Raw genomic sequence first — 127,928 nt, 5'->3', positions numbered from 1 at the left:
AGGTTCATTCTCGTGTTACGCAGCACGTTTGAGCTTCAGTGAGATCCAATGAGGTTCATTCTCGTGTTACGCAGCACGTTTGAGCTTCAGTGAGAACCAATGAGGTTCATTCTCGTGTTACGCAGCACGTTTGAGCTTCAGTGAGAGCCAATGAGGTTCATTCTTGTGTTACGCAGCACGTTTGAGATTCAGCGAGATCCAATGAGGTTAATTCTTGTGTTATGCATCACGTTTGAGCTTCAGTGAGAACCAATGAGGTTCATTCTTGTGTTACGCTGCACGTTTGAGCTTCAGTGAGAACCAATGAGCTTAATTCTCGTGTTACACAGCACGTTTGAGCTTCAGTGAGAACCAATGAGGTTCATTCTCGTGTTACGCAGCACGTTTGAGATTAAGCGAGATCCAATGAGGTTCATTCTCGTGTTACGCAGCACGTTTGAGATTCAGTGAGATCCAATGAGGTTCATTCTTGTGTTATGCATCACGTTTGAGCTTCAGTGAGAACCAATGAGGTTCATTCTCGTGTTACGCAGCACGTTTGAGCTTCAGTGAGAACCAATGAGGTTCATTCTCGTGTTACACAGCACGTTTGAGATTCAGCGAGATCCAATGAGGTTCATTCTTGTGTTATGCATCACGTTTGAGCTTCAGTGAGAACCAATGAGGTTCATTCTTGTGTTACGCAGCACGTTTGAGATTCAGCGAGATCCAATGAGGTTCATTCTTGTGTTACGCAGCACGTTTGAGATTCAGCGAGATCCAATGAGGTTCATTCTTGTGTTATGCATCACGTTTGAGCTTCAGTGAGAACCAATGAGGTTCCTTCTCGTGTTACGCAGCACGTTTGAGCTTCAGTGAGAACCAATGAGGTTCATTCTCGTGTTACGCAGCACGTTTGAGCTTCAGTGAGAACCAATGAGGTTCATTCTCGTGTTACGCAGCACGTTTGAGCTTCAGTGAGATCCAATGAGGTTCATTCTCGTGTTACGCAGCACGTTTGAGCTTCAGTGAGAACCAATGAGGTTCATTCTCGTGTTACGCAGCACGTTTGAGCTTCAGTGAGAGCCAATGAGGTTCATTCTTTTGTTACGCAGCACGTTTGAGTTTCAGCGAGATCCAATGAGGTTAATTCTTGTGTTATGCATCACGTTTGAGCTTCAGTGAGAACCAATGAGGTTCATTCTCGTGTTACGCTGCACGTTTGAGCTTCAGTGAGAACCAATGAGCTTAATTCTCGTGTTACACAGCACGTTTGAGCTTCAGTGAGAACCAATGAGGTTCATTCTCGTGTTACGCAGCACGTTTGAGCTTCAGTGAGAACCAATGAGGTTCATTCTCGTGTTACGCAGCACGTTTGAGATTCAGTGAGAGCCAATGAGGTTCATTTTCGTGTTGCGCAGCACGTTTGAGCTTCAGTGAGAACCAATGAGGTTCATTCTCGTGTTACGCAGCACGTTTGAGCTTCAGTGAGATCCAATGAGGTTCATTTTCGTGTTACGCAGCACGTTTGAGCTTCAGTGAGAGCCAATGAGGTTCATTCTCGTGTTACGCAGCACGTTTGAGATTCAGTGAGAGCCAATGAGGTTCATTCTCGTGTTACGCAGCACGTTTGAGCTTCTCAAGAACCAATGAGGCTTGTTCTCATGTGTCAAGCAAGTATGGTTGAGCTTCTGTTTATGTTCACTGATGAATGTTTTTTATGCGAATAAAAGCCCCATCACAAAAGTCTCTTCAGAAAATTAGGACTAAACCGCTCAATTCGTATGGATTAGTTTTACAATCTCTTTATGAACTTTTTGAAGCATCAAAAAGTAATTACGTTGACTGGCAACAGAGGGACAGAAATCTCTTTGATTTCATAAAAAATATCTATGTTTGTGTTCTGTAGATTAACAAGTTGAAGGGGTTTGGAACAACATGGGGGTAAAATTATGACAGAATTTTCATTTTTGGGTGAACTATCCTTTTAAAATTCAGCCTTACTTAATCTAAGTTAATGACTAATTTCATGTTTTTTTTCTTATGCTTATCTGAGAATGAAGACATAAACATCAAGCGTGATTGTATCGTGAGGTCCCCAAGTGTCTACCTCAACAAAGACATCGAGACCCTCGTCAAAGAATATGTGGTAAGTGTGTGTCAACCTTCTCTCTTTGTTATAAATGTAAATATAAATATAAATGGATAGTTCACCCAAAAATTACAATTTTGTAATTTCCTCACCCCCAAGTTGTTCCAAACCTGTATGAGCTGCTTCTGTTGAACACAAAAGAACATATTTAGAAGAATTTTGGTAACCGAACGGTTGACTGTAGGCATTGACTTCCATAGCAGGAAAATGTTTATAGTAAACTGTCTGGTTACCAGCGTTCTTCAAAATATCATCTTTTGTGTTCAACAGAAGGAATGTATGGGTGAATTTTTGGGTGAACTATTTAACTCGTATATTGAAATTTGCAGCAATTAAACCACTTTGATTGGTTGGCTTGCAGGTTTACAAAAGTAGCTTAGTATTTTGGTGGCAAACTTTATAGGCATGGGCTAGCTGTCTGGATGTTGTTGTTTTTTTTCTAAAGTGATGAGTGCTTTTGCAAACTGGATGGTTAGACAAATGGGTGATCTGTGTTCAGGTCTTTCTGGTTGTATTTATGAGTTTTGAAAAGTGTTCCATTTATTTTACATGTATACATTTGATCGTGTCTACATATATGAAATGTCAGTTTACAAAACAATGTGCCTTTAATATTTCTGAATTTAACACTATGACTGGCATTGGGACACAACTCAATCTCTTTGTCTATTCTCCAGGACTGTGAAAGTGAAGAGGCTGAATCTGGGATAGCACAGACAACAATGGGAATATATGCCATTCAGGCAGAGGGCTGAAGAACCTTCAGATGTTGGTGTTGTTCTGGAAGGCACTCAAGTTCTGCAAAACCTGCGAAGTATCACGCTTGGATGCGTGAGGCTTTTTGGACTGATGTATGCTCTTAAAGGTGAACTATGTAGGATTTTTGCAGTAAAACATCCAGAAACCACTAGGCCAGTGTTATATATTTTGTTCAGTTGAGTACTTAGAATATCCCAAATGTTTTCAACTATTTGTAAATCGTGAGAAAATTGCTATTTTAACCAAGGAACCGGGACGTGTGAGCTATGCGTGTGAGGGAGTCGCCTGTCGATTGCGTCATATCTGCGTTACCCTCGGTATTCCGGTTTTATTTAGCAGAAAGGCTTTACTCTCACTGCATTGTGAACAAGTGTCATAGCAGCCGCCGAGCGAACGTCATAACTTCCTTTTCAACACACTCAGATATATCTAATACGATAAACAGAGCTGCGTTACCTCACACTCAGCACTGGAGAAGAGGAAGTGGCGCCGGCAACCGTGTCATAATAAAAGTCCCGCCGGCGACTATGCCATAATAACAGTCCCGCTCTTCAATCGCTCCTGCGGCCTTGCTCAGCTCCACAACACTCGGTCCTGCTCTGCTTCAGACTACAGTAATGTTAATAATCGCATCCATGAACATGATTTCTGCCCGAGTCCTATCCTGACTGTTTCCCACCGGCTGTGAGGTGAAGACCACATGTCCCGAGAATCTGCGATCAAACGTGGCGTCATCAAACTACGCCTTTGTTTTGAACAGGCGACCTCTAGTGGACGGAAAAGTTACATAGTGTAGCTTTAATATTGTTCAAAATTATTTTATGTCACAGATTTGTAAACATGTTTGTGTAATGTAAACAAGTATTATCATTGAATCAGATGTGATCTGATTTATCCGTCTACCTCAAGTTTTTCTGTCTACCTTTCTCTATCTGCCTACCACAGTTCTTGAGGAAATGTCTTATTTCTGCAGTTCTGTAATTTTCTTTGCATATATTTGTGCAATGAGGTTGTTTGTGGCAACAACAACAAAAAAACTATGTTTGAAGTATTAAGCCTTGAAGCAATAAAAATATATATATAAAATATTTTTTGTGTGCTGTATGTTGTGGATGGAGGACTGAATAAATATAAAACATTATAAATATGACTTTAAAATACATTGGGTTTATAATTAAAATTACTTAAACATTAAGCATTTTAAGTAAATAGGGTTTATAACATAATGATACAAAATCCTGTTTCTTATTTATTTAAAACAAATTGGATTTATTGAAACTTTTACATAAATCTAATTTTTACTCGTTTAATTTATATATGACTTACACATACATATCACATAAAGTTTATTACTTTCTTTATATTAAAAATATGTAATCAAAATGGATGGAAATTTTATATGCAATCAAATTACATAAATCTTATTTATTGTTAATTCGATAGATGACCATACAGGGTTGGAGCCAAACTCTGCAGGACATCGACTTACTAGGACCGAACTTGCCTGCTAATGGTTAATTGTAGGGGAAATTGTTAGCCTGGCGTGGCCATACTCAATTCTAGTCAGAATATGAGTCTGGTACCGCTCCATTGAGCTTTGATTATGGGGCGTGTTTCAACCGAGCCAGGAAAGACCTCAATTGGATAGACCCACAACCAATCAGAGCAACGGAGCGACGCGTAACGTTAGTTGTCAAATGTCAACAGAACTCAACTGCACTGTTACCAAGTCCGTGTTTTTCTCCATGTCCGCGGGTCGAAGCGACCCCAATTATGTGATTATATAAACCCAGGAATGCGAATTTTAGCAGGCAACCTTGCCAAAATAACATATTTTGCCAACCAAACGCCATTTTTTTCCGGAGAACCCCCCGAAAGTTATTGTTTTGGGCTATAGTTTTGAGTAGCAATTGTGCGCGACATTGCAAAAACACTTGGAAACCCTGTCTGCACGCACGCTGGATTAAGTAACGTTACAAGAAAAAGATGAGTGTAAACGATCTTTGCCAGCAATAAAATAATTTAAGGATACACAGAGTACTTACCAACACGATCATCGTTTCTGAGAGAAATAGTAAAGGTGAATGCATATACGAACAAGTTCTCCGTTTAGGATAAGAGCAAATTCAACCCAAGAGCCTTCGATGACGTGGATGATTACGTTACTGTTGATCATCTGTCCATCATCGTCTAAAGCCCGCCCTGATGATTTCATTGGTCCGAACAGTTTCTGTTCGGGCATAATTCCTCCTCTATGGAGCGAGTCCAGACCGAATTGCCCGAGCAAAACATTTTGTGGGCGGGGCTAAATTCGGCTGGCATCCAGGCTAACAAAACTGTACCTCCACTGTACCTTTTTTTTTCAGAGTGTGGCACTTGTACTTTAAATTTAAATTTTGTAGGCTACTCTTTTTTTTTTTAGAGTGTATGCAGAAGTTAGTACCTAACAAAAGTGGTGCAAGGAAGGATGTACTGGCATCAGGGTCATCATGGGACAAGGCTCAGTGACGCAATTAAAGAGCAAAGGCTGGCCCGTCAGCATAGAAGAGCAAATTACTGAAAAACGTAATGCTGCCCATGATAGAAAGGTGTCAGAACACACAGTTTGCTCTGTATTGGGCTGCATACCCACAGGCCGGTCAGAGTTGCATTATCTTTTAGATCAGGTGTGTGTGCATTGTTTACCTGGGGAACTCATGGCACCAGGATGCACAATGGGAAGAAAGCAAGCCGGTGGATGCAGTGTGATACTTTGGGCAATGTTCTGCTGGGAAACCTTTGGTCCTGCCATCCATGTGGATGTTACTTTGACATGTACCCGCTAACTGAGCATTGTTGCAGACCATGTACACCCTTTCATACAATGGTCTTTCCTGATGGCAGTGGTCTATTTCAATGAAATGTTCAGGAATGGTTTGAGGAACATGACAAAAAGTCTGAGGTGTTTGCCTTGGCCTCCAAATTCTTTAGTTCTCAATCCAACTGAGCATCTACAGAAAATAATGTACATAATTGTACCTTTAGGGGTACAATGGCTTGTCACTGGGGCTGTACCCTTAAGGGTACATTTTTGTACCTCTAAGTCAGGGGTATGCAAGTTTGGTCCTAGAGAGCTGATGTGTAGATTTTAGCTTCAACCCTACTAAGCCACCATAATCGACAACTCATGGCTCCCAGCATGCATTGCAGCATTAACGTCACCATTGCTGAGATTCATATGCTGATTCTTGATATCTGTGTGCGTTAAAACTTTTACCCCCTAGAATGTATTTAAAAAACAAAATTCAGAATCCCTGATATGTGGCAAGTATTGATGGTGAATATTTTTTATTAATAGTTTTAGTCAGTGATGAGTTCAGTCAAACATTTTTCTTCATGACAAGTTTTGTTTATGGCTTCTTTTGATTTGAACAGATTATGTGTTTTGTTAACACTGTAACAAAAACCTCAAACTCACAAAACAAGATTCAAACTGCCGAACTAAAGGAAACACGGATCACCATAATGGTGACCAAATATTTTAAATTAAACCTACATCTAAACCTCTGTTTATTCTCAATAATATAGATGTCTTTCAGGGTTGGAGCCAAATTCTGCAGGACAGCGACTCTCTAGGACCGAACTTGCCTGCCAATTGACCTATCGGTAAGCCCCGCCCCCCTTAGTAACTGTTGCTAACTCGGACAAACAAACGGAGTTGCTATATCTTACAATGTACAGCTGTCAGTGTGAAAACCTTATCCCAAGAAGTTTTTGGACACAGATTGTAGCGAATATCCCGTCCGAATGATGGCCAAACTTTACTGATGGTTTATCAAGTTTATCAAGACCTTCGTGTTCATGACCTACAGTGTTACATGACGTGAGAACAGTTAGTTAGTATAGGTTGTATGTTAGCAGGGACTTTAATCGTAACTTAACGAGAGTATAACAAACAGAAAATCCTCTCAGGATCCCTGGAGTCAGTGTTACAGTACCTCAGGCACAACGTTTTAGCATTTTTGTAGCATAAACAGCATAAACTGGTGAGAGCTTCGGATTTTCCAATGCATCTCTATGGCGCTGACACCTAAAGATGTCCGAGTTCCGGTCCCAGCACAACTGATACTAAACTGCTATTGGCTCATCTGCATTCGAGGGGAGGGGCTTACCGATAGGTCAATTGTTTAATTGTACCCTAAGGACCAATTGTGTACCTTTAAAGGTACAGTTATATGTTTTGTTCCCCAAGGGACAAAATTGTACCTCCACTGTACCTTTTTTTCTGAGAGTGTATGGGATGTGCTAGACCAGGGGTCTCCAAATTCGGTCCTGGAGGGCCACTGTCCTGCAGAGTTTAGCTCCAACCCCAATTAAACACACCTGAACCAACTAATCAGTGTCTTACTTGGGCTGGTTCAGGTGTGTTTATTTGGGGCTGGAACTAAACTCTGCAGGACAGTGGCCCTCCAGGCTCCACCTTAAAGTGGACTTAAAGGATCTGCTGCTAACATCTTGGTGCCAGATACCACAGCACACCTTCAGAGGTCTAGTAGTCAACGCATCAGAGCTATTTTGGCAGCACAAGAGGGACCTGTACAATGTTAGGCAGGTGGTTTTATTTGATGTGCCTGATCAGTGTATTACCCATGCTGAAATCTTATATGTTTTTCTACCTGGCAACAGAAAATGTTTAGTTGAAAACAAAAAGTGCAATTTGATATGTTTCACACACATTGTATAATGTCACTGCACATTATGCTTGTTTATATTTTTCTTCAAAATGTAGATAAACTGAGTGTCAGATCATTTTTTGCAACACGCGTCTTGCTGCCTAATTTGTGTAAAATAATTGACCCTTTGTGTGCAATTTATCACTACTTGTACTTACTAGGGTTAGGGTAGGATTAGGTATTGGTTGAGGGTTAGTAGCATGTAATTATGCATAATTTACTGTTATTACTGTGGTAAGTACATGTAACATATGTAACGAGGACACTGTAAAATAAAGTGTTACCCACTATAGTTTTGTGAAATAACTCATTAAAAAAAACTTTTATACAGACCACTGTGCTTTTATTGTATTGATTTGATAACCAAAGAACGATCAAAACAATAAAATGATAATGGATTTGGAGAATGGAAACCACAAAAAATGACTTAAGAAATGGGTAAGACAGTTTTGAGGGGTTTAAAACTAAGGTGCCGTAGATGGCTTCTAGAGATAACAATCAATCAATTATGCAATTGGATATTGACTCAAAACATTATAGTTATCGACCCCTTGACAATTTCACCATCAGCAGTGTAGAGTCTAACTATTCCCAGCCAAAGAACACAGCTAACTCAATACAATGGGTGCTTTTTTCAGGCAATTAAAACACACATGATGCAAAGCAGCAGTTATTGCTGTCAAATTAATAACAAGCTAGTTTGCCACAAAACAAGAAAAGCTCAACAGCATTCAATTATTTAGTTTTACATATAACAATTCCATACAAAAATAAATCTGCAGTCTCACACAAAATATTTCTCTGAATTATATAAACAGCTCTGTGGAACTTATGAGGCAGCTGATAAATTAAGACAGAAGGGAACTTAAGACATTGAGTATGCAATAAGTAAACAGGCTCGGGCAAATGTCATATTAAAAATGGACAGAAATAGAATACAAGAATCAACCATCAAATTCAGTATTTTGGAGGCACAATATTCAATTACAGCTTTTACTTTGCACTTCCTTTGATTTCTTAATATCTCCTTTCTGTCTGTCTGTTTGTGATCCTTTACATTATTACACATCTCTTTCTTTATGCTACCTCTAACTTTCTTTTTCTGTCTCACTCACATTTTGTTCTCCCCTCCTTCACTCTCTCTGAAGTGCTGTCCTGTCTGTAGGAATGTTATTTACAGGGTTGTTTTTTCATATAAGGATCTCCACCAGATCTAGGTCAGGCAGGGGCATCTTATGTCCTCTGCTCCGCTGTGCTCGACCTTCTAGGCATTTAGCCTGTCTGGAAGGAGATTCTGCACATAAACACATGGTTCAAATTACTTTTTATCAGTGATACTATTATACTAGCATTATTTGATTAGATACATTATTATACTTGTATCTAACTGTAAAACGCAACAAGTTAAGCTAACTCATTTAATTTGAGGAAACTGATTACCTCAATTAAATTGAGTTTAACAAACTTAATTGAAGTAAAGAAAAACTGTAGTTATGAGTACTCTGATTATTGCAAAAGCTCATTTCAGTTGAGTTCACTAATATACATTTTTTTAATGATTCTTAATATATGTTGCAGTTGAGTAATTAAGTGAATAATTAAGTGGTGATTGGGCATTAATTATGAACACCTGATGATAATGAGCAGAATAACAGAAGGAAAGAGAAACACAAGAACTACAACTGACTTAAGCCACAGCTTTAGATGAAATAACAGAAGATAAAAGAAGACATTAAATATCTGAAAATCTCAGCAGAGGAGGATTAAACAACTCCACAAACAGCATTACCAGCTTCACACTTTATTTCTGTCATTTCTGTTTTAATGAAAATAATAGTTTATGAATAATAGTACCATGATGGTGATGAGTGTTTGCTTTAGTTGGGCTCTTGACCCTTAAATCTTTTCTTTGGCTGCTTTAACTGTGTGTTTAGAACGCACATTTGTTATGGTAAGGAATGGTAAGAAAATGTGATTAGGTGATGTTGGTACAACCATCATGTGGTGGCTTAAGTCACTGATCTCACTCAGAGTCTTATGCTCTGGTTATAGTGGTATTGTGTTGTTAATTTTGTATTACTAATAATAGTGGCTACATGATTAAACAGCACAAGATCCAGCACTGTTGTGGTAATTTAATAAAATGCCAGCTTTCAAAACCATGTAGTGCTCAAAAGGTTAATCTATGGCATTACTTAGACACACACAGATATCAAGATTCTGCGTATGAATCTCAACAATGGTGACAATCAATGAAAAGCTTCATGCTGCAGTGCATGCTGGGTACCACCAATCAAAACTCCCTCATGGGTCCCAGCATGCATTGCGGCATGAATAAATTATGCATCTGAATTATGATTAATTTTCTTTCATTCTTACTATTTGCTTTTACTTTTGCTATGTTTGTGATATTTTTGTAGCTTGTTTAATGTTCAAAGTTGATCTTTTTATCTGAATATATTTTTTGATTGTCACCATTGTTGAGATTCATACTCTGATTCTTGATGTCTGTGTGTGTCCGAGTACTGTTGTAGATTAAAAACTTCTGTGCATTAATTTTCTTCAGTCATATCCTGCATATTATTTAATTTCCGCAACCATCCTGGATCTGGTGCTGTAGAATCACATAGGTTCTTTTAGGAATTATGCAAAACAATAATAACATAAAACCTCTATAACCAGAGCATTAGACTCTGAATGAGATAAGTGATTTAGTCACTACATGACGATAATATCATCAGCTGATTACATTTCCTCTTGGCTGTTCTTACCATAACAAATATGCTTCATTAACACAGATAAAGCAGCCAGAGCAAGACATGTTCTGTCAAGGGTCAAGATCCCAACAAACGCAAACACTGAACACCATCATGGTGAATTCAAACGAAACTATTATTTTCAATATAACAGAAATGACAGAAAATAAAGTTAGTCTGGTTAGTAAAGTGTGAAGCTGGTAATGCTGTTTGTGGAGTTGTTTAATCCTCCTCTGCTGAGATCTTCAGAGATTTAATGTCTTATTTTATCTTCAGTTGATTTCATCTAAAGCTGTGGCTGAAGTCAGTTGTAGTTCTTGTGTTTCTATTTCCTTCAGTGATTCTGCTGATTACCATCATTAGGTGTCACCACCAATTCGCAACTATCACTTATTTAATCACTTAACAACACAATTATTATCCAATTATCATGCTGGGAACTAGAAATGTTCTATAACTCATTCATTTTGAGTTCTGTTTCAGTCATTGTGTCCACACAACATTCGGTAATGTTTGAGTGCAGTGAACTCATTTTTATTTAGTACATACAACTGTTAGGTTTTACAGTGTAAGTTTGTTAAACTCAATTTAATTGAGGTAATCAGTTTCCTCAAATTAAATGAGTTAGCTTAACTTGTTGGGTTTTACAGTGTACAGCTAAAACTTCACTATAATGAGTAAAACAACAGAAATAACAAGCTAGCTCACAATAGCACACACAAAGTCAAACCCAATGAGTTAAGCAAACTCATTACATTTGAGGAAACGTATTACCTCAAATAATTTGAGTTTAAAAACCAACAGTTATGAGTACTCTAAGCTCGTTTCAGTTGAGTACACTAATAGACATTTTTTTAAATGATGCTTAATATATGTTGCAGTTGAGTAATTAAGTGATTAATTAAGTGATTATTGAGCATTAATTATGAACACCTGATGATAATGAGCAGAATCACAGAAGGAAAGAGAAACACAAGAACTACAATTGACTTAAGCCACAGCTTTAGATGAAATAACAGAAGATAAAAGAAGACATTAAATCTCTGAAGATCTCAGCAGAGGAGGATTAAACAACTCCACAAACAGCATTACCAGCTTCACACATTACTAACCAGACTGACTTTATTTCTGTCTAATGAAAATAATAGTTTAATTGAAGTCCCCATGATGGAGATGAGTCTTTTCTTTAGTTGGGCTCTTGACCCTTAAACATTTAACTATAGTTTTTCTTTTTCCTCTGGCTGCTTTAACTGTGTGTTTAGAAAGCACATTTGTTAATGTAAGGAATGTCAAGCGAAAATGTTATTAGATGATGTTGGCTATACAGTGATTTTGGTATAATCATCATGTAGTGGCTTAAGTCACTTATGCTCTGGTTATAGCAGTATTGTGTTCTTAATATTTGTATTATTCATAATGATGCCTACGTGATTCAGCAGCACGAGATCCAGCACTGTTGTGGTAATTGAATATGCAAAACTTTAAAATCATGTAGTGCTCATAAGTTGTAATGTAGTTTTAATCTATGGCATTACTTAGACACACACAGACATCAAGAATCTGCGTATGAATCTCAACAATGGTGACAATCAATGAAAAGCTTCATGCTGCAGTGCATGCTGGATACCACCGATCAAAACTCCCTCATGGGTCCCAGCATGCATTGCGGTATGAATAATTTATGCATCTGAATTGTGACTAATTTTCTTTGATTCTTACTATTTGCTTTTGCTGTGTTTGTTGTAGATGTTTTTGTAGCTTGTTTTATGTTCAAAGTTGATCTGTTTATCTGAATATATTTTTTATTTATATATATTTTTTGAGATTCATACTCTGATTCTTGATGTCTGTGTGTGTCCAAGTACTGTTGTAGATTAAAAACTTCTGTGCATTAATTGTATTCATTTATATCCTGCATATTGTTCGATTTCCACAACCATCCTGGATCTTGTGCTGTAGAATCACATAGGTTCTTTTATGAATAATACAAAAAATAATAATATAAAACCTCTATAACCAGAGCATTAAACTCTGAACGAGATAAGTGATTTAGTCACTACATGACGATAATATCATCAGCTGATTACATTTCCTCTTGGCTTTTATTATCATAACAAATGTGCTTCTTTAAAGCAGCCAGAGCAAGACATATTCTGTCAAGTGTCAAGATCCCAACAAACGCAAACACTGAACACCATCATGGTGAATTCAAACGAAACTATTATTTTCAATATATCAGAAATGACAGAAATATAGTTAGTTTGATTAGTAATGTGGGAAGCTGGTAATGCTGTTTGTGGAGTTGTTTAATCCTCCTCTGCTGAGATCTTCAGAGATTTAATGTCTTCTTTTATCTTCAGTTGATTTCATCTAAAGCTGTGGCTGAAGTCAGTTGTAGTTCTTGTGTTTCTCTTTCCTTCTGTGATTCTGCTGATTACCATCATCAGGTGTCACCACCAATACGCAATTATCACTTATTTAATCACTTAACAATGCAATTATTATCCAATTATCATGCTGGGATCTAGAAATGTTCTATAACTCATTCAGTTTGAGTTCTGTTTCAGTCATTGTGTCCACACAACATTCGGTAATATTTGAGTGCAGTGAACTCATTTTCTTTTAGTACATACAACTGTTAGGTTTTACAGTGTAGCATTAGATACTAGCATTGTTGACTACAATATTTTCAGAGCATCTCCAAAACTGTAGCTCTTGTGGGGTGTTCCCGGTCTGCAGTGGTCAGTATCTGTCAAAAGTGCTCCAAGGAAGGAACAGTGGTGAACCGGCGACAGGGTCATGGGCGGCTCATTGATGCACGTGGGGAGTGAAGGCTGGCCCGTGTGATCCAATCAAACAGATGAGCTACTGTAGCTCAATGTGCTCAAGAAGTTAATGCTGGTTCTGATAGAAAGGTGTCAGAATAAACAGTGCATCGCAGTTTGTTGCATATGGGGTGCATAGTCAGAGGGTAACCATTTGACCCCTGTCCACCGCCGAAAGTGCCAACAGTGGGCACGTGAGCATCAGAACTGGACCGTGGACCATCTGATGAATCACGCTTGGCTTACCTGGGGAACACATGGCACCAGGATGCACTATGGGAAGAAGGCAAGCCGGCGGAGGCAGTGTGATGCTTTGGGCAATGTTCTGCTGGGAAACCTTGGGTCCTGCCATCCATGTGGATGTTACTTTGACATGTACCACGTAGTATTGTTGCAAACCATGTACACCCTTTCATGAAAATGGTATTCCCTGGTGGTTGTGGCTCTTTCAGCAGGATAATGTGTCCTGTCAAAAAGCAAAAATGGTTCAGGAATGGTTTGAGGAGCACAACAACGAGTTTTTAAGTGTTGACTTGGCCTCCAAATTCCCCAGAACTCAATCCATTCGAGCACCTGTGTGATATACTGAACAAACAAGTCAGATCCATGGAGGCCCCACCTCGCAATTTACAGGACTACAAGGATTACAAGAATCTGCTGCTTAACATCTTGGTGCCAGACAGCACACCTTCGGGGGTCTAGTGGAGTCCATGCCTCGACGGGTCAGGGCTGTTTTGGGCAGCAAAAGGGGGACCAACACAATATTATTATCTATGTTATGCCTGATCGGTATACTCACCGGCCACTTTATTAGATACACCTTGCTAGTACTGGGTAGGCCCCCCTTTACCATCAGAACTGCCTTAATTCTTCATGGCACAGATTCAACAAGGTGCTGGAAACAAGATTTTGGTCCATATTGACATGATAGCATCACTGTTCCCACTAAGCAAAGTTATGTCCAAAAGACGTCCACTGAGGAGCCAGAATGAAAGTTTTTATGACGTCTGTTTTTGACGTGTTCTGCACGTCCGATATAGACGCTCATGGAACCTCAAGGTTAAAAACTAGTTCAAATATGCTAATTTTGGACATATTTTTCATTTGTTATTGCAAAGCAACTCATAGACAGTGTGTGTTAGTCCAAAAATCATGAAAATAAAAGAAATTTAGCTCACACCTTTAGACACTTTAGACAACTTAGCATCTGTAATTCACACATCTTTGGATCGAGAGAGAATCGTGGGATTCAATCCAGGATCTTCTTGCTGTGAGGAGACAGTGTTTCCCACTGAGACACTGGAGCTGCCCTTAATCACAGACATAAGACACACTTTGACTATTTCTGTCAGACGTCTACAGAAGCTCTTACTGAGAATTAACATTAATTCATTAACAACAATTAACCATCTCTCTATTTATAGATATATTTATATATACTTATACATATCCATGTCCTGCACTTATGCAAACGTTGTATATCCTGCACTTGCTGCTATTGCACTTCTGGTTAGACCTAAACTGCATTTCGTTGCCTTGTACTTGTACTTGTGTAATGACAATAAAGTTGAATCTAATCTAACAGAGGTTTAAGCAATATTCAGCAATATCAAGTATTTGAATGCAGTGTAAAGTTTAATTGTATATTAAGAAATATCCTTTTTTAGTGGACTTGATTCAAATAAGTGCAGAGTGCTCATAACTATTGTTTTTTATAAACCTAAATGGTTTGAGGTAATCGGTGTCCTCAAATGAAACAAGTTAGCTGAACTTGTTGGGTTTTACAGTGTGTTGATGTTTATGTTTCATTTGAAGTCACCATTGTGGTGGCCCCTTGCTTCTTGTGTTAGCTTTTCTTTGGCTGCTGTAACTCTTTATTTATGAAATGCAATAATTGTGGATGAAAAAGCAAAGATAATGACATCAGGTGTTGTCAGCTCTTTGTTGATAACTAAGTCATCAGAAAGCGTGTTGTGTTTTAAGTATTGTGTTCTTGTTTAGCACAATAAACATTTGTTAATAGCCAACACTGTAAATCTAAATCTAACCTTGTAAATCTACTGTATTGGAACCAATAGCATTAAAATTATCATTTATCTTGAAGAATGATAAAACAGTATGTGTACACAATGTTTTTGAGCAAATGTTTTACATAGTCACACACAAACACCAAGATTTTCCATATGATTCACAGCAACGGTGACAATCAAGCAAGAGTTTTGTACTATTAAGCCCCCCATCATGCACTGCAGCATGAAGCTTTTTTTGTTTTGATTGTCACCGTTGTTGTGAATCATATGCAAAATCTTGATGTCTATGTCCACAATGACCACATTTGAACTAGTTTTTAACCTTGCGGTTCCATGAATGTCTATATCGAATGTGCAGAACACATCAAAAACAGATGTCATAAAAATAATTCTGGCTCCTCACTGAATGCCTTTTCAACATATGCCTCTAGCAATGAAGATGTTGAAAAGACATCTTTTGGACATATAACTTTGTTTAGTGGGCAGCAGCCTGAACCGTTGATACAAGGCAGGATGGCCAAATTCTGACTCTACCATCTGAATGTTGCAGCAGAAACTGAGACTCATAAGACCAGGCAATGTATATCCAGTCTTCTATTGTCGAGTTTTGATGAGCTTGTGTGAATTGTAGCCTCAGTTTCCTGTTCTGAGCTGACAGAAGTGTCACCGGTGTGTCTTCTGCTGGCTCTTCTGTTTCAAGGTTTGACGTATTTTGTGTTCAGAGATGCTCTTCTGCAGACCTCAGTTGTAGCGAGTGTTTCTTTGAGTCATCAGCTGAACCAGTCTGCTCATTTTCCTCTGACCTCTGGCATCAACAAGGCATTTTCTTCCACAGAACTGCCGATCAATGGATATTTTCTCATTTTCACACCATTCTCTTAAAACCCTAGAGATGGTTGTATGTGAAAATCCCAGTAGATCAGCAGTTTCTGAAATACTCAGACCAGCCCGTCTGGCAACAACAACCAAAGTTCAAAGTCACTTAAATCACCTTTATTCCCCCTTCTGATGCTCAGTTTGAACTTCATCTGATCATCTTGAACATGTCTACATGCCTAAATGCAAAGTGCTGCCATATGATCGGCTGATCAGATATTTGCGTTAATGAGCAGTTAAACATGTGTGCCTATTATAAAGTGGCTGGTGAGTGTATGTATAGATACAGAAGCTACATTGTCACTTCCTTCACTTACTATAATACTTTCTGTCTTTTTCACCTGTTTTTTCTTGTATTGTGGAAGTTCCGGCGCTAAATGTCTTTGGCCTCAGTCCTGTTTGGCTGCTGCGGTCTCTGCTGACTGATTTAGAATGAAGGGACAGGAGAGGAGTGGAAGGGAGAGATAATGATAAAGGGGGCAGAAGAGAGACAGATGAGGGTGAGGGTAATGTGGAAGAGGAAGAGGAAGAGGGAGGGAGTGAGGAAGGGCTGGAGCGGGGAACACAGGAGGATATTAGTGATGTGTTTGAACCTGCAGAGGCCAAAAAGGGAAGAAAAGAGGAAGGTAGAGAGGAGAATGATGGAGGAAGAGAGGAAAGAGAGGAGGCAGGGAGAGATGAAGAGACAGAGACAGAAAGAGAGGGAAGCATGTGCTCTTCTTGGTCCTTTCCTAGGAATACGTCTGCAAACAAAAACACAAACCATTTAGTAAAACCTCTAGCAACACAGGTCGCATTATAGAGATGAGTGCTGTAGACATTTACATGTCTTCATTTAACAGAAGCTTTTATCCATACAAAGTAATTCATCCTAAGAAGGCAATAAAATGATAACTTCTAAAATACAAAGGTCCAATATTGTTCAGGGGACAAAAAGCTAGAATAGAGAGGCAAAAGAGAAATAGTGAAAGTTTAGAAAATATTTATTTTTATTTAATCATTCTTTTTTTTCTTCTTCTTTCAAATAAAGAGTGGCATCAACAGGATTCAGTCAAGTACTCATTTAAAATTGTGCAAATTAGATGTATATCTTATGCAATGAGTGCTGGGAAGTAACTAACAAACTGAACTTATATTAAAATAACTTTCTACATTTTCAGTAGCATGAAAGTTTTTTCATTTTTTCAATTTGCAGCTTAATAGACATGACACTGCCTAAGATGTCAAAAATAATTAATATACAATAAGCAGCAATAGAGCCAAAAATGGATAACACGTTAGGCTTTGTCAAGAATTTAACACATTATTTAATGTTGTTGATTGTTTGTCCCAGCATTGTGAGTGAGCTGTTAAATCCAATGTGTATGTATTCTCGATTTCACCTTTTTACACCTCTGTGCATGGTGTCTGCTGGAATTTTTTATTAAGTAACTAATAGATTTAAGGTGTTTTAGAAGAAAGTATGTTTAAGCATTGTAAATATTTTTTTATAAGCTTACACTACACACAGGCATACCTAAAAATTGTATTTCATCAATAGACGAGAAGTAAATTCTTCGTGAAAATTCAGTACAGTACATACCACATACTTCACAACCAACTACCACAATAACTCATGCGGTGAAGTAAATGACTAAAGGTCTATTTACACCAAGACCTTGTGATGAACATTTATTTTAATAGAAACAATAGATACCGTAGACCTATTCACACTGGGTTCATCTGTCGGCAATGGAGACTATGGAAAGGTGTCAGATTTTTCTCTTTGTCAAACAAATAAAATTGACCAGCTGGAAACTGTGCTTTTGCTCCACTGAAACTGTTGTCGTATTACAGCATATGGTTAAATGGATTCCTTTATCTGCATCTGCAGAGGCCTTTGTTGTCAGCTTTGTTGTGAAAAAGGTCCTTGGGGAACAAAATGTATAACTGTACCTTTAAAGGTACACAATTGGTCCTATACCATATATACCATAGTTTTCCTCTACTTAGACAAGTAGGCAAGTTCGGTCCTAGAGAGCCGCTGTCCTGCAGAGTTTGGCTCCAACCCTAAAACACATCTAAGTTCTTATTGAGAATTAAGGGGTTTAGATGTGGATGTTTTACTGAAAATGTATGGTCACCATTATGGTGAACAGTGTTTCCTTCAGTTGGGCAGTTTGACTCTTGGCTTTTTATGCGAGTTTGTGGTTTTTGTTACAGTGTTTACAAAACACATGATCTGTAAGCCATAAACTAAAATTATCATGAAGAAAAATGATTGACTAAACTCATACTGTAATCAGATTGAGTGTAACTGTATTTATGTTTTGCTGTATACTTGTATACTCACTTGTGCTGTCTTTCCAGTTGTGCTGGTCCCTGCGATCGGCCTGTGATGTCTGCCGTGTGTGTAGTCCAGTTGCAATGGAAATCGAGGGCACAGAGCGGGCAGGACGCAGAGGGGCGAGATCTCTACGGGACCGCTGTTGTAGAACTTGAATCATGGCATCTTTCTCCAGCAACTGAGCATGCAAGTCCTTCATCCTATGACATGCAGAGTAATTATTAATCTCGGGTACTCAGTTATCAGTGATTTCAGTCCCAGTTGTCTAGCCATCACAATTTGGCCCTTGTCAAACTCACTCAAATCCTTACACTTGCCCATTTTTCCTGCTTCTAACACATCAACTTTGAGGACAAAATGTTCACTAATATATCCCTAACATATTAGCCTAATATATCCCACCCACTAACAGGTGCTGTGATGAAGAGATAATCAGTGTTATTCACTTCACCTGGTCATAATATTATGTGTATATAGTACTAGTTATAGATCTAGTCCAGTCATGAAACTCTAGATGCAGGCTGATTGGTCATCCATATGCAATCTGTATGATATCTCACCATTACCACGTACCACAAGCTGATTGGCCTTTGCATTTGATTATTTGCTCAACATTTTAACAGTCTGGTTCAGTGTTTTTTTTATATTTAAAGACTTAGCTTTTTACATTTTAGGCAAATACAGTATATTATGTATATTTGTGTATATATAATGTAGTTAAGATTTTCTGCAAACATTCACATGCATGGGCAATATGTTATATACTGTGTATTCATATAAGCATTAAGTTTATTCACCTTTGTTCCATGTCCTGACAGTGACGACTGCTCGTGATTCTGCTCTCATCCTCATGCAGCCACAGTGAGCTGTCACTGTAACTGCCACTGCGAGAGTGCTGGATTATAGTTGTATCTCTGAAAACACAATCACACAATCAATCTGTTACTTTGTGGGAAATCAAAAATGATAAGCTCGCTTTAAAAAAAAATGATTCACAAAAAGTTTTAATACTTCAAAAACTATATTGTTTAATCTCTTCATTATCATTATTAAAAATAAATGTAAACAAGAGTTTACTGCAGAAATATACTAAATGGAGGTCTGTGAGGAACCAAAGGAAAAAAGAAAATGTGTGTATTGTACCCATTTAAACATGCATAGGCCTACACCCATTCTCACTCCCAAGGTATCAAAAACTGAAGCATCTTTAGCACCACTATTAAGATTAGGCATTGTTATTTTGAAAAACTTGTATCTCCATTGCTTTCAATGAGGAACCTTTGGCGTCAATACACAGATGCGAAGGGCATGGGAAAATGTATCATCATTATAATTAGGCGTATAAAAATTATATATTGGGCATATAATTTTGTCATTATGACAAATAGTCACATTTCCCCTGTAGACCAAACAATCGGTTTCCACAGCAGCTCATCCCCTTGATCCTCATCACTGCACTCTTCAGCTCCCCTTCATAAGCGCACACACACACACACACACACACACACACACACACACACACACACACACAAATGTTGGGTTTTCATCTTTTATGGGGACTTTCCATAGGCGTAATGGTTTTTATACCGTACATACCGTATATTCTATCCCCCTACACTGCCCCTGCCCCTAAACCTAACCCTCACAGGAGACATTTTGCAATTTTACATTTTCAAAAAACATCACTTAGTCTGATTTATAAGATGTTTTCCTCATGGGGACCTAAAAATGTCCCCACAAGGATGAGGATTTCGGATATTGCTATCTTTGTGGGGACATTTTGTCCCCATAACGTGATGATTACCAGTCCACACACACACACACACACACACACACACACACAACACACACACACACACACACACTAGCTGTGTCCCAAGCAGTGTCTGGCCTCCAACTAGGAAACAAACTTCTTAACTTCTTACCTCCTTTACTCACCTTGGTGTTTTGCTAGTAAGACTCCAGTGATCTCCAGTGAATTTAACTACTCACCTGTATACTTACACGGTATCCATCCTGTGTGTGTGTGTGTGTGTGTGTGTGTGTGTGTGTGTGTGTGTGTGTGTGTGTGTGTGTGTGTGTGTGTGTGTGTGTGTGTGTGTGTGTGTGTGTGTGTGTGTGTGTGTGTGTGTGTGTGTGTGTGTGTGTGTGTGTGTGTCAATGTCTCACCTGCTCCTCAGTGCGTGTGGATCTTCCGCTGTCCTAGTAAAGATAAAAGAACCAAAGTTAATCAGCAAACATCTCACTGAACTACTAAACCTTTACTTACCTGCTAAATATCCAATAAACTCCTACACCTGGGTTCACTTATATCTGTGTTTAGAGTCTGATATATGCCTGATACATTTATGTTGGGGTATGATTTGAACAGAAGCAATAATTGTATTACATTACACTATTTTTCAGCATGATTGTTTTGTGTGAGGAACAGACCCATAAAATGATCACCGTCTATCAAAAGAGGGCACAGTGGGGGTTTCTGGGCCCTTAGAATCGCAATGGAAAGCAATGGAGTTCATCGATATATAGTAAAGCCTAAGGTTTAGCATCTTAACACGGAATAAGGGTCGCTTGACTTCAGTTTTTGACGCCTTGGGAGTGAGGATGGGTTGTCAACTTACAGTCCCTGACAAATACAAAGTATGATGGATACTGATGTTAAGTAATACTGGTTAAAAAAAAAAAATGTAACATTCTAAACAAATATTCTCTCGAAACAAGCTGTAATAAATTAATTCTATTTAGGGGTGTTTAATATTTTTTGTAAACATTTTTTTTGTTTTAAAGTTTTAATCAAATATTTGAAGCTATATAAAACATGCAGTAGTTCCTGTGTTACGTTTCTAGTCAGGCATCCCTCAGTTATGTCATATCTGTCTTTTTTTTTTTTTTTTTTACCAATAACCGTACAAGGGCGACCTCTATCTACTATTAAGATTATAACACCAAGAATATAACAAAACATGATTAGAGAATTTCATGGCTGTTTGAATGAATGACACAAAAAAAAAAAAAAAATTCGAAGTAGAACATCTATATAAATAAAACAAATAAAATTGAAAATAACAGTAATAAATAAAAAAAATACATGCAATTATTATAATCCCACTTTGTTAAAATTATTAACATCTTGAATATTCTGTAAACCGAAAAAGGTAAAACATTTTTAATAGTCTGGATGGTGACAGTAACATTGATGACTGATTTGTAGTTGATGGACACAAGATCTTATGTAATTTCATTCTAATTCTAATTGATCATTCCTCATTAGAGAGAAAGCATAGGTGCATCCTAAAAAGTCTTGTTTGTTGAACCACTTGACTTACATATTCTGTGGCTTAATTTCAAACACTGGTGCATCTATTTTAATTGCCCTTATTGGAGATCATTCAGAATGTTAAAATAGAGACACCAGCAGGCAGTCATAGTTAAATGTTTGCCGGTACCCAGAGCATCCGACATCGAATCGAATTTAAAAGTACTGGCTAAAGGGAAGCATAGATTTTGAAAGATTGTTATTTCCGTCTGCACTAATTATGTCTGGCTTCACCTGTTGTTGGCTTCAGTTATTTTGGTAATTTTGGGGTTTGTGAATTGGCAAAACATTTTTTGTAACACTTTAGTTTGGGGTCCAATTCTCACTATTAAGTACTTGTTTATTAGCTTGCATATTGCTAGGATATTGGCAGTTATAAAGCACATATTTAATGCCTTACTCTGTATGACCATATTCTTCTGTAATTAGGAGTTTATTGATGTAAAAGTCGTAGTTAATAGTAAGAATTAGACCATAAACTTAAAGTGTGACCTACAATTCTTATACTCGGGCACCCTCCCTGCTTATGGCAGTGACAAGACACTGTTTTTGTTGCTGCTTGTGGTGCTTGTCTCTGTGTATTCTCTTTGTATGTGTTTCCTTGTTGCTCCTCCCACTATCCACTCGACAGGTTTCATAGTCCCACTGTTTCATGTTCCAGTTCATTAAGGTGTGAGTGGAGCAGTATATTTGAACACAGAGTGATCCAGACAAAGAGAGTGACTGAGGCTTTCCTCTGTTTCAGACGGTCATCTTCCAGTCCCAGCACTTATTGCTTTTATTATGTATGTTGAGTTTAAATGAACACTAAAGAAGGTATGCTGTGTGCTAACTACTGTAAGTAATGGTTAGTAGGTAGACCTGAGTTTGTAGTTCTTTATTTAAATAGTGAGAGGATAAGGTAAGAATTTTGTTTGTTCATTCTGAATTTTAATTTTGAAAGTTTAGAAAAGTACTCCCCTCAAAGTCAGAAGTTTTATGTTTGTTATTTCCCCTCTTGAAGACTTATTTGTTTATCCCACTGATTATTTAAATAAAACGTATTATATCTTTTTACTTTGAAATCTGGTGTCTGTGCTTTGTGCCTGCCCTGGGACTTGGAAAAGGAAGTTCTCTCACTCGCTCTGTGTAATTTGTTGTTACCCTCCTTTCTTGCACCTAGACCTTAGAAAAGGAGCTTGTACATATACACAGCAAAATCCCCAGTGTTAAATTAACACTCCTCAGTGTACATATGTGTCCACACTACAGGGTGTTAAAAGTAACACTTAAGAAGTGTTAAAGTTAATGAGATAATTAAGTGATTAATTAAGTGATGATTGACCATTAGTGATGAGAAACACAAGAACTACAACTGACTTCAGCCACAGCTTTAGATTAAATCAACTGAAGATAAAAGAAAACATTAAATCTCTAAAGATCTCAGCAGAGGAGGATTAAACAACTCCACAAACAGCATTACCAGCTTCACACATTACTAACCAGACTGACTTTATTAAAATATTATTAAAAAACTATTTTTATAACCACTTTCAGTCAAACTGCATTTTAATAGTTACCATACTGGTGATCATTGTTTGCTTTAGTTGGGCTCTTGACCCTTTACTTTTTAACTTTAATGTTTCTCTGGCTACTTTCACTGTGTGTATAAAAACACATTTGTTATGTCAGGAGAATCTGTGATTAGGTGATAACGACATATTAATGTAATGGCCTGAATAACTGATTTCCTTTAGAGTCTAATGCTCTAGTTATAGTGTAGTATTCATAATATTGACCATACGATTTTACAGTATAAGCTTAGCATTGCTGTTGCAATCTCATATTCAGAATTAAAAAAAATTTGAGCTCAAAGGGGATTAATCTTCAGCATCATTTAGACACACACAGATATCAATAATCAGTGTATGAAACTCAACACTGGTGACAATAAAAAAAAAATCAGATAAACAGATCCACTCTGAACATAAAACAAGCTATAAAAAGTCACAAAAAGTAAAACAAAAAGTACAAAATACAAAAGTAAAAGCAATTAGTAAGATCCAAAGAAAATTTGTCTCAATTCAGATGCATAATTAATGCATGCTGGGACCCATCGGGGTGTTTTGATTGTTGGTACCAGCATGCATTGCAGCTTGAAGCTTTTCATTGATTGTCACCAGTGTGGACACATATGTACACTGAGGAGTGTTCATTTAACACTGGGGATTTTGTTGTGTATATGAAACACATTGAAACTCAATATGAGATTATGAGAACATATTGCATAAGAGACAAGAAAGAGCCCTAGGGTTTCCTGACAGTGATTTGGTCACCTTTGGTTTTCTCATGGAGGGCTTTAAGACACAAAGGCATGATTTTCTGTAAATGTGCAAATACAAATTTACTTTCCAATGCCTTTATATAGAAAGCTGGGTAAATGTGTGTGTGTACGAACCGCTGTGCTGCGGCTGTAGCTGCGGCCTCCATGGCGAAGTGTCTCATTGCACTTTCTTCGAAGTACTTCTGCTCCCAGCATGTCATATCAGCCTCCAATCCCAGAATCCTTTCCTCTCTCTCCCTTAGCAGATCCAGTAGTGCAGGAGCACTGGACTCACGCACAGTGAGGGAAACGCCTACACCAGCACGCTAAACACACAGAGACAGACAGTGGTTTTGAGTAATGTTTGGCTGGATAATTGCTCTCTAACATTTAGGTCCGTTGCAGTTGACAACTCCCTTCCGTGGCAAACAGATAATGTGTTTGGGCACGTAATGTACTATTACATAAATAGATGTACACCAACCTAAGCACATCTCTGTTATGGAGCACATTGACCTGATAGCGTTAAACAGACCGGACCAAACAAGACACATGCACATCCAAAACCAGCATCAACACATTGACCCTGTTCTTGGAGCCCATCCCTCAAGTAAAGTCAAGACAAGCCTCAAAAAGTATTAGTGAAAATACGATTAGTTGTCCTAAGTGAATTTAACAGGGTGTGGAAAAGTGATATGAACTGATGTGAGGTTTTTTTTTAATTGAATTGAATTAGCAGTCTTTAAAGGATTATGTTTAACACAGGGTAAGGATTTAATTTCAATTAGTAATATCTTGAAAACCTTTAGACGGATATCTATTCTTACTGTGGTTGCCCACCTCTAAATTGTTTAAACAGGGAGTCAGGGACCAGATAAAAATTCACTTCATAATAATTTAACCCTATAAAGCCTACTGTATTCTATTTGATTCACAAATTACACCAGGCCTATAATACTACACTGCTTCTGCCCTCTGATTGAAATTGTATGCTTTTTTTAAGCAAGATGTGGTACATGTCTCTTTTTGCTGAATTCTTTACTGATTTTTATAAACCTAACTTAAGAATAACTTTTATATTGTTAGTAATATTTCAAAATGAACACTTACTGTATTGAAGCAACTTGATTATCCATACTTTTTTTTTAATCGTGTTAAAATGTGAAGATTTATTTGTATAATCATCATTTTATTGCATACATTTTTTTTTTTTTTTTTTTTTATTTAAAAATTATTATTTTGTCTTAAAGGGATAGTTCACCCAAAAATGAAAATTCTGTCATCATTTACTCACCCTTAAGTTGTTCCAAACCTGTATGAGTTTCTTTGTTCTGCTGAACACAAAAGAAGATAGAGTGAAGAATGTTTGTAACAAAGCAGATAGAGCAACCATTGACTACCATAGTATTTTTTTTCCACCTATGGTAGTCAATAGTTGCTTTATCTGCTTGGTTACAAACATTCTTCACTCTATCTTCTTTTGTGTTCAGCAGAACAAAGAAACTCATACAGGTTTGGAACAACTTAAGGATGAGTAAATGATGACAGAATTTTCATTTTTGGCTAAACTATCCCTTTAAGATTAAATAATAAAAAACTTTTGTCTTTTTAAAACAAAATTAGTTTTTCTGGCTATGATTTAATGCGTCAGGCTTTACAGGGTTATTCACACATTGAGCAAGCCAGAAGCATTTTGTTTCTACTTTTCAAAATTCAAAATAAATGAATAAGTGAAAAAAATGGCCAACCACTTGATTCTGAGCAAGCGATGTACACTTCAGGAAGCTTCATATATTCCACATGTGGATCACGCCTAAGTTACCCCGACCGCACAAATTCAAACAATGTAAATAATAAATCAGCTCCATAGCGAATTCTAAGTTATCAAAGGCAATTCCAATTCAACCCATTGCATGGCTTTCTGCCAGTAGTGTTCACTTGTGCAATGTAAGTAATGGCGTACAACCAAGTCAATGAGATGGTGGCAAGTTAGCGAGGGAAGGGCATACAAAGTGAAAGTAGAACGCACCCCTATAGCTGCTGAAACTCTCCTCAATATTATTACAACACCCTATCTCAAGGACATGTCCTAAGAACCTATCAAGCTGCCAGTCGTTAAACCTCTTTTAGGAAAACCATAACTTGACCCCACTGAATTAGTAAACTACACAACAATCTCAAATTGTACGTCTTAAATATATATTTTTTTTCATTGTGAAAGATCTGGGTGTTAACCCAGTTATTATTGTTTAATTAGCTCATGTAAATAGTTAAATCATTTTTTTATGCTTTGTTAACAACTTCTCTCTCTTTATTCCTTATATGGCCTTCTAAATCATGGGGCTGGATCCTATCCCAGTTTCTAAGGCCAGAGGCAGGGGAAAGCACCCTGGACAGATGGCCAGTCCATCATAGGGCTCTCACACACACACATAATCACACACAGATTATTTGGACTGTCCAATTCACCTAACCTGCATGTCTTTGGACTGTGGGGGAAACCGGAGTACACGGAGGAAACCCATGCTGACACAGGGAGAACATCAAACTCAACACAAAAAGGACTCCTAGCTCAGCCAGGGCTCAAACCGGGGACCTTCTTGCTGTGAGCGCTAACCACTGAGCCACCGCATAAATAGTTCTCACTTTAGATTAGGTCATGGAAAATAGTAACGTGTCATTCATTAAGTGCTTTAAACCAACCTTTACTTGACATTAATTGCATTAGTATTAAGTGTCCCTTAGTACTTTATTACTATATACTTATTATGAAGTGCTACCCAGCATTCTTCCACCTTATTGCTAAATTACAAAACATGTTATGTTCATGTTCTGAGGAAAAGGCTAGTTCATGCGTTCAGCTAGTTGATAGGCTCTTTTGTATTTAACAGAACTTCAATCATGCTATAATCATTCACAATTCTTCAGGTTTTAAATATTAGCTACATTAATCAAATGCCCAAGAGCATATCTAAGGGGGAGATTATATGCACAGAAACTACACTACTCTTTCTCTTTTTGCTTTCTTGTTTGTAGTATTAGAAACTATAGGGCTGGACGATTTTATGTTTTTTAATTCCTTCTTTTTCAATCATTAAATCATCAAGCTTTTATTTTGGTACAAAAACATTAACTGTTAACAGGTTTCTCTTTTCTTATTACAAATCTGTTGAAATGGGTGGTGCACATTCCTTTCCAAATATATGCCATAAGTAACCCAAACTCCCCAGCCAGCAGAGCCATGTGGGGCCCAAATGGGTTTGACCTGGGCTACCTAACTGGGACCCAGCAGTTTTGCACCCAGTTTCCATGTAGGCCCCACATGGATTTGCCCAGATGAAATGAACACTGCTTAGTGTGCACACTACAGGCTGTTTAATGTAACACTTAATCAGTGTTGGAGGTAATGAGATAATTAAGTGATTGAATAATGATTTTGTATTAGTGAAGAACACCTGCTGTTAACAAGCATAATCACTGAAGGAAAGAGAAACACAATAACTACTTCCAGCCACAGCCTTGGATGAAATCAACTGAAGATAAAATACATTACATCTCTCAAGATCTGATTAAACTCCACAAACAACATTAGCTTCACTTATTACTAACCAGACTGACTTTATTTCTGTCAGACATCTACAGAAGTTCGTATTAAGAATTAAGAAGAGGCTTAGATGTTGATTACTTATTTGAAAGTAATAGTTTGATTTGATGTTACCATTGTGGCGATCAGTGTGTGCTTTAGTCAGGCTCTTGACTTTTTAACATTAGTTTTTCTCTTGACAGCTGTGTCTGTTTGTTATGGCGAGAACAGCAAGAGAAAACATAATCAGATGCTGTAAGCTGATTGATGATAAGAATATAATCTTGGCTTAATTCATTGATATTATTTGGGAGGTTTATACGGGTAGTATGTTATTAATTCTGTTTTATTGTTATGATTTTACAGCAAGAGAATAATAGAATTGAATCAACACATCAAACGATTTACAACAGACCATTTACATATTTTGAGCTCTTGTGAGTTTTACTCGCACACAGACATCAAGAATCAGCATATGAATCTCAACAATGGTGACGTGCTTCATGGTGCAATGCATTCTGAGTGCATCATATGAAACTTATCCATGGCTCCCAGAATGCATTGCACCATTGAACCATGTCACCATTGTTGAGATTCATATGCTGATTCTTGATGTCTGTGTGCGAGTAAAACTCACAGGATCCCAAAATATGTAAATGCTGTGTTATAAATCGTTTGATGTTCTGATCAAATTGTTATTCTCTTGCTGTAGAATCGTAACAATAAAACAAAATTAATAACATACTACCCGTATAAACCTCCCACATAATATCAATGAGTTAAGACATTATATGATGATTATATTCTTATCATCAATCAGCTTACAGCACCTGATTATAGTTTCTCTTGCTGTTCTCGCCATAACAAACAGACACAGCTGTCAAGAGAAAAACTAATGTTAAAAAGTCAAGAGCCTGACTAAAGCACACACTGATCGCCACAATGGTAACATCAAATCAAACTATTACTTTCAAATAAGTAATCAACATCTAAGCCTCTTCTTAATTCTTAATACGAACTTCTGTAGATGTCTGACAGAAATAAAGTCAGTCTGGTTAGTAATAAGTGAAGATAGTGTTGTTTGTGGAGTTGTTTAATCAGATGTAATGTATTTTATCTTCAGTTGATTTCATCCAAGGCTGTGGCTGGAAGTAGTTCTTGTGTTTCTCTTTCCTTCAGTGATTATGCTTGTTAACAGCAGGTGTTCTTCACTAATACAAAATCATTATTCAGTCACTTAATTATCTCATTACCTCCAACACTGATTAAGTGTTACATTAAACAGCCTGTAGTGTGCACACTAAGTAGTGTTCATTTCATCTGGGCAAATCCATGTGGGGCCTACATGGAAACTGGGTGCAAAACTGTCTGGGTCCCAGTTAGATAGCCCAGGTCAAACCCATTTGGGCCCCACATGGCTCCGCTGGCTGGGTCAGAGCAGAAATACAGAGATGGAGTTTGTGTGGAGCAGCTGACCACATTATCCCAAACATTGTAATCTCAGTAATTAAATCCTTCAAAATCTTAATTCTCTGTACTTTCCCTTACTAACACTGAAAAAAAGATTCATTTAATTAATTCAATGAACATGACTTGGCTGTACTATGTAGCATGTGTAAATTAATTGCATTGCAGGAGGAAGATGGGCTTTTTGAAGTTTTTGCCATTTCCACAGTCAAGTCAAGTCACCTTTATTAATATATCGCTTTATACAATAATTGTTTCAATCATTGTACTGTAATGAAGTTTACATTCAATTCACGGACCTGTTGTGTTCGCAATGATTCCAGTTCTCTCTCCAGGCGAGTGCGCAGACGTCGTTCCAGCTGCTCGCGTTTCTCACATGCAACCTGGAGTTGCGCTAGTGCATGCTGCAACCTCTCCACCCGCTCCACATACTTCTTCTTTTTACTCAACTACAGCACACAGACAGACAGAAGACAGATAATGATTTACTTGGAAGTTACTTAAGAGCATATTTCTGGTCTCTCTTTAATCTAAATTATTATAATTTCCTTATTTAAGTATGCGGCCAGATTGTAAAGATAGTAAATAAAAGTTTAAGTGATCTCTTCCTATACGGGCATGTCCAGTATAATGTAACACAAACCCTCTGTCAAGGGATAACAGTTTTGCTTAATGTTGATTGGAGTGCTATCTAATTGGGTGAGCTTTTTACTATTTAATTAGTCAAGGCTATTTATTTCTATGGCACTTTTCACAAGACAAAAGCAGCTTTCATTTCAAAGCAGCTTCATAGTTTCATGATATTAATGCCTAATTTTCCACACTGAATAATAAGTCAGTCCCTTTACACAAGTCTGATTCATTCATACTGATTCTCAGATGCGGAATGCTCACGAACATTAGATGCAAGATTTATGGTGTGAACACCATAATAGGCCAGTCAAAGTGATTTGAGGCATGTGATGTGAATTTAACCAATCATTCTCAATTACACAGATTAGGCATAACATTATATTGTGTTGGTGCCACTTATGCTGCCAAAACAGCCCTGACCCATCGAGGCATGGACTCCACTAGACGCTGAAGGTGTGCTGTGGTATCTGGCACCAAGATGTTAGCAGCAGATCATTTAAGTCCTGTAGGTTTCGAGGTGGGGCCTCCATGATTCGGACTGCTGGATTGGATTGAGATCTATGGAATTTGGAGGCCAAGTCAACCCCTCTAACTCGTTGTGCTCCTCAAACCATTCCTGAACCATTTTTGCTTTGTGGCAGGGCACATTATCCTGCTGAAAGAGGCCACAGGCACCAGGGAATACAGCTTTCATGAAAGGGTGTACGTACGTGGTCTGCAACAATGCTTAGGTAGGTGGTACGTGTCAAAGTAACATCCACATGGATGGCAGGACCCAATGTTTCCCAGCAGAACATTGCCCAAAGCATCACACTGCCTCCGCTGGCTTGCCTGGCCATCCCCGTGATGTAAAAGAAAACGTGATTCAGCAGACCAGGCCATCTTCTTCCATTTCTCCGTGGTCCAGTTCTGATGCTCAAGTGCCCACTGTCTGCGCTTTTGGCGGTGGACAGGGGTCAGAGTGGAGTATTCGAGTTCCGTGCAGACAATAAAACTGACTGGAGCAAGACAGTGACTGGACTTTAAACCTTCAATGACACGCCACTCTTATCTACATCTCTGTAAGTTACCAAAACCACACATGAAATCAAGTAACACTCGCTAGATAAATGTATGTGCAGCAGTGACCTTCTCGCACTGTGACAGATCAGTTGTCCAGTGCTAAATGGGTCATATGATGCTATTTTAAAAGTTTAGAATAGGTGAACATGCTTTAATGTTCAAAAAACACATTCCTTTTTACATTCTATTATTGCAGAAGCACCATTTCCAATCTGTCTAAAATACACTGATTGAGTTACCGTTTCTACAAAGGCTCCTTCTGAAAAACCCAGAGTGCTCTGATTGGCCAACTATCCCATTGTGTTGTGATTGGCCAAACACGTCTCCTCCTCCACCGGCTACCCCGTGGTCTCTTCCTCACCCGGTTTCCTTGTGGTCTCTTCCTCGTGGTCTCTTCCTCTGCAGGCTTCCTCGTGGTCTCTTCCTCAGCCGGCTTCCTCATGGTCTCTTCCTCAGCCGGCTTCCTCATGGTCTCTTCCTCAGCCGGCTTCCTCGTGGTCTCTTCCTCTGCAGGATTCCCCGTGGTCTCTTCCTCAGCCGGCTTCCTCGTGGTCTCTTCCTCAGCCGGCTTCCTCGTGGTCTCTTCCTCTGCAGGATTCCCCGTGTTCTCTTCCTCAGCCGGCTTCCCCATGTTCTCTTCCTCTGCAGGATTCCCCGTGTTCTCTTCCTCAGCCGGCTTCCCCATGTTCTCTTCCTCTGCAGGATTCCCCGTGGTCTCTTCCTCAGCCGGCTTCCTCGTGGTCTCTTCCTCAGCCGGCTTCCTCGTGGTCTCTTCCTCTGCAGGATTCCCCGTGGTCTCTTCCTCAGCCGGCTTCCTCGTGGTCTCTTCCTCTGCAGGATTCCCCGTGTTCTCTTCCTCAGCCGGCTTCCCCATGTTCTCTTCCTCTGCAGGATTCCCCGTGTTCTCTTCCTCAGCCGGCTTCCCCATGTTCTCTTCCTCTGCAGGATTCCCCGTGGTCTCTTTCTCAGCCGGCTTCTTCGTGGTCTCTTCCTCTGCAGGCTTCCCCATGTTCTCTTCCTCTGCAGGCTTCCCTGTGGTCTCTTCCTCTGCAGACTTCCTCTTGGTCTCCTCCTCTGCCAGCTTCCTCATGGCCTCTTCCTCCACTGGCTCCTCTTTGGTCTCTTCCTCCGCCCATTCTCTCATGTACTGTTCTGCTTGGGGGTCCTGGCCCACCTTCCCACCAACTGTTAATCATCATCATCTCCACCACCATTAAGGTACTGTTTTTGTTTACGGCGCCAGGAGGCACCTACTGGGAAGGGGAGTTATGGTTATGGTTTGTTGATGAATGTTCAAAGACTCTTGTTTTGACACAGTTTTGGCTCTTCTGCTAATTTCCTTCTCATCCCTGTGTTTTCGACATTCCACTCCTGTGCTTCTGTGTTCTTCATCTATTGGATCATGTTTATTTTAATCTACTGCAAAGATCCTTGCCGCTGCTCTTCCAACACCTGTTGTTTAAAATGTTGATTCAGGGTGTATAGACTCACCTCTTCCTCTAGTTTGACGACTTTACTCTGAGCATTATTTAAAGCCTGCTCTAAGATGTCAATGTGTCTTTGATGATCCTCATTGGCTGATCGGAGATTGGCTGCCTCCATCTCAAATTTTTCTAGATCTTTCAGGCTTTCTCTTCCTGAGGAAAAAATTACAAAATAAAAAGTTGTTTCAGAGAACCAGAGACCAAACGAAACAAGCAAACTGAACTACAAGTATGAACACACCCTTAAAGGGTTAGTTCACCCAAAAATGGAAATTCTGTCAATAATTACTCACCCCTCATGTCGTTCCAAACCCGTAAGACCTTCGAAAATCAACACAAATAAATTTTTTTTTGATGAAATCTGAGAGGTTTCTAAACCATCCATAGGCAGCAACGTCATTGCAACTTACAAGGCCCAGAAAGGCAGTTAAGTCGAAGACATCATTAAAATAGTCCATGTGACTCCAATGTTTCAACCTTCGTCGGGAATACTTTTTGTGCGCAAAAAACAAAGCAAAAATAACAACTCTATTCATGAATTTCTTCACCTCTGAGTCAGTCTCCTACGCTGTTGACGTAGTAAACACAGTACAGCACCAAGGTTCTGAGAATGCCGACTCACCATTGGCCAACGCTGTTCAAGTGAGCACCACAAAGGATTTGTATGATACTGATGCAGGAGCTAGCCAATGCTGAGCTGGCATTCTGACGCAGAACCTGGAAGTGCTGTACTGTTTTTAATATGTGAATAGCGTAGGAGAATGACGTTGAAGGAAGAGATTGTGGGGAGGGGGAGTGTTTGCGCATAAAAAGTATTCTCTTCGCTTCATAGAATTAACGTTGAACCACTGTAGTTACATGGACTATTTTAATGATGTCTTTACTACCTTTCTGGGCTGTGGATTTCATCAAAAATATCTTAATTTGTGTTCCGGAGATGAACAAAGGTCTTACGGGTTTGGAACAACATGAGGGCAAGTAATTAATGGCAGAATTTTTATTTTTGGGTAAACAAACCCTTTAAGCTCTTTCTGAAACTAGAGTTAATCATAAACTCTGAATCAAACACTGAGACGACAAAGAATGTTTATTGAAAACAAGGCTGGAATTATATGGTTATGCTTATGCCAACCCTCAACCTACTCTGAAACTCAGTAAGCTTTGTGTAACAGGCCACGGTTGTGGTTTAGCATTGCTCTACTGTGTGGAAATCGGATAGACTGAGGTACACCTATGCCTGCCTGTAATAAAACTTGAAATTTGCCAAATCCAATTCTGACCCTCTTAAAATATAAATATTATTGTAGACTTCGGAGGCAAGAACACAGTTTTTATTCACCATGGAATTTTAGTTTTTTTCCCCAAAGAGAGAGATTTGAGTGCAAGCAAGGAAGTGGTACAGGAAGTTAAGGGAGGAAGGCAAGAATTAATTTGGGTTGAGCAGCTAGACAAATATTTTGAACAACAAGAAAACAGAAATAGTATAAAAAGCATTTTGTGTAATGATGCACAAAAAGCAGTAAAATCTCACTCTGTGCAAGATACAAGTGTCCATCTTCTTGTACCTCCAGCTCCTTACTGGCTAGTTGTCGATTGGCTGTTTCCAAACGCTCTTAAAAACACATATGATGAAAACGTTATTTGCCACATGACCCAAGAACAGCTTAGATAAACGAAATAAACAAACAAATATAATGAATTAAACTTCTAATCAAAGCATGAGCACTATCTCACCTCTCAAGTCTCTGTTAAAATCATGAAGACGCCTGATCTCTGCTTCTAATTTATTCCTCATGTTTTTTTCCAAAGCATCCCGTTTGGATGTGCTCTTCACTAAACTCTCATGTGCCTCTGACAGGCGCACAACCTCCAACTCCAACTGCAAATACAGCACAAAATCCCATTAATGCTGCACCGTAATGTAATAATGGCAGTGTCCTCCTGTCAGTGCTGTATTAAAATCACACTGGACAGTGTATCCCAACAAAATGTTCATCACCACAGTTAATTTCTGCCACGTTCCAATTAAGTTGTAAGATAGACAGATAGACAAACAGACAGACAGACAGACAAGTACCCGCTCTAGTTTGCTGGCCTTCTCATTTTGCTTGTGAAGTTCTTGTCTAAGGCTTTGGTTTTCTTCTTTTAGGATCTCCAGCATCTGCTTGGCATGGCTTACCATGGCATACGTTTCCCCTGGGAAAGGCTGTCCAAAAAGGGCCACACAAGAAGACAGTCCCTGGGTCTCAGATCCAGTCTGAGCTAGAGGAAATCCCAGGGACTGAGCCAGAGATAAAGCCTGATACTGTTGCTGAGAAGCCTGTGAGGGAAGGTTACAAGTCTCTGAAGCCATGGGACTGGTCTGTGTTTGCTGCTGTGATGAAGACAAAGGGCAATGTCTAAAATACAGAAAGATACAGAGAATGTGTTAGCACCTATTCATTATTAATTCTTATAGGTGAAGTGTGTACATTTTCCAGTGTTAAAACAGTTTACCATATACAAGTTAAATAGTTTTGAGTTAGTTTAATGCAGAGACAACTTTGTATGTCACTGATATTCTGGCTTAAATTATAAACACTGAGCCACCTTAAAAACATTGCTTGTTTGAGTGATCAAACATGTCAGTCTCTGGCTCAGCCAATGGTTAATGGTTACCTGTAATAATCTGTTTGGGGGAATTTGGAAACCTTAATTTTTGCAGTTCCAATTGGTGCTGGCACAGAAATTACACAATTCACCTTAAATGTCTGTTACAATTACCTTGCTATATTTCTAAGTGGCACTGTCTCCAACATGGCTGCTGTCAAGGTATCACTGTAGAAGTGTCCCTGTTCCAGAGATTCTGAGTTGGAGTGTAATGTGGGCGAAAGCATAGTCTGTACCTTAAATTTAAAAGGATATTCTGGGGGAGGACCTCTTTGATCCAAAGTCCATTGTGGTACGGGTAATGGTGGTGGTGGAAGTTGTAGGTTACTCAAGGAGGTCCTACTAGTTGGTGAGAGGGAATCTGCTTTATTGTCAGCCCCACAATAAATAGTGTCTCGTGAGGTAGGTGAATTGCAAGGTCCCACACCTTGCTTAGCTCCAGTGCATTCTAGACTGAGTTGCATGATCCTTTCACTGAGTGAGCGAACATGACCCTGTTTCAACTCTGACAGACCTTCATCAAGAGATGTACCACCAGTGCCCCCTTGCTGGGCCCATGATTGACCCTCCACAAGGGCCTTCACAGGAACTGCTGAGAGAGAAGTGGAAGAGGACGAAAGAGAAGGAGGGGAAGAGAGTGAGTGTGTATTAGAAAGTGATTTCAGATGGGAATGTGAGCTTGCAGGACTGTCAGACATTGTTGAAGACTGTATCTGCTGAACCTGATTGTGTTGGTGCTGACTTTGGTGTGCATGGTTTTTATGGCCCTCCTTGTGAAAGACATGGTTCTGATTTTGTTGAAGATTGTTTGAAAGGTTGTCTGGATTTTGAACACTCTGCTGGTTGTGGCCAGGGATTTGGGCCTGAGGGTCCATCAGTTTTTGCTGTCCTCTGTACAGCTGAGACTGGATTTTAGCCTCCTCATAAGAGGGGAGTTCTAAGGTGTCAAATCCGGACAAAGTCTGGGCTGCTTGGACTGCTTTACCTGTACCCTGGCTCACTCCACCAGTCTTTTCCATGGAACTGCTGTCCACTTGATGCTCCTGACCTTGAGGTTCCTGTCGTGATTGAAACTGCAAGGGCATAAGTTGATATGAATGGGCTACTTGACCCTCCTTTTCAAGGAGTAGGTTCTCTGTAGATGTGAAGTTGCTTAGCATCTGAGAACCGTCATTTTCTACCCCTCCTTCAATTCCACTTGTTCCGTAACGCAGATGCTCTTGCATAAGCCTGTGAAGCACAGTTCCAGACGCACTCTCCTCCTCAGAACTTTGCATGTCTGCTGCTGCACGGGTGGGCAAAATGTTGCACGGATAAGTACCGATGAATTGGATGATTTTATCTGCAAAAGGAAAAGGAGCAAATAATTATTCAAATACTGCTAAAAAAGAAATCAAGAATGATGACAAATATATTTATATATCATGCTTACAGACAGGGACATGACTAGGCCCTGGCAATTGGGCTATAGTTTTGCATGTTTTTTTCAATTGCCTTGGATCTTGAGAAAGAGTCTCTGAAAACTCCCCACCACTAACGTGAAGATTGAAAAGACTGACAGATTGATATTGGACTGTATATCAGCACTGCTCAGCCGATCAAATTCGAAACCAGAACTGTTGAATAATAATTTATGGCTCACACACCATGTCAAGCAGGAATATGGAGGAACTACAAGAATGTTTGATGTCTGTAACCGGAAGCACTTCTGTGGACATGACAACTAAAACACCCAATGGAACATATGGTGCGCATACTATCCGTCCTAAATAGTATTCAAAAAAAGAATTAGTACGTCCCAAATCGTAGTATGTTGAAATGAGTATTCCAAAGATACCCACACAGTAAAATCCCCAGAGTTAAATTAACACTGCTCAGAGAACATTTGGTCCCACTCTACAGAGTGTTAAAGTAACACTGAATCAGTGTTAAAGTTAATGAGATAATTGAGAGATTAATTAAGTGATGATTGGCCATTAGTGATGAACACCTGATGATAATGAGTAGAATCACTGAAGGAAAGAGAAAAAGAAAAACACAAGAACTACGAATGACTATAAAAAAGACATTAAATCTCTGAAGATCTCAGCAGAGGAGGATTAAACAACTCCACAAACAGCATTACCAGCTTCACACATTACTAACCAGACTGACTTTATTTCTGTCAGACGTCTCTTATTGAGAATTAACAGATTTTTTGTTTGATTCTGTTGTGAAAATTGTTAGTTTTTAATGTGACCATCATGGTGATCAGTGTTTTCTTTAGTTGGGCAGTTTGATGACGTTTTAACGTTAGTGTTTCTCTGGCTGCTGTAACTGAGTTTGTTATGGCAAGAAAAGCAAGAGTAAACACAATCAGATGCTGTCGGCTGCTCGATGTCGAGAATATGATCATTGTATAATGATTTAATTCATTGATTTTACGACTGAGTTTGAGCAATATCCTATTAACTTTTTTTATTGTGATTTTAGAGAAGATCCAACACTGTTTTAATCAGAAAAGCTGAATAAATTTTGAAATCGATTGTACACTAATCACTTCTAACTCCTGCGAGATGAACTCACACACAGACATCAAGAATCTGCCTATGAATCTCAACAATGGTGACATGCTTCATGCCACAATGCATTCTGGGAGCCATAGATGAGTTTTGCGTGATGCACCCAGAATGCATTGTGGCATGTCACCATTGTTAAGATTCATAGGCTGATTCTTGATGTCTATGTGTGAGTAAAACTCGCAGGAGTTAGAAGTGCTTATTGTGTGATGTGTTAGTAAACCGCAGTACAAATCTTATGTAAAAATGTTTTGATAATTGTTTAGTTTCTCTGATGATAACATTGCTGGATCTTCTGCCCTAGAATCACAAGTCTCCTATAATCAATGACTTTCAGGGGATCAGCAAATAAGGCACTATATGATGATAACAACTGTATCATAAACAACAAGCGTCAAGATTTTCTTGCCATTTTCACCGTAACGAACAGTTACAGCAGCCAGAGAAAATCTTATGTTAGTAAGTCAAGGGTCAAGAGCCCAATTACAGCAAACACTAATCACAATAATGGTAACTTCAAACAACTTTAATTTTCAATAAAACATCAACATCTAAACCTCAATAAGAGCTTCTGTAGTCGTCTGATAGAAATAAAGTCTGTCTGGTTAGTAATGTGTGAAGCTGGTAATGCTGTTTGTGGAGTTGTTTAATCCTCCTCTGCTGAGATCTTCAGAGATTTATTGTCTTTTTTATAGTCAGTCGTAGTTCTTGTGTTTTTCTTTTTCTCTTTCCTTCAGTGATTCTACTCATTATCATCAGGTGTTCATCACTAATGGCCAATCATCACTTAATTAATCTCTCAATTATCTCATTAACTTTAACACTGATTCAGTGTTACTTTAACACTCTGTAGAGTGGGACCAAATGTTCTCTGAGCAGTGTTAATTTAACTCTGGGGATTTTACTGTGCAGATGGTCTACTATTTCCTGTCAGAATCCGAAGTGCAGATTGATGCACACTCTAACGGCTAATATTGACCTCAACCCATTGCACATTGGATGAGGATTCGATTAGAACAACAAACACGAGTAAATAAAAAAAATACAGATATGAAGGATGTGCAAGTCTGCCGGTTATGGAGAGATGTTTAGATAAAGGGGTTCATTATCAGTATTTAACCTAATGAAAATATATTTATTCAATGTTATCCACATTATATTTCATCTGCAGCAGGATTGTACACTTTTGTAATGACACCTTTGGCCATTACCTTTTAAATGCATTATTATATTAAAATTGCAAAGACAACTGGCAGATCAACGTGCTATAACATTTCTCTCCGAAATGGTAGGAAATGAAATTAGATTGAATGTGGAGGATTTTAGCTGTGACAAGATGATTGTCAGGGCAGTTTTGTGTGATGCACGTAACTAAGCGACAGAGCTGTCCATTAAAGATGACGAAGTAGTAAGTCCCAAAGCTTGTCTAGTCTTCTGCTATACACACAAAAGTATGTACTTTTTCTTCACAAAAAGAGTACATACTTTTAGGGTGTTGTATAAGTAGGTGAATTGGGACGCTGCAAATACTCTGGATTATGCCTGTAGAATTTGTATGGTCTGCCATGTGTTTGTTATCTTTCATGTAAGTAATTCAAACAAGAAACAAACAAAAAAACTTTCAAATAAGAGCCTACTCTATAATAAAAGTTACGCCTTTTCACATTTTTCATTTAATATTAATACATTTACTTAATTTAGAATAAAAGCCTAGACTATTTCTAATTCCAATTCAAGAATAGGAACAATAACAAGGACAGAGGAACAATATATTTTGAAATAACTTTCAGAACAATTTTTTTTCCCAGATGATGGAGGATAAAACATATAGTGAAAAAAAAATGTATATATATATAATGTAATAGGCTATAATGTAAACAAATAATGTGTGCTCATGTAGAGCTTTATATAGTAACACATAAATTAACTGGTTTTATTATCATTATATTTATTTTAATTTAGGTCAGATCAGATAGAAAAACATCTGCACATTTATCACAGCAGCTATAGTATCTAAAAAAGCTTTTATAAACAGATTTTATAAATCATTAACAACAAGACAACACATGCGAAATGACAGGAGGAGTGAAGAGGGAAACATACCCCAGAAACCAAAAATAGAACCACTGACTAGATCAACTTAAGCATTACGTAGCCAGCTAAAGCCCCACCGCAGTCCACATTACAGAAAGCCTGCATGAAACATTACAAGACATTTAGAAGCATATTCAATTCATGAATATAGTCCATGCAGTCAGACCTAAAAAAAAAGGGGGGGGGGGGAAAGAAAGAAAAGCTAAAAAGTTCACCTTACTGAGTAATCCAAGCATTTGAAAAACAAAATTCAATAGGCATTATTAATAAATAAACCCTAGTGTTTGGCACATGCAGATATCTAAACTCCTTCTGAGAGCTGGTAAACATGAGTCACGCATCACGTTACACGGATCACATCATCCGCTACATTGAATTCACGGAGGAAACTTTCGGTTAACAAACAAGGCAGAAGAAGTTAGCAGATTCATGTTGTCACATTTACCCAGCGAGATCTTGACACGGAAAACTCAATCTGTCAACGGGGGAGAGTTTTTGTAAGTTGGGACTCTCTGGATCTGACTGAAGCGCTGCTGCTGAACACATTTGACTGACTTGCAACAATCATGTCCATTCACTGTGGTATGGCAGGAATGTGTGTGTGTGTGTGTGTGTGTGTGTGTGTGTGTGTGTGTGTGTGTGTGTGTGTGTGTGTGTGTGTGTGTGTGTGTGTGTGTTTGTGTGCCCCAACCGCTAGCCAACATTTGTTCCTGGGTCCTAGCGCCATTTAAGAATATAAGCGCGTGGACATGATTATTTTTACTTGATGGCAGAGGTGTAAAGTACCACAAAACCACACTTAAGTAAAAGTACAGATAGCTTACAGCGAAAATGACTCCTCCATTAAATATTACAAGTTACCAACCTGAGTAAAAAGTCTTAATATTATCTGATTTTAACCCCCATACTCTGTTAATTACCCGTTTACCGTCTTTTTTTTATAGAGCATATATTTTATAGAATATACATTTTAATAAAACAAATTATATATAATTTTTTTTTCGTTTATTTCTCATCTATAGACGTTTATGCTGTGTTTTTGGTGATATATATTTGTAGATATTTTACCTATTTATATGCATTGGCATGCATATGAAATATTACATTTGTATGATGATCAAAATTAAATAAAGTTGTTTCCGGATATTGATATAGGCCTAGGTGGCAGGGGCAGAATTCTGCCATCTGCTGGATAGAGAAAAATCTGGAGGAAATACAGTTTTAGAAGAAGAAGAAAGTGTAATTACTATATACATCCAGCAGAGGTTCGTAAATTTTTCTGGATGTGGCTACCATTGTCCTGAAGAGTAAAGCCTTTGCTTAAGTCCAGGAGAAGACCACGAAACACTGATGTTGATATGCTCATGTTGCTTTATTTAAAAGGCAGTAACTGTTTTGCAGTGATGTCTGTTAACTACTTTGTTTAGTTGATGTTTTTTAGTTAAGTATTTGCTTGCACACAAATATTTGCATCTTAATCAATTCAAATAAATGCACATTCGTTGTCCCAACACTCTTTTGTATGTCTTTGTATTAGCAGCTTACAACTTTGTGTAAAACATCCTTGAGTAATTTAAGGCAATCGTTTTCCTCATGATTTCGAAGTACTCAACTAATTGCATTTTACAGTGTAAATATATTGTCACATTTTTCAATACATGAAAAGTGGCAATTCCCTATGTAATATTCAATTTATAGTAATATATAATGCAATATATTAACACAATATATTATTTAATATATTTTTCAGTATATTTCAATTTTAAACCTTTTAATATATTGATCATAAATATATGGCAATCTATTTTTGTTCCATAGGGGTGTGCTGCAGTTCTATGGATGCTTTGCCCTCCATGTCTCTGCGCCAGTCAGCTTGAATATTTACAGTACATTTATGGACAGTGAATTGAAGAACTGGAGCAAACCTTGACCTACTGAACACAGGACAAAGGAGGAAAGGAGAGCAGATGTGCAGGAGCAGATATAAGGGAATAAAATATGCGCATCTTTTTTTGCAATTTAAAGGTGAAGTATGTAAATTCTTATGATAAATGTATCCTCTTAACCCAGTTTATTGTTCATTGACTACTATTAATATGCCATTCATGGGTTTATCTCCCCCAAAAGTGTAAACACTGATCCTCCAAGACACCAAGAAAACTTTGAGAGTGTGAATTCTTTCCAAGTTCAGCCTATAGCGCTATTTTCACTTTGCCTATATTTTAGTATTTACAGTGGGTATAAAAAGACTAAAATCTCCTGTTAAAATTGAAGCTTTTTGAGAGAGAAAAAAAATCATGTCAGGTTTCAATGTAATATTGAAACCAAAAAAAATTGGTATGGAGTGTGGACCAGAATGTCAACTATATACATATTGTTTAAAAAAATATATAGGCCTACCCTCTTATTTAAATTATTTTCTCTAAAATTATTGAAACATTGAATTATAACACATATCTTGTGAATCTTTTCACAGAAGATCTATTAAATGTTCTCCCCTTGTGAATGTGTCATGTACTGATTGGTTGTTTTGGTCATGTGTTTCTCAGTTCTGTTTTCTCCAGTTGTCATTGGTTCATTGTTTGATTATTTACAGGTGGTCCTTGTTAGTCATTACCCACGTAGGAGGGGACATTCTCGCGACCTTGCGAACATTCCCTAAAAGTTCTCTAAAGGTGACGAAAATCCCGAACCTTTATAGAACATTAGGGATATTAAAACATCCTCTTTTGGTTGGTCGCTTTTTGCATGTTCTGGATATGAAGTTGGATCAGGAAAAGTTGGTATTGATCCATCTTTTAGAAGCAACTTTATCGTGCATTTTACTGACCCTCATTAGCAAAGCAGTCCAGTGCACAATGATTCACACAAACATGTTCTGAAAACATTCAGTAAACGTGATGGAAGGACCTAAATTGGACCAAAAAACAACATTCTAGGTTGGTCCCCTAAAGGTCCTGAAAACGTCATGGGAATGACCTAGAGGCAACGTCCTATAGTAATGGTCCCCTAAACATTCCCAGAACGTCCTGAACGTCCCCCAACCCTTTAAAGAACTCCACATCGTGACCGTCTCAGAATGCTTTGGGAACCTTACTAGGTGAGGTCCTTGACACCAGCGGGGATGTTCTGAGAATGTTTTGGGAACGTAACATTTATAGCGGGGTAGTCTCTGTGTGTTTATATAGCCCTCATATTCCCATTGTTCCCAGTGTAGCTTTCCTGTTTGTTAGTTACTGCTGTTTGGTGAGTTTTATCTTTCTGTTCAAATTTGATTTGATTCAACTGGCTCAAGCATGATGCTATTGGGTTGCTTCTGTTCAGCTGAGACTGAGGCAGTAGTAAAGATAGGAGTCATGGATAGTGCCAAATACCAGACCATTTTGGTACAAAACCTGCAGGCCTCCATTAAAAAGATGATAATAACCTCAGGATGATAATAACCTTAAACAGAAATCTAAGTCAATAAAGGAGTGGCTTCAGAAAAAGTACATTTTGGAATGGCCTAGTCAGAGCCCACACCTAAATCCAATTGAAGAAAAAAAAAAAACTTCTGGAATGACTTGAAGAGGGCAGCACCAGTGTTGGGGAAAGTTACTTTGAAAAGTAATGCATTACAATATTGTGTTACTCCCTTAAAAAGTAACTAATTGAGTTACTTAGTTACTTTTTAAGAAAAGTAATGCGTTACGTTACTTTTTGCGTTACTTTTTCTTACCTTGGCTGGGCTTGTTTATGTTTTTTGTTTTTTTTATAACAAAAAAAGTTATATTTTTGTGCAATGGTAAAGACCTCTTCATACCAAAATTGAAATAATAAGCCCCAGGTTGAGGTAAAAATGCTAATTCACGCATGAACAGTAGAGGGCGCAGCTCTGCTGTGCTGCCATTCTGGATAATGGTAGAATAGGATGCAGGAGAAAAAAGTTTTACCAATAAAAACAAAAAATCTAGTAATTTTCATCATCAAAGGTCAGCAGCAAGACATTGGTAAATTAAATATAAAGGTAGATTATGCATAAAAATAGTTGTTTTATTTCACATTTAATTATTGGAGGTTTGCATAGTATTCTGATTTTGCATTTGACTGATTTTATTCATTTTGAGGAATGTTACAGAATGTTTATTGTGCAAGTGAGATAAATAAATGCTCACATTTAGTCTAGAACTACAATAACCATCATGTTTACACAACGCCTCTGCACTTATTTTTCTCAACATGGGGACAGGAGAGCTGTCAGTCAAATAAATGTGAAAAAGTAACTCAGATATTTTGTTGTAAATTTGAAAAGTACGTTACTTTACTAGTTACTTGGAAAAAGTAATATTATTACATAACTCAAGTTACTTGTAATGCGTTACCCCCAACACTGGGCAGCACACAGGAGAATATGATCAATCTGAAGCTCTTTTGCAATTAAAGGGTTAGTTATCCCAAAAATTAAAATTAGCCCATGATTTACTCACCCTCAAGCCATCCTAGGTGTATATGACATTCTTCTTTCAGACAAACACAATCAGAGTTATATTAAAAAATGTCCTGGCTCTTCCAAGCTTTATAATGGCAGTGAATGTTGCTTCGTTTTTGAAGTCCATAAAAGTGCATCTATCCATCCTAAAACTGCTCCACATGGCTCCAGGAGTTAATAAAGGCCTTCTGAAGCGAATCGATGCGTTTGTGTACACTGTAAAAAAAAAAAAAGGTCTCCAATTGAACATTTTCTGTGACTGATCACATCTAAATTGTTTAGTTGGCCAAATTGAATTTCGGTGAATTAAATTGCATCAATTCATAGAAATTCAATTTGGCCAATTGAAAAATGTAGATGTGATCGGTCACTAAAACATTTTCAATCGGAGACCTGAATTTTTTTTACAATGTAAGAAAAATATTCATATTTAAAATAAAGCTTGGAAGAGCCAGAACATTTTTTATATAACGCTGATTGTGTTTGTCTGAAAGAAGAATGTCATATAGCCTACATAGGATGGCTTGAGGGTGAGTAAATCATGGGCTAATTTTCATTTTTGGGTGATCTAACCCTTTAATAGTGGGGGAAAACATTTACAAATCGGTATGTGCTGTATTAAAAGCAAAGTGTGTTGCAAGCAAATATTAGTTGAGAGTGAGACATTTATACAACTTATTTTTATTTGTTTTTCCTTAGAGGTTTCTATTTGTTTGTTACTTGAAAAAAGATGTGACATGATCCCCCAGTTTCAGACAATGCTTAAGCCTAGTCCTGGACTAAAATGGATGTTGGAGCTGTTCTAACTGAAAAAAACTTGCACTGATATCTTTTATTAAGTCAGTGACATTGTCTCAAGATGCACACCAGAAATACTTTCTAAGTCAAGTTTTTAAATGTTATTTAAATGCCCTAATTGAACTAAGCCCTAATCCTGGCTTAATATTAGCCGTTTGTAAAACCGGGCCGGTGTATCTTAAAACAAAATGCACATCTGAAAACCCTGCAATTTTTTAATGTTATGCAAAAGTGACATAGACAATGTCTAAAATATCTAAACTCTGTCTAGAGTTACTGATCGGCCTTACCAGAACATAATGGCAGCTTTGTGGCTCTTTGCATTTACCAATGTGGCATTTTATGGTTAAGAAAAAAAGGCAGTGTTCATTCTTACATTGCAGTACTATAGTACAGACTGAAGATCTTCTGTGTAAGTGTGTCTTACTGGCTCTAAGCATTAGATCAAAACATGATGCCTTCAGACTAATTAAACCTTTAACTTATTCTTTAAGATTGACATAACCTAGGCTTTAGGCAACGGGATAACATAGCCATTAAAAAGCATGGCATATACACACATGCAAAGATAAAACAAGAAATATTTAGTTTCAAGTCATCATATTAAGCAGAGATCCAAACAGTCAAAGAGACTAAACACTGAGCATTATGTGTGTATGTGATGTGTTAAGATTATACACCCTCAAGCAGCTGAATTGGCTGTTGGCTGGCGTTCTGAAAAAATACTAAACTGCATTCCACAAATGTGTAGATGTTTAAAATATATATATGCATCATGAATGTTTTATAAAGCAAAATCAAAAATTATTTTACACAAGGTAAGTCACTCTCAAGACAATGTTTGTCATGTACATTGTTCTGTATATAAAAGACTGTAGATTTATCTCTATTTGAGATTGAGAGATATCTCTTGTCTCTTGGAGAGTTGGAAAGAGAAGGCAGAAAAATGGAGGACAAAAAGGCATCATAAAAGGTGATTAAAAAGTGTTTTTCCTCTATTACCACTCCATTACATTGCCTGTATTTTTCCTGCCACTTTTTCCAAAACTTCTCAAACTATAAAAGGTGTCCTACCTCTTTAGATGATCCTCTGTCGCTTGTAATGTTGTTGTTGCTGCTGATGTCTTTGGGTGTTCAATTATTGTCCTAAAAATGTAACGTTTTTCGGCTGGAACTACTCAGAAATTCATGTTTTTTGTGCAAGCATTTATGATGTTAAAATGACGCGAAATATGTTGCCTCAGTGCATGTGTCTTGACATGCCAGTCCAAGCCTTTACACACATCCTCTGCCCAGACATGCTAGTTCAGCAAACTCTAAAGGCCTTGGAATGGGAACAAGGGAGTGTGAGAAACAGATGTGGGTTGAGGTAGGTAAAAATCTGAGACACAAATACAGACAGACATAGACAAAGGAACAGAGACAAAAATGTCAGAGATGCAAACATCCTTTATGTATAATAATAAAAATACAAAAAAAAAAACAAAAAAAAAAACATTTAGCTTTGACACATTCACTGAAGTAATTTAAAAGTCAGGAACTAATTTACATGCTCCACTTTAGTGATCATACATAAACAAATACACACACACATTGGTCATCATTTCAAAATGATTTATGAAAGTGACTTTTTGATATCAGTAGATTTAAAGCAAATCATGGTTGGCTGATAAAATGTCCTCACAAGCCAGTTTTGAACATGTTGTATTGACATTTGTAAACATTTGGCCTTCACAAACACATGTAAGGTTTCCTGTTTTATCGTGACTTTCCATACACGTAATATACTGCACAAATGGTATATTCCATACCCTTACCCTACCTCTAAACCTACTAATCACAGAAAACTTTCTTATTACAGGATTACAGATATTGCCATCTTTGTGGGGACATTTTCAGTTTACCAGGACACCACACACACACACACACACACACACACACACACACACACAATCCAAAAGGGGGCCTTTCCATAGAATTGTTTTTATTGAGCTAATTATAAGTACTAAAACATAAACCTGTCCCTGACTTCACTTACAAGTACAACAAATTATTAATTACATTCAAGTAAGAACAAACTACATTAGTCTTTGATACATGCTCAGTAAAATTGAATACTATTACAAAAATAATATCACATAAACAGTAACATAAAGACACACTTTTATGTCAAATAACACAAGTCGATCCCAGAAAAACTAAACATCTCTTTTTCTCTCAGTGGCCATTTTTAGCTGTCCCAGAATTCAATGGGCTCCCACCCTTGACCATAATTACACATTACTGACTTTATGAATACACATTCCACATTATTTGGTCATGTGGGTGTTTTTGCCTCTTTATTTAACTGCAAACAAAAGAAGAAAATTCAGTCTTCAGAATTTGCTGCAATATAGCATGTCAGTTTAATCGTAAAATATAATTTAAATTATGTGCTTATAACGGCTTATTACCGTGGCAGTGGCTCAGTGGTTCATGTAGGTTGTCTACAAACCGGAAGGTTGGTGGTTCGATCCCCGGTTCCACCTGACCAAGTGTCGAGGTGTCCATGAGCAAGACACCTAACCCCAGCTGCTCCCGATGAGCTGGATGAGCCTTGCATGGCTGACACTGCCGTCGGTGTATGAATGTGAGGCAATATGTAAAGCGCTTTGGATGGCTATGGGTCTGTTGAAAGTGCTATATAATTGCAGTCCATTTACCATTTATTAATAATACAACTCTTTGTTCTTTTGAATATTATTTAGAATATCCTGAATGTATTTTAGAAAAACTGAACTTTTCAAGGACAGTGATATTCAACAATACATCTCCTGACCTTGAATCCTAGATAAAAAGCCTTGTCCTTGCACACTGTCTGCTATAATAAAGTGCTGTAAAAGAGTACACTCAATGAAAGATTTTGTATTTTCTTAAAGGGATAGTTCACCCAAAAACGAAAACATTTTCTGCTTACCCCCAAGGCATCCAAGATGTAGGTGTCTTTGTTTCTTCCGTAGAACACAAATGAAGATTTTTAACTCCAACCGTTGCCGTCTGTCAGTCGTATAATGCATGTGAATGACAACTTCAAATTAAACCCTGCGGCTCGCAGTATTTATGCTATTATTTTACCTATTATCAGACGAATGTCATCAGCTCTCCAGACCACTATAACTTCCTGCGAATAAGGTCAAAATACCGGCGCGATCATAGAAATATATACGTAGATCGTTCATTAGTGCCTGCGCCGATCGTTCAAATGAGGAATCTACGTATATATTTATATTCATACATTTTCCCTGCATACAGCAGCATTAGAAGACATTAGGTTTTCTAATAAAATATGCAGTACATAAAATATGAGCGTGGTCATAGATATATCGATATATATCGATCGTAGATGCCTAATTCTATTGATCCGTACAAGCGCTAATGAGGTATCTACGTATACATCTATGACCACGCTCTATTTTGACCTCACTTAGCGGAAGTAATGGCTGAGCTCAGAGATGATAACGTTCGTCTGAAAAGAGGTAAAATAATAGCATATTTACTACTCGGTTTCTCACAGAAACTGATCCTTTCGCTAGATAAGACCCTTATTCATCATCTGGTATCGTTTAAAGCCCTTTGAAGCTGCACTGAAACTGTCATTTGGACCTTGAACTGTTTGGGGCCCATTGAAGTTCATTATATGGAGAAAAACCCTGGACTGTTTTTATCCAAAACCTTAATTTCTTTTCGACTGCAGAAAGAAAGACATGGACATCTTGGATGACATGGGGGTGAGTAAATTATCAGCAAAAGTTTATTTAAAAGTGAACTAATCCTTTAACGCTGATAGAGGGAGGGTTTTGGTCCAGGTGTTTCAGGTACGGGACAAGAGCCCGTGGGCCACTGAAGTCTCTAACGTGTATGAAGGCATCAGCGGGAAGAAATTCTCCCGTGGTAGTACCAAAACTACTGGCACTGTCCCTGATAAGAGAGCGTTTCTCCACAGTTTCTCCGTTATGTAATCTGTGTGCATAGAGTTCTCGAATGCCAGGTAGAATTTATACCGGGATACGGTGCACATTATGCTGTCAGATATCAAATCACGCGCATCACATCCAAACACATCCACACGAACATATCGCCGTAGACTCCGATAAAATCGCACTCTTTCGTGTTGCTCATTCCAGTTGCTGACTATCCGCGCGACAATTCCATGCCTGTGCCGCGCACTCACCTGTTAAGTATTTCCTTCTCCCCTCCAGGGCTGCAGGTACACATATGGCAGAAAGATGTCCGAGCCTCAACGGTATGACATGGTAAGGTTAAACACCCCATCTAGCCCAATCAAAGAGCCGGAGTGACTCAGCGACTCAAAGTTCATCCAGATCCACTTCTGGCACGGAGGCCGTGGAGCACTGGGGAGCGCGCTCCAGTTGCGCATCATTTCACGGTGGTGTATGATAACGGTCTCCGGCGGGCATACGCACTTCTCTTCGTGGTTATGGTACAGTCCTGGATACCATAACGCACAGCACAGTCGGGCAGGGGATCCCGGTTACCAAAGGGCCTCCACCAGATCAGGAGCGTCACATGTAGGTTTTCTGTTCGCAGACCACCTTGTGTGGATGCACACCGCGACAGGGAGAAATTCGTTAGACTTATAACGAACAATACCATAGCATACCCCAAAGCCGGAGCGAAAACCCCTCGGTATGATCTCGAAAATATAAACACAAAGCAACATTGTTTCTGTCGGCTCGCGCTGCTCACCTTTGCGTCTTCTGTCCACATATGGAGTGGGTGTCCATATAGCCTAGTATATAAGTGACACCAATTGGGTCTTTGTCTAAAGGTCACATTGCAAGACAAATAAAATGAATGGCAAATGCATTTAAAATTGGGATACATTTTAATGGTGACCAACAGTGTCTAAATTACATACAGTGCATCCACATATACATGAAATGGTTTAAGTTAAGTCCTACGCATTGGAAAGTATTTTTAGACGGTAGTTGTGAGTTGTGTACATAAACAGTGTTTGTTACTCCTCCCTGCAAATGCATAATTACATCAGAAGAAAACGCGATGCATTAAGTGCTGGGGGTGAAAACTTTTGAACAGGATGAAGATGTCCAAATGTTTCTTGTTTTGTTTAAATATCATTTTTTTCCATTTGGCACTGCCCTTCAGAAGCAACAGAAGATACTTGCATGTTTCATGAACAACCATCACAAAACAAAAAACAGCCATGGATCATCCAGGGAATGACACAGTATTGAGAATTAATGGTTCATAAACTTTTTTTTATGTTATTTTAATAATTGCTGTTTTTTTTTTTGTCTTGTGGACTATATGTAAACATTTTTTATGTAAAATATCTTATTCAGGACAGTACTAAATAAATAAAAAAACATGCATTTTGTATGATCTCTTTTATTTAGTTAAAATTATTCACATTTTCACAGATTCTGCAAGTAGTTCACATACTTTTTCTTGCCACTGTATGTGTCAGTATATGTTATTACAAGGCTCTGCCATCTCAAACAGTCTGTGATGCTCACTTGTGCGATGTGCAATGTCATAAGCGGTCTCTCCTGCACTGTTTTTTAGTCCTGCCTGTATTGTGCGCTGTGATAGCAATAGCTCCATCGTCTTTCCAGCTGCAGTATTTCCAGCCGCCAGTTGTAGTGGTGTGAGTCGGCCCCTTGTCATGGCGTTGACCTCTGCCCCCCATAGCAAAAGACAAGAAGCTACAGCGACATGACCCCAACGACAGGCACTATGTAGAGGCATCCAATCATCGGTTGTTCTCGCATGAAGATTCGCTCCAGCATTCAAAAGAGCAGAGACCACAGAATAATGGCCACCATAAGCAGCACGGTGTAGAGGGGTGTAACCATCGCTATCATGACAATTAGCGAGTGTTGGGTCCAATGTAAGGAGACGTTCTACTGTTACTAACTGAAAGAAAGAAAAAGAAAGAAAGAAAAATGCATCCATACTTAATTTCCATAGACCAGTTTTCAGGTTAAAGCCATACTGAACATACTGAATACATACCACTTACACAAACTTTCAAAAAGCAACCAATAAAACAATATTTGATTAAGTTTACATTAAAATACAATTTATTAAGACCAAGTCACATCAAAGTCTAATGAAGTTTATGTGCTTATGTTTGCCCTCTGGCTAAATGCCCTGTTTCAAGGGGCGTGTCTGCTGTGAGACTTCAGTAAAAACGGCCACTGTTGTGATTGGCTGACATCTTTGCATTTGAAATGAGTATCGGATCTTGTAGCGGAAGGGGTGTGGTTTAACGAGGTCAACCAGGCACGCGACTGCCAGAGAGACGGATGGACCTGAGTTCAGTTCTCATCAGTTCTCTCAGCATCAATAAACTGTTGAAGTTACTAGCATATACTTCAGGTTATTAGTTTATTTCTAGTCGGAGGGACTGTCACTCATGTCAGAAAGTTAGTAACTTTAGTAAATTATGGATCAGCGCTGACTCGAAACGCGAACCGTTTAGAACGATTCAGTCCGATTTGGTGAACTGGTTCGACCGCTTCACTAAAAAGAACCGGTTCAAAAGAACGATTCGTTTGCGAACCGGACATCAATGGACCAGAGACAAAGCGCTTGCTAACAAAGTTATATTGTAACTACGGAGTTGTGAGAGCGCTGTCAGCGCGAGCTTATTTTGTTTGTATCTGAGAGTTCTGAATAAACACGAGTCCCAGTCACGCCGAGACCGTCTTCCTCCTTATTCTACCAACTTTGTAACACATGTAATGTACCATTACAGCTGTCGAGATGAACGAGTTACGAGTAAGTGATGATTATAGCATTATTTTTAGATATTTTCCTATCATATGAAAAGTGTCAGTGCCTCCGCATTGAGTACACAGCGCAAACAAAGACACAACAGCGCAGTAATTTAATGTAATCCAGTTTATTGTGGGGATAGCTGGCTAGCCTAGCCTGGATACCCTCACGCTTAACCCCTTCTGCTTAATCGTAAGCCGCCTATGGCGCCTCTGCTGTGGGCCAGATGCAGAACTGGGGGTCGTGATGTTGAAGGCCGGCCGGTCAGTGCAGCCCGAGCTTCGGCGTGCGTGAGGTTTATCTCTAAAGATGTGGCTCTTAGGGATGGGCGATATGGACTTAAAAATGTATCCCGATATTTTCTAGTATTTATTGCGATAACGATATCAATGACGATAAATGTAGTATCATTCCCCATGTTTTATATATATTATATATATATATATATTTTTTTTTTTTTAATTAATAATTTTTTAATAATTTTTTTATGTAAAATTCCACACCAGCCTTTTCAGAAATGGAAAAGTTGCAGATATAATTGTCTTCTGTAAAAGTGCAGGAAATGTTTAAATAGTGCAACTGTGCTAAAAAACGTCACACAATACAAACAAAAATAATTTTTAAATCAATGCAAAGTTTTACATGTAAACCGATTCTGTATTTATTCATACATGGAACAAACAGTGGTAAAAATAGCAGAAACAGCAAAAGTAATTATCCCAAAAATGTCTTCAGATTACAAAAAAGTTGAAAATAATGATTTAATGATAGAACTTCAGTAATTTGAGTTGATAATATAATAATACCACAAATTATTCTACTAATAAAAATAAACTGCACTAAGGAATAATGAGCTTCTGGGTTCATGAATATTAATCACGTTGTCAGCGTTCATTCCAACTGATTGGCTGAAATCAAAACAGGCACAGTAATAGGTGCGCGCCAGCCAATGAGATTCCCGTTTGTGCATTCCTTTCTTCCTGTTCACGAAAGGCTGAATAATTCCAAATAAACGCCATTACTTTACAGGAAAATGCAACAAAGGATATTGTTTACATGTAGCACGTCAATTCTGTTTGGTATAAGACTCTCTCGCTCTCTCTTTGAGTGTGTGTGAAACACTGAGCGCTCTCAGTCGCGCGCCTCACACTAGTGTTTAATGTGCGTCATATACACTGCGCATTCATTGAGATTAACTGAAATAGTGTGCTTTACCGATTGATTGAGAAAGAGCAAATCTCTTAAGCGCTCAGTCCAAGTGCTCAGCGAGTGAAAATACATCTGTATGGTTCAGATTGCCCTCAGGTAGCCCCTCGTTTATGAACTCTTCCGCAGCTTCCACCATAGTTGTTTTCGTTCTGCATGTGAGATGCGGATTCAGTGCCGCAGCTCCTATCAAGCACTGCGCGTAGAGCACCAAGTGCTGCGTGGGGCACCACAAGAAATTCTCTCTCCAACCCCCGTTCAGCTATACAGAGTGACGAACGCAGCCACCATCATAAAGTAATAACGTTTAGGGCATCAAGAGACGGCCAGCGGTGGCACGGTGCGGATGGGTCGCGCCATCAACTAGGCTTTATCGTTATTATCGCGGGAAGGCAAATTCTTATCGTGGGGAGAATTTTTACCGGTATATCACAAACGATAAGATATCGCCCATCCCTAGTGGCTCTGCCGATGTTGAGCAGAAACTCACGACTGTATGCACATTTTAGAACAGATAGACACGACGAGGACGTACAAAAACACTGACTCAACAAGATAGAAAACACTGTTGTGTCGGGAGAGAGAGAAGCCGCAGCGTGTGCACGAATAATAAAGTTCTGTGTGAACTTGAATAATTAGCTACACATCAGAAATCACTGATCACAGATCAGAAGAAACTGAAAAAAAGACTTCCTCCAAACACTGAGAAACTGCCAGCATTCACTCCTTCACAAGCCATGATCTCTCGAGGACAAACAAATATAGCGCTCGCATGGGCATGCCAAATTCTCTGGGCGGAGGAAAGGGAGGTAACAGTTCCTGTTATGACATCATAACAGGAGAATTCAAGATCAGCTCGTCTGAGCTGTCATTTTCTCAAAGGCAGAGAAAGACACCCAGAACTCGGTTTACACCAATCAAAATTTCTAGCCACTTGAGGACAATATTCAGGCTAGGGGAACTCATATTAATGTTGAAAAAACTCATAAAATGAAAAATGTCATGCCATGGGACCTTTAAAGTCAATTTCGTTTTGTATAAATTTTAATTCAAAGTTTCATCAGCCAATTGCCTGGATTTAATAAATAAGAAGCAAATGGGCTATATATTTGAAGGCAGAAGTGGAGAAGGGTTCCATGTGAACAGCAATTGAACATGAGTCAGTCAGTCCTAAGGGATGGGCGAATGCCGTTCGGAAGTATCGATGTACAGTAGTTTGATACGAACGCATCTGAAAAATGGCGGAGTACGCAGAGTGAGCTGATGCAGGGAAAGTGCATGATACAACTTGTCCTAAACCTGACACATGCTTTATATTAAGGGCTTTAAAATAACTGGTAAGATATTGTTAACGCGTATAGTTTAAGCAGCTTGCCCTGTCAGACCCTCAGAAGGATACTTGTGCTGACAGACAGATAAATACCTGCGGTGTTCAATGCATTTGAGATGTGGTGCTTTCCTCAGTGCATAACTTACATTTCACAGGTATATTCTCCATTGGTAAATGTTAGAAAGTCATGCAAATATGTCCATTTTGTTGTCAGGAGACGACGAGCCTTCTGCATGTGAATCTCCGCTAAAATTCAGACTTCCGCGAGTGCCGCCACGCGCATCCGCGCCAAACAGACGGAACGCAATAGAACGCAAAAATTCTGCTAAAGTATGCCATATGTAGAATTTTAAACCTACAAGTATGTATATTTTTATGAAAGTGACCATTATAATTGGGTAATCAAATATATGCTAGTATGCTTTTGTTTTTATTTTCATTTTTAGTTCAGTGAATTAAAGCTACACTGTGTGATATTTCCCCCCATCTAGTGGTGAAAAGGTATATGACCATCCAGTGAATTTTAGTTTCTGTTCTTCTCAATTCCGATTTCGTTTCAACTCCTACGGTGGCCGATTTAGTCCAAGATTAACATGCCTTCCAGTTCGACCTCGTCCACATTCGACATGGTGCCTGTGGGATATTCTGTGCGCAGTGGGATGGATGGAACTAAACTGGCCTAATTATTCGGCTAGAAAGAACTGCAGCTAATCCAGAGTGAACTTTGATGATAGTAATGTTTATTCAGTCATCCAATTGCAAGGCATAAACAGGTTTGCGTGGATATGTACATAAATGTGGTTTCTGTGAGAGAACAAATAAGGATGGTAAATATACATACACAGTTAAGAACTGTATAACTATACTTATAAGTTACATTTGTATAATGTAACCGTAAACCAGAGCTTATTGTACCATATATAGGCGCTAAATGCAGCTGCATTAAAAGGAGCTCCAGACACTCCCAGACTCCCAGCACAGGCACCAGACAAGTCTGAACAAGTTGACGCGCACATGCGCGAGGCAGAGAATTTTGTACAGTGCCATCGAGTATTAAAACCGGTTAAAACGCGAAAGGCGAAGCTTGAATTTACGGGTATGACCCTCTTTGGCTAATGTACTTTCAAGATGGAGGGGCAACATGGCGACCACCGTTAGATCCCATTACCTTATGTATTTTCAATGGCATATTATAAACTTACGAGAATACTTTATTACTTGAAAGAAGTAAATATACATTAATGAGCACATATATTTTTGAAAGAACTAAGTGTTTTTAGCTAAGAATAGACTAAAAAAGTTACACAGTGTAGCTTTAAAAAACAAAATGATTAATACATGCCTACATTACATTCACTGTATTTGTTTATAGCCTTCAATATCAACATTGTTTTTAGGACATCATTGGGCAGGATGTGAAATAAAATTGTTATTAAAATAAATACAGATTTTTTTTTATCCAAATAGAAAAATGTAGAAAATACAGCCCTATTAAGTATCCTGATATGCATAGTGTTATGCAGAAACCCCATTTAAAAGGCATATTAAAATGGTCACTATATAATGAATAATTTTTGTGATTATTTAGTACCCTGTTAAAACAATAGTTACATTAAATTACATAATTACTAGGGGTGTAACGATTCGTTTTAACAACGATACGATTCATATCACGATTTGTGGTTGTTGATACGATTCAAGGACGATATTGGTTCATTTAGAACGATACGATCCGAAACGATTCAGTGACTTGAAATCGATTCAGTAACTTTTTAGCCAAAAATTGTGTGACTGAAATAAATATCTGGATACTGGTTAGTGCAGGTGAAGTTTCCAAGATTCCTGTTGTTTCTTGTAAGGGAATCCGGTATATCAATTAATTATGGATATAAACAAACAAGTAAACAACAATTAATGGCAAATGCATTCAAATTTTATTTGAATAAAGTGCAACCAACAGTTTAGGTTGAATTAACAGGAAGTTAACCTTTTCTGCTCTCATTTTCAATATTCAATACATTTTCAATAAAAGCACAGTAAGTGCAACCAACATTTAAACAGTAGGTTAACCTGTTACTTCTGCTTTTGTTATCCAACATAATAATATTACAATATTAATATCAAAAATAAAGTGCAACTAACTTCTCTTCAGATTTAATTAATAGTAGGTTTACCTGCTACTTTTGCTGTTGTTTTTCAACATTAAAATAATACAAATACAATATTAATATCAAAAATAAAGTGCAACCAACATTTCTTCAGGTTGAATAAACTGGCTGAACCTGCTACTACTCTCAGTTTATTAAACAAACAATATTTAACAAAAGATAAAATGTAACCAACTACTCTTCAATGACTCTACAGATTTCTTTTTCAAAAATATCAACATGATCTGACCTCAGAACACTTCTCTGTGCGTTCATTATGTCGCCAGCAGTATTAAAAACTCGCTCTGCTGGCACACTGGTGTCAGGAATGCACAGGCAACAAGCAAGGGTTGAAAGGACAGGTAGCTCTTTCTCTTGGTGGCTTGATAATTTCTCGCTCGTTGGCTTCTCCTCTGCCATGCGCCATGCTATGTTTTGTTTTCTCAAGCCCCGTTCACACCGCCAGCGACACGCAGCGACAAAGCGACACAATCCCATTCATTTCAATGAGCGCTGCTGCTGGTGCGTTGCTATGATGTCACAGATAGGCAGACTGAATCGAGTAACGTTTAACGCCTTTATCATTAAAAGTGCTAAGAAAAAACATCCATATAAAGTCTGACGTGCTTAAATCCAATGCGTTATTTTCTATGATCGATACAATCGATTGATTACCTTTTAAAACGATGTTAGATCGATATATGTCGTCCGGAAGGCCAACTTGCCGAGCACAGATCGATGTAGTTAGATCATAAGAAAATAAATCAATACATCAATGTAGTAGATGAATCGTTACACCCCTAATAATTACCATAAAAATATAATAAAGGCAACATTTATATATATATATTTTTTTTTTATCTGAAAAAAAGGTTAACAGTGATCAGAGAGCTTACAAATCAGTGAAGCATTGGAATTGGGATCGGTATCGGCCGATCACCATGACAAGAAATCGGTACTCGGTATCGGCAGAGCCGGATTAACGCAAAGGCAAACTAGGCACGTGCCTAGGGCCCGATTGGCGGGATGGGGCCCAGATAGAGGGACAAAAAAAAATATTTAAAAATAAAATTAAAATGTACAAATGTCCTATCTACAATTTATTTCAATATTTATTAATTAACTAAAAATAGTGACGATGTTTATCTTAACCATAGACTGTTACATTACGTCACATTAACGCCAGCCCATGACTGTATTTATTATAATCAGGTCAGAGCGGGACAACAAAGCTAGCAGGCAGGTGTTTTGAGTAGGCTAACATTCAAGATGCTTTCAGGTGCGGCAAAACGTAAAAAGAAAAAAAAATGAAGAGGAACAAAAGAAGAGACAGCGGGGGGCTTTATAGAAGTTTCTGTCGGGCAGCCGTCCGCCAGCTGTGAACCTGCTCGAGTCAGCAGAGCCAAAGGCCGAGCCATGCCCGGAGACACGGCCCGAAGACGCGGTGGAAGATGCGGCGGAAAATAAGTTAAACAACATTTCCGTGTCAAGTTTTATGCTGCGTTCACACCAAACGTGAATAGAGCGTCTGGCGCGAGTGATTTCAATGTTAAGTCAATGGAAAGGCGCGTTTATGCGCGTCTGGAGGTCCCGCGGCGTGGAACGCAGCATTAAGTTACAAGAAAATCTAATTCAAAATGATAATAAAAGATAAAAACAAATGTAAAAAAAGAAATAAATCAATAAAAGAATAATGGCATGGCCCTACTTTACATATGATATAATGATCATGTATGGCTCCCATAATTGTACAAAGTCCTTTATTTTACTCTTGGAGATATAAGTCAGCCTTTCCAGTCCAATGCACTCTGAAAGTTCTTTTATCCATTGTTTTATAGAAGGTGCTTCCATGCTCTTCCAGTTCATAGCAATGGCTCTTCTGGCATGTAACAATCCAAAGTCCAATAGTCTAGTGTGTTTCTTTGTTTGTGAGAAACCTGTAGGATATATTCCCAGTACACAAAGTTTGGCACAATGTAGTATTTTAAGATTAAACCGTTCTGACAAACATTTTATGACATCCTTCCAGAACTTCTGTATATCAGAACATTCCCATAGACAGTGAATTAGAGTTCCTTTATAATTTTGGCATTTTGTAGCCTACATATCAGGAATATTGCTAGACATATGATTGAGTTTTTCAGGTGTTATATAAACCCTTGTCAACCATTTATACTGTAATAATTTATTATGTTTTGAGAGAATCTGGTGTTTATCACACAATTCTTGAAATGTAAGAAGTATACCATCCATATACAAGTCTTTAATAGTCTGAATACCTTTAGTTTTCCATAGTTTAAATCCTCCAGCCTTATATTTATTATTATTTATTGTTAGACAGTTTCTAAATGGTCTTGATGAATGTGAAGGGGTCATGTTTGCCTTCTTGTTCTTAATTACAACATTTATAAATGTTGTAAGCTATTGCATTTTGCAGAAAATCTTAATTAAATGTGTTGATTAAATGTAAACACAGCAAATAAGATAAACTTATTTGCTCTGTTTACATAGTTTACTGATACCTATTGGTTATTTACTGGTACTACTGCCTTAACAATGACACTCCCAATGGATGAGGATAATTTAATAGCATTTAATAGAGCCATGTAATGACCTATAAATAATGAATATCAAAAAATAGTCTGATGGACTGTTTAATATACAACACAACCAATTTGTAACCAAAGACTAGGCTATGTAAAATGTGAATTCACTTTTATTAGTAACTTTGGTAAGTTTCAGATTTCAATTCATAAATAACATCGATGGAGGGGGGCCCAAAAAATGCAGCCTGCCTAGTGTAGTCCATTTATTTAATCCGGCTCTGGGTATCGGCAGCAAAAATCCTGATCAGAGCATCCCTAATGTCATGTGAAGTTCTTTAGTGCGCTCGCATAAAAGCAATATGAAACCAAACCAAAACTAACTGAATGAATAAAATGTATCAAAACATGAACTTCGGTTCGGACCTTAGTGTGGACTTTCAGGTGTGAAAACGCCCTTAAATGAGGAGAGCAATAGAAGCAATAAAAGTAACAATAGGGCAGCAATATGCAAGTGCTGTGACCAGTACCAGTTAGTCTAGCACAATAAGGTTGCCGTTTTTTCATAAATAAATGAATAAATATAGAATAGTATCAAGTGTTAGTACTAAAGGGTCAAGTGTTGCCGAAAAAGATGCATCTTCAGTTTTTTCGAAAATGGCTAAAGACTTAGCAGCTCAGGTTGAGTTAGGCAGATCATTCCACCAGCAGGGAACAGTGAAGGTAAAGATCCGTGAAAGTGATATTGTGCCTCTTTGGGATGGCACCAAAAGACATCTTTCACTTACAGAACGCAAGCTTCTGGATGGCACGTAGGTCTGGTGTAATGAGTTTAGGTGTAGGGGTGCAGAGCCAGTGGTTGTTCTGTAGGCAAGCATTAGTACCTTGAATTTGATGCGAGCTGTCATTGTAAACCACTCTAGCTGCAGCATTCTGGATCAGCTGCAGAGGTTAGACTGCCAAGAGGGCCTTACAATAGTCCCGTCTGGATAAAACAAGAGCTTGGCCAAGGAGTTGTGTAGCATGCGCAAGGAAGGACCCTTTCATCCTAATGTTGTATAAGGCAAATCTGCAGGACCAGGCAGTTCTAGCAACTGTTCAATCAATCACAACTCCAAGGTTTCTGGCTGTGTTGTTCATGGTTAGTTCATGTTAACTAAAGCATTAACTAATGTTAACTAATACAACCTTATTGTAAAGTGTTACCTTTATTTCTGCGGGACTAATGTGCAATCTTGACACAAATTAATTCATTATGATCAATGTATAACTTATTATTGTAAAACAGTGGTAAACATTGATGCTTGGGTTTTAAATCTTTAAATAAACATCAAAAAATGCCAACAAAAGACCGCTTTTATCATGTTCGTTTTGCGATCTTGCTAGTTTCCAGTGATTTCTTTCTGATTCGTTTTCTGATAAAACTTTCATTTGTTGGGAAAATACTGGGTTTGTGTGACGTTGTTCCAGAGAGGTGTATTACGGGCAGGTTTTAGTGAAGCACTGTGGAGCTTCTAGCCTGACGGTGGAAATGCAGCATGGTTTTGGGCTCAGTGCTACAGGTCCGAGTCTATTAGCCCAGCCCGGCAAGTTCAAAGCCCTTGCACACACTGGCCCGACAGTGGAAAAGAGGCTATTCAGGTTCCTAGGCACCACCATCTCTCAGGAACTTAAGTGGGACTATCAGGTGAAAAAGGCCCAGCAGAAATTGTACTTCCTTCAGCAGCTGAGGAAGTTCAACCTACCACAGGAGTGGCTGATGCAGTTCTACTAAGCTGTCATCGAGTCTGTCCGTTCCACTTCAATAGCCCCATTCACACATACAGTCTTTACTGGTAAATTACCAGTGAGAGATCATGTGTGAACAGGACCTTTTCAAAAATACCAGTAAATAGTTTCTGGCAATTTAAAGAAAGTTGTAACATTACCAGTACATTACCGGTATGATGCTGTATGAACCAGAGGTCACATTAACCCAAAAATTTCCGTCATTGACTGAATTTTTTTTTAGCAGTGACAGAAAAATCTGAAGGCCGTCCGTCTTTTTGACAGATTACACTGAGGGTGATATATTGTAACTGTAATTCCCACCCCAGTCCAGTTAGTGGCGAGTGCGCTCCAGAGTGGCAGCAGATCAGAAGTTCAGTCTTCAGAATAAAATGAAAACTGACACGAGTGCTGTGTCCCGATTCATCTACTTATACAACACCCTAAAAGTATGTACTCTTTTTGTGAAGAAAAAGTAATACTTTTGAGTGTGTAGCAAAAGAGTAGACAAGCTTTGGGACATACTATCACATCTTACAATTGCGTCTTTGCTCTCTGTTGCATCCTGTCAATCATCGTCAAAGTTAAAATCCTCCACATTTCATTTAATTTCCTACTGTATAGGAGAGAAATGCAGTAGCACGTTGATCTGCAGTCTTTCATGTGGAGAATTCTTCACATATTAATGCATAATGATACATTTAAAAGTTAATGGCTAAACTGATCTTTATAAAAGTACACATTGTTATTGTAGATGAAATATAACACGGAAAACATTAAATAAATATTTTTTTATCAGGTTAAACTGAGTATTAGTCAATCATATGGAATTCCAAAGCTGCCAATATTAAAAATAAATAAATACATAAATAAATAAATAAATAAATATACAAAACATTTAAAAAAGCAAAAATAAATAAATAAATAAATAAATATACATAGAAATGCAAAAAAACTAAATTATTTATACATTTATTTCCTTATTTATGTATATATTTATTTTTAGTTATTCTTTAATTTAATTTATACATTTAATCATTTCTATTTTTATTTATTTCCACATTTATTCATTTCTACATTTATTTATTTATACGTTTATTTATTTTTACATTTATGTATTTCTACATTTATTTGTCTGTAGGGTAATGAGGAGGGCGTGGTTTACCTCAGACATAGCAATCAAGCTCAGTCTAGGCAAAGGCGAAGCTTGAGGCCACAGTGACACCTTGTGGTCGAAATACAATAAGTATAACCTACTGACGTTGATACTGACTGTGACTTGGATAGGTATATGGCCAAAATCTTAAATCTTATGGTGTGACATGGAAATGCTACTCTTTATTCCGGACATGGCCGTGGAACATTGTCTGGTCTGGATTTGTAAAATGTCCTGGGCTAACAAGCAACATCTTCAACAGACAGGGACTCTGAAATGGAAGCGCTAGACATTAGTGGAATTGCATTGGCATGGTTTAAATCATAATTAATAATGATAATCTGACCGTTATCAGTTTTGTAGCAGTAAATGAAGAGATGTCACACTGATCACAAGTAAAGTATGGAGTACCGCAAGGCTCAGTGCTAGGACCGTTGCTTTTCACTCTGTACGTGCTACCACTGGGAGATATCATTAGGAAGCATGGTCATCGTAAATGACATCATATAATTAAAAAAGACACCTGGCGAAAAACTTGACAAAAAAAAAAAAACGCATTTCTGGACCTTTATAAGGAAACAGAGAAATGATAAATGTTTTTTTTTAAACATGATTCCCAATTATTTATCTTCAAGATTTTACAGTATTTCTACACCCTTTACATTTTTATTTCAATGTTGTAATTAGCAATTCATTTAATTTTTATTTCAATTTGCAGCAGATTTGTTATGTACAGCATTAAAGTTTCTTAAGGGTCAAGATCAAGTTATCTGCATCTCCTGCACTACATCAAGCTATCCCATAATATCCGTCATAACTCAAATTAATGCACGGCTCAGAATAACGTTACAGCATGTGTGTAAGACTCCAATAAAATAATTATTCCATCAAAAATAAATCTCAATCAAGTGGCTCTGTCTATAGTATTATACACAACATTATAATATTTTCAAATACATTTTTATATTATTATTATTATTGCCCCAGGTTCAGTAATGAACTCTTGTAATAAAGTAGCAGTGGCTGGGATAGATTTTAAGTATCACCTCAAGATGCAATCTAATCCTGTTTACATGAAATAAGCTGCTCCAGAGCAGGTTTAAGCTTACGCACCTTTTGCTATGACAGCAAGTCCAGGATGAGCATCGAAGAACCAAACAATCCAAGATCACGCCAAATAGGTCACAATCAAATCCAGCTAACGGAGTTAGCGACGTACGAAGAATGGACCCCAGGTCGCACATGCAATTACATTTTTTAGCAGTATTTACATGGGTTGTAACTCGAGAGATTGCTCAAAACTGAGCATGCGTCAAACATCTGTGTACTCATATGAGTCAAAAGAAATATACTTTGCAAGGCTTTGCGCTCGACTGTGCGCATATGCTCACGTCCACGTAAAAAAACTAAGTAAACTTTTGGCTTTACACCATACACCTTAACCTTGTTGGCATGGTAACTAAAAGGGGGTTGCTATGGAGACTTGAGACAAACAAGGCAGCAAGGCAAACAGGTGCAGTGTTCGAAATCGCCCCCTATACCCTCATTCACTATTCCCTACATTACTCCACTAATATAGCCCACTTGACAGAGTGAATTGAAAATGAGCAGTTTAATAATTATTTGAAAACTGGCAGCTCCAATAGTAGGCTAAAGATTTATCTTGAACTCTGCCATGGAAATTAGCATGTATAAACTGTAATTAAACAATTTAATAATTGATTAAATTAGGAATTTATACCTGTATGGTATTACACTGGACCAGTGCGGTTTGGAAAATGGATGAATGGATGATTCAGCTGCGGTTGCCATTCTCTGCTGAATTAATTCAGCGCGCGGCTATCAGAATGCATTATGGGTATTCTCTAGCCGTTAAGTGTACATCAGTACACTCGTTATTGCAGTGTATTGTGGGATAATAACATCCACAATCATTTCGGACACCACGACAAATGATTGTCCCCTCAAATAGCGCCCTATTGAAGGGTATAGGAGGCTGTAGTATTAGGTTATATACGGTAGTTTTAGAATACATAGGAAATGTGAGTTACATATACTGTGTGTGTTACGGTACTTGAGAGAATAATAAAAGCTATCAGAAGTTATGGCTGGCTGTCGCGTCGTCCTCCATTATATATAGTTATCGTTGTACCTATTAAACAGCAGAACATGGTGTTAGAAGTGCAGAAACGCAACTCTTAAAGTGGTGATGAATTGAGAAATCAACTTTCCCTTGAGCTTTTGATATATAAAAGGTCATGGTAATATAAGAATATCCTGAAAGTTTCAGAGCTGAAAACGTCATTGTTAGTCAAAGAAAAGCTTTTATAGACACCAGGCCCAGCAAACGATCGATTTCAGAATGTGCCATGACGTGAGAGACGTGAGAGTGTAGTGAAGCGCCGCCTCAACAGAAGAAGAACAACGCCTGATTCTGTAGCCCCGCCCACCGACTCGTGCCACTAACATGACAGCTAAGAGCAGCATAGAGCTAAACAGCATCGAATTTCTAAGCAGTAAACATGCCACATAAGCTTCATTCGGATTCCACTATTAGGAATGCATGGATGAACTTTATTTTTAATGAATATCCAGCTCACATGGGGAAGACTTTGCACGTATGTTCATTTAACCACGTCGTTTGTAAACAAGAGACTGGATTTACAGACAGGATGAGATTACATGAACGAATGAAGCAACACACTAATGTGAGAATTTTTTTTATTTTTTATATGTGATAGTATTGCATTGTTACAGATCGTTTGATATTTATGGATTATGTGTACGTGTCTAACAGAACATACCTTAGCATGCTGTCACAGGCTGGAGAATACTTTATTTGTGGTGTTCTTGGTTCATTACTGTCTTGATGTGCGTTGTTTACTCTCTTGACTCGATATTTGAAGGGCGCGCACACGTTCGCGGTTATATTCATAGATCGGGCGGGCCAAGTAACGTTAATAAAAAAAATATAATTCCAATCAATCGTGGTTGGATGAGAGATGAATCATTGTGTTTGTTTGCCGTTTTCCACATGCTTTCACTGACAGGGGGAGCAGAAGCTCATTAAATATGCAAATTTTATCCAATCCTAGCCGTGGCCGTTTACTTCCAAGTCTTCAATGCGGCAATTACAACTTGACCCTGAATTAACACTTGAGAAGGCTGTTGTACGAGTTCGACAGAGTGAACAGTTAAAAAAAAAACAAGAACTGCTCAAGTCAAACTTCAAAGGGGAAATTGTTAACGAACACCTGGATAGTGTACAGGCTAAACAGAACAGTAATGTGAAATCAAAACAAGTGAAGCCACAATATGGACAGTTGGCAAAGAAAACACCTCATGAAAGATATGAAAAGGGACTCAAAATGTGGAGACACAAAAGGCCATAACCCACAGCAATGCCCAGCAAAAGATGCAATATGCAATCGGTGTCATAAAAAGGGACATTATGCGAGGATGTGCAAGTCAAAGAAAGTGTATGAGGTGAATATTGCCACACTAACTGAGGATGCAGATGAGGACATTGCATTCCTAGGCTCAGTAACAATAATGTGGCTGGTAGCCCATGGATGACTGAGATCAAAATTTACAATTTCGATGCAGTTTTTAAAATTTACACTGGAGCAGATGTTACAGTTGTTCCGGTGACGCTGTACAACCAGGGCCAGTTCAACAAACTGAAACATGCAGGCAAAATCCTCCAGGGGCCAGGTGGAATGTCACTGAATGTAAAAGGGAAATGTACAGCCACCCTCAGTAAACAAAATAAATGGACAAAACAGGACATATGTTGTTGACGGATTGTACATGCCATTGCTAGGCCAACCAGCAGTCGCTGCACTTCAGTTACTAGCCAGGCTGGATGATGTCAGCTTAAGCTTAAAAGAAGTTTCCAAAACTCTTCAGCAGCTTAGGCAAAATGGAGGGTGAGTACAGCATTGTGCTAAAGCCAGGGGCAAAACCCTTTTCTCGGTCAACACCTAGGAGCATTTCCCTCCCTCTCTTACCAAAGGTGAAGGAAGAATTAACCCGAATGGAACAGCAGGGGGTAATTTCAAAGTGTGGAGTGGTGTGCTCCCATGGTCGTGGTGCCAAAGCGGACAGGGAAAGTGAGAATTTGCACAGATCTCACTGAACTGAACAAATCAATTATGAGGGAAAAACCATCCTCTCCCTTCTGTGGAGAACACATTAGGACAATTTGCAGGAGCCAAAGTATTTTCTAAGCTCGACGCCAATGCTGGCTTTTGGCAGATTCCAGAACACGACGAGTGGCTGTGAAGGGCGCTCTCAAGACTTCAGGAAGCAGGTGTTGTCAAATTAAACAGATAGTGAAAGTAAATAAAGTGCGTTTAAAGATAATTTCCAATTAATGACATCACAGAATTTACTGGTATTTTGGTGCTGATGTGTGAACGGTCTCTTACTGGTACAAAGCCAAACGCCGTTGCTTGTGTGAATAGCATATTTGTGTATTTACAGATAAAGTAATTCTGGTAATTTTACAGTAATTTACCGGGCATGCTGTGTGAAAAGGGGCTAATAACTGCCTGACAGTTCCTGCTGAGATGAGAGGGTTACTGGTGCCCCCTGCCCACCCTCTAAGACCTGTACTCTTTCAGTGAGGAAAAGGGCAGGTAAAATCCTCACAGACTACACTCACCCTGGCCTCCACCTGTTTGAACTGTTGCCATCTGGACGGCGCCTCAGATTACTCAGCACTAGAACATCTAGGCACAGGAACAGCTTCTTCCCACAGGCCATCTCCCTCTTGAAAAGTTAAATGCCTCCCAAGGCATATGACTGCAGGTGCAATACTCCCACTGTTTAGTGCAGTATCTTTGTAAACTCAGTCCTATTTATTCATACTAATCCAATATTGTAAATATGTTTGACTAAACCTATCTGTGTCTTTATTTATTTTTTATTCTTGAAATGTATTAAGTGTCTTTTTGTTGTATTTATGTGCACTGGAAGATTCAATACCAAGGTAAATTCCTTGTGTGTGTAAGAACGCATAGGTGTAATTTATGGGTGGGACCACTTTTTAAAAGTAATTGAAAAATAGATTGCGGAAGGTGTGTATTAAAGCAAAAGCGCGATCTACAAATCATCATTCTTCATAATCGAATTCATTCATTTAACACATTTTTCCGCCGGTCAGAAGCTTTTTTTTCCATTACAGATTTGCGCAAAACTTTAGCGATATTTCCTAATAGTCAATAAAAAAATATTGCCTAGCGAAATGACGGCGTTTCCATTAACTGATGTTATGCAACAAAAAAAAAATGGTTTTCCTCTCGTGATAAGTAATTCCAAAAATTATGCTACGTATGATGTTAGGTTTATGTAGCCTATATCCAAGCCACCGCACGCCATTATTTTTAATGGAAAGAGACGTGTGAGTTTTCCAAGCACTGATGGCAAGGAAAGCACCTTATACTTGAGCGGCAAATATGAAGGGTTTCTGGGTGTCTGCTTCAAGGTCTTGATAAATTATGGCATTTTATATTCTATTGTTTTTTATGAGTTTAATAAAGAATTCTGTCTCATCTTCTGTTCAAACATACCATCATCTGTAAAGAATGATCCACTTTTACATACGCCAGGTTACTGTGACGCATTGCTGCCAGCCTGCCACATGCAGAGACGAGCGAAATGAATTTGCATGGTGGTAACTCAAAGGAGTTTTTTTTTACCACTTCGTTATTTTGGCTTGGAATTTCGTTTGTTGGAAATATAAACTGAATTTAGAAATGCTTTTGAAATTAAAAACTTTGCGTTTAATAAACAAAATATATTTTTGAAATGAACAGCGTTCGGAGTGGAGTGCAAAATAATCTGTTCCCTGAGTCCACGGCCTTTGCTGTTATTGTGAGTGTACACAAATAAAAGTAGACAGTTTACTGTTTATAATTATAACTTGCACTTAGCCTATCTCTAGCCTATGCCTAAAAATGACGGACTATTGTGAGTTGTTTCTGCTGTCATAAAGGAAAAAATCCATCAGAAGGCGCCGACGACTTCGTCATACAGAGGGTTAAAGAAAACGTAGCCTATTTTCATGGTTAGGCTACGTTTAAATATTATTATTATTTTAATTTCATATGTTGATTTTGAAAAATGAGCAGCATGAGTAAGGCACATAATCAGATTCACATAGCCTATGTCTGGGGACATGGATTTTGAGCATGTCATTGAAAAAAGTCTTTCTAAAAATTGTATTTAGTTTTGCATAAATTGTATTTGAATTATGATCAATATTTAATCACCTATTTGCTGTATATTTAATAAATAAGAAGCAAACAAGATCGTCGGGAATGGGTTGACGTGCGTAACTGGGCTGTTTCCACGGCCTTTGAGTAAGGCTTAAACTACAGCGTCTTTCTGTTACATACATTTCTTGAATATACAGTATGTCTTAATTACAGATGGCCTATAGACAGTTATGATATTTGTGGCTGCACCGGGATCCGTCATTACTAAGTTAAAGTTACACCACTGTCCGAAGAAAATATATGTGGTTTAACGACATAAGATCTTGTTATTACGACATACTTGAGTGGGAAAAAAATGATATGTAGGCCCTGGGAGCAATGCGTCACCATACCAGGTGACCTGTAAATGCGAAAAAACTGTTTCCATTGCGGTTTTGCGAAAATTTCATTTTTCAAATTGCCTGAAAAACCACCTCATGCGAGCGTAAAAACTTTTGCGATTCTTTACTTTCTTGTGGGCTACTCACACACAAGAATTGTGCAATTAATGAATACGATGCAGCCTGTACCTGAGCTAAGCTGACTATGAAATGTTAAGTTATTTATCTTGCGTATTTTGATTGAGGCTAATGTTACCCTAGATGTGTTGTGAATGTTACGTTTTGCTTATTGGATGTTTATAGAATAATTTGTGAATGTGATGCATGTGTACATCAAAGTGAAAATTAAGTGCATTTCCAACTCTGAACTCAGTCCCCAAGTAAATTTGGTTATTAAATAAACACATAGCAAAACGAGTTGTGCGGTGTCCCCACCACTTTTCAAAGCAAAGTTACGCCACTGCAATAAAGCTCTTTCTGACTCTGATTCTGAAATTGAGCGACTACACCCACACTGTATGCGACATGGATGTGATGTGACATCGCGATTCTCCCAATATTTGATTATCCTTTTGATCTCCAATTGATTCTCGATTTCATGATCCCTTTAAATAAGAGAGCTATATAAAATATCCAGAGTGGGTCCACAGGACCAGGAATGAAAACCACGGCTTGAGATAATGGTCACTTACTCTATTCTTCTCAGCGGCCCATAATATCAGTTCAGCTGGAGTGTCTTGTAATGTAAGTTCCTGTTGCTGATACCATTCCTCTGTGTGGCAGGTTTCATCCTCATCATCTCCGTCCTCCTCTTCCACCCAGCTGCTCTTTGTCCCCACTGGAATCATGTGGCCATGAGTCTCCAGAAGGTCAAGCTGGTTAAAGCCTTCTGGAAACTCCATCACTGAGCTCTCACTCTGTGTGTAAGAGAGGGAGAGGAAGAGAGGGAGAGACCCAAAAAGTAGCATCATTTGGACCCTTGTAGCATGGCAGAAAGATCGTTTAGATTTTTATTTAATGTTTATAATATTGCTAGAAAAATAATTAATTCTAACAAGAGCTACAGACGTAACATTACATTGGTTTGCCAAGAATCAATGCTACCTTCACAAAAATTGGACATGAACCAATTTTAATAGGAAACTAGTACGATAGTCATCCGATACCAATTATTGTTTTCATGGTGCCAACAGTACCTTTTTAGCAGCTGTGAGACACATCACTTAATATAGATGTAACTGCTCCTCTGAAATAATTTATTAATATTTAAACTAGTAAACCCTTGCTTGTTATCTAATGACATGTATTTTACACACAATAAAACTAAAACTCACCGATGACCAGCCGTGTTCACGTTGAGCACACAGGTCTAAAACCTGAAACGCAGCTTGTTTTGACGCTGGGAAATGTAGTTTTTTGAGCTGCCAATTCGCTTACGCCGACTGACTGTATAAACTACATTTCCCAGGATTCAAAAGAACTTTCCCGCGAGCGTATGACTTCTTCCGCGGTGGGAGGAGATTTTCTTGCATGTGAACGAATGTCTTGTGGTGAGCAGTTCAATTCTTTTGATAGGTAAAGTGATTTTTCTTTTGCTTAGTTAATGAACAGAGTGGCGAAATATTTCAAATCCGATCTAAAAATAATGAGCAGTAGTTTTGTTTAGTAAAGTTTTTTGTAATCAAATCTGATCTTCTGTGTGAACAACACATGTTTAGGAGCCGATTATGGCATGATGCACATATACAGTTTGTAATTTTCTCTGCATAAGGATGTATAATAACTCTGTTTTGTTTACCTACCTTATTACCATCATCATTTTCAGTGTTGTCAGTGCAATTCTCTCAGTATGACATCAGCTGGAAACACTATGTGAGTACATTCATCCGCTTTTTGTAAACTTTTGTTTAGTTTTATCTAGCAAAATAACATGGATTAAGTGGTTGATTGACAAGTGATTGTGACACTTATATTCAGCTGGCTTTGTTCACATATTGGCTCAAAAGTAAATTAAAATGTCTGAAACCACATAAACTGTAGTGTGATGAGTAAGTTTTTATTCCTACAGTTAATGACACTACCATTCATTTACAAGACCTTTTTAATCGTTTTCTGCTTCTGCCTCTTGAATGTTGTAATTTTTTTTGTTTTTTAGTGACGATGAGGACACATTCAAGATTCTCATTGCCACTGACATTCACCTTGGTTATCTAGAGAAGGATGCCATTAGAGGAAACGACACGTTCGTGACCTTTGATGAGATCATGAAACAAGCTGTGCAAAATGAGGTGAGAATGAAATAATGGGTACATATTGTTATATGGGTAGTGGGTACAGAATTTGAGGTGATTTTATGTCAATTCATGGGCGTTAGAATCATTGTATGTGGGTGGGACAAGACCCACCCACTTTTTAAGACCAATGATATTGGACCGACATTCTTCTCTCTAATAAAGGCAAGAATCTCGAGAAGCAGCGTGCCTCACGCGGGCAGGGCTTATATTCTCAGAGAACGGACACTGCACTAGTGATACAAAACACACAGGTCTGTTACGTCCCAGTAACAAGTTCCTGTATGTCACAGTAGATTAATTTAGATTGATAATAGCGGTTAATAGGCTTGCTGCGATAATCAGTGTTTAGGCATAACACAGGTTACATCACTTGCCCACCGCGGCACCGCCCCCCACCGTCGTTTTGATAATTTATTAGTAAAAATCATTTAGTTCAGTTAGAGAACAGATTAACTACAATTAAAAACTGAATGTGCAGCGTGAGCTGAAAGAGAGTCGCAGTACAGACCAGCAGCAGGAGTCAGATTTCATTCATCACGAGAGTGAGAAGCTAAATGACTAGATGATCGGGGAAGATTTGGTTTCAAAGCGAAATGTAAAAGCGCCTATTTAAGTGAGTTTGTCATTGTGCTGTTTTGTTGTTGTGTATAGGCAAATTAACCCACCATTCAAGCAACCCGCCCCTGAATCGCTAATTCTAAAAGTATCAAATGCGCACGGCCGCACAATGCACAAGCACTGTAATGTGACGGTGAGGAAAATTTTTCTTTTTGACATACTGAATTCCACTACAGCTGTTTGAAGGCCCCTCCTCCCAAGCCATGACTGACAACCATAGAGAAGGTTGAATGTGGAAAACCCAGTGGAGGCTTGCAGAACTTCCCGCACAGCGAACAACAGGGACTCGAGCCATTTTTCCCAATTTTTAGTGTCTTCTTTTACGAACTTACGAACAATGAATTTTTAACCATGTGTGATTAAATCGTTTCACCAAGCTGTCTGTTTGTGGGTGATAGACGCTGGTGTGAATCGATTTAATGCCCAAAACCTTGTACAGTGGGAGATAATGTGGAACTTGGGAGATAATTTGAAACAGTGCATTCACCACACTCTTTGCAGATATCAAGTACATTTTTATTTATATAGCACATTTAAAAGCAACAGAGTTACGCCAAAGTGCTGTACAATAAGACAAAGTGCATATAAACGAAAGCATAAAAAGAAACAAGGCAGATACACAATAGACAGATACACACTATAAACACAATAAATACACAATATAAACACTTTTGACCCAATACAATCTAAGATAATAAATAATATAAAATCTACCAATATTGATCTAATCAAAAGCCAGAGAGAACAGATGAGATTTAAGAGCTGATTTAAAATGACGCAATGGGCGCAATGGTGCTTTTGAAATGGCCGGAGGATTAACCAGCTGACATTCAAGACACGCTGCACACCACCGGCGGTCGTTCTCTTGAGTGCCTGTCCAAAAGAATCGGGCCATGAGACGTTCGCATGTATTTGCTTCCCCCAAGTGGCCTGCCATGGGACTACAATGAGCCCCCTGGCAAAGACCACTTTTTGGGACTAATAATTGGGTTGTATTTCCTTTTGTCTGGGTATCTTGGGTCACCCGATACAACCTATCTCTTATAAGGGAAAAATAGGGATTGGAGAGTGGCTCATCTGGCTGTAGTAGCTGTCCATCAATGATGCGGACCCCAGTCATGCAAGTTTTTAAGCGTCTCATCACAAGACTACTCGAGAGGAAAGTCATGTAGCTCAGGTGGCATTAGCTTTGCCCTCACTCTCGTTGTTCTAACTTACACTTTTTAGTTAACTTTACTTAGTCTTAATTTAATTGTAAAATCAAGTAATCTGTTCTATTCACATATTATGCTTTGGTTACTCATTTTAAAATTTTATTGCTAACACATGTCATAAACACCTTGTGAAACTTTTAATTGGGTTGATATAATCCCTTTATATTATGACAATTTCTTGCAATCACATGAAATGTGATTTTTACAAATGCGGTGCCAACATTTTTTTGACCAACATTTTCCACTTTTATGTAATTTCTAGCAAGAAATTAATATTAAATATTTGCGTAGTTATCACCAAAGCTCTCTCTATTTCGCTGTAGATTATTAAGCGGTTACGCTGCCTCAGAAGTCTGTCCGAAATCAGTTTTTGGTGAAATACCTTCGTGCACAAACGCTGCCTGCAAAGTCATTGCCAAATAGGGCAGCGAGGAAACAAGCCAGCTGCCCAAGTTTTTGGACGCAGACTTAAGCCCTACTAACGAGTTGAATCAGGTGTGTTTAATTAGGCAGACATGCATTTTGCATGGACCAGAATTGAATTGAATTGGTTAGATTCAAATGTAATAATTATTTTGTCATTTTAAAAAGCATTCTCAATTCTGAATCACTCACAACCCTGATTCATAGATGCCTCTCTGCACAGATTCTGTATAATGTAGGCCTATACACTCTGCTTTTTTTCCTTCAACATGTTTTTCATAATGCTTCTTTCTTTTTCTCTCAGGTAGACTTTGTTTTGCTGGGTGGGGATCTGTTCCATGACAATAAACCATCCCGCAAAACTATGCATAGCTGCATGGAGGTGATGAGAAAGTATTGCATGGGGGATCGGCCAATCGTCTTTGAAATCCTCAGTGATCAGGCTGTCAATTTCAGCCACAGCAAGTAAGACTTTTTTGGTCTTGATCAGAAACATTGCTTACTTTAGTCTTGACATTTCAAGTCCATTCTTTTTTTAGGCATAGTTGAACCAAAACGAACATTGTCATTATTTTGTCATTATTTATGACCCTCATGTCACGTGTAGTAACTAAACGTGATGCGGTATTGTTTTAGATATGGTATTGTTTTAGATATGGACGTGAATGTGGGCTTGGTATGCTTTGGGGTGGGAAATATTATCTGTCGGCAGCCATAGTCAATATGAACTGTCGTTGTATGGCACTAACTTCATAAATCAAGTCCAAAATTTGATTTGGATTTGATAGACAAGGACCTAAGATAAGATAAGTTAATTTAAGAATGTTTCAGTTGTTGTCCATGAAAGTCCAATGGAGTCCCTAAGTGTCAAGCTCCAAACAGTAAATTGTAAGTTGTGCATTGGAGAAACTATGGCTCAAGCACATTAAACCGCACAAACAGCATCTGTCATGTCAACCAACCCTTAAATAAATTATCAGAATTTTCATTCAAAGTTTGATGAATGATGAAAATGTTTCAGTATAAAATACTACCTTAATGTAATGTTCAGAGATGCAAAAATGTCCACATACACACAGACACATGATGTCCTTTGTTATTTTGTCAGGTTTCCATGGGTGAACTATTTGGACAATAATCTCAACATTTCCATCCCTGTATTCAGTGTGCATGGTAACCATGATGACCCAACTGGGGTAAGAGAATAAATCAATTTATTAGTTCACTAAACCTGTCTGCTTTGTAGATATTGAATATTAATCGGTAGTGTGTGCACATAGTGAGTAATGCAGTCTCAGACGTGCTTATGGACAGTCCACAGTCCACACTGCTGCATAATCTGTTGCATATTACACACAAAACTTGAAATTACTTTTGTTTGGGAATGCAGCTAGCAGGTCAACTGATATATTGTATTTGCCTATTAATTGTCATCGATAGTTGCTATGTGGAACTAAGTTTGTAATACATTTTAATTGCGTGTGATCCTCTGTTATTCAGTGTACCAATGTGGTGAAGTAGATCTTAAGTTAATCATAATTTTGATCTTTTTAAATCATTTTCTGTTTAAATATTTTTGTCCTCTGCAAAATAATATCTCATGTACAGGCCCGGAGTGCAATCGGGAGAATTGAGAGATTTCCCAGTGGGCTGCTCATAAATTGGGCCAGTAGTACGTACCACTTTGACATAAAAGCAGTTTCACAAGGGATGTGGAAAGCAAAAGTCCTAGTTAATTTTCAATGAGAGACACATGTCGATTAGACTCAATTGAATAGGCATCCTCAATAAACCCGTCTCCGGCGTGATGACTCCGATTGTTCGAATATTACAATTGAATCATTCTTAAATCGATATGTCATCCTCAATAACCCCGTCTCCAGCGCGTTGCCTCCGATCTTTCGAATATTGTACTTTAATAATTATTTAATCAACACATCATCCTCAATAAACCTCTCTCCGGCGTGTTGCCTCCGATCCTTCGAATATTCCAATCTATTATGACCTCTGACCTGTAAAGTTGCCAGAATAATAATCATACGCTGTTTGTTAATTGGCCAGAGGAGAACTGGCACCCCGACTGAGCCTGGTTTCTCCCAAGGTTTACTTTTCTCCATTAGGTCACCTGATGGGGTTTTGGTTTACTTGCCACTCTTGCCTCTGGCTTGGCGTGCTCAGTTGGGGACACAACATTTTTCAACTAAATATCCAAATAAATCTAATTATTAAACTAAATAAACCATATAAACTAAATTACTGATCTAAAGCCCACACTGTCACTGTATGATAATTGAAATGAACTGATGACATCACCATTTTCAGAATGGCTATACAGCTGAATACAATTATGTTGCATTATTTTGCTGTTTAACACTGTAAAGCTGCTTTGAAACAATCTGCATTGTTAAAAGCGCTATATAAATAAGGTTGACTTGACTTGACTTGACACACAGCAGCAAATCGCAGCCGATTAGTGGCGAAGATTAGCAAATGGTGCTCGTACACCCAAAATCCTGTCATTTGCATGTGCACAGCTCTTCGTAGCGGTTAAAATATTGTAAATATTATTGGGTATATTCTATATTACAGACACCATACGGCGGGCCACATAACTTCTCCCTCACTTTTTCTCTATACTTCACATAGCCTACACGCGGAAAAAGCATGTTACAATATTGCGTGACTGACAATTTAATTGACTAATCACACTTTTGACTTTATGCAATGCATTAAATAATGTCACTTGGTAGAGAGCGCACATGCTCTCTTTCTCTTACACACGCGCATACCCAGAGAGAAAAAGTGAATCCGCATAGGCCTATCTCTACCATGTACAGAACAGATAATATTTTAGGTGCTACGTTTATGTATGTTCTTTCTTGTTTTTTTTCTGTCAAAATAATGGAAAACATTTTGAATCATCCGTCTTTTTAAAAGTAGGGTAAATGAGTGAACATTTTTGTGAGGCAATCAATCCTCCCTTCCAAATAAAAACAATCCATCAAGACAATATCAAGGTTTTTAGTCCAAGCCATGAAAAAAATCCCGGGTTGAAAATAGGTCCCACTCCGGCCCTGCTCATGTAGCTTCTGAAGAGCAGTATGTTGTTTACATATTTCCCAGAAAAACATATTAATAACAATTTGTATTAGTTCAATTGTCCTAACTGTGATAAGCTCAATATCATATTGACACTGTGAAGAAGAATTAAAATGTGCAGAGCATACTGAAAACTATCAGGACTACTCAGAACTATCACAAACAGTCATTGATTGTAGAGAAAGCCACACACCATAGTAAACCACGGAAATGTTAACGAATCAACAACAGAAAGATGAAGTAATGCAGTCCTAAAGACAGTATGAGCACTTCCGATTCTCAGCTGTAGAAAGTTGTAACTGCATATTATTATTTCTGTATGTGTTCAATTGGTCAGTAAGAGATGCAATTTAAATGTTGATTAGATAATTGATTAGGCAATTGTGTGTCTTCCTTCCTTCCTACAATCCTATTTTCAGTTTTTGTGTTTGCCGTTTTCCAGGCTGATGGTCTATGTGCTATAGACCTGTTGAGCTGCGCTGGTCTGGTCAATCATTTTGGCCGCAGTCCTTCAGTGGAGAAACTTGAGGTCAGTCCAGTTCTTCTGCAGAAAGGAAACACCAGGATTGCACTCTACGGCATTGGTGAGTTTATAATATTCAGCAATGTGGTGTAAGTTACATAAAATAAAGAGTTGTAGTGTATAAAATAGAAAATTAAAAAATTGGGCAAATACAGATGTGACCATTGAGAATGAACATCAAAGGGAAAAGGATCCTGTGATTGCATACAGTACCACGCAGGACCACAAGGCAAACTCTTGCATAGGAAAGACGTGATCAGTGGGGGAAGTCATGTTTCATTCTTAGAAAACGTACTGCAGTTGGACAGGTGGACAACGGCTGCTACAATTATAATCTGAAAGCTCAGAGTTGCAGCACAGTGCAGCAGGAGAGATGATGGTAGAGGATTTGGTGTCAAAGCGAAAAATTTAATTAAATAAAAAACTGTTTAAAAAACGCATTCAAACGATAAGCATTCGTGTTGGCGCATCATGACAATGTCACTTTAAAATAACTGCGATAGCAAAATATCAGCAGGTTGACAAATTTCTACCAGTTTTTCGTGTCTACCGGTATATCACCCGCCCCTATGCCCAGGGGAGTTTTTGACCGGGATGATCTGTGTAAGTTATTATTTTTGTCCTGGTGTTGTACTGGTATGTACTGGTGTTAAATTGTGTTCAGCCATAAACCGATTACATTATTTGCCCACCCTTTGCACCTCTCCCACTGTCATTTTGCTTTTTTAGAGAATTTTTTTTAGTTCAGATGGACAACGGATGCTACAATTGACCTATCGGTAAGCCCCTCCCCTCGAACGCAGATGAGACAATAGCAGTTGAGTATCAGTTGCGCTGGGACCGGAACTCGGACATCTTTAGGTGTCAGCGCCATAGAGACACATTGGAAAATCCGAAGCTCTCACCAGTTTGATAGTGTTTATGCTACAAAAATGCTAAAATGTCGTGCCTGGGGTACTGTAACACTGACTCCAGGTATCCTGAGAGGATTTTCTGGTGGTCATACTCTCGTTAAGTTACGATTAAAGTCCCTGCTAACATACTAACCGAAATAACTAACTGTTCTCACGTCATGTTACACTGTAGGTCAAAAACAAGAAGGTCTACATTTCAGTGCCTCTCCATATTAAACTGGTTTTATGTACATTAATTTCATTTTAGATATGTTTAAGGTCTACATTATCTGTCCTACTCCTATTTTGATGGGTATTATAGTCTCCGTGTAATGAAAGGAAGAGCTCGAACGCAGTTTATTGGAGTTGTTTTGCAGATACAAAGTTTACCAGTTATTAACGGCACCCTCGAAAAGCATAAGGTCTGTGTATATGTTTGTTTACTGTTAGTTGTATGAGTGTTTTTGTGTAATTTGCTGTGTATGTTAATGGTAATGCAACGGAGAGAGATAGTTTGTGAATGAGACGTTAATGCGCACTTCTTATGCTTTGTTTGTTCAGCTCTTACGATGATTTTTTGGAGTGAATAACGATGCAATAAACTTGATAAACCATCAGTTAAGTTTGGCCATCATTTGGACGGGATATACGCTACAATCTGTGTCCAAAAACATCTTGGGATAAGGTTTTCACACTGACAGCTGTACATTGTAAGATATAGCATCTCCGTTTGTTTGTCCGAGTTAGCAACAGTAACTAAGGAGGGCGGGGCTTACCGATTGGTCAATTATAATCTAAAAGCTCTGCTTCATAAAGCACAAGCTACAGAGTCGCAGCACAGTGCAGCAGGAGCCACTTAGGATTTCTTACGAATATTCCCTCTAAAAAAAGCACGAATATTCAAACTATTCGAACATCTGGTTGCGCATTTTATCAATGACGCGCATTATGTCAATAACAGGACAAATGAATACAAAGAGACATAACTACTTATATAGGTAGTCTATTTAAGTTTAAACATATTTGACAACGTATTACCTACACAAAAACAAGTGAATCAACTAATGGCTAAAGACCACAGACCTCACTCTCTCTCGCCCTCACCCTCTCTGCGCATCCCGGTTTAAATGAACAAACACATTTTGAGAGCTGATCAAGAGTTTTGTGCAAGCAATTTAAGGTCGCGACTCTTGTCTCAAATATAGCAGGCTTCATTCAGTGATTGAAACAAATATTAATATAAGTTTTACAGCATATTATTGAACGCTCCGAGCGAGCTGTGCTGTGGTAAACATGGAACTTTTCCTTGACATGAAACGGTAAATAATCAAACCAGTGGAAGCAGTGCATTTATCCTTTATTCGATATCAATATCTATTCAGTCAGTACCTCGGTTCCATTGCTTGACAGAACTGCCTGAAGCCTGCCCCATCTACGACACTGATCGCTCTCATGTCCTTACAAATGAACAAAATTAATTTCTCCGTTATGGCCTCTTGTCGTGTTGCAGACAGAGAGCTTGTGGCGGGCGATGCAAAGTTGGGTGGTCCAGTTTGCACTTACATTTCTACATACATTTTGTTCTCATGTCAAAAGTAATATCAAGGTTTATTTTGATCTGTTTTACATGATTCTTTTGTAGTGTGGTTTTCGGTGAAGTGTACTAAAATAAATATCGTCACCTGTGTACATTAGCCCACTTCTCAATAAATCAATAAATCAATGCTATTAGTCACCCTTCACATTTGTCTGTCTGTTTTACAAATATTTAGCCAATGAAATGTATTAAATAGAGCTTGTGACTAAATCTTGTTGGATTCTCAAACTGTCAGTAAACCTCATAAATCCACCCCCTCTATCGTGACTGAATGAACTGAAGTTCCACAGCAGCTGAACGAAGTCTTGCAAGGGTAAATAAAGATCATCTTGTTTGAATAAGTAGCGACAGCGTTTTCTTTATGCAAGAAACACTGTCTATAAAAGGATCATATTTTATTTAATTGAGGTCTAAGACGTGGGACCGGAGAGAGAAGGCTAGCATTTGCCATTGTCATAGCCAATAGCCTACACTAAAATAGCCTGTGAGTGTGCATACTGTAGCATTTCATCTTTTATAACATGAGATTTTGGCCAAACAATTTTACAACAGGAAAAACTGAGTGCCCATATACGTTAGCTACAACAAACTTTGTAACTGTTGATGAAAACGTAATGTGATGCCACCATTTTAATGACAGACAAATGCACACATTCGCTGGTCAAAAACCCTGTAACTGCATTTGAGTTTGACTTTTGTAATGTTAATAATATAGTAATACAACAACCATTATAATTCGTTTATACCATCGGAAAATCATAAAAAAGCACATGTGCGCCCTGGAACTTACACAAAGCGACTGAGTGATCCTCGTTACCTTGGTAAAATGTAACGTATTTCTAAGAAATGTGTTATTTAATTTATGATTGCTGGTACACTTAATTTATAAACATTTAATCATATTATGGTGGCATGTTTAATTCATGTTTACGCTGTTAATATATGCATGTATTCACTAGCTAGCTAATTTTGAATCTAGTATTCTATACTCTCCGCTCGTCTTCACTTGTATAAATTAAGTAAAACATGTTTTTACTACAGTAATGTTGTCGTTTAAATTAAGTGCAAACTCTTATAGGGGGAATTTAAAAATCTGTATACACCTGTTGTTTTACCAGGTTCTTTTGGACCCATGTATTGTATCTGATCAGTACATTCTCATAAATGAGTGAATGCGCAAAATTTGTAAAGTTTTGAATGTTACCATGTTTTTAACATGCTATTACATAATAATTTACCCCCTTTTCATTTATATTTTTTAAATGTTACAAGAACTACGTTAAAACAGTGTGATGAAAGAAAATATATATTTTTTATCAATATTTATTTATTAGGATTTTTTTTATTTATCATTATATTAAATTTAAAAGAACATATAAAATTCTCAGGGTGTGGGAGCTGCTCGGTTCACAGTAAATATTGATCCACTCAAACTCCATCTCTGCATGCAGCTTATAATGTACATTTGAGAATGCAATGTGCGCTATGATTACTTTTTTTACATTTGTAAGAAGTAATAAAGCTGCAATTTTACATATTTTTATGAACATTAGTCAAGATTAAAAATATTAAATAAGAAATCAAGGAGTGTCCAAAAAACTCTGTGTGTGAAACCGCTCTTACACCACAGATTTGAGCATCTTAACTAATTAGTGATTCAGAAGAGTCACGTAATTTAGCTGTTTTTTGAGAAGTTATTGAAGTAACAGGAGGCAGAACATTACATGTTACATCAGTGATGACCTACCCTCTTCCTTTAGGGCCAGTTTAGCTCCAGTCCTAATTAAACAGACATTAATCAGCTGATCAAAGTCTTCAGGATCACTAGAAACTTCATTTAAAAATCAACTCCACTTAAAAGTGCCCCCCCGGTAGCTGGATTGGACACCCTTGTGTTACATGGCGGCAGGACAATTTTGTTTTGTGTGAGGGAGAGAGAAAGAGCTTGACTGGCATGACTATTTGCATCTGTTAGGATCTGTCTGGAACTTTCTATTCATAAGGGAATCTAAATCCCAATCTAAAACGTGGCATAATGTATAAAAACAGAGATTGGAAATGGACGCTTCTGAGTGGTAAGTTTAGTCTTTATTTTCAGTAAGAACCTGCAAAACGTAAGGTCAGTACTATAACATCAGCCTACATGTGAACTAGCAAATAACATTAACTTTAACGTCAGCAGTCACAATTATTGTAATGCGTCACCGTATGATTTTACAATGATGGCTTCTTCACTTTGAATTACGAACTCTAAACAGCGAACTGGGTGGTGCGTAAATATGTTGTTTGTACAGAACAGTAAAGTTTTTTTTTTTAACAAATTGACTAGATGCCTTGTCAAATGACTATCGTTTCAACTTAAGTGATGGAGGTGACGTTCGCTAGAAGGATTGAGTGAGCTATAAGCATCTAAACTAAGGTAGTTAGCTCCTGAGTTATGTGTTGTTGATGAAATATAGGCTAAATTATAATTCGATCTGACAAAAGGGATTGCCATATGTATCTACGGTTGTATTTTGTAGATTTATATTACAACACTGGCAGGAAATAATATTAACCTTTGTCATTTGACATTTGTCATACTATTATGTAGACTATGGTACTTGGAGTTTCCTATTGTTACTGTACTAACATCTTGCGTTGGATCTAGACAACACGGGATTTATTGTTAATGTTGTCTCACTAAGAAACTTTCAATTTAATCAGAAATTGTTTAGACAGTCAATAAGTGGAAAAAATCACTACTTACTGCTTGCGTGAATATAGTTTGAATTGCAGCTTCTCCAGTATCAGACGCTGAGCGTCTGATATTGTCCTAGGTTAGAAAAACTGTCAGACTTCCGGTTCTGGATGCGAATGTAGTAGACCTCGTCTACCTCGTGCTCCCGTACAGATTTTTTTTTTTTGTTATCAGTTAACAATCCTCTACTTGTTTATTTTTTTAGAGTGTAATGGGATAACAAGTCTAATAAGTACAGAAGCAGAAATGGCATCTAAATCAGCCAAACAAGCGAATAAAGATACCGCCGCTAAAGACGACACATCCGCGGCTCATGGCGAGGTTAACATGTCGGCCTTGACTAGCTTATTGGAAGACCTCAGAGCCGCTCTGTCTGCCGATTTCAAAACTGCATTGACATCTTTAAGAGGCAAAACTTGGCCTCGTCCAGGCTGCGGTGTCGGACCATGGACCACGAATAGCATCATTGAAATCTAACGCAGACCTCCTCGGCGAGAGAATTCACTCTCTGGAAGCGGTATTTGCAGAACTATCTGAGAACTACGCTAAGCTCAAGGCCAAAACGGCAGACTTGGAGGGCGGTAGTCGACGTAATAATATCAGGATTATTGGCATACCTGAGTCAGTTGAGGGTCCTCAGAGCTTTACAATCTTGGTTTCAAGCTTTCCATTCTTTTCCCTGCAAGGTTGAGGATCCTGACCAAGGAAGGTGAGCAAAAGCTGCTTTCATCAGTGGATGAGGCCAAGACATTTTTGATTGCTCACTGGAGTACCTGAGTGTTACGATGGCCGATCTGTTAACTTGAATGGCAGACTTTACTTTACTTACTGTAGGGAAAAAATACTATGGTAGTCAATGGTTGCTCTATCTGCTTTGTTACAAACATTCTTCAAAATATCTTCTTTTGTGTTCAGTAGAACAAAGAAACTCATACAGGTTTGGAACAACTTGAGGGTGAGTAAATGATGACAGAATTTTCATTTTTGGGTAAACTATCCCTTTAACTCGATAAAACAAACTTTGATATTGAATAAAAATATAACATTAGGCTATAATATTTAAACATCAATATGAAGAAAAATATGTTTGACTGGTACTATATTTATAGCATCTGAGCAGACATTTGCGAATAAAAGCTTTATTGATGACTAGGCTCTTTTACAATAAACACGTTATAATCTATTATTTTACATTGTAGCAGTATTCATATTTAAACGGTCTTTGTGCATTTAATATTCACAGATGCTAACAGAATAAACTTAACAGAATAAAGCTACCTTACAATCAGCCCTGAAACCGTTGCTTTCAGAAATGAACAGCTTTTCATGAGGTGAATTATAGCTCAAATTATAGATGAGTAAATTATCAGCAAAAGTTTATTTAAAAGTGAACTAATCCTTTAATAGTCCATAACCATCATCATCTGATGTCATTTCGCTTTAGCTTCCTTTTGCTACTGCAAATGTGTTTTACAAACACACTTTCACAGCAGCCAAAAAAGACAAATGTATACTAAGAGTTAAGGGCCCAACTAATGGAATCAACGTAAATGATCAACGTTATGGTGACTTAAAATGGAACACTTCAGAGTTAAACCTCTGTCAATTCTCAATATGAACTTCTGTAGAGGTCTGACGGAAATAAATTCAATCTGGTTAGTAATGCGTGAAGCTGTTAATGCTGTTTGTGGAGTTGTTTAATCCTCCTCTGCTGAGATCTTCAGAGATTTAATGTCTTTTTATCTTCAGTTGATTTCATCCAAGGCTGTGTTGTTCTTGTTCTCTTTTTCGGGTTCTCTTCTTTCCTTCAGTGATTCTGTTGGTTAACAGGCTTATTAAGGCTGAGATGACTCCATATTTAATGTACACAGATTTTGTGGCTCAGATAAGGTCCAGTTCTGTTTGATTTCTTTGCTCTTGGCTGACGTGGCATCACTATGGCCTGCTTGTGGCTCAGATCTGGCAAACAGGAGTGAGCCACCCAAGGGCCGTCATTCCACGCAGCATATGGGCCAGATGTGGGCCGGATCTAAGCTGACACAATGTTGCTATGTGGGATATTTAGACATCCATTACATTCTCACCAATCACTTGTGATTTCTCTATAGCAAATATATTGTATTGAATAATACTTGAACGATAACCATGAAATATTAACTAACCCATGGAAGGATAGAGAGTAAATATGCAGAACATCATTAATCTTCATCGGCTTCCAATAGGGTGACGGTCTTCTGGATTGGACGCTCTAGGAAGCTAGGCTTAGATTAACATTTACTTTTCTTATCCAGAGAAGAGTCACTCATTAACAGCTTCACCTTTCTCACTCTGCCATCATTTCCTGGCTACACTTCGTATCACCTTGGCCATTTATCTTGGAAGGATAACAATATAATTTATTTTGGCGTTCCTGCAGTTCTTGCTCCATTTCTGTCTGTGCTTAAGATTTAAAAGATACTCTTTCTTCCAACGTGACCAGAAGCTATTGACTAAATATTGCACCTTACGCCATCGTTAACAGAGATAAAGATTTTATTTAATAAACTCTCCAGGGGGTGGTTCAATAATCGTAGACTTCATAGTCAAGATGTGATTCGGTGTAAGAGGCTCTGGACCCAATGGGTCGTTAAGATGTTCAACAGTCAAGGGCCGACTATTCACAATAATCATAACTTCATAGAACAAAATTCGCAGGGAGGTGCTATCAAGTCCTCTAGAACAGTGGTTCTCAAAGTGTTGTACACATACCACTAGTGGTACTCGGGCTCCTTCTAGTGGTACGCAGAGGAATCACTAAATTAAAGTCGCTGTAAAGGCGATTCTAAAATTTGTTTAAATTCTAAACACATTATAAATGTTAGAAATGTATTTCTGAAACATGTTACAAACACTGTACTCATTCGTGATAATGCTTAATTAGTAAGGCTGAGAAGTCACTCTCTTGGAAGAATGGCTGAATGTTTCACATGTGGATGGAGAGTTGCATGTGCCAGGGTATAGGGTATTGTCTTGGGTATCGGATGCTTTCGGTTTCTTGAGACTTTGCATCTCTTTGGAGAAGGCTGCTTCTTGAACCAGTCGAATAATAAAGTGTTCTGCCTCTCTCCTTTCTTCTAGACTTGCTACTTGACCTTTTTCTCACAGCGTTTATGTCTGGCAAATCCAATCAGAGAACTTGCATAGGCAGTGCAACAATGTTCTTTCTTCATTTGCTTTTTTTACTAAGAACTTGAAACTTGCAAAGCTCTGGATTATTACTCTCCCACCTTAACTTCTTCCCTGGGAAGATCGTTCTACATTGCGACCTCTAGAGGCATAATCAGTAGGATTATCTTCAGTGGCGACATATCTCCATTGATTGGAATTGGAACTTGATACGCTGGATGCGATTAGCGACAAAGACATGAAATATCTTAGCATCATTATTAATATAACCAAGAACGACCCTAGAATCAGTCCAGAAATATTCCTGCAAGTCTTCTATTTCCAATTTTTCTTGAGCATATCACTTATTTGTACAGCCACCACTGCGGCTGAAAGCTCTAATCTTGGGCACTCTCCATAACCATAACTCTAAAATGGGCACTCTCCATAACCTAAGATGCCAGCATCAGAGAAATGGAGTTCGTAATGTTTGACTTCCTTGCTGGTCAATGAAACATAGCATCTATGGATCTTCACATTGGCTAAATTTGGTAGATCCAAAAGCCAGCATTCCCACTGTGAGTGTAGGCCATTTGGAAGTGAATCATCCAAACTAATCTAGTCATGACACATCTGCTGCAGAATTTTCTTCCCTACGAGAATGAAGGGTGCCACAAATCTGAGCAGATCAAAAACAGATGCTATCGTAGACAAGGGGTATAAGGGTGTTCCTTCACAGTGACTCTGAACTGAAATTGGTCAGATCCAAAGAATGCTAAGTGCTCTCTCCCCTTGTACTTCACCCAGAGCCTGGTCCAAATCCTTCACTCCTTTAGCACGATCTTCTTGGGGAATTGAGGCGATGACATTCTTATTGGAGATGAACTTGTGCGGTCGAAGTTTACCACTACTACAGAGTTCTCTTGCTTCCCTTACAAGGTTAATTGCTTAAATTTCAGATGATATGCCTTGTCCTTCAGCAAAAATATGTTTAAGGCCATAATTGGCACAACCAGGTGAAGAAGCTGCACCAAACAAATTAACCTTCATTCGATACACAAAAAATTGAGACTCTTGTCCCACCATATGAATCTTAGATATTTTGGTCTTCTGTCTTGACATGAAACTGATGAAACATGCAATCTATGTCACACATGATTGCTACTGGATTCCTTGGAAAATGACAAATCACCTATCAAGATATTTGTAAGCTCTGGGCCAGTTAGAAGATGATCATTTAAGGATGTTCCTTGAAATCTTGCAGAGCAGTCAAAAACAACACAGATTTTTCCAGGTTATTTTGGGTGATATTCATTCATGAAGCAGTATAGTCTTTGTGATACTGCATGTCCTCCTTCAGTCGTCTTTCCAAGCACTTGAGACGATGTACGCACATGCTTTATTGTTTGGCAAATTAGGCCTTTCCTTGTTAAATGGTAGTGGCATCTCATAATGTCCGTTATCATTAAGTCTGATACCATCTTTCATCTCGCAACTCTGTCGAGGAGCAAGCTTGTCTGCAATATGTTCATGATGAGGCCACTCTCTTGCTGTCTCTGCGATATGTTCTTTACTTGCTGGAACAAACTCTCTTGAGTAGGTTGTTGGAAGAGGAATTCTACTTTTGTGAATAAAATCCTCTAATCTGCAAACCAGTCAGTTTAAAACAAGATACAACTGTTATCTTTGAAGCTAGTAGGGATGCACCGATACCACTTTTTTTCAGACCAAGTACAAGTACTTACATTTGGGTACTTGCCGATACCGAGTACTGATACGAGTACTTAATAATACCATTACAGTTCTTCTAACAATGTTTTATTTTCGTCCAATGTTTTTCACTTTCTGACTGTAACAAAGTAAATGCTGTTGCTGACATTTTAACATTCAACTTGATGTTTTCCTAAACAAACATGGCACTGCTGCCCATTTCACATAAACGTAACCTGTAACATTCAGTGGATTCCAGTACCACACAACATAGTAGCAGAACAACTGAATTAAATTATTATATGTTATCATTGCCATACAGCTCTTTTCGGAAAAGTGAGAGGCTGGTTCTTTTTGATGAAAAGAAAATTCTCTCCATTATCAGCTATGAGCCTGTTTCTGTTTTCATCTACAATGTGTGACACTGAGCTATGGATGTGAGAGACTAGTCGATTAAACGTTAGTGCTGCTGCTAGACGACTTGGAAAATACTAGTCGTTTACATTTTTTTGGCACATTTAAGGTTTTGCTTTAAATATATATATTTTTTTTTTACAAAGGCTATGTTTAAATTACTGTTGTATTAATGTTATATCTTGAAATTAATATATTATTTTGAAAAGTGTATATCTGCAGCAAAACAAAATCATTTCATTTTCCCTCAGGTTTTGCATGCGTTGGTTTTCTCTGGCGCTCGCGGAGGCTTCAGATAAACTCCACTCGGGTGATGGAGGGATTTTGAAAGCTTACACAACTTTTCCATTTTCTTCCATGTCATGACAAACTAGTATAACAATTAAGCTTGCTTAGGCCTGTTATACTACCGGGGTTAGGCTAGTCATTGCGCACATCCCTACTAAACAGCCTTTCACTTTCAGCACTCACTAGCGAGAGGTATCTGCCTCACGAGCGGTTAAGCTTGGTTTAGGCTATACTCGCCGCATCCGCACTAGCGCTCGGTTGCGCGCGGCATAAATGAAGCCATACTATGGCAGTTGTGCGCTTTGAGAGCGTGAGACCCCTATGCACTTGGCGCCGTGGTGTGCGGGTGTGCACGGCGAATTATGTAACTTTCCACGCAGCTCCGCATCCAAAGATAGGTTGCCATAAAATGGTATCGGGTGCAGTTGTATCGGAGTAGTTTTACAAGTACGAGTACTTGACAACAGTATCGGACCGACACCCGAGTACTGGTATCGGTATCGGTGCATCCCTATTTGAAGCCATCGTAGAAAGCTTCAATTACACTGCCTCCTTCCTTGTTTTGAGTGCATTTGCTGTATCTTCAAGAATTAACGGGTAACTAAACCCCTGATCGCAGCCTAACTCCACCCACTGGCAATTTTTGAAAAATGCTGGAAAAGTGGGCAGAGCCCAGCGGAGACAGAGGGGGCGAACCGAGGGCGGGGCTGAGCGGAGGGCGTTCACCTGAGACCCGCAGTGACGAATTGATTAACAGCTGTCAGACTCGAAAAGATGGAGAATGACTGGAGTGACACCAGTAGTTGTGCAACAGAGCGGTCATTTGAAGTAGAGGACTTTTCTCCCCCACCTTCACCTGAAGTGGAGGAGGGTGAATTGTCTGTTGACACAGGGCCAGAGCTTTATCGATTTGAGACGCTGGCTCAAACTGTGTTAACTCCCGATGCCAACGATACTAGCGAAACAGCAGCGCAAGAGAGAATGGGACCAGTGTCCGGGTGGTAAAACATTAGCGTTATGGCTAATGCTCATAGCAAATGTTAACAAACTTTAAAACATTTCAAACCCATGGATTTAGGTTAATTTTGGTATGATTTAGTGTTAAATAAGCAAAAAATAATAATAATTTCAAGCCTCCCTCTACAGTTACAAATGATTCTGTCTCAACAGGTCCCTTTAAGGTTGTCACTTTGAGTGTCGAGGAGAGCATATTACAAATACACTATAACAGTAGTATTTTTAAATTATGCAGGTTTTCTCATTCGCTATTGACGCTTGCTGGTTAGTGCAAGATGCATTCTTCTGTGAATCCTGGCTGTCTCAAGTCCGCACAAGTCAACTCTGAATGCATCCTCGATAAAAGGGGCAGGTCAAGAACACATCCGGGGATTTGAACTGTACTTGGCTGGATGTGAACTTTGAAATGGAACGGTACAGGCAGACTTTGTTGTTTACTTTTGTATAGGTTATTTAATGCTACCCTTGTCAGTTAGCCTGGCCCTCTCCTGAAGATTTGCTTACTTTTCTTTTTTTTTCTTGCACTGAATGGCCGTGAACGAATGCAGCCGTTCACAGTTTACTTTCTGTTTGCCAATTCGGGGGCGGGTTGCTTGAATTGTGGGTTCATAAGCCTGTTATTCTTAATGAAAACAACAAAACCGTACAATGACAAACTCCCTTAAATAGGCGCTTTTTAAATTTCGCTTTGAAACCAAATCTTCCGCGATCATCTTGTCATTAAGCTCCTCACTCTCGTGATGAATGAAATCTGACTCCTGCTGCAGTTTGTGCTGCGACTTTCGTTCGGCTTACGCAGCACGTTCAGTTTTTAATTGTAGTTAATCTGTTCTCTAACTGAACAAAATTATTTTTACACCTATAATATATCAAAACTGGGACGTAACAGGCCTGTGTGTTTTGTATCACTAGTGCAGTCGGAGCGCCCTGCCCACGTGAGGCGTGCCGCTTCTCGAGATTCCTGTCTTTATTAGAGAGAAGAATATGTTCAGCCCCTTCCCTCCGAAGCTTCGAATATTCGATGTTGATTACTACCGAAGCTTCGAAGCTCAAAAAATGGTATTCGGACCAGCCCTACAACAGTGTAGTTATAAATGTAAATACAGAAATTAATTACAGATGTAATTACATGCAGGTCATTTTTAAAATGTAAGTACAATGTAAAAACATGCATGTACACAATAAGTGCACTGTATCAAATTATGAGTTTAAATGTTAATACATACCGGTAGTAATTAAGGCCACCTAATATAAAGTGGGTCTGCATATTATTTTGACCTTATATGGGTTTTAAAAATTTAGCAGGACATTGTGAAGAATAAAGTGTAATGTACTTTCAGGTTCCATTCCTGACGAGAGACTCTACCGGATGTTCGTCAACAACCAGGTGACAATGCTTCGGCCAAGAGAGGATGAAGACGGCTGGTTCAATTTATTTGTCATCCATCAGAACAGGTTCAGGAAATCATTTTTGTTTTTAAGTATTATTATTATTATTAGTTATTTTAGGTATAAAGTCAGAACATCTTAGCGATGTGGAGCCCAAATGTGGTGGAATGGTCACTTGTTGAAAAAATTCCCACCCATTCCTCAAACATACATGCAGATTTCTATCTGAGAATAGGTGGTGCTATAATAATCACATTTACATCTTTAATACTACCTTATAACTTTCAAATCATATTGGCTTAATTTATGTTTTCCTTCTGATTCCTTGAGGTCTCAAGAAGCACAACATTTGGAATGTATAACTTAAAGATCCTCTTGACAAAATTAAACAAGCTAATTTTTTTTTCCCAACATTTTTTCAACAAGTGCAAGCTTTATGAAACTTGATACAGGAAGACAACAGTACATCAAACGATGTCAAACTCAATCCATAGATGCCAGTCAATTTTAAGTTATTTTTATTTGTATAGTAGGGCTGTCAACGTTACCGTGTTAATGCATGTGATTAATTCAAAATCCTTAGCGCGTTAAAATAATTTGACACAAATTACTGAAGCACATAAAATTGCTTCATTAACGTAATTAATATCATGCAGTTAGATGATCTTAGAAGTCAGGAGGTTATTCCATTGAGCATCTTCACTGACGCAAGCACCTGTAACCCTGGTAGGCCCTATATATTAGCAGCGTTACGCTTTAACTAATAACTCTGTAACCTTGTGAATGACAAAAAGTCATGACAAAAATGTATCAAAAGAATACTCGCTCTCACGGTCCCTCGCCTCACTGCTTACCACACACTACAACTGTGAAAGGTCTTAAAGCCAACGCGAGACTCTGTTTTTGTTAACATTCGGTTATCTGCTGGCACTTGGTCAAATTCCTGCTCTATCAGTTAAGATGTCTCAGATTGCATTTCTAGGTCGATACATTTGAATATGAAAGGGCTGTGATTTGGGGCTGATGCAATGCACATTCATTTTTATCTCTTTTTAGATTTCAAATGTCTATTTGCTTAATTTAGTCTATTTAAAGACTATACCTGTATGACAGCACAATGGCAATTTTAACAGATTTACAAGATATGATAGATCAGTTTGTGTTACTTTTATTAGGCTAAACGCTCCCGTGGAACAGGGAGAAAAGTCTGCGTTCTCTGAGTGAGCGTCTGCCCCGTTGGCTCAGCTGTATCACTTAGAAACATTAAATCATGTCATTAAAACAATGCTAATGCCATCTACTAGTTATGTTTATAAAGGGGGCAGATAAATATAAGAATATTATTCTTCCATCTGCTCCTTTCTGATCATGGAAATGTAAAGGAAAACTTCAAATGAATTTTATGTGCCTTGTACAAATAATCCATTTTCATGAAAGGAATAAAAAAAAAAAAAAAAAAAAAGAGACAAAATATAGTAACAAATTCAAAATTTGAATTTGGTGACTTCTAGACTGAGAAAAGACAGAAAATGTATTTTTGTCTCCTGTGGATGAAAGACAACAACTCCCAGAATGCACCGTCGTTTTGACGGTGTAATACAATAATTTCGTTCAGTTAGAGAATAAACACTACAATTAAAAACTGAACGTGTCTTTTCAATAACGCATGAGTGAGCCGAACGAAAGTCACGTCACAGACGCAGCAGTGTCAGATTTCATTCCTCATGACGAGCTGAGCAGAGCTGAGGTAACGTTAAGCGCCAGTCTGGCACGTTTTCTGATCGCATATGGAAGCTAAACTATCAATGAAAATGATAAAATGCGGAACAGCTTCATCTAGTGGCTGTAGTCTTTGTCTCTGGCCAAAAAATCCTCAGATGACGCAAAATGACGATATTTGCGTCATCGGAGGAATTTTTCCAGAATTAAAATGCATAATTCTCTCGTCTCAGGGTGACATGAGGGGGGAAAGTACCATAATTTGAATATACTACTGGGTTTCTACTGATACAAAGCCTAATGCTAAATCACTGAAGTTACCCTTTAAGAGTAATTTCATTTTGTAGCAGTAGCACCTCTGGTGTATAGCTAATTATTGGTCAAACAAAAGTTTTCTTAACTTACATGTTTTCATAAACAAAAAAAGCATAGATAAATTCATATTTATCAAATTTGCATGTTTTCTAATTGTTTCCAAACTTAGATTTTACATTCTGTTGTTTGTTCGTTCTCATCGCGCGTTGCTAGTCTGTTGCAACAAAGCTAATAAAACAATAGAGAAAGCATTTAGCTGATAACTCATAACACGAGTTTTATTCCTCATCTGCGCTGTCGCTATTATGTCCCTGATATGTGTTTATGTCTAAATTCACAATACTCCAGTTACGGCCCCGGTCAAACATTGGGCATTCCGACCCATTCTCAATGTGTCTGTGTGGGGTGCGTCTGTTTTTCCCTCAACATTTCTAAAAAGGCAGAAAGAATTTGACTTACCACAACAGCTGAAGAAAGAGAAGCTCAAACCATGTGTCGATTTTAAATCCAATACGCCGCTGGAAGCACGTTGTTCGTCCAATTTGCAACATCACATAAGCAGGGTCACCAAGCTGTAAGGCCCGCGAAAATCTCGTTCCAAGGAAGGTAACGGTTGAAACTGCGGTTGAAGGCCCCTGCGCGTTCGTGTTTCAGCTGGGCAAAATGGATTTGATTATAATATTCTTTATCTGACTCCATTTATCATATTGTCGAATTTAGAATATAATGCCAGTTGGTTTTTTGGTAATTTATATTTAATATTTAGTCACACATTTAATCATTCCTTTTAACCCTTCGTTGCCATAATCTACTTGAGAATTATAGATTAAGTCAGAATAGAAAATGTAACAATTTATTAACAATTGTCGTGGAAAATCTCGAAGTCTCAAGTGTCCCCTCAGATCAGTCAGTGAAGAAGAAAATCTCTCAGAAGCGAAGTTCCAGGTTTCAGAAGGTTAACTTTATTGTCAGAACAACAAAGTGAGATGCCAGCTGAACATCTGAAGTTCTTGGGGTAAAACTTCACTTTTTTTATATACCTTTTTCTTATCGCTACGGATCCAATGGGTAATTTTTAGCTTATCTCTAGCTTTTGGCTCCACCTTAGGTTTCGCCACCATTATAATTAACCTATACATTATGTTTCTAATGGTGGGAAATCCCATGCTTTCCTTTTTTTTAAACATCATTAATCAGCATTACATCAACCCAAAGATGTATTTCAGGTGGTTTCCATACAGACATACAAGTGGTTTACATTAAGGACCTTCTTATCTGATGACCTTTCTCTTCTCGTGCTCTTAAAGGTCCCATGGCATGGCATTTTTCTATTATTTTATAATGTTTCCTGAGGTGTACTTATATTGTTAGTATGATTTTTACATCATAAAATGTCATAATTTAGAAATAAAAGGCATTTTTTCAATACTGATGTTTGCCCTGTGGCTAAATGCCCTGTTTCAAGAGGCGTGTCTGCTGTGAGACTTCAGTAAAAACATCTTTGCATTTGATATGAGCGGAGGGGGCGTGGTTTAACGAGGTCTACGAGGCACGAGCAGGCACAAGCTGCTGCTAGAGAGACGGATGGACTGGAGTTCACTTCACATAGGTTCTGTCAGTCTCAGTTCAGTAAACTGTTGTAGTTACAGCATATACTTCAGGTTATTAGTCTATTTCTAGTCGGAGGGACTGTCACTCATGTCAGAAAGTTAGTAACTGTAGTAAATTATGGATCAGCGCTGACTCGAGACGCGAACCGTTTAGAACGATTCAGTCCGATTTGGTGAACTGATTCGGTTCACTAAAAAGAACCGGTTCAAAAGAAAGATTGTTCGCGAACCAGACATCACTAATGTACCAGAGACGGAGCTCAGCGATTGCTAACAAAGTTATTTATAGTAACTACTGAGTTATGAGAGCGCTGTCAGTCAGCGTGAGTTTATTGTGTTTGTATCTCAGAGTTATGAATAAACACGAGTCCCAGTCACACCAAGTCCGTCTTCATCATTATTACCAACTTTGTAACACATGCAAAGTACCATTACAGCTGTCGAGATGAACGAGTTACAAGTAAGTGTTGATAATAGCATTATTTTAGATATGTTCCTATCAAATGAAAAGCGTCAGTGACACGCATTGAGTACACAGCGCAAACAAAGACACAACAGCAGTAATCGAATGTAATCCAGTTTATTGTGGGGCTAGGCTGCCTAGCCGGATACCATCACGCTTACCCCCCTTCTGCTTAATCTCGCTCCGCGTTTGGCGCCTCCGCTGTGGGCCAGATGCAGTACTGGGGGTTGGTGATGTTGAAGGCCAACCGGCCAGTGCAGCCCGAGCTTCGGCGTGTGTGAGGTTTATTTCTGACTCTGCTGATGTTGAGCAGAAACGACTGTATGCACATTTTAGAACAGATAGACGCAACGAAGACGTACATAAACACTGACTCACATGATAGAAAACACGAAAACACCGTTCTGTCGGGAGAGAGAGAAGCCGCAGTGTGTGCACGAATAATAAATAATTAGCTACACATATGAAATCACTGATCACAGATCAGAAGGAACTGAAAAAAGATTTTTCATTTGTACATCCAAACACTGAGAAACTGCCAGCGTTCACTCGTTCACAAGCCATGATCTCTCGAGCGCTTGCATGGGCGTGCCAGATTCTCTGGGTGGAGGAAAGGGAGGAAACCGCTCCTGCTTGGACGTCAAACTAGGAGACTTCAGGATTGGCTCGTCTGACCTGTCATTTTCTCAAAGGCAGAGACAGACAGCCAGAACTCGGGATTACACGATCAACATTTCTATCCACTTGGGGACAATATTCAAGCTAGGGGAACTCATATTAATGTTGAAAAACCTCATAAAATGAAAATTTCATGCCATGGGACCTTTAAGACTACCATTCACCTGCTTCTATTATAAACATGGCGATGTAAAGGTTTAAGCATTAACTTGTTTGTGAATTTCTCCAACACAATCAGGTAAATGTATAATGTCAATTACATAATAGACAGAAATCTCTTTTAAATGGAAACACAAATTCTGGTTATGGTTCCACTTAAAATAGTTTTAAATGGATGTAAACTTAAACCCTTAATTGTACTCAGTAGGCCTATGCATAGAATGTTACCTGTGTGAGAGAGAGGGAGAGAGAGAGAGAGAGAGAGAGAGAGAGAGAGAGAGAGAGAGAGAGGACAGAGCCAAAGAGCAGGCCCTAGACAGAGAAAGGCAGAGAATAAAAAGAGCTACTGTTGTGATCTTCTTTTATCCTTTTCCCTGATGTCACCAAATTCAATTTCAAATATCTTGGGTAAGACGGTGGTTGCCAACAGTAAAGCAAATGTCTTTGTTTTATTTCAAATATCTTTGATTATTTTCAACAATTCTCCCAAGGTTTATTTTTGTCCATTATGCCCTGATGGAGTTTGGTTCCTTGCCACTGTCGCCTTTGGCTTGGCTTGCTCAGTCGGGGACACATAATTTTCAACTAAATATCCAAATTAATCTAATTAGTAAACTAAATTAACTATATAAACTAAATTACTGATCTGCCCACATTGTCACTGTATGATAATTTAAATGAGCTGATGACATCACCGTTTTCTCTGGAGCGGCTGTACGGCCGAATAAAATTCTGTTGCATTATTTTCCTGTTTAACACTGTGAAGCTGCTTTGAAACAATATGCATTGTAAAAAGCGCTATATAAATAAAGTTGACTTGACTTGACTGTTCCACTGTATGATGCAGGCGAGGCAAGGAAGAGGAGACATGGATCTAATTGCAGTAGAACTTTTATTTACAAAATTACTTGGTAATAATTGTAGGTAAACACAGGCAGAAGCCAACATGAGAAAACAAAACACAACAGTTTTACATTCTAAAGCAAAGACAATACTGGACCCTGAACTAAGTACACATGCACACAAGGATCTAAACCGAGGCCTGTTGCATGAAGCTAGTTGAACAAACTCAGAGTTTCAGAGTAGGTTTACAAATCCATATAAATCCAAAGCCAATCACACGGAACATGGAAAGCATCAGTTTGATTCTTTTCTCGCGAGAGAGCCACGAAATTCACTTCTCTGCTGAAGGTTAAAGGTAGGGTAGGTAAGAATGATCTAAAACACGTTTGTCCATATTTGTTTAAACTTTCTTTATATGTCAATACATAATTAAAATTTAAGTACTCTGAAAAAGAGAGTAAAAAAATCGAGTGACTCTAGACTTTTTAATCTGCAATAAACAACGCTCATTATTTTTGTCCGGGCCGAAACAAGTGATTGGCTTGGGCGACTGTCACTCTCTCTCGCTACCATGGCTACCACCGCTTTTGCTCCAGGATCTGCCCACATGCACCCCAGTGTTGCCAAGTCGGGCTACTTCAAACACTGTTGCCGCGGGCTGTTTTTCATGGCCGCGGGTTGAAGCGACCCCAATTATGTGATATTTTGCCCCGGGATTTGCGAATTTTGTGGACGAGGTCGAACTGGAAGCCATCTTAATCTTGGACTAAATTGGCCACCGTAGGAGTTAAAACAAAATCGGAATTGAGAGGAACAGAAACTAATATTCACTGGATGGTCATATACATTTTCACAGCTAGATGGGGGAAAATATCACACAGTGTTGCTTTAAGTTTTTTTACCACTTCGTTATTTTGGCTTGGAATTTCATTTGTTGGAAATATAAACTGAATTTTGAAATGAAAAACTTTGCGTTTAATAAAAATAATATTTTTTTTTTTGTGAAATGAAGACAGCGTTTGGAATGGAGTGCAAAATAATCTGTTCCCAGAATCCACGGCCTTTGCCGTTATTGTGAGTGTACACAAATAAAAGTAGATAGTTCACTGTTTATTATAATTATCTCTTGCACTTATCTGTAGTATGGCTAGACATTATGGAGTATTGTGATTTGTTTCCGCGCTGTCATAAAGGAAAAAATCCACCAAAAGGCGCCGACGACTTCGTTGGACAGAGGGTTAGAGAAAACGTAGCCTATTTAGTTTCATATAGTTAGGCTATGATAAAATATTATAATTTTTTTATTTCATATGTTGATTATGAAAAGTGAGCAGCATGAGTAAACATCAGATGCGCATCCGGGGACATGGATTTTGAGCACTTAATTGAATTGTGTTTTCTAGAAAGTCTTTCTTTAAAATTAGTTTTGTTTTTTATAAATTGTATTTTAATTTTGATCAATGTTTAATACACTATTTGCCTGTATATTTAATAAATAAGAAGCAAACCAAGATCGTCGGGAACGTAACTGGGCTGTTTTCGCAGCTTTTTTAAGGCTGAAACTATAGCGTCTTTCTGTCAGAAAGCCTGCCAATTTTGAGTTACATGTTGACAAAACCTGTCAGATCTAAGTATTATGTTTTTTGTTTAAGTTATTGTTTAACATGATTCTTTTGTATTATTATTATTATTATTTTGGAACAAATGAGGTCTCTGTTTAAGAACGCCGGCTCCCAGCTGCAGGTTCCGCTGCTGCTTTAGAGCACCGCATATGCACGCGCATATATGTTCGGTTTGCCTAACTGAACGTAGTTTATCTGTCTGCCACAAGTTGATATTGTAATAAAGGTCTCATCGAGGAAAAACACGCTGTATTTTTGTATTCATTATTCACTTTTTAAATTATAAGTTAAATAATTAATTTTATTATAAAAATATTAATGATTAATCGATAGTCGATCGTTAATTCTCCCAACGATCGCCTAAGAAAATTTAATCGAATGCCCATCCCTTGTCAGCACAGCATCAGCTGTCTGAGAGAAACAGTTAGGTTCAGACGCTGCTATCACGTATGCTCAGTATCTCGGCTCATCGGTTCTTAGTATCGAACGTGTCTGAAAGAAACAGTTCTCGAGTCTGTACTGGTAATTCGAGAACTGCTACAACCTGTTAGGGTTAGGGTTAGGGTAACCCTAAACCTTGGCAAAAGTTTACGTCAAGATTTAGAAATTAAATAAGCTGTTCCTGAAAATTTCATGCATTATTGATGAAACAACTGTTTAGTTTAACAGTTTTACAATCCATCCAATCCATTCATTTTCCAAAATTTTCCAAACTTTAAAATAATACAGTGATAAGAGTAATTTTGTAATTACTTATTTTGTTACACTTAATGATGTTTAACTAAATGTTGTCCCTCTGAACAAATGACACGCGTGATCAGCTCATTGGTTCTAAGTATGTCGAACATGTCCAAAAGAAACAGTTCTCAGTTTGGATTGGAGAACTGTTAACTCAAGAACCGCTGTATGTTCGGTAGTACACGCATGCTCAGTATCAGCTTCTTGTGCTCTCATCAGTTCTCTCAGCACAACATGTCTCAGTTCAGTGAACTGTTGGGAGTTACTAGAGTAACATATACCAGGGTTCGTACGGTCATTAAAAACCTGGAAAAGTCATTGAATTTTAAAGTAGCAATTTCCAGGCCTGGCCAGTGTAAAGATGGCTTTTGTTAATGATACAATTTTATTGGTAACAGTCTAGTATTCTGATTTATTTAAGCAATTGATTAAATTTAAGTATTTGACAAACGACAACAAAGGTAATCATTATTAAAAATTGCACTTATAAATGGTAAATGGACTGCATTTATATAGCACTTTTTAACAGACCTACGGCCATCCAAAGCGCTTTACATTTTTGCCTCACATTCACCCATTCACACACTCATTCATAAACCTATGGTGGTGTCAGCCATGCAAGGCGCCATCGAGCTCATCGGGAGCAGCTGGGGTTAGGTGTCTTGCTCATGGACACCTAGACACTTAGTCAGGTGGAACCGGGGATCGAACCACCAACCTTCCGGTTTGTAGACAACCTACATGAACCACTGAGCCACTGCCGCCCAAAAAATAAATAAAATGCTCTTGGAAATCAATTGCAAGGGGCCCCTTAATGGAAAAGTACATTTCTGACCCTGGCATGGGGGAACGTCTGGCATTTGCAATTTGTATAGGTGTAAATTGCAGAAATAAAAAAAGTAAATTCAAATAGGGACGTTGTTTTGTTAATGATTGATGGTTTTCCAATGAGTTGAATAATAAATAAATAAATAGGAGGCAAAGCTGTTTTAAAATCTTCTTATTTACCCAATTTTGTATTCCAAAAGTTTGTCTCTGGAACTGCCACCTTGTAAAGTTACTGTCAGTGTCACTGGACACTTTTATTTACTTATTTATCATTGTTGCCTCCCAATGATGTGTGTTAATCCATTGCTAGGGTCAGTATTTTATCTAACCATTTTACTGGTGTGTCAGCGTTTATTCTGTATTAAACCATATAGATTTACGTTAATTAGTTAAGATAGGCTGTGATTTGACATTTGAACATGGATTTTTTTTTACAGACTTTCATATATAGTATATTATGAAAAAATAATATTTTCTTAAAAGTCATGGAAATGTATTGGTAGAAATGTGTACGAACCCTGATATACTTCATGATATTAGTTTATTTCTTGTCGGAGAGACTGTCAGGCATGTCAGAATTGAGTAACTTTAGTAACTTATGGATCAGAGCTGACTCGAGTCATGAACTGTTTTGAAAGATTCAGTCCGATTTGGTGAACAGGTTCGACCGGTTCACTAAAAAGAACAGGTTCAAAAGAATGATTCGTTCACGAACCGGACATCACTGTTGCTCAAACTAGGGCTGGGCGATATGACCAAAAAATGATCTCGATAAAATCTTTTCATATCAGTCGATATCGATAATTATCACGATAAATGTCAAATATTTATTTCTTTCCAATTTAAAGGCAGAATTTTGCTCCTAAGTGAAAGTTGTAGAAACCAGAATGTTAATTGTGGTTTTAAACTCTTTATTGTCAGAATATTACAAACACTTCACGTCATCAAAATGAACCAATGGTCTTCCATAGTATCATACATTTAGATCATGATAACCACAGTTAAAAACAAACATATAGCTCTGGTAAAATGTATCTATATGGTTTCTATGGTGTTTGTATGAAAAACAGTAGCCTAAAAAACATTTAGTATAAATGCACAGATTTTATAGCTAAATACAAATGCTGTAATAATATTCCATTACTCCTTAAATACATTTAATACATGTCTACATTAATAATATAATACAATGATATATGAATATATCCCACATTTCTGCCACAGCACCATGGTGCAATTATTGTCACAACATTAAACCCAACGAAAAGCCTTCTGACTGTATCGCGCGCAATGTTTCTAGTGTTTGTCAGCACTGTTCCATCTGGCTTTAAATCACTGAGACATTGGGGTTTTTCGCTGAATTCATGCGCTTCTCACTGGATCTCACAGAGCTGTTTAGTGTTACGTGACCGAGCCCGATCAAAGTTAACCGATATGATTATGCTCTAGTGAGCTCGCTGGCGTTTGGACTTTTACCCAAGCGGATAAATGGTCTGTGTGACGCGGTTCAAATGAGTAACAATTCTTGCTACCTTTTATCAACAAATTCGTCATCTTTGGATGATAACTTAAGGTTAGTTTCACTTTTGATTTAATGTTCGTTGCCGCTGCCACAAATGTTTTCCTTCTCGTGTCGAGATTTCTTTGCCAGTAGTAGAGCGTGTACTTTTGATGTGCAAGTTAAAAGCTGCACGCTAACTGGCTGTTGTCACTTTTATTTCTGCTGTGTGATTGGGTGTTAGAGTTATCTATATCTTATCATCGTTATCGACATGAATTTTATCGCGATTCGATATGATATCGTTTATCGGCCCAGCCCTAACTAATCTCAAACTTACCTGGGTGGCAACAGAAACCGATTTCATGCAACACAGGTGATCATAATGAGTATTCAAGGAAACAAACTGGTGACTAGAACAAAGGAAACAGGAACAAAACACAGATTACAAACTAAAAGATACAGAAAAAGAACCTGAACCAAATGTTACAATAGGCTGACATTCTGTTTAAACATATCACACAGACAAATTAAACAAATTTTAGCATTTTCTGTATGTGAATGACAAAAAAAAGGGCTGGATAAGAAATGCCTTTAGTTTTAATCATTTTCCATAAATTTGAATGCCTGAATATTTTCTGATGACATTTTGTAAGTTAGTTTTCTCTTTAGGAACTAATGTCATGTTGTTTAATCAAACCCTAACTCACAGTATCAGTGGATATTCCAGACAGTTGACTTGCAGAACACGTAATATCTAAAAAGATGCATGGTAGTTGTATAATTTTTTTGTCCACATGAGCTATTGGGTGCTTGGACCCTGATATTCACCAATATATTTGATTTGTAATTTTTTGTGTACTTTTTTTTTAAGTTTTGAAAATATTAACCAAAATATATTTACATGGTCCATAATGTGTAATTGACCTTTGTATTTTCAGCTATAGATGTAGATGAACCAATTTTATCATTTTATTTACCCCAATTGTTAAAAACAATACATATTCATTGGTTAATAGTGGTTATCTGGAGTGGATGATATTTTATTTTTGTATTGTTGTACCTATGTGCACATCGTCAAAACTTGCTACATTTCGTACAATCTGAGTACTAATGCCTAATTTAATAAATTTCCAATGAAGGGTAGTGTTGTAACTTAAAATCCAGACATGAACTTAAAATGTATTTTTGTATGTTTTTAATTCAGTTTTTTTTTTTTTTTTTTTTTTTTTTTTGCAGAAGTAAGCACGGGGCGACTAACTACATCCCGGAGCAGTTTTTGGATGATTTCCTGGATTTGGTGGTGTGGGGTCATGAGCATGAGTGTAAAATTGCTCCAGTCCGTAATGAACAACAACTCTTCTACGTCACACAGCCTGGCAGCTCTGTCATTACCTCACTTTCACCAGGAGAAGCAGTTAAAAAGTTTGTGTGCCTGCACTCATTCACACACACAGTAAACATGTCTTTTGATAATGAATGATTCTGAATGGTTGGAGTGTTCAACCATTAAAGCCTTGTTCAGTCAAAAGGCAAAAAATCACATGAAATAATTTTTCAAAAAATTATTAAAATCAGTTTCGAGCTACATTTATTTGTGACTTGAAATACTACTTTCTTGCCATCATGTCGTTTTCTAACCTATATGCTGTTCTTTTTTGTAGAACTCAAACACATTTAAGAATCTACACTCAACACTTTCCATATAATGACAGTTTAAAGACCATAATAATAGTCCATGTAACACTCGCAATGAAATTAAAAATCTTCTGAATTGATATGATAACTTTAGGAGTGGAACAGACCTAAATTTAATTAGTTATTAAAAATAACCTTCATTTCTACCAATGTCAGAAATCATATTCATGTCAGAAATCATATTCATGTCCGCATTCAGATTTAATACGTTCTGTTGGTGGCATTAAATCTCACGTGCCACATGCTCCAGTTTGTAAATGCTGAATGTAGAACAAAATTTGAGAGCAACAGTGGTGTGTATGTATATGGTACTTTAATGCCATTTTATTGGTCCTGAATGTGTCAGTTTATTTCAGTGCATTTCAAGTTTAAGTATAATGGAATAGGTGATATATTTGTTGTTGTCTCTGGGTTTTCCACAGGCACATTGGGTTATTGAGAGTGAAAGGGAAAAAAATGAATCTTCAGAAAATTCCTTTACAGACCGTCCGGCAGTTCTTCATTCAGGATGTAACACTCTCAGATCACCCTGACCTTTTCAGCCCAGAGCAACCCAACGTCATGCTCAAAGTCTTGGCTTTCTGCCAGGAGAAGGTACAGATGCACAGAGATTGATTGGGAATTGATTGGGATTGAAATTCTCAATGTGATTGACAATGCTGGAGAACTTAACAGCGAAATGTAGCTGACTGTGTCACCAAGGTTACATCAAAGCCTGCTAATGAATTTAGCTTTAGGTTCATTTTAAGAGTTAGCTGCATTACATTTTCATTTAGCATTAAGCTTCTTTTTTTTTCAAAAAGCGATTCATTTACAGACACTTGAAGCATTTCTCATTTTAGTAAGTAGAAAGGTCTGTGCTAGTACAAAGAGGCTGGTTAGTCACTGTGGTATGAATCAAGAGACTACTGTTTCCCTCTATTTGAAGATTATTCCACCATTGAGGTACAGTGAGTGTAAAAGTTCACACAGGAATAACTGGACATTTGCTTTTTTGCCCCTTCATTCTTTCAGGTTGAAGAGATGCTTGAAGAGGCTGAGAGAGAGAGACTTGGAAATCCCCTTACCCCGGAGAAACCTCTCATCAGACTACGAGTATGTATCAATCACACACCCTCTCGCTGCCTGGATTTACAATTTTCTCTGTTCATTATATACAAAGTAAATACAAAAATACATCTTTCTCTTTCATGTGCCTCTCTCTCTCCAGGTGGATTATAGTGGGGGTTTTGAAGTCTTTAACACTATGCGCTTTAGTCAGAAGTTTGTAGATCGAGTGGCAAATCCAAAAGACATCTTGCATTTCATCAGACACAGAGAGGCCAAAGATGGCATTAAAGGCAAGTCACACACATTGGTAACACTTTATAATAAGTATATAGTAATAAAGTACTTATAAATCTTTGCAAACTATTAGTTTATAGATCAGAGTTAATATATTGTAGGGATGCACCAAATCCAGGATTCGGGTTCGGATTCGGCCGAATATTGGGCTTTTTGACGGGGTTCGGTTTCTGTCGAACCTCAGAATTTTTTTCCACCTAACCGAACCCTAGGCTTGCACTACATGCCTCCGCTGGTCGACGTAATGACGCCGCCATTGAAAGTGAAAATGAAACTTGTGAACAGAAAACGTGTTGATCGGCAGTACTTTAAGTCAAAAGAAGGCGATTCAAGTCGAGCTACATGTTCGAGCCTCGGTTGTGCTGTTCTTTGAAATGACAGAGGATGACTCGGGGTAATTGTTGTATAAACCATCTGGAAACAGCGGTGAGAAGAACATACGTGACAATGTTTACTAAACTTGACCAAAACCACACTATTAAAAGCCTTAAACAAGGCTTCAGATGCACTGGTGTCCCGGAAATACAGAGATAACGCCTCGCTAGAGTGGCCAGCCTCGGGAAGCGCCTTTCATTTGCTTTCCACCAGTCAGGAGCTTGTGCTATTGCTGTATTTTTCTGTCGAAATGATCACACACAGTAAGCTTTTCCATTGCTTCATTTTACAAGATATATCTGGTTTGTGGTTGCACATGTCGACGCGCTCCGTGAGTGAACAAATAACGCATATTTTTCTTAACCTTGCATAACATTTTTTTTTTTTAAAAAAGCATTAAAAACATTTAAACCGTTTAACTGATAGTATTAATCTGTCAAAGTTCTTACTTTCGGTTAACGGTTAAATGTGTTAACTGTGATAATGGACTGAGGATGGCAGTAGGATTCGGTATTCGGTTTCGGATTCGGGCGAATCTCAACCAGTGGATTCGGTATTTGGCCGAACCCCAAAAATCTGGATTCGGTGCATCCCTATTGTAGTATCTACATTGTTAATATATTAATAGGCTATATACAAATAGTGAGTTCTTCATTCATTGCCACTGTAATAAAATAAAAAAATTTGTTTAATTGGCTGTTTTTTAATTCTTTGTTGACAACTTAACCGTAAATAGTTCTAACTTTAGATTATAACATTTCAAGCTGTAGATTATGCGATAAAATGTCATTGTGCTTTAAACCAACCTTTATTGGACATTAATTGCATTACTATTAAGTGTTCCTTAAAATGTTCAAAAAGTGCATATACATATTCTCATTCAGCGGGAAATTAATTTCTTCTCTTGACCGCTAAGTGGCGCTATAATTAGGTTGGGAATCATAAGAAATGTTTCCGGGTCCGCCTAACAATTCTGGTTCCATTAAAATTATTAAAGGGGTCGTAAAACACGATTTCACTTTTCTAACTTTAGCTAGTGTGTAATGTTGCTGTTTGAGCATAAACAACATCTGCAAAGTTACAGCTTTCAAAGTTTAAAGCAAAGGGAGATATTTGCTTTTAAAGAAATACATTTCTAAGGACTACAGCAAACGGCCGGTAGGCGACTACAGACATTCCTCCAGGGTTGTTGACATCACCAGTCCCAATATTTACATAAACCCCTCCTCCGAGAATATTAAATAAGGGGGGAGAGGCCATTTTTTATTGCTGTGGGGAAGAGTTGTTGCGGTATAGTTAGTAGGCTGGAGTGTTGTTGCCGCAATGCCGACAAAACGCTGTTATTTTCATCCGGATTGCAGGTCCACTTTGTTCAGCCTTCCTAGGGACGGGAGTGTGTTGCAGTGCGTTTAACATACAACATGTTATATGCATGTGTGTATGAGACAGAGGGGAACACGGTCGCATTTGCAGTATATATTTGCTGCCCATCATAAATCAAAGTATGAGACAGACAGGGATCGGAGGAGAAGACCGGAAAATGTGACATAATGGACAAAAAAATTTCTGTCTGTATTTGCAATACACGAGCCGCGGTTCAGCTGCGCGAGACAAACGCTGCCAGTGTGTGAGTGCACAACGGGCGTGCGCGGCTCCCGCTGCACATTTCACGGAGGAAAGCTTCCATAATCTTTGCGAGTTCAATGCAGGATTCGCACAACGGCTTGTCCTGAAAGATGGATTTAAAAACAGAAGCTGTTTACAGGCCACAACCTGTAAGTATGATTTATTTTTCGTCTATGTGTTTTCCTCTAATAGTTTGTATTGTTAATTGTACGTTGTAGCAAGGAAGTAAACAAATGACAACGCTGTTTGGCTCTGCAAACCAGTTTGTTAAATGCTCATTCATACTTAACGTTATCCGACAAACACCTAACGTTACAAACTTTATTTAAATCTCAACAGCGGACTTGGAATTAGTGTAAATTATTCTTTGATTAGAGCTTTTATGTATTGTTTATCTACATGCTTGTTTATCTACATGCATGCTAATCTACACATGGTTCTGTGTTTGATTTCGATACTATAGTAAAGCCAATGTTTAGTGTTCGTTTTGGGTTAATAGTTCTTGCTACAGATATTTGGCTATAATCGTTCTAAAAATACAAAAGTAACGGTGCCATTCAGTAGCGATCACTATAGATCCGCAGTCTTTACTCTTGAGGACTGAATAGGTTGAACAGGTTCTGCTCGATCATCTTCACTAAAATGTTCTGAGTCCGATTCAGGCTCAAATTGGTATGGTTTTATAGACGCCATTTTTTCGAGGGACAGAGCAGTGTAGAATAAAGGTAAAATATATGAAAAATAATGTAATTTTTAAAAAACAAAGCATGAACACATGTTACAGTGCACACACAATCACAAACACAATCAAGCCTTCGAAAGAATGTGTTTAACCACCCCTTTAAACAACTAATAAATATATATTAGGAAAGGAAAAATTCACAATACTACACTCTAAAAAATGCTTGGTTAAAAACAGCCCAATTTGGGTTATTTGGCAACCCAGCGCTGGGTAAATATTGGACAGAACACATGCAGGGCTTTATTTAGGGATGGAACGATTACCGGTTTCACGATAAACCACGATAAAATGTACTGACGGTTAGTAATATCGTTTAAAATTGAATTATCATTATTTAATTAAATGAAATTTAATCGAAGATGGTCACCCTGTCTGCAGAACATGCCAGAAGACAGTCACTGTAATAGGGGGAAACGCTTCAAATCTGCAAACTCAAACTACGTCTGGGAAATAATGTGAAGCTTGAGCCAAAGACGAACGAACGAGTTCAGACAAGACAAGACTATTCTTGTCAATGTCATTCATTGTCTGTCTGTCTAATTTATTTATTTTTTTTAATTAAAAAAAAATCTGTTCTGTGCTAGATTAACTGAGACTTGTTACAGCACTTGCATATTGTTACCCTTGACTGCTCTAGTTGCTTCTATTTCCCTCATTTGTAAGTCGCTTTGGATAAAAGCATCTGCTAAATGACTAAATGTAAATGTAAGACTAGGCGTTCAGATTAGCCAGAGTTTTGTTCAGCTCTCACTCACTGAAATCTGCACTCAAAGCATAGATGAACTTACGATGTACCCAGGAGATTCATTCTTCAAACAGTGCTTGACTGTTTTTGTTCTATTTCAGCAGTGAAAATAGTTTCAAACAAACACAGCAGAACCAAAGCAACTCTGATGTGACTGGCATAAAGTTGACTTGACGTTCGATATTCGCAAATTTAGGGACCGTCTATAAAGTTACATACAACATTGGTATACACGTTTCTAACTTCAATAGCATTTGACGAGAATGACTTACAGTCATAAAACTGACTGTAAAGTGTTCATCTAGGTGTCAAGTATGATGCATATCTTTTGGATTTTTTATATTTTATAAAATAAACTGTCAAATCATATGAAAATATGGATATGCATTATTTCACTTGGATACTGTTTGGGCTCTAACACAAAATATGCTAGATTTAAATGTCATAACTGATAGAACACTGATGAGAAAATTGCTTGAGAATATATTTACAGAGATAATATTAGAGATTATATTTACTCCAAATTATTATTATTTCTGCGTTATGCGTTGCTATTGACGACGTCCATTAAAAGGAAGGAAAACCCAGAGAATAGAATCTAGCTTAAAAAAGTGCATAGAGCTGCTTGATTTATTTGTTGATATTCAAATATAAAACTTGTTGAAATGTTTTAAGTGTGTGCATCTGTTCTTTTGAATACTTTCATCTCATTTGAACAAAACCATGATAATATTGATAACCGTGATAATTTGGGTCACTATAATCGTGATGTGAAATTTCCTTACCGTTTCATCCCTAGTTTTATACATTAACCCATTTGCTGGGTTGCTTTTTTAATCAGTGCTGGGTCCGTCAATTTGATATTTAATGTTTTTAATTTTAAATAATAAAAATGCACTGTAAAATCTCTATATATATATTATATATAGGACAGGAACATACAATATTTTTTATTCAATGGCAAGTCAGTCTTTTACAATCATAAAATACTCATAAAAGACATTTAGTAAATGTTTTAGGACGTGACAGGAGCAGCAACAGCAGCCAATGGGAATCTCTGGCAAGATAACTGGTATCAGTAGGTTGTTTCAGTTCATTAAATAACAATCTTGTATATACATTTTTTTTTAAGTTACATAAAAACAGCTTTTGCCATCCTCGCCTGTCAGACAAATTTCAACCCGCCAAGCGCGTAGCGACCACATCTGGAACGCTAGCGCACTATATTAGAAGAGCTTCTATTATAGTCAGTGGAGTGCACTGCAACTTTGTTACGTATGACAGCAATGTCACAATGTACTAAAAACATGTTTAAATCAGTTCAAGTGAGTACTGTGGTTCAATATTAATATTATAAAGTGACGAGAATTTTTTTTTTTGTGTGCCAAAAAAAACCGTAATAACGACTTATATAGTGATAACAGAATTCAAAACACTGCTTCATGAAGCTTCGTAGCGTATCGAATCAGCGAGTCGAATCATGATTTGGATCGCGTGTCAAAACGCCAAACTGCTGAAATCACGTGACTTTGGTGCTCCGAACCGCTGATAGAACCATAAATGGTCGGGACAACCCGAAGGTTGTGGGTTCGTGTCTCAGGTTTGTCGGTGGGGGGAGTGCATAACCAGCGCTCTCTTCCATCCTCAATCCACCATGACTGAGGTGAGACCCTTGAGCAAGGCACAGAACCCCCAACTGCTCCCCTGCAACAATATGGGTTTGTGTGTTCACTACTGTGTGTGTGTGTGTGTGTGTGTGTGTGTGTGTGTGTGTGTGTGTGTGTGTGTGTGTGTGTGTGTGTGTGTGTGTGTGTGTGTGTGTGTGTGTGTGTGTGTGTGTGTGTGTGTGTGTGTGTGTGTGTGTGTGTGTGTGTGTGTGTGTGTGTGTGTGTGTGTGTGTGTGTGTGTGTGTGTGTGTGTGTGTGTGTGTGTGTGTGTGTGTGTGTGTGTGTGTGTGTGTGTGTGTGTGTGTGTGTGTGTGCGCACTTGGATGGGTTAAATGCAGAGCACATACCCCAAGTATGGGGTTATATAGGCTACACATTTGCATGGGAGTAGGGCTGTCACGATTCTTCGATTTAAATTCGAGTACTTCAAATTAATAAATCCTCCGTTGCAATTTACTCATTTCGGATAACCTGCAAAATACCAGAAGTGGTGCATTCCACGGACGAGGATCCATGAACACAACTGTGATGCACTGTGTATCCTGACACCTTTCTATCAGAACCAGCATTAACTTATTTAACAATTTGAGCTACAGTAGCTCGTCTGTTGAAGCTGATTTTTTTCTTACACATGCAATAAAAATGAATGGGGATTGAGGCTTCCAAGCTTTAAAGAACACTTGGCAATTGCACTAACTCTTCTAGGTGTTTATGAGACAATATATAGACACTTCTGGGATAGATTTATGGTGCCTTTATGTCCTTTTTGCCCCATTGTAATTACATGGAATTTGTAACAAGAACATTTCTTAAACTGTTTGATGGAAGTCAGTCATATTGGTTTGGAACCACATGAGGGTAAATTATGACAGTTTCTTTAAATTTCACTTTTTCTAGTGAAACTTGTGCTTGTGGCTTAATGCTTAATTGAAAGTGTTGCATGACTGCACATGCATAGAAACATTTTTAGTTTAATATTTCAATTTGAATCATGCTTTGTGTGTTCTGCAGAAGAAGGTATGGATTTTGGAGCACTTCTCTCTCGTCCCGCTTCTGAGGTCTTACAGCTGAGAGTGGAAGATCTTGTGAAGGAATACTTCCAGACAGCTGAGAAGGTTTGTAGTTTGTCTGTGTGTGTAAAGGATACATCTTCAGTTCATCTCAGTCCTCTCTAACCTTCTAATTGTCATGCTTAAGTAATAGAGCTCTTTTGAAAGGTTCACATTACTTTCTTTGAATCTATTATTCTTATGGCTCTATTGCTTTATAACAAATCTCCTTTCAAGGAAAGTCCATTTACTCTGCCATATATGGAATATTTATATGCAATACCTCTGGGCAGCTATTTCGGGCATTCCAAGACCAAGCCCTATCTACTTGAATGGGGGAATCCTGAAATCTCAAAAACTGTTTGCTGAACCCATATTTAAATAACATACTTCAAATCGCCAGCTAAATCTGATATTCATTTTCTCATAAACATTCTTTTTTGTGCTCACATAGCATTAAAAAAAGCTTTTGCAGGCTATACCAGCCAGTGGTCATGTGCAGTCCTAAGTAAAAGAAAAGCATTTTTGTTTGTTTTTAGAACCTGATGCATGAGTATATTGAGTGTAATAAATTTAGGAAAAACTATATGTAAAATAATTTCATGTTAACTGCCCACTGTTAATATTTCGGTTTGTAATGGTGTGTGTTTCTGTACGTGTAGAATGTGCAGTTGTCTCTGTTGACAGAGCAAGGCATGGGAAAGGCAGTGCAGGAGTTTGTGGATAAGGAGGAGAGAGATGCTATTGAAGAACTCATAAACTACCAGCTGGAGAAAACCCAGCGCTACCTCAGAGAACGGCGGGTGGAAGCCACAGAGGAGAAGATTGATGAGGAGGTAAGAAGAAGAGCACCTCAGGTGAACAAGGCAATAAACCAATTTCACAATGATTGAAAGGTGGCCAGTTTTAGTTATTTACCAGCATATGTGCAGCCACTGTTGGTTTATGAGAAAATTGAGTTTTTAATCTGTGTAGTTTGCTAAACCCATTATTACCAAATTATTTAAATGTATATGGTCTGTCACGTTTTTTCTGCATGTGTCATTAGATTCGACAATTTCGAGACTCAAAGAGAAACACAACAGAAGAAGATGAGGAAGTTCAAGAGGTCACTTTTTATCTCTTTTGCTCACTCTACGTGTCATTCACTCCTTTTCACATTCATCAATAATTTGCATACATTCCTATGTATATTACCCCATCAACATGCCATTCATTCTGTTTCAGGCTATAATCCGTGCAAAAGCTAATAGGGATCGTAGTCAAACTGTGAGAGACGATGAGCTCAACCTATCAGATGAGCCAGCTGACATTGCTATGGAGTCTGATGAGGAGTCCACATCTGCTCCTCCAATCCGTGGAAGGGGGCGTGGCTCCAGAGGAGGGCGAGATCTTAGTGCTAGCAGAAGAGGAAGAGCGAGAGGTATCTAAATAAACATTCACAGAGACAGAAACAATTTCTTTGATAACTATATAAATAACAAAACCTAAATTGTGAAGACACATCCTTTTGCACCAATACTATGTGGACATCCCTTTGTAATTAAAATGTTTGGGTATTCCAATTATTTCAAACCTAAATTCTATACCTAGGGGTGGGCGAAATGCAAGTTAAAACTGGTACAAATTTCAATTATTGTTTATTTTCGTTATCCCAGTGTTATGGAAATAAATGAATAACAAATGTCTTAGAAACAAAAAAGCATATCGAATTGCACTCATACTATTGGTAATATTTAATTCGCAAAACAATTTCATTATTAAAAATTCAATAATCCATACTTGCCAAAATATTGAGTCTGAAAATACCATCTATAACAGGGGTGCCAAACTCCGCTTCTGGAGGGCCACAGTCCTGCAGAGTTTAGTTCCAACCCTGCTCCACCACCTGTAGTTTTCAAATAATCCTGAAGGGCTTGATCAGATGTTTAATTAGGGTTGAAGCTAAACTGTGCAGGGCTATGGCTGTCCAGAAACTGAGTTTTTCACCACTGGCCTATAATATTCGACAGGCAGTTTTTGGTCCAATTTATTTCGCTTTACAAATTCAGTGGTTAAAATTTAGCCGAATATTCAACATTACACATCCAGGAACTGCAGAAATAGCAGTAAAGTACTAATGCATAATCTCCATCTGCTGTTATTCAGCCTCATCAGGAGGTAGAGAGAGTAATTCATTTGTAAAAAATCTTCTTCATCCTAGCGCATTTTTCTCTGGTACGGAGTCTGCTCTTCGGATCTTGGCATGTCATTTTGCACAGTCGAGCTCACTGTTCGGCTCACTGTTCACTGTAATTTGCCGATCTTCATATCCACTTCAATCATATACTGCCGTCTCTGCTTTGGCATCCCCGTGGGCGTTTGCAGAAAAATATAATACACACTGTTGCATTCTCATAATTTAATGATTCAGATACAGGATAGGTTTATTTGCTTTTACAAGCAGGTATTGTTCATTACCACGAAAACCGCCTCTCGTGTGTAAAAAGTACATGTACACATAAGAGAAGGCACGATCGCAAGAAAAGCTTAATGTGTGCCTGTAACTATACATTATTTAAGGCAATATAACATATTGATGTAACAGTTGTTGTCATTTAAGCTTCATTCATAATGATTCCCGGGTTGCAAGCCTGTGCACCCTCAACCTACCCGGGTGCTGGCTGCAATACTCTTGCAGTTGACTGCCGCCTTCTTTGTTCTGACAACATCACGTTATTAATAAACATTTATAAAATCGTTTTTTGAAATTTGTGAATCGATTCAAATCATTAGAAAATAGAATCGTGATTCATATGTGAAATGATTTTTTCCCCACCCCTAGCTTATATACTGTAAACGCTCACACCATACTTTCTCCACGCACTCAGAGCCATCACAGCCAGCTCTAGTACTAATCACCCACATCACCACTGCAATCACCATTACTAAAAACGAGCAAATCACCAGTCCGCCAGCCTCTGGCTTCCCTTTGCATACAGACTCCGTTACCTGTGATGCCTGCCAATATATCTGCGTTACACTTACCCCGTCTCCAACTATCTCCCTGTTCTCCAGCGTCTTTGTGTGCGTGTGCTCCATCAGACTCCTCTTTCCAGAGTGAAAGATATCACTGTTATTGTATTGCGTCATCTGCCATTGAACTGTCTATTCTATGACACACACCTGATACTTTGTTTCTCTAAAGACCTGCTTTTGGGTTAACCTCATCTCTCTGAGTCTGGGTATTCCTTACAGAAAGCCAGACCATAACAAAATAAACCATCACCATGACACCTGATGCTTCTGTCACTCCCATAAACTCTGCTTCTACCTTCCATCTCACAGCCAGTCCCATGGTCAATCCAGAGCCCTACTCAGACTTGGCAGTGGGCTGCAATGGCTTTCTGCTTCAATGTTCACACACTAAAGATGCAGCCACATTGCTTCCCCACCAATCTCATTAATTCGTCTCTAATCACGGGAGAGCGCTGCAATGGGCAAAGACAGTTTGGCATGATGAAGCCGGACCAGCCACCCAGTCACTCAAACTTCATCAAACTTCTAAAGTTTTTGGGCATCCTGCAGGGGACTCTTCAGAAAGTGAACAGCTTTATAATTTAAAGAAAGGTAAAAGTAATAGTAATATTACTGACTATGCTTTGAGGTTCATGTTTCGCACTCTGACAGGGTGTCCGCGGGGTTGTAAAAGGTAGTAAATGAAATTAGCCAAAATTAAGGGCATTAAAAAGTAGTAAAAAGTAGTAAACGTCATCTGACGAGGTATTACATTTTCGAGCCCAATTTTTTTTAGATACATTTTCAATTTGTGTTAAGTACAGCCCTTTTTTTTCTTTAATTCGCGTGGATTTATTTATATGAGAGTAGGACCTGTGCGATATCATGTTTTCGGACCTCTGGCTGGAGGACTCACGATATAAAGACTGGCTTAGGCCAGTAGTTTGCAACAGCCGCGAGGCTTATTGCCACGTTTGCAAGAAGACAATTAATATAACCTGGGTGGGGGTGAATGGCATCAAATCGCATATGTAATCATATAGCAGCCACCAAGCTAGGATGCGCGGACGTAGCGAGCAGCTTCCCATATAAATGTTCTGCGCTACGGATGCATCAACAACCTCAACCTCCACTGCTTTGCCCTCAACCCCGACTGCTCTCCCAATTCAAACCACTGCCAGCAGTAGCCTAACGTTAGTCCTAGCAGCATCATCAACAGGTGCATGACAGACGTCAGACAGCAGACGCTATGCCCTATCAGGTGCTGTGGTGTTTAGAGCTTGCAACTAAACACCACTCTTTATATTTGAGCGATGGCATTGAAGAGCTGTTTATATAAATTATTATTATTATTATTAGGGTAGGCCTACTTTTATTATTAAATTGATATTACATTTAATTTGCCCCTGTGATAATTTCATAATGCATCAATGCATAACCAACGCTGCATAATAAAAGAATAGATAGATTAGCTTACTCCTCATTATTTAAATACATTTTGCCCAATTAAACAAGGAATTATAGGCCTATAATTAAAATGATTATCAGTCTATAATATGTCAGAACACTACAATAATATCAGTTATCAGAAAGTAAGAGCAGCTTTATTTCAAAAACAACTTGTTTAACACGAAATGGGCCTATACTTCTCTTCTAATTAGTTTCACAATATGGGCCACAAGAGAAATATTAAGAATATAAATTCAGACAGTTATAGGCTATACGTTATCAGCATATGTTAAAGCAGATTTATATAAATAACGAGATATCTCTTGTCTCTGTGAGAATATGCGCCGAAAGCTTGTCAGATTTTACTTTCACTTTCTGTAGTGAATAATTGACTAGGTTTGAGACTTCACCGACTCTCACGCACATTGCGTTTTTGTGTGTTATCCACTGACTCGCCTTCATGATTTAAAACGAAAAAGAAAAAAAATCTATATTGCGCCGTGAAAATTGCTCTCGTTTCCCTCTGTACACTGCACAAACTATGAAGATGTCTCCTTCCTCTTCTGTCTTTATTTCTATTCTCATTTCTGTGGGCAGTTGATGTTAAGTTATAATGACCTTGTTACATTGTGATGCAATATGTTATTCCATTTGGAAAGATATTTAATTTATGCTACTATAGTTGCAGCTTGAAGTCGCGCTGGTATTAAAAAATATTTTTAAGGTATTAAAAAAGGTAGTAAAAGGTATTAAATTCAACTTAAGAAGTTCTGTATATACCCTGTCTTAACGCCTAGTGGTTAAAATGAACTAGGTCTGCTGTTCACTACCTATATCAGCAAGGACTTGAACAGGCATTGCAGCTGCATTTCTCTGCCTATGATGACTCGGATGGAGTTTGATGAAGCTTTCAAGTCCCATGGAGCACATTCGCCATAGAGCACATTCGCCTGCTCGATCGCGAGTTACTTTCAGAACCTTTAGTTAATACAGCCTACAACTTACAAAACAGTTTACAAAACAAAAACGATGATATCAAGAAGAGGTGGATTAATTTTGTGAACAGCTACCTTGATGGAGAGCTGAGGATCAAAACCAACACCTGCGTCTGCAGTGACTTTACACCGGATAGTTTTTTCAAACTTTCATCGGAGACAACTGGAATTCATAATCCGCTGCAGAATGGGGCCAATCCGATTATCTCCCGCCCGGGCCTTCATCCTCCTGTCCCGCCGACATCTGGTGCTGTCGTGAGCTGTACGTGTTGTCTTGTGTGCTCACAGCAGCTTTCCTGCAAGTGGGCGTGGTTTCAGCGCTGACAACAGACACGCCCCCAGCGTTTGAGAGCAGAGAATGCGGCTTATTTTTTCAAGTTTTTTATAAGTGTAAGACCGCATGAATTCGCTCCAAGGATCGGTAGCGAACCGCGGTAAAGGCCGCACGCGTTCAGTGTTTCAGCTGGAAGAATGAATTTGATTATAATATTCTTTATCTGACTCCATTTATCATAATTGTCGCATTTAGAAGAGAATCCCAACCGGTTGTTTGGTCATCTATATTTGATAGTTAATCATACATTTAATCGTTCTGTTTTTACCCTTTGTTGCAATTATACCGTTCCACATTGGAGATAGTTAATAATTACAGATTAATTCAGAAAGGATCAAAATGTAACAATTTATTAACAATCAAGTAAATGTAAAATGTCAATTACATCATAGACATAAATCTCTTTTAAAAGGAAACACAAATTCTAGTTATGGTTACACTTAAAATAGTTTCAAATAGATGTAAACATAAACCCTTAATTATGCTCAGTAGGCCTCTGCCTGTTACCTGTGAGAGAGAGAGAGAGAGAGAGAGAGAGAGAGGGAGAAAGAGAGAGAGAGCTAAAGAGCAGCTCTCTCTAGAGAAGGCCAGAGAATCCAAAGAGAGCGAGCTACAGTTGAAATCCTCTTTTATCCTCTTCCCTGATGCCACCAAATTCAAATCTGACTCTTTTAAAACTGACCAATCAGACCAAACCGTAAGACGTTTGAAAGTAACCAATCAGACAAAACTTCCCCCATTGTATCAAAGGTGCGAAAACCTTTTTGCCATCCAGCCATTCTTTTGTTCTTCTAACTCCAACTGGCCCTTCTGATGGCGTTAAGGGGAGGGGGTTGAGTCAATTTCAATATCTTGATCACGACGATGGCTGCTAACAGCAAAGCAGATGATTTTGTTCTATTTCAAATATCTTTGATTATTTTCCACCTTACAATAAGCTAATTTATTTACTTGGTTGATTTTTTTTATGATTCAAATTTGGCGGGTTGGTTAAAAACACATTTGTCTGTGGTGTGACAAACTCAGAACACATATTTAATTTTGACTTTACAGGGACTTTAATCTTTACCCATTCGGGTAAAGACCCACTCGGGTTAAAGACCTGCAACTCTACCTGCCGAGTACACCGACAAGACACAACATGCTACTATAATCATCCCTTTCTTTTCTTTTCTTTTCCATTTTCCTCATTTCTCCTGTTTTACTCTCACCATGTGCCCCCAGTTCTTGTCTGTTGTCCATGGCAGATGGAAGTTACGACCACACATACCAAGGCTTCTACTACGTTCCCTGGCCTTGTCTTTTCCATAGCCTGTTACCCTTTCTATTTGACTGTAGAACTGTTGGTCAGCTGTCAACAAAGCTGACTTCATTTCAGCATTTGCTAGTCTCTCTCTCCTCCACACGCTTTTCCTCTATGTTCTCTGCGTTCTCTGTATTGTAAGTGTACTGAAGCCTCTCCTCTGTTGACATCCATTCAAAACAAGAGGCCATGCCTCAGACGTCTTGCAGATATCACATACCAGCACCAAGGGTGTACACTCATAGAAAACAATGTGTTTGAATTATGTGAAAGATGTGACCCTTCTCATTTGCATTTGACGGGTTGGGGAATTAATTTCAGACCCTGCCTGCAATGTCTATTTTAATGTGCCCAGGTGCTGCCTCAAAGTCGGGGCGGGGGGGACGTGTACAAAAAGGATCTCTCTCAAGTCCTCTAAAAACCAAGTCAATAATGGATGGTAAGATACAATCTCTTAATACACCTGACACTTAAGTAACTCTTGTGGCACCTCAGCTGGTGCACTTAAAATCACAACCACATCCTCACTCATTGGGTCTTATTCACTAAAAATTGTGTACGCTCTTCGTATTTATATGCACATTTGAACTTCTCACGAAAACTTTCCACCTAATTCACAACACGTGTGTATGCACATTCATTTTTTCTTAACCTCATTCTAACGTTGATGAATTTGGAGTTTTCTAAATGAACGACCATGTGCCCAAGGTATGTAATTTACATAAAACACGTCCAAACCATGTGTTTTCCGTACACCTTTTCTTTCGTCACTCTCAGCAAACATGACGTTCTCTAAAGATGCGAGAGCACACGCAGCAAGATCACCGAGCAATGCCAAGTGTGCCGTCCTCAAAACTGATTTATCAACCATACGGTAGACCTTACTTTGAGTTAGGGCTGTGCGGTATATCGAGTTTGTACAATATATCGATATATTTTTTAGATGCGATACGGAATGAGGCAATACCGTTTATATCGATTTACAGTAGATTGATACGAACACATCTAAAAAAATAGCGGAGTAAGCAGAGTGAGCTGATGCAGGGAAAGTGCATGATACAACTTGTCCTAAACATGACACGTGCTCTACATTAAGGGCTCCAAAATAACTGGTAAGATATAGTTAACACATATAGTTTAAAGCAGCATGCCCTTTCAGATGCTCTGAGAGATAACGTTAGGCTACTTGTGCTGACAGACAGATAAATACTTGTGCTGTTTAATGCGTTTGAAATGTGATGCTTTTCTCAGTGCATAACTTACATTTCACAGGTATTTTCTCCATCTGTAAATGTTAGAAAGTCATGCAAATATGTAAATTTAGCTGTCAGGAGAGGACGAACCTTCTGCATGTGAATCTCAGCCAAAATTCAGCCTTCCGTGAATTCGCGCCTCCACATGCGTGCACGCGCGCCAAACAGACAAAGCGCAATAGAATAGGAGCGCAATAATTCTACTCTATAAAAACTAAAATATACATATTTCTTAAATATTTATTGTTGGACAAATGTGCCATATGTGGAATTTTAAACCTACAAGTAATTATATTTTTATGAAAGTGACCATTATAATGGGGTAATCAATTAAAAGCTTTTGTTTTTATTTTCATTTTTTAGTTCAGTGAATTATTAATTTTGTTTTTAGATTGTAATGTTACAATGTTAATGTGATGTGATTTTAATCCACTTTTTGCACCTAATTCCAAAATTGCACATTATATTCACTGTATTTGTTTATAGCCTTCAATATCAACATTGTTTTTAGGACATCATTGGGCAAGATGTGAAATAAAATTATTATTTCAATAAATACAGATTTTTTTAATCCAAATAGAAAAATTTAGGAAAAAACAGTGATATATACCGTGTATCGCCATTCAACCAAAAAATACAGAGATATGATCTTTTTTGGCCATATCGCCCAGCCCTACTTTGAGTGTGAAAAAATTCGGTCAAAAGAAGGAGATGAGGCAAAAATCTTCTACAGCTCTATTGCTCCACCACCCTGTCTGCTTTTGGCATGGAGGGATGGGACTTTTCAGTTTTCAGTGACGGCATCAGTTTGCACACTTCAGTCGTTCACACAAAAGAATGAAGTTGCTGATCGGCCATCAAATAATAGGGTCAAACATGATATCCGTTAAGTAGGGAATCAAACCATAATGTTGTAGTTAGTAGGGTGGAGTCTAAACAATAAATATTTGGCAAAATATAAGAGAAAAACAGAAACACCTGTTTGCCATAATTTTCCAAAAGTATGCGTGACCATATGGTTGATATGTCTGTAAAGGGATAAAATAGCCAGATAGTAGACAGACTGAAGTTTGACAATATGGCCTTCTGTGAGTGGATTATGAGGATGTCCATTGGGATGTTGTATTTTTTTCATCAAGCAGACATAAAAAAGGAATTTAAAATACAATTTCAATAATTTTACTAACACATACACCAATCAGGCATAACATTATGACAGGTGAAACGAATAACACTGATTTTCTCTTCATCACGGCACCTGTTAGTGGGTGGGATATATTAAGCAGCAAGTGAACATTTTGTTCTGAAAGTTGATGTGTGGGCATAGGCAAGCATAAGGATTTGAGCGAGTTTGACGATGGCTAGATGACTGGGTCAGAGCATCTCCAAAACTGCAGCTCTTGTGGGGTGTTCCCGGTCTGCATTGGTCAGTCTCTATCAAAAGTGCTCCAAGGAAGGAACAGTGTTGAACCGGCGACAGGGTCATGACTCATTGATGCACGGAGCAATGGAAGACGGTGGCCTGGTCTGATGAATCTTGTTCTCTTTTACATCACGTGGATGGCCCGGGGTGTGTACGTGGCTTACCTGGGGAACGCATGGCACCATGGGAAGAAGGCAAGCCGGCGGAGGCAGTGTGATGCTTTGGGCAATGTTCTGCTGGAAACATTGGGTCCTGCCATCCATGTGGATGTTACTTAGACACGTACCACCTACCTATGCATTGTTGCAGACCATGTACACCCTTTCATGGAAACGGTATTCCCTGGTAGCTGTGGCCTCTTTCTGCAGGATAATGCACCCTGCCACAAAGCAAAACTGGTTCAGGAATGGCTTGAGATTAGCACAACAAGTTTGAGGTGTTGACATGGCCTCCAAATCAGGGTCAGGGCTGTTTTGGCAGCAAAAGGGGGACCAACACAATATTGGGAAGGTGGTCATAATGTTATGCCTGATAAGTGTATATATAGTAAAATAAATGTATATTGTACTAACATTGTTACAGGTATGTTTTTTATTCAAAAAAGCTCATAATCTACTGTAAATGTATAGCAAGATTACCATACAGTTGAGATGTCAGTTTATGGTAAGAGTTTTATATGTTTTAGATTAAAAAAAAAATTTGGACATAAGAAAAAAATTTTTTTCAATGGCTCTTTCTAGGGGTGATAGTTAAAGGGTTAAAACGCAATAAACACCTTTTATACAAACATTAAAGACCTCTGATTAACCAACTATACCTACGTTTATCTGCATCTTATGCAGTATATTAAATATAGCCCATTTAAGATCTATATGTATGTTTAAATTTTAATCTTAAGTGTTTATAAGGCCACCAAGAGTATGTAATTTTTGCGTACAAGTGGTTTCAGTTATTCCTACATTTTTGTTCGTAATTTAGAATACATTTTATAATGAAAGTTATTGATGAATCATGATTTGTTCATGAAAACATTCGTACACAGATTTCACACACAGATTCGTGCGTATGCATGCTTAGTGAATGAGACCCATTGTCTTTCTATCTGCCTAACCTCCAAGTTTTCCTGTGACATCACCATCTGAGAGTCCAGTGAATGCTTAGTCTTTGAGCCATTGAGCCACTTCTTTTAATCAATCCTTCTGTTGTGTTTCCCATAACTCAAACTTTATTATTCCATTTCATTCCTTTGTTTGCTTGGAGGTTTATTTTAAATGGTGTGAAGGTGTCTGTACTGTGTTCCACTTAAATGGCCGCCTCGGGTGTTTTATTTGTTTTTGTTTTGTTTGTTTTTGTCTGTTTAAAGCATTCCAGGTTTCAACCCAGAGGACCTCTCGTGGAAACGCATCAAAGTTGGATGCCGATGAGGTATATATAAATCTGATTGTCTTTGACTGTTAAAAACTAAATGATAATTGTTATCCCTTTTATCAGGACACACAATGACAAAGAAAGAGATCAACTTTTTTTTTTGACAAGAACAAAAACATGAAGACCACCTGCACACTAACTCAAACCCACTTTATTAGTCTCTCTCACAAACAATAATTTGTGCCCTTACCCTCGCTTGGTCAGAGTGCATTCTCACAATTTCTGTTTGTGATTCAGTTTCTTACATTGTTTAACCAAGTACAAATCAATTTCCTTTTAAGCTTCTAAAATCAAATAAAATAAAAAATCTGTGAAGCTTTTAAGTAAATTGACCTCATTAAGCGTGCAGCCACCCAGTAGAGCATTACCATAATCTAGTCTTGAGGTCATGCAAACAAACTTTTCTGCATTTTGTCATTGACAATATCAATATCAAATTACGACATACTCTCAAATATGACATGATATTTTACATTTTGGTTACCAACATTCTTTGAAATATCTTATTTTGTTGTATTTTGTATTTATTAATTTATAAAGCAACTTTCAGGAGACAAAGTAACTCCAAAGGGCTATACATTACAAATAACAAACAAAAAATAATAAATGCAGTAAAAAAGAAAAACAGAACAACAACCAATCAAAACCCATTAAAAACTGTTGTTCTGCAGAAAAGGAAAAGTCATTCAGGTTTGGAACTAAATTACAAATGTTTAGTCCACCACAACCTCATTTAGAAAAATATATAAATTATGACTATTTTCATAAAATGGTAATCTGCAATCATAACTTTATTTGGAGAGTGTATAGCTACAGGTACCTGTTTCTGTACAGATATTTTTATTACAAGAGAAAAGGAAAGTCGTCTTGCTGTTCTGGGATTTTGATTTCATTTTAACTTCTTATTTTTTATTCTTTTTTTCTTTCTCTGTGATCAGATCACCATAGAGGACAGTGACTCAGATGAGAATGTTTCATTTTTAAAATGTTCCAGGACAAAACAAAAGTAAGTGGTTTGCATGCTTTGCTCTATCAGGTCATTCAGGTTAACTGGCATGGACTTCTAAAGGCTTCTAGTGAAGGAATGCTCCCATGTATCCAAATAAATAAATATTTAATAAATGAGTTGGGCTTGGCTCATTGGTCTATTATTTGTATGACTAAAAATTGTGTCAAGCGTTGCAGTATCAGTATCAGTTTTATTTCCTAGATTGAAAACAGCTTTGAAATCAGGCAAACTGGCAATAGAAAACCCGTTATTAAACTGTTAACTTCCCTTGAACGCTTGTATTTAATGGTTTGTTAAAGGAACTTGACATTAACATTCTTTTTTTCCCCTTTAATGCCTGAAAAAATATAACCAAAAATGACAGCAAAAGTAAGAGAACATACACCAGACAATATTATTTATCAGCATTTATTCACATATGCAAAGACAGGTTTCCTGGATTGAGTTAAGTAGAGAAACCTATGCTATGTACTGTGAAATGTAAAAAAAACAATAAAGTAAGAAAATGTCTTGACCATATCTTCCCTCTTTGCTTAACCAATAGGCTGACTTCATTAAGCTCCAGTAAAAGAGGCTCCCAGAGCCAGAGCCAATCTTTGAAAGGAGTATGCTTTGATGACGACGATGAGGTAGTTTTAATGTACAATGATCTTTGTGTTGGATTTGTTCACAAATTGATCTTTACCTTTTTTCTCCTCTCAGGATGAGTTTGATCCATTCAAGGGGTCAAGGCGGCAGCGCAGATGAAGAAATAATTCCAACTGCTTGTATAGTTTCCCTCAGTGCTTACACTGTTTTTTGCAGAGATTTCAGTAAACTAGTTTGTTCAAGGTTTACATGGCTACAGTTGTTTTAAAAACGTGTTGCTGAATGTTGATCACTGCTGTCTTTTATACTGGTCTTTTATTGTCCCAAGGCTTTATTTGAGGACATGCATTCATGTGTGTTTATCAAAGCAAAAGTGTGTGTATGACTGTTCCATGCCATGCCATGTCACTTTTGTTATGTGTACATTCATAGGAAAATAATTGTTGCTACAGGACAGAATATTCTTGTATTTACTGCTGACAATTCAGACAGGGGGAGTCATAGTTTGTTCAATCATATAATTAACAATAAGTGCTTTAATAGAATGGGATCTAATCTAGTTTAAAAACCAAAGCTAAATAAGTGTTGTCTGTAGTATTTCAATTTGCCATTTGTTTGATATCAGTCAAATGTCTCTTTAATGGGTTAGTGTTTGTTTCGTATTTATTAGTTTGTTAGTCCAGGGAAGAGACAACGTCTCTAAATTATGATATCTAGACATCTTTATATCCAAATTTTGAGGGCTTCCAATGTTTTTTAGTTTTGTTTAATATATGTGAGGATTAGTACATCATATATACATGAGACAAGTTATTTTCAATTAGTATAGTAAACACTGATCCAATGTATTGTAGTGTTTAATTGGTACAGTTAAGTTCCCTAGTTCAACGGTTCATTAAAAATATAATTGTTAAAACTGTTCAAAAGGAATTTGTGTTTTGCTATTTGCAGTAGCAAGTTTCAAGCTCTTGTGTCTGCTTTAATACACCCTTATAGGATGTAGAGAATACCTGCCGTGGAATGATAGTGCAGGACTGTCCTCAGTCACTTTTGTGTACATTCTGCTGTAAATAACACCTTTTGTGTTCAGTGGAAGAAAGTAATCAAGGCTTCAAAAGTCAAGGGTGAGTAAATTATAACAGAAAGGCCATTTTTTGGTTGAATTATCAATTTCAAGCACAGACCTTTAGCAATAATAATATGTTTTATAATAACCATCACTTTAGATGTATGAGCTTGAGTCAAGAGTGAATACTGATCATGTCAGGTTTGATTTGACTAAAATCACTATACTCAAATTTTAAACCACTGTAAAATCGGTTAATTTAAGATTTACATTTTTTTTCAGGTAACCGGTTTTAGAATATTGGCTTTTCAATCATTTAAAAACCTAAGAAAAGTGTTTACTTATTACTTTTAAGAACTGAAGTACACTTTATAAACATGGTGTAGAAACAATTCTCAGAAAATGGTGGTAAATTTCACAAATAATTACAAAGAAGCGTCAAGTAATAGCCTACACTGAATTAAACATGAAATTCTGAAATAGAAAGACTGAACTAGTATTTTTCTGTTAAATCATCTTTATTTACAGCTTTAAAAAATTAAATAAATTCACAGTGTACAAGTTAATCTGGTTACTTTATTACTTTCAGTATTTGTGGCTAGGTACTTAAACCTTTAAGTGAGTAACATTTTGGACAGTTCACTCAAAGATGAACATTTTGATATCATTTATTCACCCTCCAGTAGTTCCAAACCTGAATGAGTTGAGCACAAAAGAAGATATTTTAAAGAATGCTAGTAACCAGACAGTTGACAGCATTGTTTACCCATTGATTTCCATAGTATTTTTTTTTTCCTACTATGGAAGTCAATGGCTAACGTCAACAGTCTGGTTACCAACAGTCTTAAAAAATGTCTTCATTCTGTTGAGTAAAATGTTGAAATACAGATCGACTCTGATAATGCCATGCCTCGTTGCAACCAGATGAAGGAACAGCACATAACTGTACAATTGACTGATCATAACACAATGAGCCCTTTCAACTCTGAGCCCCAGTCAGGCAGATAAAAGATTAGCATATTATCAATTGTAGAAAAGGTGACTGGTACAAACGTTATGATCATGTAAAATTTGCATCTCATCTTTTATTGGACCTGCCTTCACTTGGGTCTTTACAATGATGTTTGCCAACAAATCTAAAACTAAAATGTAACAGCTGCATGGCAGACAGTATGAAGGCCGATTGCTGGTGGAAGGTGGAAGGTGTTGCCCAGGATGTCCTGTGACATCTGAATTGAAATTGACAAACTTTTAAACGATTCTTAGCTTCTTTTTAGAAATAAATATTTTAGCAACTGTAAGGAGAATAACTGACCATTAAGTGCATTTCATTAGACATTTCTAAATTATTATAATGAGGTCTTTCCAAAATATACCTCTTATAAAATATAACACACATGTATGTATAATTACATATATGAATATTCATAAATCAATAGATATTGACACCAGTATTATTGTGTATAATTCAAATATTTTCAATAAAACAATACATTTTAGGTTTGATTTAAAATATATGTTTAAGAGTGTAGAGCAACCTATAATCCTGTAAAGTTAATGGCTGTTATTTAGGGTTGTGCCTTGTGCTGTGTTCAGGGCGAGTTTATGGGTTATAGGCTACTAACTGAACTGAATAAAATTACAATTAAATGTGGCGTCTTTATTAGCAAAATTCTGATTCTGTAAACATTTCATGTTTAATAAAATTCTCGCAAAGTCAGTTATAAAATTTACATAAAATTAAGATTTAAATGTTAGTAATATTCATGTGGTTTTGTTTTATTTATTTTTAAGGCAAATGATGGTGATATAGACATGGCCTACTGCATGTTGGAGAATGCACCATTTTAATCACCACAAGAGATAGAGGAGTAATGGTTTCACTTTATTGTGATGGTCCCTTTAAAATAAACATTATGTTGACTATAAACAGTGGTGAAAATGTGGAGGGGGGGGGGGTCCAGGAAGTGAATTTCGAGGGGGGACTTTAGATTTTTTTTAAGGATTTCCATATTTTATCCACTCAATATCCTACAATATAATAGCCGCAAGCTATTACTAATTACTTTAACACAGCTTTATCCATTTCAAAGGCATCTGTTAACGACGTACCAGAAAATACCCGGTCTTCAAATAATAATAATATATAAATGATTATCTAATAATGATCGGGCCGTCTTGCCCAAAAAGAGCTCGAATTTCCGTTATATATCGAGTGAAAACAGTAACAGATCCAGAAACCAGTAACAGCACACTGAAATACAAGCGAAATATGCATAAAAAACAAACAAATGGCGACCCATGCTGGTCAAAACTGGAAATGCAATGAAAACACAGGCCAAGCATGTAATGATACCTTAAAAATAAAATAAGGATTAAAATGAATTTAAGGGAATAAAGAAAAAAAGAAAACAAATAAGAACGATAAAAGAAGTTCTAATCTAATTGTAGCCTAGTTGTGAGGTAATACATTTAGGATAAACTCTTTGTAAATAGTATTTTATTTTAAAAAAATGCACACATTCACTATTCACTAATATGTCAAAAATGCAAAACGTGTCTTATAACATATTTTAATAAAATATGGTGAAATCCGATTTTAAAAAAAATTACAGTTTACATCACTGTATTATTACTGTGGGTCGTTACATCGTAAACAGTTGTCAAATATTAAATGTTTATACTATGTGAGATATATCTCACCACGCACCCCAAAAATTATAAGTCGTTTTTATTGTTATAATAATGATTTTAGAAAAAATCTAACATAATTAGACATAATTGCGTAGCCATATAGTGGTTATAGGTAAAAATGTGTTGTTTTAATTTTAATTTAATTTTAAAAGTGTTTGTTTTCCAGTAGATGGCAGCAATCATCCACTAAACCAAAGCACATCTTCATTTTATCACTATGAAAATGAGGAGAAAAATTTTTTAAAGTGGATTTTACATAAAATGTTGCCATTTTATATAAATGCTTATATTCAAATTATTACAAATTGAGGAAAATAAAAAAAAAAAAACATTAATCCCCCTTAAACTGCACAACTTTACAGTAAAAACATTAATAAAGCTTGTGACATTATGTTTGTTTAAAAAAACGGTACTTGTCCCCCTCAATGTGTGTGGTGGTTACGGCCCTGCTTGTTTTGTGTTTTTAGATCTTAGATAATCAGGCCAATTAGAGAATTACTAATAATTTTCCTAATTTATTTAAAAGGGGTTATCAATGATGCTTATGCTATATTATTAAACTTACCCAAGACAAATTGTAGAATTCAGAAAATAATAAAAACATTTATTTAAAAAAAAGGTCTTATTTAAAATTGTTATATTACTGTAACAAAGATCATGTCTATTGTGATCTCAAAATTCTGCCCAGTTGATACCTAGAATATCTAAATCAACTGTTGATGCTTTTCCTATTTAGCACCCAAACTCTGGAACAGTCTTCCTAGCCAGACTTGTAACCTGAAGGTTGCGGGTTCGAGTCTCAGGTCCGGCAGTAATTGTCGGTGGGGGGAGTGAATAACCAGCGCTCTCCTCCACCCTCAATACCACGACTGAGGTGAGACCCTTGAGCAAGGCACCGAACCCCCAACTGCTCCCCGGGCGCCACATCAATATGGCTGCCCACTGCTCTGGGTGTGTGTGTGTGTGTGTGTGTGTGTGTGTGTGTGTGTGTGTGTGTGTGTGTGTGTGTGTGTGTGTGTGTGTGTGTGTGTGTGTGTGTGTGTGTGTGTGTGTGTGTGTGTGTGTGTGTGTGTGTGTGTGTGTGTGTGTGTGTGTGTGTGTGTGTGTGTGTGTGTGTGCGTGCACTTGCTTGGATGGGTTAAATGCAGAGCCCAAATTCCAAGTATGGGTCAACATACTTGGCCACACTTCACTTCTAGAACACAACTCTTTAACCTGGCATACACATAACACATTAACAATTTAAACCAATTAAAGTCAAGTAAAATGATTGTTAGGCTGCATAAATTAGGTCAGCCGGAACTGGGAACACTTTCTATAACACCCGATGTAGTCGTTACATTATAAACAAAGAGACTAATATTCACATAGATGCCATTCTTTTTATCTCAGGGTTACCATAGTCTGCCAGATATGGGCCATATCCAGATCAGATGTAGGACCTGCGCCTATAGACACAACCACAATGCAGCCCTGAATGTCAGCATAGATCCTGTCAACTAGACATGACAGTCTGTGGCACAGTACCTCAACAAACCCATCTCCATACCGGCATGATGAATCTTCAACCAGATGAACTGGATTTCATATTTTTAATATTCTGATTCGGCCCCTAAATCAATAACTAATGATTTTTACAACGGAAATGAATCAATGCTGAACTTAAACTGGACACTGACTTTCTTCTAGAGCTGCTGTACTGCCAAAACAATCTTTGTTGCATTAATTTCCTGTTATCACTGTAAAGCTGCTTTGAAAAAAATCTATATTGTAAAAGGCGCTAAATAAAGTGACTTGACTTGACAATGCTGTGCTGTATACGAATCATTTGAAGATTGGAAGTAGCCTAATGTTCAGTGCATTCTGAAGAAATAGGATGAATTCAGGTTGATTGGGACACTTTACCAGTTCTCATTGCGGAAAGTTC

The 127,928-nt window shown here is 37.9% G+C and overlaps 3 protein-coding genes and 1 pseudogene across 10 annotated transcripts; 1 reads left to right on the top strand and 3 right to left on the bottom strand.

Annotated features, from left to right (window-relative positions):
- Window positions 1-7,927: 7,927 nt before the first annotated feature.
- amotl1 (angiomotin like 1) lies at window positions 7,928-46,122 on the bottom strand. 4 transcript variants are annotated; one of them, XM_079824477.1, is made up of 13 exons: window positions 45,904-46,119; window positions 35,026-36,253; window positions 34,340-34,661; window positions 33,997-34,141; window positions 33,794-33,874; window positions 32,270-32,415; window positions 29,383-29,532; window positions 24,169-24,359; window positions 20,585-20,617; window positions 19,213-19,329; window positions 18,422-18,615; window positions 16,431-16,832; window positions 7,928-8,896 (listed from the first exon to the last, which is right to left on the bottom strand). In XM_079824477.1, exons 2-13 carry the CDS (start codon window positions 36,186-36,188, stop codon window positions 8,793-8,795), a joined length of 3,048 nt encoding a protein of 1,015 aa, XP_079680603.1. In that variant the 5' UTR covers window positions 36,189-36,253; window positions 45,904-46,119; the 3' UTR covers window positions 7,928-8,792. The 4 variants fall into 4 exon arrangements, with proteins under 4 accessions (XP_079680603.1, XP_079680602.1, XP_079680605.1 ...); XM_079824476.1 differs by lacking the exon at window positions 45,904-46,119 and adding an exon at window positions 40,009-40,164; XM_079824479.1 differs by lacking the exon at window positions 20,585-20,617 and having other exon boundaries at window positions 45,904-46,122.
- Window positions 46,123-48,623: 2,501 nt separating this feature from the next.
- On the bottom strand, window positions 48,624-49,596 carry LOC307130279 (4-galactosyl-N-acetylglucosaminide 3-alpha-L-fucosyltransferase FUT6-like; annotated as a pseudogene). The gene has a single exon. The product of its transcript is annotated as a 4-galactosyl-N-acetylglucosaminide 3-alpha-L-fucosyltransferase FUT6-like (transcript).
- A 96-nt stretch (window positions 49,597-49,692) lies between these two features.
- Window positions 49,693-69,772, bottom strand: ankrd49 (ankyrin repeat domain 49). 2 transcript variants are annotated; one of them, XM_079823018.1, is made up of 3 exons: window positions 69,715-69,772; window positions 69,073-69,297; window positions 49,693-50,766 (listed from the first exon to the last, which is right to left on the bottom strand). In XM_079823018.1, the coding sequence occupies exons 2-3, from the start codon at window positions 69,280-69,282 to the stop codon at window positions 50,314-50,316; spliced, it is 663 nt and encodes a 220-aa protein (XP_079679144.1). In that variant the 5' UTR covers window positions 69,283-69,297; window positions 69,715-69,772; the 3' UTR covers window positions 49,693-50,313. The 2 variants fall into 2 exon arrangements, with proteins under 2 accessions (XP_079679144.1, XP_079679143.1); XM_079823017.1 differs by having other exon boundaries at window positions 49,699-50,766; window positions 69,577-69,734.
- An 87-nt stretch (window positions 69,773-69,859) lies between these two features.
- mre11a (MRE11 homolog A, double strand break repair nuclease) lies at window positions 69,860-123,872 on the top strand. Of its 3 annotated transcripts, none has more exons than XM_079823036.1 (20): window positions 69,860-69,930; window positions 70,206-70,252; window positions 70,536-70,668; window positions 73,234-73,394; window positions 74,038-74,125; window positions 76,471-76,612; window positions 89,695-89,809; window positions 101,456-101,641; window positions 102,337-102,508; window positions 102,929-103,009; window positions 103,125-103,254; window positions 109,425-109,528; window positions 110,125-110,298; window positions 110,511-110,570; window positions 110,690-110,885; window positions 116,896-116,979; window positions 120,580-120,641; window positions 121,583-121,650; window positions 122,198-122,282; window positions 122,356-123,872. In XM_079823036.1, the coding sequence occupies exons 2-20, from the start codon at window positions 70,230-70,232 to the stop codon at window positions 122,398-122,400; spliced, it is 2,109 nt and encodes a 702-aa protein (XP_079679162.1). In that variant the 5' UTR covers window positions 69,860-69,930; window positions 70,206-70,229; the 3' UTR covers window positions 122,401-123,872. The 3 variants fall into 3 exon arrangements, with proteins under 3 accessions (XP_079679162.1, XP_079679161.1, XP_079679163.1); XM_079823035.1 differs by having other exon boundaries at window positions 69,888-69,955; XM_079823037.1 differs by lacking the exons at window positions 69,860-69,930; window positions 70,206-70,252 and having other exon boundaries at window positions 70,537-70,668; window positions 73,238-73,394.
- The last annotated feature ends 4,056 nt before the right edge of the window (window positions 123,873-127,928 follow it).

Source organism: Gobio gobio, assembly GCF_949357685.1.
Source record: "Gobio gobio genome assembly, chromosome: 8".
Classification (NCBI taxonomy): Eukaryota; Metazoa; Chordata; class Actinopteri; order Cypriniformes; family Gobionidae; genus Gobio; species Gobio gobio.
Note: the sequence above shows the minus strand (reverse complement) of the source record. Positions and strands in the feature narration are given on the sequence as shown.

Excerpts from the sequence above, each read along its gene's own strand:
- ankrd49 (XM_079823017.1), bottom strand. The coding sequence starts at position 69,600 with ATGTGTCTCACAGCTGCTAAAAAG. Across the intron at positions 69,298-69,576 it reads GTCTCACAGCTGCTAAAAAG|AGTGAGAGCTCAGTGATGGA; the intron begins GTACTGTTGGCA and ends TCTTACACACAG. Across the intron at positions 50,767-69,072 it reads GGGCCGCTGAGAAGAATAGA|TTAGTAACAGTAGAACGTCT; the intron begins GTAAGTGACCAT and ends TCTTTCTTTCAG.
- amotl1 (XM_079824477.1), bottom strand. The coding sequence starts at position 36,188 with ATGCAAAGTTCTGAGGAGGAGAGTGCGTCTGGAACTGTGCTTCACAGG. Across the intron at positions 29,533-32,269 it reads TCGTCAAACTAGAGGAAGAG|TTGAGTAAAAAGAAGAAGTA; the intron begins GTGAGTCTATAC and ends TGTGTGCTGTAG. Across the intron at positions 16,833-18,421 it reads CAACTGGAAAGACAGCACAA|ACGTATTCCTAGGAAAGGAC; the intron begins GTGAGTATACAA and ends TTTTGTTTGCAG.
- mre11a (XM_079823036.1), top strand. The coding sequence starts at position 70,230 with ATGACATCAGCTGGAAACACTAT. Across the intron at positions 103,255-109,424 it reads GGCCAAAGATGGCATTAAAG|AAGAAGGTATGGATTTTGGA; the intron begins GCAAGTCACACA and ends TGTGTTCTGCAG. Across the intron at positions 122,283-122,355 it reads GCTTTGATGACGACGATGAG|GATGAGTTTGATCCATTCAA; the intron begins GTAGTTTTAATG and ends TTCTCCTCTCAG.